General features: G+C 48.0%; 1 protein-coding gene across 1 annotated transcript; it reads left to right on the top strand.

Annotated features, from left to right (window-relative positions):
* The first annotated feature begins 61,620 nt into the window (after positions 1-61,620).
* ABHD1 (abhydrolase domain containing 1) lies at positions 61,621-133,603 on the top strand. The gene is made up of 9 exons (XM_069233607.1): positions 61,621-62,052; positions 87,946-88,106; positions 95,678-95,860; positions 98,858-98,903; positions 100,900-101,012; positions 105,953-106,126; positions 107,853-107,901; positions 117,142-117,307; positions 130,476-133,603. Exons 1-9 carry the CDS (start codon positions 61,933-61,935, stop codon positions 130,691-130,693), a joined length of 1,230 nt encoding a protein of 409 aa, XP_069089708.1. The 5' UTR covers positions 61,621-61,932; the 3' UTR covers positions 130,694-133,603.
* The last annotated feature ends 10,576 nt before the right edge of the window (positions 133,604-144,179 follow it).

The raw sequence follows: 144,179 nt of genomic DNA, 5'->3' as shown, positions 1-144,179 counted from the left end.
CCTTTTTAGACCCAGAACACTGCTAGTTTAAAACTTAGAAAGTTGCCCTGACATGTTTATGAAAGTGCCTTTTTATAATGAGTTCGACTTAGGTGATATTTAAATTACATTGAATGTTAGTAGAAATACAGTGGTTTAAAAATGTGATATAGACTCTAGACTAAGAGAATATATTGAAATTATATTACATTTCAAGTGATTATTGATTTGAAATACATGCGAAAAATAGAAACAAATGTAGTACTCTGCCTATATCTATTGACATGCATTAACAGACTTTGTGCACATTTAAATTGAATATGATATGCATAATATTTATATATTATTTATATATTATTAATAATGTTGAATTTATAAGATTGTATATTATATGTGTTTTAATAAAACATATTAATTGAATGTAATGTCATGACTTTCTGCGTTAGCATAAGTAAATTCCTGCAGAGCTTGTATTTTGTGATCTGAGAAGCTTAGCCTTTTGGTAATATATCCTATTGATGAAACATGGAAAAGTTGTACCATATTGTCCTTGAAACCGGAACAGTGTGGAACATGGACTGATATTGTACACAATTGCTTCAAACCAGCATGGATTCACACGGATGGAAGATGTTCTCAGGATGATCCTGAAAATGAATGCACATGTTGCAGTTTGGACTCTTGTTATCGATTTTATTGGATGGTGCCCCTCTAACGTAACATGAACTGATTCCCCTGCAAATCAAATCATTTAAGGAACTTTGATATTGCATTGTATTTTGGTCAGATTTAGAGTCGGATTCAGATGCATTCAGGTCCAGAGGCAGAGAAGATGTTTCAGTTCCCCAGATGCCTTTCAAATTGAACTTTTGCTGAAGAAGAATCTTTGTATGCTGAACCCAAGGAGAGGTATATTTCTCTCTACCTTGCCCATGTCATTTGAATTGTCCCATTGAGATTTAGAATTTCCCCAAGCCCCTTCGGGTGACTCTTAATCGAGCTCCTGACATGCTGAGGGTTGTTTCCCCTTTTTATTCAACTTTGTTCGCCTTAGTTGGAACCTGACTGTTCTGAGTTTTTAATTTTTCCAAATTCTTTTGGTCCATTCTGTTCTTTTTGTTTTGCCTACATGTGTTCATCCTCACACATGCTAGTCCCTGATTGGACCATGGTAGGGTTGTCTCTTCACTCATAAAAATAATTGAACTATTTGTTAAATTTGATTGATGTATGCGCAGACTGAGCAACACTTATTACCTTTGAGTCAGTTGATTTTAATAGTGCTTTGTATTTTGGCCCTAGCCAAGCCCCGCTGCACACGGCACAAGGCAGTGCTCTGCAGTGGTTATATTAACATAAAGGCCCTCATCTTGACATTGGCGGTCGGCTGACCTCCACACCAGCGATGGCGGTAGTACCGTCCCCAGGCCGGTGGTGAAGACCGCCAAATTATGGCCATTGCCGTGATCCCTCCCACAGACAGCCAATATACCACCTGAACTGCCAGTGCGGTCCGTCCACTGACCACAGCGGTAGCCATCTTTAGGCAGGCGGAAGACAACGATCTTCATCATGGAGATGGTAGGCAGGCACCTCAGAAGGCAGGGGGGAGGAGGGTGGGAGGGGGTTTCATTTTGTGAGGGGGGTCCTTAGGCTTGGGAGGGGACAGGTCTTTGCCCTTCTGTTTAGGGGTGGAGGAGTGGCCTTGGGATGGGGGGGCGGAGTGCCACTCTTTTTCCCCTTAGTGGCAGGTGTACTTATAGGGGGAGGAACAGGAGTCGACTGGGAGCTGGAGGTACTGGGCTTTCTCTTACGGGCAGGATGGGGGGTGGAGGAGGGAAGAGGTCAAGGCGGGAAAGGAAAAGCTTCTTAGGACCAATGGGGTGGGGTGTGGGAGGAGGATTGGGAGTGGAGGTAGAGGGAGTGGTTGTAGGAGGAGGAGCTGTGCTGGACTTGGGTGCAGGTGCATGGACAGTGTGCGTGTGTGAGGTGGATGGCTGTTGCGTGTCTGAGTGGGAGCGTTTATGTGTCTTTGGAGGGGGCAGACAGGGTAGGAGAGGACAAACAGGACGTGTGTATGTATGTTGTGGTGGTATCTGCAAGTGAGGTGGGTGTGCTGCATGAGGTGGTGATGGTGGCGGTGGTGACTGTGCATGTGGTGTGTGGGGTGCATGTCTGCGTGTCTGCTGTTGTGGTGTCTGTGGGCAAGGCTGTACAGGTGGAAGGATCTGGGACTGATGATGCAATGCATACAGGTATGAGTGCTGATGTGAGTGTGAGGGAAGAAAAGGAGTGGGAGACAGTGGAGGCAGTGGCTGTTGTAGTATGTGCATCTGTGTATTGACTGTGTGTGTGCTTGTGAAGTGAAAAGTGGTGGCTTTGTTTGTCTGTGCAAGTCCTGTCTGTTGTTTTGTGTGCATGCTTGTCAGATTGTGTGTGTGTGGGATGGGTTGGGGGAGAGGGCTATGGGACTGGGAACAGGTAGTTGGAGGGGGGACGGAAGAACCAGGGACACTGGCTGCCATCAGCCTGGAATGATCTCTGTAGGGCAGCCAAGCCACCGTGAATGCCCTCCAGGAAGACATTGCATTGCTGCATTCGGGATGCCAGCCCCTGGATGGCATTCACTATGGTTGACTGCCCTACAGGGATGGAACTCAGGAGGTCAATAGCTTCCTCACTGAGAGCAGCTGAGCTGAGTGGGGCAGGGCCTGAGGTGCCTGGAATGAAGGAGAAGCCCAGCCTGCCGGGTGAGTAGGCATGGGCAACTGGGTGGGGGGCTACTGGGAAGGTGGTGCTGGTACGGGGTGGTGGAAGACGACGTAGCTCGGGTGGTCCCAAAGGGGTCCGCCACCACCAGGGAGCTCCCATCGGAGGAGGAATCTGAGTCTGTAGTAGTCGCTCCTGTCTCCCCCGTGGTGCTCCTTCACCCTCCAACCCACTGGTCCCCTTGGTGTCTGTGCTCTCCGCCTCCTGGGTCCCATGGGCTGCAGCTCCCCCACTCGCAGGTGCCCTTGCTCCTTCACCAGATGATGCTAATGCACACATGGACATGATGACAAAAGGAGAGAAGGAGAGAGGGAGGAGAGAGAAAGGTAGCACTGGGTAAATCACAGCACCAACAGCACATATGGCATACATATCACAATCACTCACTGGGACTTACATTGGGCAGTATGGACCACAGTGACAAACCATTACCTAGGTGCAACAGCAGTAAGGAACCCAAACACTACCAACTGCACACCTACTGGGACTAAGCCCTGTCTGCCATGGTATGCTAGCTACTTAGCAATACCAAATATGCATACCACCGTACATAGCTAAGCAGGACCACACAGGAATAGCTAAACCGATATATTGGGGCATCCACTGACTAGAACCTTGTACCCAAACCCCATGGCAGCCAACAAATACAAAATACCACACAGTCTGTACTCGCCCCCATGTGGCTGCACTGCTGCCCTCAAGCGCCCATCCAACTCCGGATTGGCCACCACCAGAATGCAGGCCACTAGGGGGGTCAGGGTCCGACGGTAACTCCTCCCTCATTGGGAGGCTGTCCCCAGCTGGGCCTCCGCGGTCTTCCGGGCCCAGCGTCTCAGGTCCTCCCACCGATTCCTGCAGTGGGTGCTCCGCCGACTATGGACCCCCAGGGTCCACGTGTCCTTGGCGATGGCACGCCACAACCCTTTCTTTTGATGGGTGCTGACCTGCAGAGGAGACACAGACAGAAGGACACCATGAACTATATAATCCAATCTTCACACAAATGTCTCACATACTTCAAATACCCCTCATCAAGCACACACATGACCCAAACCTCTGCATACACATTGGATTCCGCCAACCCCCCCCAAATGACACACTGCTAGCACACACATACATCTACATGCAGCTATGTTGCATCCAACGTACCCATGATGTACTCACCTGTTAGTCTGGAGTCCCATACAACTGCCCATACAGGGTTAGGACCTTATCCACAAGCTTCTCCAACTCCTCGGATGTGAAGGCTGGGGTCCTTTCCCCTGCAGCATGGACCATCGCAGGTTCCAGACACAGGTCACAGCAGCACACACAGTGGAGATGTAGTACAGTGGAGAGTCAGGAATCAAGTGAAGTGGTAGAAAGAAAATGGCAGTCACATCAGCAGTACTGAACACTGTCACCGCTGGCGTTGATCATCATTGGTTCCTGTACTCCATAGAGCCGCATGTTGGCCAACGAGGAGTAGCACGGAGGTGCAGACCGCCTTCCGCCATAATGCCTAACGCCGGCGGAGTGAGGTCACTTCCACCTGTCCCTGCATACAGGACAGGCGTTTGCCATTTCCTACTGCTCGTACTCATGTTGGGAATATGTGTGTCATTGGTATCGACTGTTCACACCTAGACAATTCCAGTCTCCTACATACATACATGCACTGTGTACTATGATGTTGTGTGTCTATAGGTTCTGTAGTCACACCCATTTTACTTTTGGCTCACTTAGATACCAACCACTGCGGAGGATGAGGAGACAAGCACCTGTGTACAGAACCCTTGTGAACTTGGCTACACTGGAGGACCGGCACGTCATACTCACCTACCGTCTGGACAGGGCCACCATTGCTGAGCTGTGTGCACAATTGGAGCCAGATCTAATACCTGGTCTCTGTAGCACTACAGCTATTCCCCCTGTCGTACAGGTACTCTCAGTGCTCCACTTCCTGGCAAGTGGTTCATTCCAGGTGACAGTGGGTTTGCCTGCAGGAATGTCACAGTCAATGTTTTCGATAGTTCTTGGAAGGGTTTTGGCTTCCTTGCTCAAACACATGAGCAGCTACATTGCATTCCGCCAGAGTGAAGATTTGCCCACTGTGAAGGCTGGATTCTACGCCATGGGACACATACCACATGTGATCGGGCCATTGACAGGACCCATATTGGCTTGGTCCCTCCCAGGGCAAATGAGAAGGTATAAAGGAGTAGGAAGAGTTTCCACTCAATTAATGTCCAGATGGTGTGCCTTGCAAATCAGTACATCTCCCACGTCACTGCCAAGTTTCCTGGATCCATGCATGATGCCTACGTCTTGAGGAATAGCAGCGTCCCACAGGTGATTGCACGACTACAGAGGCACAGAGTGTGGCTCATAGGTGAGCATGAGTCTTCACACAATGCATTTCAGTGTATGGCAACTGGAGATGTACTCATTGCCATTGTAAATGGGTAATGTGTGTCCCTCACTACTTCCAGGTGACTCTGGCTATCCAAACCTGTCCTGGCTGTTGACCCCTGTAGGAATCTGAGAACAGGGGCTGAAAATCAGTACAATGAGGGACATGGCCGTACCAGAAGGGTTGTAGAATGCACATTTAGCCTACTGAATAGGTTCAGGTGCCTCCATTTGACAGGTGGGTCCCTATGCTACCCCCCTAAGAAGGTCTGCCAGATTGTGGTGGCATGCTGCATGCTGTACAATTTGGCCCTCAGACACCATGTTCCGTACCTGCAGGAGGAGAGGGGTGACAATGCACCTGTGGCAGCAGTGGACCCTGAGGACAGTGAGGAGGAGGAGGAGAATGTGGACAACAGGGCACATATCATACAGCTGTACTTCCAATGACACTCAGATAAGACTGTAGATCTGCTCACGTCTCCATTTCCTTTGAGTGTTCTGTGCCAGCTATGTTGAGCCAATCCCTGCCTTAACCTTTCAATTGACTGTCACTTATGCCTTCCCTTTTTGCAGATGTTGGTGTGGTCACAGCAGTGTACTGATGTGATGGCTACAGACTGCTTCACAACATTTATTTGATGGATTCACATTTTACAGGACATTTGCACAGGATAATACAGTTCATTACATTGCACATTTCTGTCTGATAAAGCACTATTACTCCGGTTGTGTTCAAGGGTGTTTATTGAAGTGATATTAATGAAGGGATAGTGTAATAGAGTGGGGTGAAGGTTGAGGAAAACCACAGTGTAGTGGTCCAATTGGCCTGGAGCACAGGCACAATGTCATGGGGCCATAGGATGAGGAGCAATGGCAGCCCAAAGTGAACAAGGTGACTCAGTGGCACACAAGGGGGACATTCTGGAGGGCCTCATTTCCTGGCAGTGGTCTTGGTAACAGTCTCTGTTGCCTGTCTTGGTAACAGTCTCTGTTGCCTGTCTGGGTCACAGGGAACGTTTGAGGGGTGGTTCTTCTGCTGCAGAGGGAGGGGTGTTGGTGGCCTGTGGGTCCTGTGGCAGGTCCTCCTGTACACTAGCTGCAGCAGATGTTGATGGCTGCTGAGTGGAGTGGCTAGTGGTAGTGGGCAGCTGGTGTGCTCTGTTCTCCGCATGGTGTTGGCCATGCCACCCAGATCCCCTACAATTGAGGCCATGTTGCCATTTATGCCTTGCAACTGCTGCATGACCTCCTGGTGATGTACCCCCTGCAGCCGCTGGTTCTCCTGCATGATGGTGATGACCTGGCCCATCCTGTCCTGGGATTTTTGGTATGCCCCCAGGACATGTGTGAGTGCCTCCTGGGCAGTCGGTTCCCTGGTCCTGGTCCCCCCGGCGCACAGCTGACCTCCCACTGTCCCTGGCCCCCTGTGCCTGTGTCCCCTGAACGGTGTGCCCACCCCCACTTACACCAGAGCCTTCTTTGTCTTGCCTGTGTGGTGTCGACTCCGGTCCTGGGACAGGTTGGCACACTATTGATCGGCGTGTCCTGGGAACAGAGGATTGGGGACGTTGGGTGGCTGCTGTGGTGTTTGAGTCAGAGAAGGGGGCCCTGTGGTGGACTGGCTGTGGGATGTGGAAGCCGACTGACCTGTGGTCCCAAATGGGCCAGAGAGTTCATCAAGCTCGAGACATCCAGAATTGTTGTCATCACTGGGGGCATCTTCTAGTGGCCGTGGCACCTGCTCGCCGCTGACATTGGTTAGGGCACCTGTGGGGATATAAGGGATTTGTTAAGGTCATTGTCTGTCATATTTTCCACATTTCTACCTTTCCCTATGGGTTTGGAGTAGTCCTCCCACCTTGGTAGTGTATGGTGTTGGATTGTTGGATTGGTAGTACTACATGCTGTCCATGCGTTGCTTGTGGTTGTGCATGCAGTGGTGGGAGGGGTGTGCCTGCAGTGGGTAGGGCATGCAGGGGTATGGATTTACGTGTGATCATTGGGCTGATGCCCTATGTGGGATGGGGTGGGGTGTGGGGAGTCGGGGTTAGGGGGTGACATGCCATCCATGAATTGGTGGAGGTAGGATAGTAATGGTGACTTACCTGTGTCCAACCCTCCAGTGACTCCAGTGAGGCCCTCAGGATGCAGTATTGCCAAGACTTGCTCCTCTCATGCTGTCAACGGTGGGGGAGCCGGTGGGGGTCCACCACCGGTCCTCATGATGGCAACCTGGTGCCTTGATGCAAGGTCGTTCCACCTCTTTCAGATGTTGTCCCTTGTGCGTGGATATTGTCCCACGGAGTTCACCCTGTCCACGATCCTCCGCCATAGCTCCATCTTCCTGGCAATGGAGACCTGCTGGACCTGTGCACCAAACAGCTGTGGCTCTACCCTGACAATTTCCTCTACCATCACCCGCAACTCCTCATCTGTGAAACGGGTGTGCTTTTGTGGGGACATGCCTATTGTGTGCGTTCTGCAGACGGTGTTCAGTGTTGTGGTAGGGTGTGTGGTGTGTGATGCGTGACGAATGTATGGGTGGATCTGGTGTTTGTGTGCAGTTCTGTAAGGGATTGGCCTGGCAAGGTGTGACAGTCTTTTCGTGTTTGCAAGGGATTGTGGGTTGTGCGGGTGTGTTTTATAGTGCTGTTGGTGGGTGTGTGTTTATGTGTCAGGTGTGGGGTTTTTGAACTGACCAATGTTGGCTTGTAGTGGTGATCGGTGCCCAATTTCACTGCGACCGTGTGCACCACCAGTGGTTGACCGCCGTTGAATGTCCGCTGTGGTGATTCGTGGGTCATAATTTGGAGGGCGGTGTTTTGCTGGTGTAGCGGTGTGGGTGATGGGTCTGACAGTTTTTCGCCTTAGTTGGGTGTGGCGGACTTGTGGTTGTGGCAGTTTTCTGCCAGTTTTGTGTTTGTGTGTCATAATCTGGCGGGTGGAATACTGCCTCTGCGACGGTCTGTTGGCAGCTCTCACCAGGGCGGTCTTTGGAATAGACCGCCAATGTCATAATGACCACCAAAGTCTTTAAAATTACTTTACTTTAAAAAAACATAGATATTCACTGTAAAAAACAAAGGTTACTGGGACGTTATAGTTAGGCTCACATTTCAAATGTACAAAACCAAAGAAATTCAGCTGATATAGTTAGAGTTATTTCAAGTAACTACAACTTGTGTCCTAAGGTAACTGCAACTTGTGCCCTCACCATGCACTGCTAATCACCCCACCTATTACAGCACTCATCACATCTTTTATAACATGATTAAAAATATCAATGTAAAATTAGCAGTCAAATTATTGATGAGAAAACTGTGCTTGGCAGGGGCGTGAGTTATAGTTACCTTGGGGCACAAATTATAGTTACTTGAAATAACTCTATCTATAAAATCCTCACTATATCATCCCTGTAACCTTTGTTTTTTAGTATATATATATATATATATATATATATATATATATATATATATATATATATATATATATATATATAAACATACATCTTCAAGTTACTTGGAGGTGGAGTCAAGAATTCTATCCCAGGTTATATGTACTTATCTTCAGGATATTTTGATTATCAATGTTTTAAATAAAATATTTTTATAAAACAATATTTCTGACATACACCTGTTACAATAACTTTATCTCAAATATCACCTCATAAAAATATTGGCCCTCATCCTGACCTTGGCGGGCGGCGGAGGCCGCCCGCCAAAGTCCCGCCGTCAGGTTACCGTTCTGCGGTCGAAAGACCGCGGCGGTAATTCTGACATTCCCGCTGGCTTGGCGGGCGGCCGCCTTCAGGCCGCCCGCCAGCCCAGCGGGAAAGAGGCTTCCACGATGAAGCCGGCTCGGAATCGAGCCGGCGGAGTGGAAGCTGTGCGAAGGGTGCAGTTGCACCCGTCGCGTATTTCACTGTCTGCGCAGCAGACAGTGAAATACATTTAGGGGCCCTCTTACGGGGGCCCCAGCAGTGCCCATGCCAGTGGCATGGGCACTGCAGGGGCCCCCAGGGGCCCCGCGACCCCCCCTACCGCCATCCGGTTCCCGGCGGGCGGACCGCCGGGAACTGGATGGCGGTAGGGGGGGTCGGAATCCCCTCGGCGGCGCAGCAAGCTGCGCCGCCTTGGAGGATTCCAAGGGGCAGCGGAAAACCGGCGGGAGCCCGCCGGTTTTCCTGCACTGACCGCGGCCAAAGCGCCGCGGTCAGAATGCCCTGCGGGGCACCGCCGGTCTGTCGGCGGTGCTCCCGCCGACCCTGGCCCCGGCGGTCTAAGACCGCCGGGGTTAGAATCACCCCCATTGTGTCCTAAAAATATTGTTTTCACAAATATCACCTCTTTGAGTGTAGGTTAGATATTCTATTATCTCTAATGTAGTGATATTTGTGTAAAAAGTATTTTGAACACAATATTTTGTCAGACGGTATTTTGGTTCTAATATTCTGCTACCACACAGGTCAGTGGGGAGAACATTCCATAGAAAATTCCCCATGGTCTGGATAGTATTCTGTATTGTGCATTACTTATCGGTTTAGTGTCTCACAGGTCTTACAGTGAGAGCGTATGTCTGTGAAAACTTTATTTAAGCCTCACACTCAGGCCACTCATGTTTTGCAAGTCGATGACAAGTCTTGTTTACAAGTTGTATTAAGAAAATATGAAATTTACCCATCAGAAGGACAAATTCCACATTCCACTCTGGACAAGAATTATGAGGTCTTAATGCTGACTGTATTTCCACATTTTGTTTACAGACAAGCAGAATTCATTGTTTGAATTGTGCTTCTGTTTACCTTGATGACATCGCTTGAGCTCATTTGACTCTGCTTGTGCCAAGATTTTGGTTTTCTATATTGTGGTATGCCTGTGTTTGCAAACATTAGCACGTTAAACCCTAGACTATTTGCTAATGCTTGTTTGGTTACTTTTGAAGAATCAGAATTTTTGGCCCTAAAGACCTGAATCAGAGGTAGTGAATCTGCCAAACAAGGTGACATCTCCATGATTTTTGGAGTTAACTATGGAAGAACTGCTACCGGTATATACTGCTAATGGTCCACCTAAGTGTCACGGCTTCTATGCCACAGATGGTGGTAGAGTGGTCCTTTTCAGGGTGCCTTGTATGTCTTGCTTGCAACCATGTTTGGAGCTCCACAAAACACTAACATACAAAATATAGTGGCCCTTCACCAAGAGGTGAGTAGGCTCACCAGCATGTTAGGGAGGGTAAAACCCAGGGTACCCACAATGTTCTTCTCTTTTGGGGGCACATTTTCATTGTCCACATTCATGGATGAAATTCCATCATGCACTATGGTCATCTCCCAAAATGGATTCTTCTGATGCAAAGGCAGCCATTTTGGTGGAGGAGCCTCAGCCACTAGTCAGCCATTTGGGTTGAGGAGCCTCAGCCACCAGGGCAGACAACTCAAAATGTAGCCGAATTGTCTTCACCAATATGACAGAGAACTTACATTTGACACAGTGGCTGACAGAAAGTCAGCTGGCAAACCGGTCCTCAAGTGTACTTGCTTAGACGTATGAAGAAGCACCTTTGGGGAAGTGTGTGAATAATACAGTTATTACTTTGTTGTGTGCCCCTCCTCTAGTAGATCCCTGTTCCCACCAATCACTTAGACCTACAGCTGCTAGAAATTGTCCATATTTACATATATTTCCCAGGAAGAGTCCCAGTGAAAGCCATTCATATTTCCAAATGCGGATTCAGTCAATGAGGAGCAGGCCTATCACTCATTAAGAATAAGTAGAACTGAGGTTTGCAAAAAGAACTCTGAATCAGGCCCAGTGATGATATTAATGTGTTCATATTTGTGTGACTGCAGAAGGATCTGGCATGCCTTTCAATTGGTGCAGTCTTCCCATTTGACTCTGAGTATTCAGGATGCCTGGCTTCCAATAAAGATTTCATTGTAGTTGAGAGGGAGGTGGAATTTGTTTACTGTGGTCACCTGTTTGCAGATTTTCCTATCTCATGACCAAAAACTCTCTGAAAAACTCATGTCATTAATTTTTCAAAAAGGTTCCCTAAAACAAGTACAGAGAGAATAGGTTTTTGGTTATTCCCGTTCACTCATTGGCTCTCCTATGTTTTTCATGGTTTGCCATTGCTTGGAGGAGCTGTTGATCAAGACCATGACATTTCATGGATAGTCAGTTTGACTCTTTGGTGTTCGCACTGTGTTTTGGTGTTGTGGCATCAAGTAGTCCTTTTATTAGACTGCAGATTAGACATGACATGTAGCTAATAGCTAATTGACAGCCATGGGGTGTTGATCAATGTATTTATTTTTCAGACATAACATTTTAAGGCTTTTTGTTTAACAAGAGTGTGCTATTTCAATACCTTCACCTGTCATAAAGACATAGGTGGTCATTATGACATTGGCGGTGAGTGATAAAGTGTCGGTAATATCGCCAACAGGCTGGCGGTATTTACCACCAAATTATGACCATGGCGGTGATACCTACCATAGACAGCCAATGTATCACACCAGCCGCCAGGGTGTAAACACCATTGACCACGGGGTAGCCATCAACAGCCAGGCAGAAGACAAGGTACCGCCCATCATATTATGACACAGCACACCGCCATGATTTCCGGGGCAGTACCAACACCATCAAAAGCCTGGGAGAAACACAACACAGAAGGTCAAAGACTCACCATTAGAGACACAAAAAAGATCATTACCGCCATGGAACCGGAACTGCAGGTCTTCCCAATGCTTTTCTACACCATGCTCCACCTGGAACGCCAATGCTGATGAAGACGACGATAGTGAGTACAGCTGCCTAGCACACAAGGGAGGGAGGGAGGAAAAGGAGAGTGACACACACATGCACAAGACACACCATACACACACACACACCATACACACAACCAGCTGCAGATGAAAAAAAATGTCACAGGACACACGTCATAATAATGCAAGGACAAAAGTAAGGCAGAATTGAAAATGTATTTGCATGACAACAACCACCATTAGTACCAAAGTGACAAATATTATAGATGAACCATTGTCCAGAAAGGGCCAATGCCCAGTCCAAAGTACAAAAGGCCCACATGGCCACAGGGTAGCGTCCAAGCCCCAACTTGATCCTGATATTCACCGCACCAAACTGTGCAGGGGCAACATGTTGGATGTGCAAAAAGATATGGATAGTGCACCACTGCACAAAGTCAGTAAAGTCCAGTAACACAACGTTGTCTTTTAAAAATCTTCATTTTTTATTATTGCTTTTTCTTGAACAAACGAGCAATCAGCCAACGCGTTTCATCCTACACAAAAGGAGTTCTTCAGGGCTTATATTTGCATGGTCTTTAAATTGATTGTATTTCCATATTATTGGAATTAAGGGGGTTATTCTAACTTTGGAGGAGTGTTAATCCGTCCCAAAAGTGACGGTAAAGTGACGGATATACCACCAGCCGTATTACGAGTTCCATAGGATATAATGGACTCGTAATACGGCTGGTGGTAAATCAGTCACTTTTCCGTCACTTTTGGGACGGATTAACACCTCCTCCAAAGTTAGAATAACCCCCTAAATGTCCAACCTATTATTACCCATAAGATAAGGGATCAGCCATGTCTGTCCCGGTCGGCATTGGTATAGCATGCAGGGCTAGGCATTGGGGTTAGTCATATGTGTAGGTGCAGTGTGTGGGATGTAGTGGAGTGATGGGAGTGAGGGTGAGGGGGTGTGATGCATGCAGGTATGAGGGGTGATAAGCAGTAAATCTTGACTCACCAGTGTCCAGTCCTCCGGCAACCCCAGTGGTCCCTCAGGATGCAGTATTGCCAAGACTTGCTCCTCCCATGCTGTGAGCTGTGGGGGAGGAGATGGGGGTCCACCGCCAGTCCTCTGTATGGTGAGCTGGTGCCCTGCTGCCATGGAACGTACCTTCTTCCGTAGGTCGTTCCACCTCTTCCTGATGTTGTCCCTTGTTCTTGGATGCTGTCCCACGGCGTTCACCCTGTCCACGATTCTCCGCCATAGCTCCATCTTACTGGCAATGGATATTTTCTGTACCTGTGCTCCAAACAGCTGTGGCTCTACCCTGACTATTTCCTCCACCATGACCCACAACTCCTCATCAGTGAAACAGGGGTGCCTTGGTGGGGACATGGGTGTTGTCTGGTGTGTAATGGTGGGAGGGTGTTGAGTAATGTGGTGGGGTGTGGGATGGGGGTGCATGACGGGTGGGTGGGTGTTTGTGGTGTGTGTGTGTAGTTGTCTCAGTGGTCTTGGTTTCAGTCTGGTGGCAATAATTGGGGTTCATAAATGGTTGTGGGTAATGTGGGTGGGTGTTTTATGGTGCTGTGGATGGGTGGGTGTGGTGTGTGTATGAGTGTCAGGTGTGTGATTTCGGTTTTGGACAATGTAGTGTTGTTTTGTATTTGGGTGTCCATTCTGAGCGTGTTGGTGTGTACTGCCAATGGTTTACCGCCGTTGAATGTCCGCCATGGTGATTCGTGGGTCATAATGTGGTGGGCGTTGTTTTGTTGGCATAACGGTATGGGTGTTGGTACTTTAGCACTGACCTTTGGGTTGGCGGATTTGTGTATGTGGCAGTATTCTGTCGGATTGGTGTGTGTGTGTGTCATAATATGGCGAACAGATATCTGCCACCTTGCGGTATGTTGGAGGCCGTCACCGCAGCGGTAAGCGCATTTACCACCAGTGTCATAATGAGGGCCATAGTGATATTCAATAATCATCCTCACAAATTCATTAATTTACTCTGCCATCATGATAACTACTTTTGCCTACAAAATAAAGATGTTTGCACACAGCCTTTCCTAAAGATTCATATAAAATACTTCTCTCTTGCCAAAAGTATCCCCTCTGTAATATTTTGGTCTATATGACTTTTAAGTTTACCACTTACAATGCAAACCTCATCTTGTAACACGTTTCATAACTTTTTTCTTTGAGGTTACATTCTAACCTTGCTAGTGCAGTGTGTCAAGAAAAGGGACCCTTATCCCACTTACCATATTGTTGGGGTCCATGATGTTGCTTCATTATGGGATTTTCTTTATAGGACAACTTGTGGAACTCACATAAGCTAGCCAGGCTACTCACCAAACATTTCTAGCAAAAAAGCCAGACGCCACTGCTTTGCCAATACTTGTTTTCAGAAGTCTTTCTGTTGGACTTTTTTCCTTATGCAGGGTTATCCCCAATCTTTTTGCCTCCTGTCTCCTAAATTTTCTGACCTGTTGTTGTTGGCTTTTGAACTCTGAGCACTGCTAACCAGCGTAAAGTGCAAATGCTCACTGTGTAAATTTTATGGGTAATTGGTTTATACATGATTGGCATATTTGATTTACTGGTAAGTCCCTAGTACAGTGCACTAGAGGTGCCCAGGGCCTGTAAATCAAATGCTACTAGTAGGCCTGCAGCAATGGTTGTGCCACCCACATTAGTAGCCCTGTAAACATTGCTCAGGCCTGCCACTTCAGTGTTTGTGTGTGCAGTTTTGAACTGTGAATTCAAATCAGCAAGTGTACCCACTTGCCAGGCCTAAACCTTCCCTTTTCTTACTTGTACGACACCCCTAAGGTAGGCCCTAGGAAGCACCATGGGCAGGGTTCAGTGTCCCAGAGAGGTGGCATCCCCGGGCTTCAGTAAGCCTATGAGGGGTGCCCATTCCAGTATGACACGTAATTGTGCTGCTCTATAATATGTGAGAAAATCTGGCACCTCCAATCCTCCCCGATTTCGCAGGAGGGTCAACAGTTTAGCAGATAGATGTGCCCAGTGCCCCTGCCAAATAAAGTGAGTGACTATAGTGCGAAGTTCCGTAAAGAAATCTCTGTGGACCTCAATGGGAAAAACCTGAAATAGATACAAGAGTTGTATAACCCACCCATGTGAGGTATGTTAGTGCCCAGCTTTTTAAATCAGCCCTCGGCTGTTAAAGCAAGGGGACATAGTTGGCCTTGAATAAATCAGCAATCCTAGGTGTCAGTTTTATACCTAAATAGGTTATCTCATTTTTTGCCCATTGAAAGGGGAATGTCGACAAAATGTCCTCCATCTCCCTTTGGGGGGCGCGGTCGTTAAATTGAGTAAATGCGATTTTTTGAGGTTTACTTAGAAACCAGAAACTTTCTTGTAAGCCTTGAGTTCTTCCTGAAGGGTCATTAGGGAGTTATAGGGAGTAGTGAGGGCAAGTAATATTTTGTCTGCGAAGAGTGAGATTTGGTGTTCATCCCTCCCGAAAAGTAAACCTCTAACTGCAGGATTGTTTCTAATCTTGGTCGCTAGTGGTTCAATGCTAAAGGCAAAAAGTAATGAAGAGAGAGGATACCCCTGCCTCATCCTTCTCTTCAGTTTGGAAAAAATCTGAAGCCATACCATTGACAACCACCCGCGTCTGGGGCAAGAGTAATTACTCCTTATCATAGTAATAAAATGCTCCCCAAATCCAGTGGCAGTAATAATGCAGCATCTTTTTCTGCGTGACCTTCTCTATCAAGTGGACCACCCGCTGTAAATTATCATGGGTCTGACAGTCTTTAATAAATCCAACTTGTCCGAATGAGTGAGTTCGGGGAAAATCTCTTCTAATCTGTTGGCCAGAACCTTGGTGTATATTTTAGCATCTAAGTTTAGTAAGGCTATTGGCCTAAATGAGGCACAAGCTCGGGGGTCCTTCCCTGGTTTTGGAAATACTGTTAATAGGACTTCGCCCATGGTGAACGTTACAGTCCGTAGCTCTGTCAAATGACTAAAGAGGTCAGTTAAATAAGGGGTGAGATCAGAGCTAAAGGTCTTATAAAAGTGAGCATTAAGGCCATCTGGACCCAGCGATTTGTTGAGTTTTAGAGCGTCTGTAGCCCGCTGTTCCTCCTCGCGGGACATGGGATTATTCAGGGCCTTATTAGCTTTAGTGGAAACTCTCAGTAATGAAACCTCTTCTAAGTAGGCTTGAAGCTCCACCACATCCACCGGCTCGGTGGAATATAGCTATTTATAAAAGTCCCAAAATAATCGGGCCTTCTCGTTTTTCTGAATGATGTAGAGCCCCGTTTGTATCTTGTTTTTGTCCTATGGACGCCTTCGCCCGTTTGGTCCGCAATTGCTTCACTAGTTTTGCGCTAATTTTTGTCTCCATGTTCATAAACAGTGTTTTGTAAGTGTAGGAGTGTAGGTTCGGATCTATTGGCATACAGGGCTTGCAATTCCCCCTTGAGGGTTTTCACTGTTCTCTGTAGCGTAAGGGAGGGCATTGCTTCATGGGCTCTTTCTGCTTTATCAAGCTCTACTTCTAGTAGGAGCCTCTCCTCTGTTTCTGTCGGTCAACTGAGGTTGCCAATGAGATACATTTACCCCAGATGACCGCCTTAAAGGCACCCCATGTCGCAAAGTGGGAAGTATCCTCCGGTCGGTTAAGCCAGAAATAGTTCCTGACAGTTTTCCTAAGTTCATCTCGCATGGGCCCATCCCGTGTCAACACATTCGGGAAAAAACATCTATGAAACTTAGGTTGTATTACTGACATATCAAGAACAACCTCCAGTGGGGCATGGTCTGAGACAGCAATAGGATAGCTTTTTGATGAGACTATGGTCTGTTGCAGGAGCTGGCTAAGGAAAATGTGATCTATCCTAGAATAAATCCTGTGGGAATGAGAGTAGTATGTGTAGTCTTTCGCGTTTGGGTGTATGCTTCGCCAGGCGTCTAAGAGACCCAGATTGTGGAGAGCTGTTTTCACTGATTTTGAGAAAATGCCTGTAGTCCCTCGGTGAGTGTGGGTGGTGTCCATGGCCATGTCCCAGATCATAATAACATTTCTTAGGAGGACGATTTTCCCTCCTGCAAAGCCCCCCAGGGTGATTTTGAAATGATGGATAAATTGTGATTGACCTGTGTTGGGGGCATATAATGCAGCTATTGAGCATAGTTTACCTTGAAGTATCCCCTTGATCATGACGTAATTTCCCTTGTTTGTCCCCTTTACTCCATGATAATTGGAAGGTATTGAGGAGTGTAGGAGTATAGCTGCCCCGTTGAGTTTAATTGGGGTGAAGAATCTGAATATTTGTGGGTATTGTTTATGGTGTAATCTCAAGTCTTCCCCCGTTACAGGTGGGTCTCCTGAAGTGCTATGATACCAAAGCGGTGGTCCCCAATATATTTCCAAAGCGGGGACCGCTTGTTAGGAGAATTTAACCCCTTCATATTCCACTTTAAGAAGTTAAAGGCAACCAATTATAAGGGTGTCGTGAATGATTTTTGTCAGCCCCATCACCTCCTCCCCAGTCACATCTCTCTCTTCCATCCTGCTCTTCCCTCCTTCCAAGTGCTATCACCATCACCAGGACACTACTAAGGTCAATTTAACATAAAAAACATTCAATGAAACATATATTAACATATAACTGGAGTATTATGCTCCAATTTCTTAGCATCATTTAGTACAGTGGAGGGTAGTGGACCTATACCCATGTCAGTAAACCGCAAGCATTTGTCTCATAAGTTCAGTCTGAGGCTTGTGGTCCTCGGTCCATAAACAGAAGGAGCTGAGTTGAGCTGAACCGGAAGAGGAAGGAGAAGGAAGAAGGAGGAGTTACGTCTCAGTGCGTTCGTCCGTCTGCCCGAAACGCCAAAGCCCCGTCTGTTGGCCTGAAGCCCCGAAGCACCGTAGCCCCAGCACTAGGGCCAGCGCAGCGGGAGCGTCAGCGCCAGGGCAGCGGGAGGCAGCGGAGAGAGGCGGGAGAGAGCGGGTTCCTCCCCGCGATTTTGATGAGGTTGCAGGTGCGGAAGGGGAAGGGAGCCGTCGAGGACTGTGCAGCCCGAGCAACGCAAGTAACGCGAGGCACACGAGGCACACGCCTGGTTCCATGCCGGCAGTGGCAGGCTAGCCAGGATAACCAGGAGGGGAGACCCCCGAGGCCACTAGGACCATCTAAGAGCCAGGCAGTGGACCGGGAGGATCGGAATCCCGTGGAATCCTGTGGAAATCTTGGCAGGCGCAGGCGCAGGCGCAGGCGTACCAACGGTGAGTGAGGCAGGAGGGTCGAGGCGTCACGGGGCGGAGGGCCTTGGTTGTTCCTGTGAGGGGGTGGGGCTTGGTGAGGAGTGGTGAGGCGTGCAGGGTGGTGGTCAGAGGCCGGTGGCCGGTCGGTGAGGGGTGACGCCGGGTTCTGTGGAGCGTGCCAAAAGTGTGGTGGAGATTGGCAGTGTGGCTGCGCGATCCCACTGCCTCTGCGCGCTGCCTTCCCCCGGCACCGGTCTCCCCCATACCACCTGTCTGGGGCTCCATCACCGTCTCCCCTCGGTTTTCTCCCTCCAGCCTCGTCTCCCTCTCCTCCAGGGTCCTCCTCTCCTCTCCCCTCACTTCCCCCTCACTCACCTCTCACCAGGCTTGCGCCCATCTAGCCAACTTCACGTCATCTTAAACCATTTTTCAACAATTAAAAAAAGGAAACCTGTGCCAAGAATCCTTCAAACTGTACCGCTGGCTAGGAGAGTGCTGGGTGAGCGCGGCTGTGTTAGTTAAAAGCTGCGGAGTGAGTGCACCAGGGCAGCACGGAAGCGGCCCAGCCAGGTCTGGGTGCAGCCTGTGGGTGCCCTGTGTGCCCTGCTCACCAGTTGCACCTAATATCGACAACCCCTCGACAACCCCTCGTTCCTGAGGCGTCCAACTCTTCAGGTTTCGCAGCTCGCTGCTGCATCACCTTATCTACCAACATTCAGCAGGAGGCTTTGTGCTTAGGACCCATCCATCCCCTTCCAGCCAGGGTGAGCGCAGCAGTCTTAGTAAACTGCAGCAGAGAGAGCGCACCGGGGCCACACGGAAGCGGCCCTGCCAGGTCCGGGTGTGACTTGTGAGAGTCCCGGGTGCCCCGCTCACCGAGCATCTCAGGTCATCAACACTAGTCCATCAGTCTCAAGCAAATTGAGTCCCTCCTGCAGAAATCTGGGCTAAGAGAAAGCAGCCATGAGATCAGGACGACTCAGGCTGCCAAAAAAGGGTAAAGTCAAAACTTCAAGACCTCAAAGGAGGGCGCAAAGGAAGGTAAATTGCTCTGCACAGAGCCCGCAAAGTAGTAGGCCAGATCAGCAGGTATCACCCCTCACTCCTCTGCAGGTCTAACTCAAGAAAACAGGGGTTTCCAACAAGTTTGCCTTTCTTAAAGATCCAGCTGCAGCCTTCTTCTCAAATCTTGACACCGACGTGGGCCTGCCAACCCCTTTGGTTCCACAACCAATGGCCACTGGGCAGTTGGGGCTCGAGGTGTCAACAAACCCCACTCAACAATTAGGTGTCGATTTCCCCATTCAGGAAGCTTCTAAGCGTCTGGCCCGAAGTGCATAATGACTGCTCAGCTCATGAACGACTAAACATCTCCAGGGTCACTAGCAGCCCAACAGTGCGTAAAAACCTGCAGGCGGGCAGTATTGTGATCACGGCTCTGTTTCATGTTCAAGAGAGGGAATCTCATCAAAGTGACCAACAGCAGGGCGCATCTATCAATCCCAGTAACACAGACCCTCTATTCTCCACAGGTATCTCGACAGAGGTACACAACGACATCGTGCATGAGGGAATGCGCCAACAATCGACCCCCATCCCGCGGTTAAATCTTAATACCCAGGGGAGCAATGAGAGATTGGACATGGGCTTTGAAGTAGCTACAGGAATAATGGAAGACTCTTGGTTGCAGTCACTCTCAATAACAATCAACAAAGATCTAGGTGAAGCACTGGACTAAAAAACACTTGACCTATTGAATCCTAAAGATCAGTATTCAAACCAACCACTACTGGTGGGCAGCACCGAATACAGTTCCTCTATACTGCAACAAGAAAGGCCGCCTAACTCAACTATTGAAATTTCAAGTGGTATAAGCAAACTACAACATGACATCGAAGCAATGGCAAGAAGCAACCTGACTATTTCTCCCCTGGAGACTATCAATAGAGAAGGTAAAATTATTTCCAAAAGTTCCACTCATGCAGGTTACCCGAGCAGCAATATGGAAGATCTCACTCGATTACATGCCTCACTGTCAAACGCTCTACATACTTCAACGACAGCTCTTAACATGCAATCGGATAAGCTTGACTTACAAATGGATCTAATGAAGGTTATTGCTATCCACATCGCCGATATCCATCGTAAGTTGGATCTGCTGGCCATCCGGCCAATGGAGCAAATAACTAGTCAACAGCAAGCCTTTTGCCACTGTGGCCCAGTAATAAATAAACTAAGCACATTACCAACTATTTTAACAGAGATACTGCAGAAAGTTAAAACAAGCAATATCGATGAAGCAACTTTCAACAATACAAACCACGATTCAGGTGATATAGTCATACTTCAAAAGACACCAGGTTTGGCGGCAAGTAGTCCTATAAAAAAGAGGCAAATACCCAGGGTATATACTCAATTAGTATGGATGAATCACCACAGCTGAAAGAAATAGTGCCCACTAACTCAAACGAGTGTCCAGCTCTAAAACCGAAACCCCTATCTAAGAGACAAAAAAAGCGAGCCAGGAAGACAAGGAAACAAACATGTGCCAAAGCTGTTAATGACAATCTTTACCCAATATTTTCGGTGTTCCAGAAATCACAAACCCAAGGCTCTGGGTCTTTAGGGAATCAGAAGGCCCTAAATCATGGGAAAGCCACAAGGGTTGGGGCAGTCAATGGTTCAGGTCTGTTGCCAAATGCTGCTTCACCAAAGTCAGTTGTACACAAAATGTCTCAGTCGACAGTACAATTTCAGTCTAACCCGCATGCCTTGGAGATGAGGGTGATGGAACTTCTGGACCAGGCACCCCGACAGAGGTGTCCAACGGAAGAAATGCACATGAGTAGCAAAAAATCTTCAAACCAACCAGACGCTCTAATACCGAGAAAGGACCCACCAGGGTCAATAACAGCTGGAATACCAAGACCAAAGGACTTTCCACACGCAGCGGCGTCAGCTGGCACTCCATCCGGTAGGAACAAGAAGCAAGTATCTCCTTGACAAGCTACCACTTCGTACGCAGCTGCCACACAATTCGCAGCAACTCTCCCGGGTACTACAGCGGGCATCATGTTGAGCCTCAAGTTACACCCAGGGAAAGGATCTTGCACCCAAGCTGGTGCTACGCAAGTCATAGAAATTTCCCCAGATACAATGTCGGGTAATCGATCAAGCCACAAACCACACTCAAGAAAAAATACTGATGAGGCAAAAGCACAGTCCATAAGTCAGAGTCTTAAACTCTCCCTCTCAGCATACGGCTCGCAATACGGCATTAATAACATCAGCAGGGAAAAGCACCAGATAACAAGCCCAAGTTACAGCCATCCCTCTAGGGTGGTTACAATCACAAACAATCAAGGGCTAATAAAAACCAAAGTTACGATTCATAATAGGCAAACTTCGGCAACCAATCTCTTAAACAAAATGTCCTCAATTAAACAAACACCCATATTAGAAATGGTACCACATAGTAGCCAGTCGGAGGAGGGCCAGTTGAGAAGGCCACCGTCACAAAGAAACACCGATCACCCCCATCAATTACAATATACTCATGCCACCGAGAACGATCGGGAATTAAGGCAGATCCTTTTTACCCCACAATATAAATCACTGGGCCAACAAGACAGCTTAAATAGGGGTAACATTCTGAGGCTTCTCGCTGAGTTCCCATCAACTAAGAAAATCGTATCCGCAGATCTGACATCAGTGAAATTCCTCTCTGGCAGCGCTGAAAACGGGCTGGAACAAACACTAACAATGTGGAGAACAAGTGATATTGTTACATTAATTATGGCAGTCAAACAGCAATTCGAAATTTGGGGCATACGGTTATCAGAACCATCCAGTCAACGCTATCCCTTCACCCTATTTTGAAAACTCCCAACGGCCCTTGAATTCGTAGGGGGCCCGGAATCCGAGGAACTGGAACAAAGGCAGTTTAAATGGAAGGTACCCAACTCAAAAACTATCAGTGGCCCCCCAACTGTACTGAAGGGAGAGCAGGATGAATGGAGATGGATGGCTCACACTTTAAATTCGAGGAGAAATAATTGACTTAGCGCATCAAATGCAGTAAATATAGATCAAAGTTTGGCTGTCACCATAATGTCCTGGAACATCGCCGGTGTAAAAACTATCATAGCAGACGGGTTCACAGCAATGACCAGTTGCAATTATTCCATAATCCTACTACAAGAAACTTGGCTGGAAGACCCGATCGAATTAGGAGGCTACTCACTACACCAAATTAGTGCCAAAAAATCAAAGAAATCAGGTAGGCCAAGCGGTGGCCTAGCCACATACATTTCTACGGCACTTCTTGTTTCAACAGAGCAGTTGGCTTTCTCAAAGACCGACTTGTAGGCCATTAAAATCACCTTTAGTAATAATCAGCACACCCCGCTAGTCATCTTTAATGTCTATGCCTATCCGCTGAAAAATCGGGAAGTACTGCTCTTTGATGAACTACTGAACAAGGTAGAAGAGATAAGATGTGCCAATCCAGCATGGGACATATTAGTGACACGCAACTTTAATGCTAACTTAATACACACTCCAGAACCAGATGAACAACTGGCAGCTGAAAATGCCATATGGTCAGTGCCGCTGCAAATATCGCTAGCACAGAAAAGACTGGACACAAGGGGTAAACAACTGGTAGAGGCACTAGAGCACATGAGTATGAGGGTACTAAATGGCAGGATCAACAATGACGTCCCTCCAAGCTTCACTCATCATAGCACAAAGTCCGCAACAATAATAGACTACACAGCCGTGTCTCTTCCCTTTCTAGCTCATGTTAGCAAATTTAAAATTAAACCTACTCTCCACAGTGATCACTCATATCAGCACATAGAACTCGTTTGGAATGCTCCATGCCTTCTTCCAGCTATAAAGAAACTAGGAACAATAACATCTATCAACCTAAACGGCCTGATCTGGTCGAAGTCCTCATTACCAAGGCTGTGTAAAAACATAAAATCTTTGCTTCAATCGGCAATATGCCAGGATCTATCAACAGTGGAAGCGTGGGCCAGCTTTCTACGGTCAGTGCCCTCTCTTGGCTTCGCCATATAATAATCAGACAAGGTCTTCAAACCCACCAGTAAAAATTTTAGAACTAAGGAAGGAATTGAGGCGCAACCTTAGACTAATAAAAGACAGATCTCCCACAGAAACCCAATGCGCCCAAATAAAAACCCTACAAAAAAATTATAAGAATCAGGTATGGCAAATGCGAACCAAAAAGGAGGACGACTTCTGGCTCAAATTAGTTCATAATTCAAGGAAGGCCAAATTCAAGGGCCTTTTGGACAACAGTGAATAGAATCAGCCGGCAGGTAAGAACAATAAACTTCACATCAGTCCCAGAAGGAAAATGGGTGGATTACCTTGCCGACATTTTCTTTAAACCACCCTCATCTGAAGCAAATCATTATCTGAAGGAGTCAATAAAACTCACAGACGTCAGTCAGAGTAGGACAGGGTTCAGTGCCAAGAACGTCGCCCTAGCCATCAGGAGGGGTCGCAGGGACGGGGCCCCTGGTCCTAACGGTCTTCCGCAAGCTGTCTTTAAGGCTGATTTTGAGTATTGGTCAACTACACTGTCAATCCTGTATACTGAAGTTGAGTGTAACACAATCATTCCAGAAAGTTGGAGAGGATCCATCATTAATTCAATATACAAAGGGGGTTGTAGAGCAAACCCAGCCAGTTACAGATTGATAGCGCTAATTGACAGCGAGGCCAAATATTTCGCCACCTTAGTCCTGGCCGCACTGCTCAATTGGTCAAACTCAAATAACCTGGTTCCTCTGAATCAAACTGGTTTTCGGAAGGGATATGGTACAGTGATTAACATTCTTACACTAGGAGACATTGCCAATCGAGCAAAATGCTCAAAGAAAAAACTATATTTATGTTTTGTGGACTTCAAAAGTGCTTTTGATCGAGTGGATAGAGCACTTCTCTGGAGCAAATTGCAAAGATGGGGCCTGCAAGAGCGAACTCTTAGATGCATAGAAATGCTATACGACAAAACTTGGGTGCAGGTCAAGGTAGCAGATGGCTCAAAAAGTTCTAGGAGGATACCGATAAATATAGGACTAAAACAGGGCTGTGTTTTGACCCCGCACCTTTTCAAACTTTTCACGGCAGATCTTTCATCGAAGCTGGACGCAACCAACTCACACTCTCCAAGGATGGGAAGTCTCTCCCTATCACACCTTTCATACGCTGACGATATTGTTCTGCTAAGCCACACGAAAATAGTGCTGCAGCGGTTGGTCAGTACCTTAGGTGAATATGCAATGACAAACAAATTAGAAGTTAACACCTCAAATCTGAATCTAGCAAACAATATAAAGTTGAACGGCATTACTCTAGAAACAACTCACTGCTACAAATACCTTGGCTTTACCATTGACAATAAGGCCAATCTCGCGCCGCAGACGCACTACATTGCACAGAAGTGCAAAGCTCTAACGTTTGCTTTCTGTACCCTAGCAAAAAGATTAAATGGCCCATTTTATAAACCGTTACTGTCTGTTATGTCGGCCAAATTCCTCCCAGCCACTACATATGGAAGCGCAGCTCTACATGGGAAAGATGCCCTGCTACTGGATCAGCAACAAATAAAAACCTACAAGCAGGTCTTTAAACTTCCTCGCTCCGCTTCTCCCGCACAGGTCAGGTTAGAATTTTGCCTAATACAACAGCAGTTGGGCAGGAAAGTGCACACAATAAAGTCCTGGTACAAAATAAGTAAAAACACAACTAGCCCCCTAGTCGTGGCATTATGGTATTCAGTGAACAACAATTCAAAATCAGTATACAATAGGTATCTGTATAATTCTCTGCAAGAGACAGAAATGATGCACCTGTGGGACTCCAACATCTCATAGAAAAGGAAATAGGATTGCAGTCCTTTCTAGCTGACAAATCTAAATTTGCACAACGCTCGCACTCCTGGCTTCTTATGCACACTTATACCACCTTGGCGCCATCACAATATCTGATCTCAACTTTCGCACGTCGTTCGCTGGCTCTTCGTCTAGGAGCTCTACCATCTAGAGCGGACCAACCGTCTTGGAAGAATGGAGGACAATCTTCCTGTAGGTTATGTAAAGGCCCCAAGGAAGACATGGTCTACCTGATTTGTATTTGCCCGGCCTTAAAAGAAGCACGACGACAACAGTTAAAACCAGTTTTTGAGAGGAATTGTACTCGTTCTTGTCGGCCAGCAGTGATGCCAATGTTTGACCCTCACGATCCACAGTCAATCTGCAGATTCATCAAATTTTTGTCTGTCCACACCGCAAGCGTAAACTTGCTATTTAGGACACACCTTAGCTGACAGTTGGCTCACTTTTAAGCGTTCAGTTATTTTATTAGTCGCGTATCAAAGTTTTGGAAATGGTATAGCACGAGGAAAACATATTTTAAGATGACTCAGTTAACAAGGTAAAAGAGGCGCACTTCTAACCTGGTAGAGAAACCCGTAGACGTAACAGCAGGTCCCTCGGCTGCACACATTGAGTTAGTATTCAACATCAACCGCACCACGGACATTAAGGGGGTCATTCTGACCCCCGCCGGCGGTGGAAGCCGCCCGCCTGGCGGGAACCGCCAGAAGACCGTACCGCGGTCACAAGACCGCGGCGGTCATTCTGACTTTCCCGCTGGGCTGGCGGGCGACCGCCAAAAGGCCGCCCGCCCGCCCAGCGGGAAAGCACCAGCAACGAGGAAGCCGGCTCTGAATGGAGCCGGCGGAGTTGCTGGTGTGCGACGGGTGCAATTGCACCCGTCGCGATTTTCAGTGTCTGCTAGGCAGACACTGAAAATCAATGTGGGGGCCCCTGCAGTGCCCATGCCACTGGCATGGGCACTGCAGGGGCCCCATGACACCCGTTCCCGCCAGCCTGGTTCTGGCGGTGAAAACCGCCAGAACCAGGCTGGCGGGAAGGGGGTCGGAATCCCCATGGCGGCGCTGCTTGCAGCGCCGCCGTGGAGGATTCACAGGGGCAGGGGAAAACCGGCGGGAAACCGACGGTTTCCCTTTTCTGACCGCAGCTTTACCGCCGCGTTCAGAATTGCCCTTGATGCACCGCCAGTCTGTTGGCGGTGCATCCTCCAACCCCGGCCCTGGAGGTCCATGACCGCCAGGGTCGGAATGACCCCCTAAGTGTTTGCAAAGTTAGTTTAATGGTCAGTCCAGTCCAGTCCCTGCTTTAGAATTGTAAGCTATCAAAAAATCGCGCTTTAGCTGTATATATATGGTAATAGATTCTTGTATGAAAGTTTTTTTTTTTTATTTCAAAGATCTTACAGAATCCTCTCTTTTTGTTTGGCCTTCTTTTTACAGAATTTTATATATTGTATACAATGTGTTGATTGTTATGGTTTTTATTAACTAAACAATAAAGATTATGACTCGGTCATTGAAATCTCAACTCACCCCTGGTGCTGCTGACACCCCCGCAGCTTCATACTCCCCACACCCCGGGTTTTTCTCAGATAGTCTATGCTATGCCATCTAGAGGGTGAGGGTGGAGAGAGGACAGCGAGCCGTCCCGGGAAGTGATCCCGTCATCCAGCAGGGTGCCAATTAGATTGGCCGCTTTGGGGCTAGTACCCCTTCATCTCTAATGGATTTCCCCCCTTTCTTTCATTGCTGCCAAGAAAAGGGAGTTGGACGGTGCTCTGATGTTTCTGGTAGAGACACCCCCATGCCTATACAATTGTGATCACTTCCCTTTGGAAGAACAAGGAAAGTTGTTGCTTCAATACATTCTGTGAAGTGAACTTGCTTGTTATCGTGCTCAAATGAGATCCCAAAGGGATAGGTCCATCTGTATTAAATTGGCCTCATCCTCAGGGTATCCGTGACTGGTTGAGATTGCAACCTGCGGGCCAATGTCACAAGGGCAATGTCCTGGAAAAGAGCACAAGTGGCCCCCTGAAAGGTTATAGCATCCAGTTTCCTGGCCTCCTGGATGATCAGTTCTTTCACCTTGAAGGTGGCTAGTTTAGCTAGTACGTCTCTGGGTCGTCCTCCCTCTCCTGGCAAGCGTAGTCCTACCCTGTAGACTCGCTCCAGTTGTACCTTCATGCAGTTATCACCCAGGACTGTGTAGAACAGGCCAACAACATAGGCTTTGTGCACATTTAAACTGAATATGATATGCATAATATTTATATATTATTTATATATTATTTATATGTTATTAATAATGTTGAATTTATAAGACTGTATATTATATGTCTTTTATTAAAAACATAATAATTGAATGTAATGTCATTACTTTCTGCGTTAGCATAAGTAAGTTCCTGCAGAGCCTGTATTTTGTGATCATGTTGGAAATGCTGACTTATTTTTTCGTAGTGTGAAGTCTTCTTTCAGATTTTGTTCCTATGAGAAGCTTAGCCTTTTGGTAATAGACCCTATTGATGAAACATGGAAAAGTTGTACCATATTGTCCTTGAAACCGGAACAGTGTGGAACATGGACTGACATTGTACACAATTGCTTCAAACCGGCATGGATTCACATGAATGGAAGATGTTCTCAGGATGATCCTGAAAATGAATGCACATGTTGCAGTTTGGACTCTTGTTATCGATTTTATTGGATGGTGCCCCTCTAACGTAACATGAACTGATTATCCTTCAAATCAAATCATTTTAGGAACTTTGATATTGCATTGTATTTTGGTCAGATTTAGAGTTGGATTCAGACTCAGATGAATTCAGGTCCAGAGGCAAAGAAGATGTTTCAATTCCCCAGGTGCCTTTCGATCTGAACTTTTGTTCAAGAAGAATCCTTGTATGCTGAACCCAAGGAGAGGTATATTTCTCTCTACCTTGCCCATGTCCTTTCAATTGTCCCATTGAGATTTAGAATTTCCCCAAGCCCCTTCGGGTGACTCTTAATCAAGCTCCTGACATGCTGAGGGTTGTTTCCCCTTTTTATTCAACTTTGTTCGCCTTAGTTGGGACCTAACTGTTTTTCCTTTTTGTTCTTTTTGTTTTGCCTACATGTGTTCATCCTCACACATGCTAGTCCCTGATTCGGCCATGGTAGGGTTGTCTCTTCTCTCATAAAAAAACTACTTGAACTATTTGTTAAATTTGATTGATGTATGCGCAGACTGAGCAACACTTATTACCTTTGAGTCAGTTGATTTTATTAGTGCTTTGTATTTTGGCATTTGAATATTTAGTTTTGTTAATGTTAGTTCAACTAAATTTCTTTTGTCACTTTGGGAAGCCCCTGGTATTAAAGTATATTTATAACTTTGTATTGAGAATAACCTACATGACTTTAATCCTGAGTTTGTAATAAACCTTTAAGCTTTATTTTTGACTGGAGTTTTCCTTGTATGGCCAAATGGATCATACTGACTAAAGTTACTGCACAGTAATTGAATTTTGATTAATGGTTCTACCACACTCCATTGCTAGGTCAAAAGGTCTCTCGACCTCCGTAAGTCTTGATTCCTGGGAAGGGTAAAAAAATGCTCCAGTACACTCGGATACTGATACACCCACTCACAGACCCACTCAGGCACTCATGCAGCCACTCACAGACCCACTCAGATACTCATGCAACAACTCACAGACCCATTAAGATACTCATGCACCCACTCACAGACCCACTCATACACTCATGCACCCATTCACAGACCCACTCAGACACTCATGCACCTACTCACAGACCTGCTCAGACACTCACACATCCACTCATGCACGCACCCACTTAGATACTCAGATAGACTAATTGTGCTCAGGTTGTGGCCAGCCCGCGCCATGCACGACCAAAGGTCATGCGTGGTGTGGGATTGGATGGTTATAGGGGGTTGGCCGCAGGGCCTGGCCACAGGCCAGGCCCCCCCAGCCAAGCCCCGCTGCGCATGGTACAAGGCAGTGCTCTGCAGTGGTTATATTAATATAAAGGCCCTCATTATGACATTGGTGGTCGGCTGACCGCCACACCGGCGATGGCGGTAGTACCGTCCCCAGGCCGGCGGTGAAGACTGCCAAATTATGACCATGGCAGTGATCCCTCCCATAGACAGCCAATATACCACCTGAACTGCCAGTGCGGTCCGTCCACTGACCACGGCGGTAGCCATCTTTAGGCAGGCGGAAGACAACGACTCGCCCACCATATATGACATAGCAGACCGCCAGGATTTCCAAGGCAGGATCACCGCCACCAAAGGTCTGGCGGAAATACATCATATAAAAGGAGAATCTCATCTCCAGGGACTCGAAGCAGTCCGCAGCCGCCATGGAACCCGAACTGGAAGTCATGCCAATGCTGCACCACACAATGGCAGTCCAGAAGCGCCGGCGAACACGACGACGTTGAGTACAGCCGCCTAGCACACAAGGGAGGGAAGGGAGAGTGGCACACCCACACGCACAACACACACCAAACACACATACCACACACCCAGAACCATCTGCAGAGTTAATCAACAGCAACATAACCCAGGAGCATAGAAAGCCAGTACACATACCCCTGGTCCAACCACTGTAACTATGTGGGAACAGCGTCAGCATACTAAAATATATACATTTGTACAAATATACATATGTACAGCAAGGGCCATTGGCCAGTCCAAAGATAACAAATGGCCACAGGGCAACGTCCAAGGCCCAACTTGACTCCTGACAGCCCAGTCACTCCACTGGGCAGGGGCATCATGGAGATGGTAGGCAGGCACCTCAGAAGGCAGGGGGGTGGAGGGTGGGGGGGGCTTCGTTTTGGGAGTGGGGTCCTTAGGCTTGGGAGGGGATGGGTCTTTGCCCTTCTGTTTAGGGGTGGAGGAGTGGCCTTGGGACGGTGGGGGGGCGGAGTGCCACTCTTTTTCCCCTTAGTGGCAGGTGTAGTTTTAGGGGGAGGAACAGGAGTCGACTGGGAGCTGGAGGTACTGGGCTTTCTCTTACGGGCAGGATGGGGGGTGGAGAGGGAACAGGTCAAGGCGGGAAAGGAAAAGCTTCTTAGGACCAATGGGGTGGGGTGTGGGAGGAGGTTTGGGAGTGGAGATAGAGGGAGTGGTTGTAGGAGGAGGAGGTGTGCTGGACTTGGGTGCAGGTGCATGGACACTGTGCGTGTGTGAGGTGGATGGCTGTTGTGTGTCTGAGTGGGAGCGTTTATGTGTCTTTGGAGGGGGCAGACAGGGTAGGAGAAGACAAACAGGACGTGTGTATGTATGTTGTGGTCGTGTCTGCTAGTGAGGTGGGTGTGCTGCATGAGGTGTAATGGTGGCGGTGGTGACTGTGCATGTGGTGTGTGGGGTGTATGTCTGTGTGTCTGCTGTTGTGGTGTCTGTGGGCAAGGCTGTACAGGTGGAGGGATCTGGGACTGATGATGCAGTGCATACAGGTACGAGTGCTGAAGTGACTGTGAGGGAAGAAAAGGAGTGGGAGACAGTGGAGGCAGTGGCTGTTGTAGTATGTGCATCTGCGTATTGACTGTGTGTGTGCTTGTGGAGTGAAAATTGGTGGCTTTATTTGTCTGTGTAAGTCATGTCTGTTGTTTTGTGTGCATGCTTGTCAGATTGTGTGTGTGTGGAATGGGTTGGGGGAGAGGGCTATGGGACTGGGAACAGGTAGTTGGAGGGGGGACGGAAGAACCAGGGACACTGGCTGCCGTCAGAGAGGAGGCCAGAGCCTGAAATGATCTCTGTAGGGCAGCCAAGCCACCGTGAAGGCCCTCCAGGAAGGTATTGCATTGCTGCATCTGGGATGCCAGCCCCTGAATGGCATTCACTATGGTTGACTGCCCTACAGAGATGGAACTCAGGAGGTCAATAGCTTCCTCACTGAAGGCAGCTGGGCTGACTGGGGCAGGGCCCGAGGTGCCTGTAATGAAGGAGAAGCCCACCCTGTCGGGTGAGTAGGCATGGGCAACTGGGTGGGGGCTTCTGGGAAGGTGGTGCTGGTACGGGGGTGGCGGAAGACGATGTAGCTGGGGTGGTACCAGAGGGGTCTGCCACCACCAGGGAGCTCCCATCGGAGGAGGAGTCTGTAATAGTAGCTCCTGTCTCCCCCGTTGTGCACCCCTCACCCTCCAACCCACTGGTCCCCTTGGCGTCTGTGCTCTCCGCCTCCTGGGTCCCGTGGACTGCAGCTCCCCTACTCACAGGTGCCCTTGCTCCTTCGCCAGAGGATGCTAATGCACACATGGACATGATGACAAAAGGAGAGAGGGGGAGAGAGAAAGGTAGCACAGGGTAAATCACAGCACCAAAAGCACATATGGCATACATATCACAATCACTCACTGGGACTTACATTGCGCAGTATGGACCACAGTGACAAACCATTACCTAGGTACAACAGCAGTAAGGAACCCAAACACTACCAACTGCCCACCTACTGGGACTAAGCCCTGTCTGCCATGGTTTGCTAGCTACTTAGCAATACCAAATATGCATACCACCCTACATAGCTAAGCAGGACCACACAGGAATAGCTAAACCAGTATATTGGGGCATCCACTGACTATAACCTTGTACCCAAACCCCATGGCAGGCAACAAATACAAAATACCACACAGTCTGTACTCGCCCCCATGTGGCTGCACTGCTGCCCTCAAGCGCCCATCCAACTCCGGATTGGCCACCACCAGTATGCAGGCCATTAGGGGGGTCAAGGTCCGACGGTAACCCCTCCCTCATTGGGAGGCTGTTCCCAGCTGGGCCTCCGCAGTCTTCCGGACCCAGCCTCTCAGGTCCTCCCACCGATTCCTGCAGTGGGTGCTCCACCCGCTATGGACCCCCAGGGTCTGCGTGTCCTTGGCGATGGCACGCCACAACCCTTTCTTTTTATGGGTGCTGACCTGCAGAGGAGACACAGACAGAAGGACACCAGGAACTATATAATCCAATCTGTCACACAAACGTCTCACATACTGCATTTACCCCTCATCAAGCACACACATGACCTGAACCTCTGCATACAAATTGCAGGCAGCCAAACCCCCCCCAAATGACACACTGCTAACACACACATACATCTACATGCAGCTATGTCGCATCCAACGTATCCATGATGTACTCACCTGTTAGTCTAGAGGCCCATACAACTGCCCATACAGGGGTAGGACCTTATCCACAAGCTTCTCCAACCCCTCGGATGTGAAGGCTGGGGCCCTTTCCCCTGTAGCATGGGCCATCGCAGGTTCCAGACACAGGTCACAGCAGCACACGCAGTGGAGATGTAGTACCGTGGAGAGTCAGGAATCAAGTGAAGTGGTAGAAAGAAAATGGCAGTAACATCCGCGGCGCTGAAAACCGTCACCGCCGGTGTTGATCATCATTGGATCCTGTACTCCATAGAGCCACATGTTAGCCAATGAGGAGTAGCACGGCGGTGCAGACCGCCTTCCGCCATAATGCCTAACGCTGGCGGAGTGAGGTCACTTCCACCTGTCCCTGCATACAGGACAGGCGTTTGCCATTTCCTACTGCTCGTACTCATATTTGGAATAATATGTGCGTCACTGGTATTGACTGTTCACACCTAGACAATTCCAGTCTCCTACATACATACATGCACTGTGTACTATGATGTTGTGTATCTATAGGTCATGTAGTCACACCCATTTTACTTTTGGCTCACTTAGATACCAACCACTGTGGAGGATGAGGATGAGGAGGCAAGCACCCGTGTACAGACCCCTTGTGGACTTGGCTACACTGGAGGACCAGCACATCATACTCACCTACCGTCTGGACAGGGCCATCATTGCTGAGCTGTGTGCACAATTGGAGTCAGATCTAATGCCTGGTATCCGTAGCACTACAGCTATTCCCCCTGTCGTACAGGTACTCTCAGTGCTCCACATCCTGGCAAGTGGTTCATTCCAGGTGACAGTGGGCTTGCCTGCAGGAATGTCACAGCCAATGTTTTCGATAGTTCTTGGAAGGGTTTTGGCTGCCTTGCTCAAACACATGAGCAGCTACATCGCATTCCCCCAGAGTGAAGATTTGCCCACTGTGAAGGCTGGATTCTATGCCATGGGACACATACCACATGTGATCGGGCCAATGACAGGACCCATATTACCATGGTCCCTCCCAGGGCATATGAGAAGGTATACAGGAATAGGAAGAGTTTCCACTCAATTAATGTCCAAACGGTGTGCCTTGCAGATCAGTACATCTCCCACGTCACTGCCAAGTTTCCTGGATCCGTGCATGATGCCTATGTCTTGAGAAATAGCAGCGTCCCACAGGTGATTGCACGATTACAGAGGCACAGAGTGTGGCTCATAGGTGAGCATGAGTCTTCACACAATGCATTTCAGTGTATGGCAACTGGAGATGTACTCCATGCCATTGTAAATGGGTAATGTGTGTCCCTCACTACTTCCAGATGTCTCTGGCTACCCAAACCTGTCGTCGCTGTTGACCCCTGTAGGAATCCGAGAACAGGGGCTGAAAATCAGTACGAGGGACATGGCCATACCAGAAGGGTTGTAGAATGCACATTTGGCCTACTGAATAGGTTCAGGTGCCTCCATTTGACAGGTGGGTCCCTATGATACACCCCTAAGAAGGTCTGCCAGATTGTGGTGGCATGCTGCATGCTGCACAATTGGCCCTCAGACGCCATTTGCCCTACCTGCAGGAGGAGAGGGGTGACAATGCATCTGTGGCAGCAGTGGACCCTGAGGACAGTGAGGAGGAGGAGGAGGAGGATGTGGACAACAGGGCACATATCATACAGCAGTACTTCCAATGACACTCAGATAAGACTGTAGATCTGCTCATGTCTCCGTTTCCTTTGAGTGCTGTGTGCCAGCTGAATTGAGCCAATCACTGCCTTAACCTTTCAATTGACTATCAATTATGCCTTCCCTTTTTGCAGATGTTGGTGTGGTCACAACAGTGTACTGATGTGATGGCTACAGACTGCTTCACAACATTTATTTGGATTCAAGCTAGCCTGGCTGATGAGGGGTGAAACCCCAAAACCGGTCCCAGAATGCTTGTTTTCAGTCCAGGGAAGACCTGGCCTAGCAGTTCGGGCTGGACTGTTCCCATGGGGAACAGGGTCAAGACTGATTTGCATATGGCTGGGTCCAAACTGGAATGGCATGGGCAGCAAAAAAACGATGGATTTAGGCCCAGATCACTGTACTGGGGGTGAATGTTTGACAATGTTCAGCATTCCGTCCATCACTTGTTGTTTTTTGCTTTGTCGCCCTAAGTGGGAAGGGTATGCCCAGACGTGGGTCCCGTGCTTCCCATGCCACTGGATTCAAGCTAGCCTGGCTGATGAGGGGTGAAACCCCGAAACCGGTCCCAGAATGCTTGTTTTCAGTCCAGGGAAGACCTGGCCTAGCAGTTCGGGCTGGACTGTTCCCATGGGGAACAGGGTCAAGACTGATTTGCATATGGCTGGGTCCAAACTGGAATGGCATGGGCAGCAAAAAAACGATGGATTTAGGCCCAGATCACTGTACTGGGGGTGAATGTTTGACAATGTTCAGCATTCCGTCCATCACTTGTTGTTTTTTACAGACTGCTTCATAACATTTATTTGATGGATTCACATTTTACAGGACATTTGCACAGGATAATACAGTTCATTACATTGCACATTTCTGTCTGATAAAGCACTATAACTCCAGTTGTGTTCAAGGGTGTTTATTGAAGTGATACCAATGAAGGGATAGATCAATAGAGTGGGGTGATGGTTGAGGAAAACCACAGTGTAGTGGTCCAGTTGGCCTGGAGCACAGGAACAATGTCCATGGGGCCATAGGATGAGGAGCAATGGCAGTCCAAAGTGAACAAGGTGACTCAGTGGCACACAAGGGGGACATTCTGGAGCGGCTCATTTCCTGGCGGTGGTCTTGGTAACAGTCTCTGGTGCCTGTCTGGGTCACAGGGAATGTTTGAGGGGTGGTTCTTCTGCTGCAGAGGGAGGGGTGTTGGTGGCCTGTGAGTCCTGTGGCAGGTCCTCCTGTATATTAGCTGCAGCAGATGTTGATGGCTGCTGAGTGGAGTGGCTAGTGGTAGTGGGCAGCTGGTGTGCTCTGTTCTCCCGCATGGTGTTGGCCATGTCACCCAGATCCCCTAAAATTGAGGCCCTGTTGCCATTTATGCCCTGCAACTGCTGCATAACCTCCTGGTGGTGTACCCCCTGCAGCCGCTGGTTCTCCTGCATGATGGTGATGACCTGGGCCATCCTGTCCTGTGATTTTTGGTATGCCCCCAGGACATGTGTGAGTGCCTCCTGGGCAGTCAGTTCCCTGGTCCTGGTCCCCCCTGCGCAGAGCTGACATCCCACTGTCCCTGGCCCCCTGTGCCTGTGTCCCCTGAACAGTGTGCCCACCCCCACTTACACCAGGACCTTCTTTGTCTTGCCTGTGTGGTGTCGACTCCGGTCCTGGGACAGGTTGGTACACTATTGATCGACGTGTCCTGGGAACAGGGGATTGGGGACGTTGGGTGGCTTCTGTGGTGTTTGTGTCAGAGAAGGGAGCCCTGTGGTGGACCGACTGTGGGATGTGGAAGCCGACTGACCTGTGGTCCCAAATGGGCCAGAGAGTTCATCCAGCTCAAGACATCCAGAGTTTCTGTCATCACTGGGGGCATCTTTTAGTGGAGTACTGGGTTGCTGTGGCACCTGCTCGCTGCTGACATTGGCTAGGGCACCTGTGGGGATATAAGTGATTTGTTAAGGTCATTGTCTGTCATATTTTCCGCATTTCTACCTTTCCCTATGGGTTTGGTGTAGTCCTCCCACCTTGGTAGTGTATGCTGTTGGATTGTGGGATTGGTAGTACTACATGCTGTCCATGCATAGCTGGTGGTTGTGCATGGAGTGCTGGGAGGGGTGGGCCTGCAGTGGGTAGGGCATGCAGGGGTACGGATTTACATGTGGTCATTGGGGTGGTGCACTGTGTGGGGTGGGGTGGGGTGTGAGGAGTCTGGGTGAGGGGGTGACATGCCATCCATGAATTGGTGGAGGTAGGATAGTAATGGTGACTTACCCGTGTCCAGCCCTCCAGTGACTCCAGTGAGGCCCTCAGGATGCAGTATTGCCAAGACTTGCTCCTCTCATGCTGTTAACTGTGGGGGAGGCGGTGGGGGTCCACCACCAGTCCTCATGAAGGCAACCTGGTGCCTTGATGCAAGGTTGTTCCACCTCTTTCAGATGTCGTCCCTTGTGCGTGGATATTGTCCCACGGAGTTCACCCTGTCCACGATCCTCCGCCATAGCTCCATCTTCCTGGCAATGGAGATCTGCTGGACCTGTGCACCAAACAGCTGTGGCTCTACACTGACGATTTTCTCTACCATCACCCGCAACTCCTCATCTGTGAAACGGGTGTGCTTTTGTGGGGACATGCCTATTGTGTGTGTTGTGCAGAGGGTGTTCAGTGTTGTGGTAGGGTGTGTGGTGTATGATGTGTGACAGATGTATTGGTGGATCTGGTGTGTGTGTGTGCAGTTCTGTAAGGGATTGGCCTGGCAAGGTGTGACAGTCTTTTCGTGTTTGCAAGGGATTGTGGGTTGTGCGGGGTGTGTTTTATAGCGCTGTTGGTGGGTGTGTAGGGTGGTGCGTTTATGTGTCAGGTGTGGGGTTTTTGAACTGGCCAATGTTGGCTTGTAGTGGTGATTGGTGCCCAATTTCACAGCGACGGTGTGCACCGCCACTGGTTGACCGCCGTTGAATGTCCGCTGTGGTGATTCGTGGGTCATAATTTGGAGGGCAGTGTTTTGCTGATGTAGCGGTGTGGGTTATGGGTCTGACAGCTTTTCGCCTTAGTTGAGTGTGGCGGACTTGGGGTTGTGGCAGTTTTCTTCCGGTTTTGTGTTTGTGTGTCATAATCTGGTGGGTGGAATAACGCCTCTGCGACGGTCTGTTGGCAGCTGTCACCACAGCAATCTTTAGAATAGACCGCCAATGTCATAATGACCACCAAAGTCTTTAAAATTACTTTTTTTTTAAAAACGTAGAAATTCACTGTAAAAAACAAAGGTTATCGGGACGTTATGGTTAGGAAATAGAATTAAAGAAACATAGACATTCACTTAAAAAAACAAAGGTTACAGAGATGTTATAGTTAGGCTCACATTTCAAATGTACAAAACCATAGAAATTCAGCTGATATAGTTAGAGTTATTTCAAGTAACTACAACTTGTGCCCTAAGGCAGTGTTGTCCAACCTTTTTATCGCCGCGGACCGGTAAATGTTGGATAATTTTTCCGTGGCCCGCTTGGGAGGGCGCAATGCTCTGCGCCTCGGCCGCCCGCCACAGTGAAATGAAGTTGAAGTTCCTCGGGCGGCCCGGTGCCGATTGATCCACGGACCGGCACCGGTCCGCGGCCCGGGGGTTGGGGAACACTGCCCTAAGGTAACTGTAACTTGTGTCCTTGCCATGCACTGCTAATCACACCACCTATTACACCACTCATGACATCTTTTATAACATGATTAAAAATATCAATGTAAAATTAGCAGTCAAATTATTGATGAGAAAACTGTACATGGCAGGGGCGTGAGTTATAGTTACCTTGGGGCACAAATTATAGTTACTTGAAATAACTCTATCTATAACAGCTGAATTTCTATGGTTTTGTATGTTTGAAATGTAATCCTCACTACATCATCCCTGTAACCTTTGTTTTGTTATGTGAATATATATATATATAGATAGATAGATAGATAGATAGATAGATAGATAGATAGATAGATAGATAGATAGATAGATAGATAGATAGATATACACACAGGATATTTTGATTCTCCATTTTTTAAATAAAATATTTTTATAAAACAATATTTCTAATATACACCCATAACAATAACTTTATCACAAATATCACCTCATAAAAATATTGTGTCCTAAAAATATTGTTTACACAAATATCACCTCTTTGAGTGTAGGTTAGATATGCTATTATCTCTAATGTAGTAATATCTGTGTAAAAAATATTTTGGACACAATATTTTGTCAGACTGTATTTTGGTTTGAATATTCTGCTACCATACAGGTCAGTGGGGAGAACATTCCATAGAAAATTCCCTATGGTCTGGATAGTATTCTGTATTGTGCAATACTTATCGGTTTAGGGTCTCACAGGTCTTACAGTAAGAGCGTATGTCTGTGAAAACTTTATTTAAGTCTCACACTGGGGCCACTCATGTCTCGCAAGGCGAGGACAAGTCTTGTTTACAAGTTGTATTAAGAAAATATGAAATTTACCCATCAGAAGGAAAAATTCCACATTCCACTGTCTGGACAAGAATTATGAGGTCTTAATGCTAAATCTATTTGCACGTTTTGTTTACAGACAAGCAGAATTCAGTGTTTGAATTGTGCTTCTGTTTACCTTGATGACATCGCTTGAGCTCATTTGACTCTGCTTGTGCCAAGATTTTGGTTTTGTATATTGTGGTATGCCTGTGTTTGCAAACATTAGCACGTTAAAGCCGAGACTATTTGCTAATACTTGTTTGGTTACTTTTGAAGAATCAGAATTTTTGGCCCTAAAGACCTGAATCAGAGGTGGTGAATCTGCCAAACAAGGTGACATCTCCATGATTTTTGGAGTTAACTATGGAAGGACTGCTACCGGTATATACTGCTAACGGTCCACCTAAGTGTAACAGCTTCTATGCCACAGATGGTGGTAGAGTGGTCCTTTTCAGGGTGCCTTGTATATCTTGCCTGCAACCATGTTTGGAGCTCCACAAAACACTAACATACAAAATATAGTGGCCCTTCACCAAGAGGTGAGTAGGCTCACCAGCATGTTAGGGAGGGTAAAACCCAGGGTACCCACAATGTTCTTCTCTTTTGGGGGCACATTTTCATTGTCCACATTCATGGATGAAATTCCATCATGAACTATGGTCACCTCCCAAAATGGATTCTCCTGATGCAAAGGCAGCCATTTTGGTGGAGGAGCCTCAGCCACTAGGCAGCCATTTTGGTGGAGGAGCACTAGGCAGCCATTTTGGTTGAGGAGCCTCAGACACCAGGGCAGACAACTAAAAATGTAGCCGAATTGTCTTCACCAGTATGGCAGAAAACTTAGATTTGACACAGCGGCTGACAGAAAGTCAGCTGGCAAACCGGTCCTCAAGTGTACTTGCTTAGACGTATGAAAAAGCACCTTTGGGGAAGTGTGGGAATAATACAGTTATGACTTTGTTGTGTGCCCCTCCTCTGGTAGATCCCTGTTCCCACCAATCACTTAGACCTACAGCTGTTAAAAATTGTCCATATTTACATATATTTCCCAGGAAGAGTCCCAGTGAAAGCCATTCATATTTCCAAATGCGGATTCAGTCAATGAGGAGCAGGCCTATTACACATCAAGAATAAGTAGAACTGAGGTTTGCAAAAAGAACTCTGAATCAGGCCCAGTGATGATATTAATGTGTTCATATTTGTGTGACTGCAGAAGGATCTGGCATGCCTTCCAATTGGTGCAGTCTTCCCATTTGACTCTGAGTATTCAGGATATCTGCCTTCCAATAAAGATTTCATTGTAGTTGAGAGGGAGGTGGAATTTTATACTGTGGTCACCTGTTTTAGGGAAAATATACCTGAAATTTGCAGATTTTCCCATTTTCCTATCTCGTGACCAAAAACTCTCTGAAAAACTCATGTCATTAATTTTTCAAAAAGGCTCCCTAAAAACAAGTACAGAGAGAATAGGCTTTTGGTTATTCCCGTTCACTCATTGGCTCTCATATGTTTTTAATGGTTTGCCATTGTTTGGAGGGGCTGTCGATCAAGACCATGACATTTCATGGATAGTCAGTTTGCCTCTTTGGTGTTTGCATTGTGTTTTGGTGTTGTGGCATCAAGTAGTCCTTTTATTAGATTGCAGATTAGACATGACATGTAGCTAATAGCTAATTGACAGCCATGGGGTGTTGATCAATGTATTTATTTTTCAGACATAACATTTTAAGGCTGTTTGTTTAACAAGAGTGTGCTATTTCAATACCTTCACCTGTCATAAAGACATAGGTGGTCATTATGACATTGGCGGTGAGTGATAAAGTGTTGATAATACCACCAACAGGCTGGCGGTATTTACCACCAAATTATGACCATGGCGTTGACACCTACCATAGACAGCCAATGTATCACACCAGCCGCCAGGGTGTAAACACCACTGACCACGGGGTAGACATCAACAGCCAGGCAGAAGACAAGGTACCGCCCATCATATTATGACACAGCACACCGCAATGATTTCCGGGGCAGTACCAACGCCATCAAAAGCCTGGCAGAAACACAACACAGAAGGTCAAAGACTCACCATTAGAGACACAGAGAAGATCATTACCGCCATGGAACCAGAACTGCAGGTCTTCCTGATGCTTTTCTACGCCATGCTCCACCTGGAACGCCAACCCTGATGAAGACGTCGATGGTGAGTACAGCTGCCTAGCACACAAGGGAGGGAGGGAGGAAAAGGAGAGTGACACACACATGCACAAGACACACCATTCACAAACACACCATACACACAACCAGCTGCAGATGAAAAACAATGTCACAGGACACACGTCATAATAACACAAGGACAACAGTAAGGCAGAATTGAAAATGTATTTGCATGACAACAACCACCATTAGTACCGAAGTGACAAATATTATACATGAACCATTGTCCAGAAAGAGCCAATGCCCAGTCCAAAGTACAAAAGGCCCACATGGCCACAGGGCAGCGTCCAAGGCCCATCTTGATCCTGATATTCACCGCACCAAACTGTGCAGGGGCAACATGTTGGATGTGGGCAGGCACCTCAGGAGAAAGAGGGGTGGGGGGCACCTCAGCTGAAGTGGGGAACTCTCCCACTGGTTCTGGAGGGGGCTCCATGCCCATTTCCCGATGCTGGGGAGTGCACGGTCACAGTCTCTGAAGTAAGGAACTTGCCCACTGCTTCTGGAGGGGGCTCCTTGTACAATTGTCTCTGGAGGGTGGCCTATATGCCCTCTGCTTGAGGTGAGAGTTACATTGTCTCTGCTGGGGTAGGTGTCCTCAGGGCAGCCTCTGCTGGAGGTGAGGGCTGCTTTGTCTCTGCTGGGGCAGGTGTCTCCTGGGCAGTCTCTGCTGGAGGTGAGGGCTTCTTTGTCTCAGCTGGAGGTGAGGGCTTCTTGCATTCATTGGTGGTTGAATGGGAACCATTACTGTCATTGGTGGTTGAGTGGAAGCCTTACCCCTCCTGGCTGGTGGATGGGGAACCATCCCTTTCCTGGCTGGTGGAGTGGAATCCTTCCCTTTCCTGGCTGGTGGAGTGGGATCCTTCCCTTTACTGGCTGGTGGAGTGGGATCCTTCCCTTTCCTGGCTGGTGGAGTGGGATCCTTCCCTTTACTGGCTGGTGGAGTGGGATCCTTCCCTTTCCTGGCTAGTGGAGTGTGATCCTTCACTTTCTTGCCTCCATGACTAGGAGGTGGCTCCACTGTCCCCGTGGACTGTTAGGCTGCGGTGCTGGGCTGGGTCATTCGGACCCTGCTCTTACGGGCATGATTGGCGGTGGAGGGGGAGGGAAGAGGTCAAGTTGGGCAAGGAAAAGTTTCTTAGGGATGGTGGGGTGGGATGAGGGATGAGGGATGGGAGTGGAGGTTGAGGGAGTGGTTGTTGGAGGAGTACGTCTGCTAGACTTGGGTGCAGGTGCATGGGCGGTGTGCTGATGTGAGGTGGATAGCTGTTGGGTGTCTGAGTGACTGTGTTTGTGTCCCCTAGGAGGGGGGGGACAGACAGGGTGGGGGAGGACACAGGGGACGCGTGCATGGATGTTGTGGAGGTGTCTGCTAGTGAGGTGTGTGTGCTGCTTGATGTGGTGATGCTGGTGGTGGCTGTTGAAGCAGTGCATGCAGGTGTGAGTGTGGATGTGACTGTGAGGGAGGAGGAGGAGGGGGAGACAGTGGAGGCAGTGGATGTGGTTGTGTGTGCAACTGTCTATTGTTTGTGTGAGTGCCTGTGGCCTGAAGTGTGCTGCCTGTGTTTGACTGTGCTACTCTTGTCTGATGTTTTGTGTGCATGCTTGTCTGTATGTGTGCATGGGATGGGTTAGGGTTGAGGAGACTGGGACTGGGAAGTGGTAGTTGGAGGGGGGACGGTAGGAACAGAAACAATGGCTGCCATCAGAGAGGAGGCCAGAGCCTGAAACGATCTGTGTTGGGCCGCCAACACACCGTGGATGCCCTCCAGAAATGCGTTGCATTGCTGCATCTGGGATGCCAGTCCCTGGGTAGCATTCACTATGGTTGACTGCCCTACAGAGATGGTTCTCAGGAGATCAATAGCGTCCTCACTCAGGGCAGCAGGGCTCACTGGGGCAAGGCCTGAGGTGCCTGGGGCGAAGGAGATGCCCACCCTCCTGGGTGAGCGGGCACGAGCAACTCGCTGAGGGGCTACTGGGAGGGCGGTGCTGGTACAGGGTGTGGCGGCTGTACCTGGAGCTGGGGTGGTCCCAGAAGTGTCCGCCACAACCAGGGAGCTCCCATCGGAGGAGGAATCAGAGTTAGTGTTGTCACCTCCTGTCTCCGCTCTGGTGCTCCCCTCGTCCTCCGTCCCACTGGTTCCCTCGGCGTCAGTGGACTCTGCTTCCTGGGTCCTGTGGGATGCAGCTCCCTCAGTCGTCGCTGCCCCTCCGCCAGATGATGCTAATGCACACATGGACAGGATGACAGAAGAAAAAAGGGGGGAGAGAAAGAAAGGGAACAATGCGTGAATTACAGCACCAACGCCATAGTTGGCATACACGTTACCATCACACACAGGGTTCAGGATTGAGCACTATGCACCACATTGGCAATCAATTGGCTAGGTGCCACAGCAAGATGAGGGCCAAACACGGCCAACTGCAGCCCTTCTGCGACCCACTAAGCCCTGCCTGACATGGAATACAACCTAGCTAGGTTTCCTGAATGGGCTATATACCCATTACCCTTGAGCTGGGTCACGCTGCAATGTCTGACCTGGCATTAGGGGCACCCACTGACTCACAACCACCACCCGGATCCCATGCCACCTACCAATGATTGTAGTTACGCCCACTGTACTCACCCCCTTTTGGCTGCTGTGATGCCCTCAAGTGCCCATCCAGATCTGGGTACGCCCCTGCCAGTATGCCCGCCATCAGAGGGGTCAGGTTTCGACGGGCACCCCTTCCTCGTTGGGAGTCCATCCTCAGCTGGGCTTCTGAACGGTAAGTTTAAAAAACGCTTCTGGGATCCCCATCGCAAGCAAACTGTACTCAGGTGTCCCGTATGTCATCGTCCAAAATTTACGCCATACTGCTTAGTATATTAAGTAGAAGATCCACTTCTAAAAGCCTTTTTTTCGTGGCATTATGATTAGGAACGCCGCGGGAGGACGGCAACGTGGTTTTCCGCCTATATGATTTAAAGTGGATCTTCTACTTAATATACTAAGCAGTATGGCGTAAATTTTGGACGATGACATACGGGACACCTGAGTACAATTTGCTTGAGATGGGGATCCCAGAAGCGTTTTTTAAACTTACCGTTCAGAAGTCCCTCTAATTATTATGGAAGCCCTGATGAAGTCTTTGAGAATATTTATCTCATACGACGAAACACGTGTTGGCTGTTGTTGCATTATGGATAATGGTTTCAAGGACGGTTTTTGTTGCTTTAATGGACCTTAAATTTCAAGATTAAACTGAACTTTGCCTACTATCCTGGTCCGACCTATATTTGATGGCTTACCAAGTCTTGACACACATGGAGGACTGAACTCTTATTCATGAGTGCCCTGACATCTGTTTGTCATACTGTGGTAGGACCCCTTCCACCAAACGCTCCAACTCCTCCAAAGTGAAGGCAGGGGCCCTTTTCCCTGTCACATGGGCCAAGGTAGGTTCCAGACACAGGTCATAGCAGCACATGCAGTGTAGGTGTTGTCCTGTGGAAAGTCAGGACTCAAGTGAGGATTTAGATAGAAAATGGCAGTCACGTCCGCGGCAGTGTGCACCGTCACCACCGCTGCTCATCCCCATTGGCCACTGTACACCGTAGAGCCCGATATTAGACAATGAGGAATTGCATGGCGATGCGAGACCGCCTTCCACCATGACACCCAATGTAGGTGGAGTTACCTCACTTTCACCTGTCCCTATATGCAGGACAGGCGGTCTCCATTTAATGGTGGTGGACATCATTCAGATAATCCATAACTGCGTCATTGCTGATGATTGCACATACATTGCCATTCCCACTGTCCCATCACATTAATGCTCTATGTACACTGAGGTCGTGGTTCTCCATTGTACAAATTGTGACAGCCTACTCACTCTTGTGTCCCTTAAATACCTACCACTGTGGATGAATAGGAGGAGGAGACAAGCCCCCGTGTACAGACCCCTTGTGGACTTGGCTACACTGGAGGACAGACACATAATATCACCTATAAACTAGACAGGGCCACAATCACAGAGCTGGGTGCCCAATTGGAGCCTGATCTGATATCAGCTATCCGTCATCCCACTGGGATCCCCCCTCTTGTGCAAGTCAGTGCTCCATTTCCTGGCAACTGGTTCTTTCCATGTGACAGTGGGCTTGGCAGCAGGAATGTCACAGCCAATGTTCTCAGTCGTGCTGGCAAGGGTTCTGTCTGCCTTGGTCAAACACATGTGCAGCTACATCGCTTTCCCCCAGGTGGAAGATTTGGCCACTGTGAAGGCAGGATTCTATGCAATGGGACATATACCAAATATTGTTGGGGCGATTGACGGAACACATATTGCGTTTGTCTCCCCCCACGTCAGAATGAACAGGTGTTCAGGAATTGGAAGAGTTTCCACTCACTCAATATGCAAATGGTGTGCCTGGCGGACCAGTACATCTCCCACGTCACTGCCAAGTATCCTGTGTCAGTGCATGATGCCTTTGTTCTGAGGAATAGCAGCATCCCACAGCTGATGGCACAAGTACAGAGGCACAGAGTGTGACTAATAGGTGACCCTGAGTGCCCACCCAATGTGTGTCAGTGTATGTCTTCTGGCGTTAACCCCATACTATTGTGTAAGGTTAATGTTTGTCCCTTAATACTTGCAGGTGACTCAGGCTACCCAAACCTATTGTGGCTCCTGACCCCTGTGAGGAATGCCAGGACAGGGGTTGAGATTCGTTACAATGATGCACATGAGCGAACCAGGAGAATTATCGAAAGGACCTTCGGCCTCCTGAAGGCCAGGTTCAGATGCCTGCATCTGACGGGTGGATACTGCGCTACTCACCCGAGAAGGTCTGCCAGATAGTAGTGGCATGCTGCATGTGGCACAACCTGGCCCTCAGACGACATGTGCCTTATCTGCAGGAGGAGGAGACTGGAAGTGCCCCTGTGGCAGCAGTGTACCCTGAGGACAGTGAGAATGAGGAGGCAGAGGATGAGGATGTGGACAACAGAACATTAGTTATACTTCAATACTTCCAATGACACACAGGTGAGACAGTGTAACTGACCATTCCTCTGACTATTGTTTTATCTGTGTGGCTGTAGCAGGATGGCATTCACATCCTTTGCATCTCTACTTACCGTGACCAATGGCTTCTCATTTTGCAGATGTTGGCTGATATTACAACAGTGTACTGATGTGATGACTACAGACAGATACTAGTCATTAATTGTATGCTATTACAGTTTTCAGATCATTTGCACATGATGTGACTGTTTCCATAAATGCATATTTTCATCACATTAAACACTATCAGTCAAGTTGTGTTCAAGGGTGTATATTGTAGTGCAAATAATTGACGGGAAAGTGCAATGGAATGGGGTGATGGTAGGGGAAAGTCCAGGGTATGGTTCCATTCTGTTTGTATCACAGGTCCAGTGTCCAATGGCCATAGGAAGGGGAGCAAAGGCAGTTCAAAGTGGACAAGGTGACAGGGTGGGACACAAGGGGGACATTCAGGAGGGTCTTATTTCCTGACAGTTGTCTTAGTCTTGGCAAGTGTCTCTGGCTTCTGTCTGGGTCGCAGGGAACGTTTGCGGGGTGGTTCACCTTCTGCAGGGGGAGGGGTGCTGGTGGCCTGTGGGTCCTGTGGCAGGGCCTCCTGCCCACTAGCTGCAGCGGAAGTGGAGGGCTGGTCAGTGGGCTGGCTAGTGGTAGGGGCCCGCTGGTGTGCTGTCCATTCCTTCATGATGTTGGCCATGTCTGCCAGCACCCATGCTATGGAGATCATGGTGGTGCTGAGGGCCTGCACGTTCTCCCTGATCTCCTGATGGTGTTCCTCCTGCAGCCGCTTGTTCTCCTGCATGTTGGTAAGGATCTGGCCCATCTTGTCCTGGGATTGTTGGGTAAGCCCCCAGGACATTAGTGAGTGCCTCCTGGAGAGTCGGTTCCCTGGGCCTGTCCTCGCCCTGGCGCACAGCGGTCCTCCCAGTGTCCCTGTAGCCCAGTGCCTCTGTCCCCTAAACAGTGTGCCCACTGCCACTGACCCCAGGACCCTGATTGTCTTGTGGGTGAGGTGTGGACTGGGGTCCCTGTACAGGTGGGCACACTGCTGATTGACATGTCCTGGGGACAAAGGTGTGGGGATGTTGGGTGGGTGCTGTGGTGTTAGATACTGATTGGGGAGGCTCTGTGGTGGACTGCGAGTGAGCTGGGGTGTCCGACTGACCAGTAGTCCCTGATGGGCCAGGTAGTTAATCCAGATCCTGAAGTCCAAAGTTACTGTCATCACTGGGGGCATCTTCTGTTGGGGGATTGGTTAGACATGGCACCTCCTCTCCGCTGAGATTGGCTGGTGCACCTGTGGGGATGTAAGTGATGTATTATGCTTCATGTCTGTGACAAATTGTACATCCCTGGCTTCCCCTCTTTCGTTGCTGTTGCCCTGCCGCCTATGTTTGTGTATGGTGATGTATTGTGGGCTTGTTAGTTCTCCATGCTGTGCATGCTTTTGTGATGGGTGTCCATGCAGAGCTGAGAGGGCTGTCCATACATTGGTATAGCATGCAGGGCTAGGCACTGGGGTTAGTCATATGTGTAGGTGCAGTGTGTGAGATGTAGTGGAGTGATGGGAGTGAGGGTGAGGGGGTGTGATGGCAGGCAGGTATGAGGGGTGATAAGCAGTAAATCTTGACTCACCAGTGTCCAGTCCTCCGGCAACTCCAGTGAGTCCCTCAGGATGCAGTATTGCCAAGACTTGCTCCTCCCATGCTGTGAGCTGTGGGGTAGGGGATGGGGGTCCACCACCAGTCCTCTGTATGGTGAGCTGGTGCCTTGCTGCCACGGAACGTACCTTCTCCCATAGGTCGTTCCACCTCTTCCTGATGTTGTCCCTTGTTCTTGGATGCTGTCCCACGGGGTTCACCCTGTCCACAATTCTCCACCATAGCTCCATCTTACTGGCAATGGATATTTGCTGTACCTGTGCTCCAAACAGCTGTGGCTCTACCCTGACTATTTCCTCCACCATGACCCACAACTCCTCATCAGTGAAACAGGGGTGCCTTAGTGGGGACATGGGTGTTGTGTGGTGTGTATTGGTGGGAGGGTGTTGAGTAATGTGGTGGGGTGCATGACGGATGTGTTTGTTGTTTGTGGTGTGTGTGTGTGTGTAGTTGTCTCAGTGGTCTTAGTTTCAGTGTGGTGGCAATAATTGGTGTTCATAAATGGTTGTGGGTAGGGTAGGGTAGGGTAGGGTAGGTCGCTCCCCCGCCTCCGCAGCGCCACCAGTGCTTGCCTGCCTCAGTGTTGCCTATTTCTGCCTGTGTGCCCCCGTGACTGCCGCCTCCACTTCTCTCCTTGTTCCCGAGTGCGTGGCCCCAGAGTGCCCGGTTCCCCTCTTTTATTTTGTACCCCCGAGTGCCTGCCTCAGAGACTGCCTGGTTGAATGTAATTCCACCTTTTTTCTGTATCCCCGAGTGCGTGCCCCCCCCTGTGCGCCCGGTGCCCCTGCTCGTTGTGCTTGTTTTTCTCCGCCTTTTTTCGTCCTTTTTACGCCTTTCTCGTCGTCTGCATCGCTCTTCCCCTGTTTTCTCGCCACCCTCCCAAAGCCGTTTTTCCCTCGTTTTTTCCCTCCGCCCGCCTCCCGCTTTTCCTGTCGTTTCTGCGCTCCTCAAGCGCAATCCCATTGGCTCACCTACCCTCCCGCCTCCCGCCTCCCAGCTGACCCCTCCTCTTCGGCTACCCCATATATGGCGGCCGCTGCGAGGCAGAGGTAGCGACCCTTGACCTTAGGGTAGGTCGCTCCCCCGCCTCCGCAGCGCCACCAGTGCTTGCCTGCCTCAGTGTTGCCTATTTCTGCCTGTGTGCCCCCGTGACTGCCGCCTCCACTTCTCTCCTTCTTTCCCGAGTGCGTGGCCCCAGAGTGCCCGGTTCCCCTCTTTTATTTTGTACCCCCGAGTGCCTGCCTCAGAGACTGCCTGGTTGAATGTAATTCCACCTTTTTTCTGTATCCCCGAGTGCGTGGCCCCCCCCTGTGCGCCCGGTGCCCCTGCTCGTTGTGCTTGTTTTTCTCCGCCTTTTTTCGTCCTTTTTCCGCCTTTCTCGTCGTCTGCATCGCTCTTCCCCTGTTTTCTCGCCACCCTCCCAAAGCCGTTTTTCCCTCGTTTTTTCCCGCCGCCCGCCTCCCGCTTTTCCCGCCGTTTCTGCGCTCCTCAAGCGCAATCCCATTGGCTCACCTAACCTCCCGCCTCCCGCCTCCCAGCTGACCCCTCCTCCTCGGCTACCCCATATATGGCGGCCGCTGCGAGGCAGAGGTAGCGACCCTTGACCTTAGGGTAGGTCGCTCCCCCGCCTCCGCAGCGCCACCAGTGCTTGCCTGCCTCAGTGTTGCCTATTTCTGCCTGTGTGCCCCCGTGACTCCCGCCTCCACTTCTCTCCTTGTTTCCCGAGTGCGTGGCCCCAGAGTGCCCGGTTCCCCTCTTTTATTTTGTACCCCCGAGTGCCTGCCTCAGAGACTGCCTGGTTGAATGTAATTCCACCTTTTTTCTGTATCCCCGAGTGCGTGGCCCCCCCCCTGTGCGCCCGGTGCCCCTGCTCGTTGTGCTTGTTTTTCTCCGCCTTTTTTTGTCCTTTTTCCGCCTTTCTCGTCGTCTGCATCGCTCTTTCCCTGTTTTCTCGCCACCCTCCCAAAGCCGTTTTTCCCTCGTTTTTTCCCGCCGCCCGCCTCCCGCTTTTCCCGCCGTTTCTGCGCTCCTCAAGGGCAATCCCATTGGCTCACCTACCCTCCCGCCTCCCAGCTGACCCCTCCTCCTCGGCTACCCCATATATGGCGGCCGCTGCGAGGCAGAGGTAGCGACCCTTGACCTTAGGGTAGGTCGCTCCCCTGCCTCCGCAGCGCCACCAGTGCTTGCCTGCCTCAGTGTTGCCTATTTCTGCCTGTGTGCCCCCGTGACTGCCGCCTCCACTTCTCTCCTTGTTTCCCGAGTGCGTGGCCCCAGAGTGCCCGGTTCCCCTCTTTTATTTTGTACCCCCGAGTGCCTGCCTCAGAGACTGCTTGGTTGAATGTAATTCCACCTTTTTTCTGTATCCCCGAGTGCGTGGCCCCCCCCTGTGCGCCCGGTGCCCCTGCTCGTTGTGCTTGTTTTTCTCTGCCTTTTTTCGTCCTTTTCCGCCTTTCTCGTCGTCTGCATCGCTCTTCCCCTGTTTTCTCGCCACCCTCCCAAAGCCGTTTTTCCCTCGTTTTTTCCCACCGCCCGCCTCCCGCTTTTCCCGCCGTTTCTGCGCTCCTCAAGCGCAATCCCATTGGCTCACCTACACTCCCGCCTCCCGCCTCCCAGCTGACCCCTCCTCCTCGGCTACCCCATATATGGCGGCCGCTGCGAGGCAGAGGTAGCGACCCTTGACCTTAGGGTAGGTCGCTCCCCCGCCTCCGCAGCGCCACCAGTGCTTGCCTGCCTCAGTGTTGCCTATTTCTGCCTGTGTGCCCCCGTGACTGCCGCCTCCACTTCTCTCCTTGTTTCCCGAGTGCATGGCCCCAGAGTGCCCGGTTCCCCTCTTTTATTTTGTACCCCCGAGTGCCTGCCTCAGAGACTGCCTGGTTGAATGTAATTCCACCTTTTTTCTGTATCCCCGAGTGCGTGGCCCCCCCCTGTGCGCCCGGTGCCCCTGCTCGTTGTGCTTGTTTTTCTCCACCTTTTTTCGTCCTTTTCCGCCTTTCTCGTCGTCTGCATCGCTCTTCCCCTGTTTTCTCGCCACCCTCCCAAAGCCGTTTTTCCCTCGTTTTTTCCCACCGCCCGCCTCCCGCTTTTCCCGCCGTTTCTGCGCTCCTCAAGCGCAATCCCATTGGCTCACCTACCCTCCCGCCTCCCGCCTCCCAGCTGACCCCTCCTCCTCGGCTACCCCATATATGGCGGCCGCTGCGAGGCAGAGGTAGCGACCCTTGACCTTAGGGTAGGTCGCTCCCCCGCCTCCGCAGCGCCACCAGTGCTTGCCTGCCTCAGTGTTGCCTATTTCTGCCTGTGTGCCACCGTGACTGCCGCCTCCACTTCTCTCCTTGTTTCCCGAGTGCGTGGCCCCAGAGTGCCCGGTTCCCCTCTTTTATTTTGTACCCCCGAGTGCCTGCCTCAGAGACTGCCTGGTTGAATGTAATTCCACCTTTTTTCTGTATCCCCGAGTGCGTGGCCCCCCCCTGTGCGCCCGGTGCCCCTGCTTGTTGTGCTTGTTTTTCTCCGCCTTTTTTCGTCCTTTTTCCGCCTTTCTCGTCATCTGCATCGCTCTTCCCCTGTTTTCTCGCCACCCTCCCAAAGCCGTTTTTCCCTCGTTTTTTTCCCGCCGCCCGCCTCCCACTTTTCCCACCGTTTCTGCGCTCCTCAAGCGCAATCCCATTGGCTCACCTACCCTCCCGCCTCCCGCCTCCCAGCTGACCCCTCCTCCTCGGCTACCCCATATATGGCGGCCTCTGCGAGGCCGCGCAGCGGGCGCGCCGCTGGCACGTCAAAGGCAAGCCTAAGGCAAGCCCGTCTGCGCCCGTCCGTGCCTGGACCGCGCCCAGCGCCCGAACCCCTGGTCCCCGCGACCCCCACCCCATCCGCCACCCCCGCCTGACCTATGACACCACCACCCTCAACCCTGGCCGCACGCCGGGCTGCTACCGCGCTACCCCGAAGCGGACCCACGGATCCTTCACCTGCCGCAACTGCCGCTTTACCTGCCTACGAACACACATCGCACCCGACAAGAACGACTCCCCCGGAAACAACCTCGACTGCATCCTGATCAACACCCGATCCGTCCACAGGCATGCCATCGAACTATGGAACCTCATCGACTCAACAACACCGGACATCGCCTTCCTCACCGAGACCTGGATGAACCCCTCCTCGACACCCGACATCGCCATAGCCATCCCCGACGGCTACAAAATCATCCGGAAAGACAGCACTAACCGCACCGCAGGAGGCATCGCCATCGCACACAAAAGCTCCATCCGCATCTCGACCCACGTCGACGACTCACTCCCCGATGCCGAACACCTCCACTTCGCGATCCACAGCGACCCCAAGACCACCCTCAGAGGCACCCTCATGTACAGACCACCAGGACCACGCACTAAGTTCAGCGAAGACATCGCAGACTTCGTCAGCCCACACGCACTCCCGTCCACCGACTACATCCTCCTAGGGGACCTCAACTTCCACCTGGAGAACCACACCGACAACAACACCACCGCCTTACTGGACAACCTCACCAACCTGGGACTGAAACAGCTAGTCAACACCCCCACCCACCACGCCGGACACACGCTCGACCCCATCTTCTCCTCCAGCAAACACATCTCTTTCAGCCACACCACCGAACTCGCCTGGTCGGACCACAGCTGTGTCCACTTCAGCTTCAAGAAGACCACCGTGCACCACCACACCCAGCAACCACCAAGAAGACAGTGGAATCGAATCACCATGGAACAACTCACATCGACCCTCTCTCAGAACCAACCCACCAGCACCACAGACCCCAACGAAGCCGCCAACAACCTCACGAGCTGGATCTCCGACTGCACCAACCTCCTGGCACCCCTGAAGACCCAAGCAAACACCAACAACCACAAAAAAAACTCCTGGTTCACCCCCGACCTCAAGGACTCCAAAAAAGAATGCCGCACCCTCGAAAAGACTTGGCGCCTCAACCAGACCGAGGAGAACATGTCTACTCTCAAGAACGCCACCCGCCAACACCACCAACGCCTCCGCGCCGCACGAAAATCAGCCTTCCAGAACAGACTAGACAACAACGCCCACAACAGCAAGGAACTATTTGGCATCGTCAAAGAACTCTCCAACCCCGACGCAGAAAACAACTCCATCCCTCCCTCACAGGACCTCTGCGACTCCCTCGCAGCCCTCTTCCACCACAAGATCACCGACATCTACAACAGCTTCACCACAACCAACACGAACCCACCACTGGAACCCGCCACCGACAACACCACCATCCTCACCTGGAACCCAACCACCACCGAGGAAACCACCCGCATCATGAACTCCATCCACTCAGGATCACCATCCGACCCCTGCCCGCACCACATCTTCAACAAAGCCGACAACATCATCGCACCCCACCTCCGAGACATCATCAACGCGTCTTTCACCACCGCCACCTTCCCGGAGAACTGGAAACACGCCGAACTCAACGCCCTCCTAAAGAAACCAACAGCAGACCCCACCGAACTCATAAACTTCCGGCCCATCTCGCTCCTACCGTTCCCCGCCAAAGTGATTGAGAAAATCGTCAACGCTCAACTCACCACCGCCCTGGAAACCAACGACTCACTCGACCCCTCACAGTTCGGCTTCAGAGCTAACCACAGCACGGAGACCGCCCTCATCGCAGCCAAGGACGACATCAGATCCCTGACCGACAGAGGAGAAACCGTGGCCCTCATACTCCTGGACCTCTCTGCAGCCTTCGACACGGTATGCCACCGTACCCTGATACGTCGCCTCAGCAACACCGGCATCAGAGGCAAGGCCCTGGAATGGATCATCTCCTTCCTCTCTGGAAGAACTCAGAGAGTCCGCCTCCCCCCCTTTAGATCCACAGCCACAGAGATCATCTGCGGCGTCCCCCAAGGATCCTCCCTCAGCCCCACCCTCTTCAACATCTACATGACCCCCCTGGCGAACATCGCACGAAAACACGGACTCGACCTCATATCCTACGCCGACGACACCCAGCTCATATTATCCCTCACCAACAACCCCACCTCAGCAAGAACCAGACTACACGAAGGCATGAAGGAAGTAGCGAACTGGATGACAGACAGCCGGCTTAAACTGAACACAGAAAAGACGGAGGTCCTCATCCTCGGCCCTACACCCACCGCCTGGGACGACTCCTGGTGGCCTCCCGCCCTGGGCAGCACTCCCCAACCCACCAACCACGCACGCAACCTTGGCTTCATCCTGGACTCAATTCCTCTCTATGACCAGACAGGTCAACTCGGTGACCTCGGCATGCTTCAACACCCTCCGCATGCTCTGCAAGATGTTCCGCTGGATCCCCACTGACACCAGGAAGACCGTCACCCACGCCCTCGTCACCAGTCGCTTGGACTATGGGAACACTCTGTACGCCGGCATCACCATCAAGCTGCAGAGGAAACTGCAACGAATCCAGAACGCTGCCGCACGACTCATCCTGAACATACCCCGCCACCACCACATCTCCGGACACCTGAAGAAACTTCACTGGCTCCCAGTCAACAAGAGGATCACCTTCAGACTCCTCACCCACGCACACAAAGCCCTGCACAACCTCGGACCAAAACTCATCAACCACCGCGTCTCATTCTACACTCCTCCGCGCACCCTACGCTCGACCGGACAAGCCCTGGCAGCCGTACCCCGCATCCGCAAAGCCACCGCCGGAGGAAGATCCTTCTCTTTTCTGGCAGCGAAGACCTGGAACTCCCTTCCCAGCCACCTTTGCGCCATACAGGACCACCTCCCCTTCAGAAGGCAGCTCAAGACCTGGCTCTACGAGCACTGACCCCCTCCCTCCCCCCCCCAGCGCCTTGAGACCCTTACGGGTGAGTAGCGCGCTTTATAAATGTATTTGATTGATTGATTGATTGGGTAATGTGGGTGGGTGTTTTATGGTGCTGTGGATGGGTGGGTGTGGTGTGTGTATGAGTGTCAGGTGTGTGGTTTCGGTTTTGGACAATGTAGTGTTGTTTTGTATTTGGGTGTCCATTCTGAGCATGCTGGTGTGTACTGCCAATGGTTTACCGCCGTTGAATGTCCGCCATGGTGATTCGTGGGTCATAATGTGGTGGGCGTTGTTTAGTTGGCATAACGGTATGGGTGTTGGTACTTTAGCACTGACCTTTGGGTTGGCGGATTTGTGTGTGTGGCAGTATTCTGTCGGATTGGTGTGTGTGTGTCATAATATGGTAAACAGATATCTGCCACCTCGCGGTATGTTGGCAGCCATCACCGCAGCGGTAAGCGCATTTACCACCAGTGTCATAATGAGGGCCATAGTGATATTCAATAATCATCCTCGCAAATTCATTAATTTACTCTGCCATCACAATAACTACTTTTGCCTACAAAATAAAGATGTTTGCACAAGCCTTTCCTAAAGATTCAAATAAAATACTTCCCTCTTGCCAAAAGTATCCCCTCCGTAATATTTTGGTCTATATGACTTTTAAGTTTACCACTTACAATGCAAACCTCATCTTGTAACACGTTTCATAACGTTTTTCTTTGAGGTTACATTCTAACCTTGCTAGTGCAGTGTGTCAAGAAAAGGGACCCTTATCCCACCTACTATATTGTTGGAGTCCATGATGTTGCTTCATTATGGGATTTTCTTTATAGGACAGCCTGTGGAACTCATATAAGCTAGCCAGACTACTCACCAAACATTTCTAGCAAAAAAGCCAGGCCCCTCTGCTTTGCCAATACTTGTTTTCAGAAGCCTTTCTGTTGGACTTTTTTCCTTATGCAGGGTTATCCCCAATCTTTTTGCCTCCAGCCTCCTACATTTTCTGACCTGTTGTTGTTGGCTTTTGAACTCTGAGCACTGCTAACCAGCGCTATAGTGCATATGCTCACTGTGTAAATTGTATGGGTGATTGGTTTATACATGATTGGCATATTTGATTTACTGGTAAGTCCCTAGTACAGTGCACTAGAGGTGCCCATGGCCTGTAAATCAAATGCTACTAGTAGGCCTGCAGCAATGGTTGTGCCACCCACATTAGTAGCCCTGTAAACATGGCTCAGGCCTGCCACTGCACTGTCTGTGTGTGCAGTTTTAAACTGCGAATTCGAATCAGCAAGTGTACTCACTTGCCAGGATTAAACCTTGCCTTTTCTTACATGTAAGACACCCCTAAGGTAGGCCTTAGGTAGCCCCATGGGCAGGGTGCAGTGTATGTTTAAGGTAGGACATATACTGATGTGTCTTATATGTCCTAACAGTGAAATACTGCTAAATTCGTTTTTCACTGTTGCAAGGCCTATCCCTCTCATAGGTTAACATGGGGGCTGCCTTTAAATATGATTAAAGCGTAGATTCCCTTTGGGAGCTGATAGACATGTGGAGTTTGGGGTCTCTGAGCTCACAATTTAAAAATACATATTTTAGTAAAGTTGATTTTAAGATTGTGTGTTTGAAGATGCCACTTTTAGAAAGTGAGCATTTTCTTGCTTAAACCATTCTGTGACTCTGCCTGTTTGTGGATTCCCTGTCTGGGTCAGTTTGACAGTTGGGCTGGTTGCACCTCTCACTAGACAGTGACACAAAGGGAGCTGGGGTGTAGCCTGCATAGCCTGATGAGCCATCTGTGCTAAGAGGGAGGGGAGGAGTGGTCACTTACACCTGAAAGGGCTGTGCCTGTCCTCACACAATGCAGTCTCCAACCCACTGGTGTGTGTCTGGGGCCTGGCCTGGGCAAGGCAGGATCTCACAAACAAGAGAGACTTTGCTTTGAAGTAGGCCTACTTCAAAGGCCAAAATGGGTATAAGAAGGGCACCCAAAACCACAGACTTTAGATCACTTCTGGACATCAAGAGGAACCTCTGCATGAAGAAGAGCTGAAGAGCTGAGGAGAAGTGCTGTCCTGTCTGTGACTGTGCTTTGTGGAGCTATCCTGCAGTTGCTGCTTCTGCCTGGTGAAAGGGGACAAAGTTTGAACTTGTTGTGCATTCCTGCTTGTGAAGAAATCTCCAAGGGCTTGTCCTGAGCTTGCCTCCTGTTGTTGAAGTCTCAGGGCCATCAAAGACTTCCCCTGCCAGGACCTAGACTCTCTACTGAGACTCCTGCCCTGCCAAGTGGTGCCCTATCCAGTTCCTGGGGCCTTGACAGGTGAAGCTGGCAGACCAAGATTGAAAATCCACGCACAGACCGCCGTGCGGGAAATTTCCGACGCGGCTGAAGAAACGACGCGCCGCCGGCTCCGCAGCTGAAATCGACGCAGCACTTGGAGTGTGGCTGGAAGATCAATGCACGCAGCTGGAGAAACGATGCGCTGCATCGCTAACGGAAGCTGGTAACATCGCAACCCACACAGCGCGGTATTGCTAACGCCGTGCGGCAGGATTTTCGACGCAAACCTTGCTGGGCACGGAAAAACTTCGCAAAGGCTGCCTGGACCTGAGTGCTGCCCAGATCAATGCATCACTCTCCTGCGGAAAGGAAAAACGACGCATGCCGACCTGACTGGAGAAGGAGAAACGACGCACAGTCTCGCTTGCAGGTGAGAAATTGACGCACCGCTTACCTTTTTCGACACATACTCCACAAACCTTATGCATAGCTGACATTGTTTAACACTAGGTTTTCTTCTAATTCTTTGCCATGACAACACCCTCTGCCAGTGTTTTGAGCGATAGCCTCCCTTTCTTGTAGGCATCTAGCACCTATGCGGCCCCTATGCTCCACCTTGCTGCTGAGATTTGTGTGAGTGGCCCTGGTGCCTGGCCAAGACTGCAGGTGCTGTGTTCCCCAGTACTGACCCCCTTTACTAACCATTCCACTGCCCCTGCTGTAAGGCATCCCAAGGACACAAACTTGAGCGGCTCCTCTTTTTAGGCTATTGTGCTCATCCTAGCGGTTCTTCTGTGCTGTCTCTGCCACGCTGCCTGTGGTTTTCCGACCTCAGGCAGCCCCCCATGTGCTTCCTGACTTTCTCCTAAATTGACAGCACTCCCCGGCTCTGTTCCAATCTGTGCCGTGGAAGCGAAGACCCCCTGGGGCTACGTTGCAGCTGCTAGGCTTCCTCTTGCTACCGATGGGACATTTGTGGCGCTCTCTGGCCGTGCCTGAGCTGCAAATGCCATGCCTGCACTGAGGCTACCCCTTTTCTTGGTTCTTCCAGTGCTGCATGGTGTTCCAGCCGTGGGGCATCCCAAAGTCGCATGCTCTGGTACTTCTCCCCATCCGACGGCCTACCAGCTGCTGAAATGTATTACTGATGCTGAGTATTGGAGATGCCTCAGCCACGCTGTCAGTGGTTTCTCGACCGCCGACATCTCTCCCCTTTTTAACTGGCAAACCGCTTTCTGTGCTCGAGTTCACAAGCCCCGAAAATGTCAGGAGGATGAATAGGCTGAGTGGCCCTGTCTGGGATTTGAACCTGTGACCATGAAGTCAAACCCAGGGCGTTACAGTGGAAACATTTTTCCCAAGCAGCCAGACCCAGCTGTGAACCAACCCAAGGGCAATTTTAGAACCAGTTGCAGAGCAGTTGGCCTGTTAGGGGCCCGCAACAAATGCCTCCTGAGGGCAAGGACCAGCGGGCCGCGGGAGCCAAAAGGCCGCGAAAAAGCAGGGCGCCGATTGGCCAGTGTCCTTCAAACTGGCCAAACATTCCGTTAGGCAGCGGGCATCTTGGGGGTTAAAAGAGGGTGCAGGATGGCACCCCCTCAGCTTTGTCCAACCTACCCTCTCCATGGGAGTGGGAGTCACAGCCGCATGTTGTTGGGTCTGGCAATGAGGTTGAGATAAAACACAGCTGGAGGGAGAGCACAACAGCTGAAAGAAGGGGAGCTGCTCGGGTAGTGTCCTTGGGATGCCTCAAAGCAGGGGTACAGGGGAGCAGTCAAAAGATCAACAAGGGGTTAGCAGCCGGCTGACACGGCACTCGCAGTCCGGGCAAGGCCAAGGGACCACCCAATGCGATTTGGTAGCAAGGGAAACCTAGCCGCAAAGCGCTGACAATCTAACCAAAGGTAGGGTGACCAGAGGTACCGGAGTTCCCCGGACAGTCCCGGTTTTTAGAAGACTGTCTCGGTGTCCCGACGCTTCTCTTAATTTTAAATAAATGTCCCAGTGTTTGGGACAAAGGTCAGATCATTAAATAAATGTCCCAGTTTTTGGGACAAAGGTCAGATCATTAAATAAATGTCCTGGTTTTTGGGACAAAGGTCAGATCATCTAGGGAAGAATAAGTTAAAGGTATGCTCTCCTTTAGCAGACGCCTACAAGGTATGACAAATTTAAAGTAATTTATCTGTTACTGTCAGGCAACACAGTCCCCTGTCTGCTCCCAGCAGAGAGACGGAGTGGGGAGCAGAGAGAGGTGGGTGGGGGCGGGTTGTGGGTGCAGGGTGGGAGGTCAAGCCATAGTTAATTTTATACAAGTAGTCTTGCAAGTGTGTGTGTGTGTGTCTGTATATATATATATATATATAAAACAAGCATATATATGTATAGACACACAGGCCCTCATTCTGACCTTGGCGGGCGGCGGAGGCCGCCCGCCAAAGTCCCGCCGTCAGGTTACCGTTCCGCGGTCGAAAGACCGCGGCGGTAATTCTGACTTTCCCGCTGGGCTGGCGGGCGGTCGCCTTCAGACCGCCAGCCAGCCCAGCGGGAAAGAGGCTTCCACGATGAAGCCGGCTCGGAATCGAGCCGGCGGAGTGGAAGCTGTGCGACGGGTGCAGTTGCACCCGTCGCGTATTTCACTGTCTGCGCAGCAGACAGTGAAATACATGTAGGGGCCCTCTTACGGGGGCCCCTGCAATGCCCATGCCAGTGGCATGGGCACTGCAGGGGCCCCCAGGGGCCCCGCGACCCCCCCTACCGCCATCCGGATCCCGGCGGTCCGACCGCCGGGATCTGGATGGCGGTAGGGGGGGTCGGAATCCCCGCGGCGGTGCAGCAAGCTGCGCCGCCGCGGAGGATTCAATGGGGCGGCGGTACACTGGCGGGACCCCGCCAGTGGTGCCGGTCCGACCGCGGCTTTACCGCCGCGGTCGGAATCCCCATTGGAGCACCGCCGGCCTGTCGGCGGTGCTCCCGCGGTCCTCCGCCCTGGCGGTCAAAGACCGCCAGGGTCAGAATGACCACCACAGTCACAAAAATACGCAAAAAAAACGGGACAGGCCAGATATAAAAATGAGAGTAAAGTCTTTAGTCCTTCTTTTATATCTGACCTGTCCCTTTTCGCTCCTCAGAATATGGTCGACCTAACCAAAGGGCTCTAAGGAGGAAAGCCTGTGCTGGAACACTGGCGTTCAGCAACACAATATGAGGCTCACAGGGCAATGCCGAGGACAAAAAAAACGTTTGTGCATTGATGTGAATGACCAATATTGCGTAGTTTGTGTGTTTGCGATGTACAAGTCAATAAACCGCAGCCGTTTACATCCCAGTGATGTCTCCCCTCTGTGCTACAGGGAAGAGGGGAGGGTGGGGTGAAATAAGGGTACCCATTGGAACGGGCGGGAGGGAAGATGGTCCCTTAGCACGTCTGGGGAGGTTATACATCACTTGAAATGTGGGGTAAAACTACCTTAAAATCTTCATTAATATTAGCAACGTATTGACTTAATTAAAAATGAAATGCAACATAATATTCGGTCCATATAGAGCATAAAAGCAGAGGAAAATAAAAAACTCAAAAATATACAGGCAACAAAGACTACCTCAGCTGCACATCCCTCCAATTGTGTTGGATTGTTATGTTAAAACATATGGGGCCATATGTACGAACACATTTCCCATAGACACAGAATGGGCAAAACTGCTTGCTACATCTGGCCCATGGTGCTCCAAACACTAGATCACACCTGCTGCCAAAGTGTGTAAACTGGAACCGAAAAAACAGACTGATTCGTTGAAGATTAGAGCCGTGGTTATGAACATCTTTTTAGAAAATGGCCTTAAACTGTTGAATACGATGATGGTACAGATAAGTACATACTGATATAAGTAATGTAAATAAAAGGAAAATGTGAAGAAAAACAATATAAATACATTTTTGTAACTAACTTTGACATTGAAAGAAAATAGTGAATAACACCCGGATGTCCTTAAATTATTTGCAATGGATGATTTGATTACTATACAAATGGATTGAATTGGATATATAGCAATTTACATATGTGTGACTCGCTGTTATTTTGTCTTGAAACCAGAAAACTCGCTGGCCAGTGCATCTGTTACTGCGTGTCACTATGCCAGGCCTCTGCACAGCCCTCTTCAGAGTGGTGCTTGGGTAACCTTGCTGCCATACTTGTTTACATTCTAGGCATCCCTTGGTGTACAGTATTGTAATATTTATATAGTGCTTTATGCTCTTGATGGGGTTGCCAAGCGCTGCATTTTGGACTGGAACCCCGTGTATCCTGTCTAGAGTACATGGTTGAGTTGGCGCTGGTTGTAGCATGACCTGTGCGGAAGGAGGCGGATGATGTGCTTGAAGTTTGGAGACAGATATGCACTAAACATGCGCTGCAGCGTCACTCCGCCTAAATGCTTCGTCCAGTGTAGAGAAAAAAATACTTCTCTGGACCCAGACTGCGTGGCTAACAATCACCACCAGAAGTTATTCCAGAAAGTTCTGTTCTTTAATGATGTCACCTGAGGGTTTGAGACGTGTTGTGGCATCATTGACAGAAATGGCCCGTTTGCATGAGACGGAGAGGATGTGGCGTAACAGGGTTACCGACTTTGGCAGGGGGGAGGCAGGTACAGGTCTCAGCATGCTGTGATTCTGGGCGAATCACCAACTCCCCCCCATGCTTAGGAAGAATGAATGTGTGCTTGTGTTATGTCACTGGTACTCATGCAAAGCGCCCCAACACCGTCAGGTCGAGTTCGCGCTTTTTTATAAAAACTGCCAAAAAACGTGTAAGCTCTTAAACACATGCACACTGCAAATATTGACTTTTTTCATTGCTAAGACCTGGTCCCATATTGCCCTTGTGTTGAGAGTGGTAATACTGTCTTGAGTTTCTACCTCTAATTTAACCTAAAATATAACACTATTCCTTTCATCCCAGAGTTCCCAAGTTCAAAGCCAGAGCAATTCAAACAGTCTCAGACAGCGTTTTCATTCTGAGATTTGTAGCCCTGATTTGATATAATAATGAAAACAGGACCACAAGTCCCAGAATGCCAAGCTACACCCCGGACAGGATGAGCCCCTCACGGCTGTACCTCGGAAGCGTGAAAGCTCTGCTCATCCTGGGAGGTGCATTGCTGCTGCAGGGAGTGTTTTCAGAGTGGGAGGGCGTGTCCTGCTGAGCCACCAGCAGCCGGGCAGTGCCACAGGCAGACTCTGCCCCTCACAAGCATGGGCGCTAGCATGGGCATAGGTGCCTGCTAGAGTGCCTGCCTCTGCCCATCCGCCCCTTTATCTCTCGCCCTTAATCACAGACAGACGGGTCCATCGAAGGTTGTGTTGTGACGCAATTTATGTGTGCTTCCGGTTAAACACCCACTCTCACGGCTGGCATTTGCTGCAGGCACGTCAGGCAGCTGCTGTGGGCAGACACCGGTGCCGGCTGGAGTGTCACTGCCCGCTGGTGGCGCTGAGGACGAAGGATGCTCGGGTACTCGCAGATACTGCACGATGCCCTGCTGCCCAACTGGGGCAGGCCCTTCCCCCTGATACTGGGCGTCAGCACTGCCTACCTGTGCTACTACTGGACGTGCGTCCCTAAGGTGGGTGAGCGAGTGCCAGGCTCAGCTGCTTCCTAGGGTGGGTGAGAGTGTGCTCGGCTCAGCTGCTCCCTGGGGTGGGTGAGTGCGCCAGGCTCCGCTGCTTCCTGGGGCGGGTGAGAGTGTGCCAGGCTCAGCTGCTTCCTGGGGTGGGTGAGAGTGTGCCGGGCTCAGCTGCTTCCTGGGATGGGTGAGTGTGCCGGGCTCAGCTGCTTCCTGGGATGGGTGAGAGTGTGCCAGGCTCAGCTGCCCCCTGGGGTGGGTGAGAGTGCGCCAGGCTCAGCTGCCTCCTGGGGTGGGTGAGAGTGCCTTACTCAGCTGCCCCTTGGGGCGGGTGAGAGTGTGCCGGGCTCAGCTGCTTCCTGGGGCGGGTGAGAGTGTGCCCGGCTCAGCTGCTCCCTGGGGTGGGTGAGAGTGCCTTACTCAGCTGCCCCCTGGTGCGGGTGAGAGTGTGCCGGGCTCAGCTGCTCCCTGGGGTGGGTGAGAGTGTGCCTTACTCAGCTGCTTCCTGGGGTGGGTGAGAGTGTGCCTTACTCAGCTGCTTCCTGGGGTGGGTGAGAGTGCGCCAGGCTCAGCTGCCCCCTGGGGTGGGTGAGAGTGTGCCCGGCTCCGCTGCTTCCTGGGGCGGGTGAGAGTGCGCCAGGCTCAGCTGCCCCCTGGGATGGGTGAGAGTGTGCCCGGCTCCGCTGCTTCCTGGGGCGGGTGAGAGTGTGCCCGGCTCCGCTGCTTCCTGGGGCGGGTGAGAGTGTGCCAGGCTCAGCTGCTTCCTGGGGTGGGTGAGAGTGTGCTCGGCTCAGCTGCTCCCTGGGGTGGGTGAGTGCGCCAGGCTCAGCTGCTTCCTGGGGCGGGTGAGAGTGTGCCAGGCTCCGCTGCTCCCTGGGGTGGGTGAGAGTGTGCCCGGCTCAGCTGCTCCCTGGGGTGGGTGAGAGTGTGCCCGGCTCAGCTGCTTCCTGGGGCGGGTGAGAGTGCGCCAGGCTCAGCTGCCCCCTGGGATGGGTGAGAGTGTGCCCGGCTCCGCTGCTTCCTGGGGTGGGTGAGAGTGTGCCAGGCTCAGCTGCCCCCTGGGGTGGGTGAGAGTGTGCCCGGCTCCGCTGCTTCCTGGGGCGGGTGAGAGTGTGCCAGGCTCAGCTGCCCCCTGGGGTGGGTGAGAGTGTGCCCGGCTCCGCTGCTTCCTGGGGCGGGTGAGAGTGTGCCCGGCTCCGCTGCTCCCTGGGGTGGGTGAGAGTGTGCCCGGCTCCGCTGCTTCCTGGGGCGGGTGAGAGTGTGCCCGGCTCCGCTGCTTCCTGGGGTGGGTGAGAGTGTGCCAGGCTCAGCTGCCCCCTGGGGTGGGTGAGAGTGTGCCCGGCTCCGCTGCTTCCTGGGGTGGGTGAGAGTGTGCCCGGCTCAGCTGCTCCCTGGGGTGGGTGAGAGTGTGCCCGGCTCAGCTGCTTCCTGGGGTGGGTGAGAGTGCGCCAGGCTCAGCTGCCCCCTGGGGTGGGTGAGAGTGTGCCCGGCTCCGCTGCTTCCTGGGGCGGGTGAGAGTGTGCCAGGCTCAGCTGCCCCCTGGGGTGGGTGAGAGTGTGCCCGGCTCAGCTGCTCCCTGGGGCGGGTGAGAGTGTGCCCGGCTCAGCTGCTCCCTGGGGTGGGTGAGAGTGTGCCCGGCTCAGCTGCTTCCTGGGGTGGGTGAGAGTGCGCCAGGCTCAGCTGCCCCCTGGGGTGGGTGAGAGTGTGCCCGGCTCCGCTGCTTCCTGGGGCGGGTGAGAGTGTGCCAGGCTCAGCTGCCCCCTGGGGTGGGTGAGAGTGTGCCCGGCTCAGCTGCTCCCTGGGGCGGGTGAGAGTGTGCCAGGCTCAGCTGCTTCCTGGGGTGGGTGAGAGTGTGCCAGGCTCAGCTGCTCCCTGGGGTGGGTGAGAGTGTGCCCGGCTCCGCTGCTTCCTGGGGCGGGTGAGAGTGTGCCCGGCTCCGCTGCTTCCTGGGGCGGGTGAGAGTGTGCCAGGCTCAGCTGCCCCCTGGGGCGGGTGAGAGTGTGCCCGGCTCCGCTGCTTCCTGGGGCGGGTGAGAGTGTGCCTTACTCAGCTGCCCCCTGGGGTGGGTGAGAGTGTGCCTTACTCAGCTGCCCCCTGGGGTGGGTGAGAGTGTGCCTTACTCAGCTGCCCCCTGGGGTGGGTGAGAGTGTGCCCGGCTCCGCTGCTTCCTGGGGTGGGTGAGAGTGTGCCCGGCTCAGCTGCTTCCTGGGGTAGGTGAGAGTGTGCCCGGCTCAGCTGCTTCCTGGTGTAGGTGAGAGTGTGCCCGGCTCAGCTGCTTCCTGGAGAAGGTGAGAGTGTGCCTGGCTCAGCTGCTTCCTGGGGTGGGTGAGAGTGTGCCCGGCTCCGCTGCTTCCTGGGGCGGGTGAGAGTGTGCCGGGCTCAGCTGCTCCCTGGGGTGGGTGAGAGTGCCTTACTCAGGTGCCCCCTGGGGTGGGTGAGAGTGCCTTACTCAGCTGCCCCCTGGGGTGGGTGAGAGTGCCTTACTCAGCTGCCCCCTGGGGTGGGTGAGAGTGCCTTACTCAGCTGCCCCCTGGGGTGGGTGAGTGTGCCTTACTCAGCTGCCCCCTGGGGTGGGTGAGTGTGCCTTACTCAGCTGCCCCCTGGGGTGGGTGAGTGTGCCTTACTCAGCTGCCCCCTGGGGTGGGTGAGTGTGCCCGGCTCAGCTGCTTCCTGGGGTAGGTGAGAGTGTGCCTGGCTCAGCTGTTTGCTGCTCCCTGGGGTAGGTGAGAGTGTGCCTGGCTCAGCTGCTTCCTGGGGTGGGTGAGAGTGTGCCTGGCTCAGCTGCTTCCCGGGGTGGGTGAGAGTGTGCCCGGCTCAGCTGCTTCCTGGGGTAGGTGAGAGAGTGCCCGGTCCGCTGCTCCGTGGGGTGGGTGAGAGTGTGCCTGGCTCAGCAGTTTCCTGCTCCCCTGGGTGGGTGAGAGTGTGCCCAGCTCAGCTGCCCCCTGGGGTAGGTGAAAGTGTGCCTGCCTCCACTGCTCCCTGGGGCGGGTGAGAGTGTGCCTGCCTCCACTGCTCCCTTGGGCGGGTGAGAGTGTGCTTGGCTCAGCTGCTTCCTGGGGCGGGTGAGAGTGTGCTTGGCTCAGCTGCTTCCTGGGGCGGGTGAGAGTGTGCTTGGCTCAGCTGCTCCCTGGGGCGGGTGAGAGTGTGCTTGGCTCAGCTGCTCCCTGGGGCGGGTGAGAGTGTGCTTGGCTCAGCTGCTCCCTGGGGCGGGTGAGAGTGTGCTTGGCTCAGCTGCTCCCTGGGGCGGGTGAGAGTGTGCTTGGCTCAGCTGCTTCCTGGGGCGGGTGAGAGTGTGCCCGGCTCAGCTTCTACCTAGGGCGGGTGAGTGTGTGCCCGGCTCAGCTTCTACCTAGGGCGGGTGAGTGTGTGCTTGGCTCAGCTGCTCCCTGGGGCGGGTTAGAGTGTGCTTGGCTCAGCTGCTCCCTGGGCGGGTTAGAGTGTGCTTGGCTCAGCTGCTTCCTGGGGCGGGTGAGAGTGTGCTTGGCTCAGCTGCTTCCTGCTCCCTGGGGTGGGCGTCGGTGTGTCTATCTCAGGTGTTCTGTTCCCTGCCAGGGGTTGTGTGTTTATGGGCAGCTGTCGGGACACATCTGCTCTCTCCCTGGTGAGGAAACACAAGTGTAACCCGTCTCCTACGGTGGAAAGAAAGCCAAACAGGGTGAGCTCGCTGTCAGCAGGAGTACAGAACAGTGTGCACCGGATGCCTACTCTCAGCTGAAGAGAGTTTATGTACAGTGGCAGGTGGCGGCAGCATGCCATATTTTTAATGATGAGTAGCTAGGCAGGCCTTGTTTACCTGGTCAGGGATAGAAGTACAGTGCTTACAGGCCCGCTTGTGTAAATTTACATCTGTGTCATGACCACACCGTGTCCTGACATCACTGTGTGCATGTATGTGAACAGTAGCAGGGCTCCATGTTGTTTGTGAGTGTGTATGTACGCTGTTACTAGTGGGATCCATTTTGGATTGCTCCTGGTCTGACATGGCTTCCCCTGGGCAGTGTAAGTGTATTCTGCAAGAAGAGGGTGTAACTTGAGACACAGAAGCGTAGATGGATGGAGGCAGAACTGCCTTTATAACTTGTATGTGATCTTTTAGTAAATGATTGTTGATTAGTCCTTCCTGAGCGCTGCTATTTAGTTAATGGAGTAATGGAGATGAGTCTGTAGAGACCATTGCTATTCTAAGAGAGGTTGGTTCTTTGCTTTCCTTTGAGTGGCGCATCCTGGAAGGCTGACGGGAGCTTGATGCCGAGCTCCTCACTTGTGTTTATGTTCTGCCTGGAGCCAGCATCATCTTTACCTGCTGCGAGCAGGCATCAGCTTGCATCACAAGGCGGTCTGCGTTGCAGATGAAAAATGGACTATGAAAAGAAACTAAGCCAGGCCTGTTTCACATCCTCTTAATCACCATTAACTTGTGGGTCCCAAACTTCCCACTCTGTTCCCGTTCAAGCTGCTTCCCTGCCCTGGGGAAGAGCTGCTGTGTCCCAGGACTGGAATCGCTGATAGCCACTCTCCCATAGGTGAGGGGACACCGACTGGTGTCTGTAAGCCGTGCTGGAAGAAACTGTAGGTCTGCCAGTGACCCTGGAAGCTGTCTGCCTGTTGGGAGGAGTGTGCCTTGTCCTGCCGGTGCCAGCTCACCCATGGAGAAGAACCTGGCTGCCAAGCCTAGTAAGAGTGGCCCAAAGAGAACAGATAAATAATGGGAGAGTCCCAGGAAGATCTGTGAAGTGCCCAGGGTCATCCTGTCTGACTGCCAGTCAACTCAAAACTGAAGAGAGGGCCTGGCCAACTTACTAATGGTAATTGCACAGTAAACGCTCCCTGATTTGGAGAAAGATGTAGGTGTCACGTACGCACTCTTCCTTTGTTGCAGTTCAGTGATTACACTAGCACCAAGGACCAAAAAGGGAAGATCCCTCCACCCCAACATCTGATGCACACTGCTGGAGGTGTTGTCATGGAGCAGCTTTTGTGCTAGCCTACTGACTATCTAGAGCTGGAGGAGGGGTTTCCCGGCGAGCGCTGGTGCACATGACAGCTGAACCAGGACCCATCCACTGGTATACCCACACTTTGTGATCCTGAGTGCACATTGTAGGAAGCTGGCTTTTTGGACCAAAAAGAGGTACACTCTGCAAAGATCCAGGGAAACCCCAAAGGTATCACAGAGGCACAAATGACATCACAAATGCTCTCTTTTGTGGTAGTGTGAGCAAGCAATAAGGCATATCATCGGGTAGTGCTAAGCATGTAATGCGCACACATTGGCAGAAAGTGAGACAGTCACTCAATAAAGAAATCCAACACCAATTTATAAAAAGAACACATACTACAGCCATATTGTATTGTATTGTATTGTAATAGTATTTATATAGTGCTTACTAACCCTGACGAGGCGTTGAAGCGCTTTTCAATGAGTAGCACGTTACTCTGGAACCCAACAAGAATTAGTGATGGATTAGTATCTGGAAATAATGAGTACAGTTTTAGTATTATTATGAGTTAATTTGAGACGCGGATATGAGAGTTTGTTAGTTAGATTGACTGGAGTAATGGAGGGGTGGAGGAGGAAAGAAATCCAGAAGTGTTAATTGGGAGTATATCCTTCATTTACTCAACCCAAAGGCTTGGGATGAGTAAAGGGGGATGGAGGAGGGAAGAATATGTGGAAGGGTTATGGCGAGCATAGTAGCAGGGTGAGATAAATGAGGGAGAATTTAGTAGGGTTGTGTGGGAGGTCATGGTAGTAGAGTGAGGTTTGGTGAGTTAGATGTGGAAGCGGAGGGAAGAGCTTAGGCAGAGTTATTTAGGAGATGAAAGTAGTAGAAAGGATTTGGGATGAGTGAGAGTGGGAATGGAGGATAGTTTGGTAGAGACATGACATATGATGATAGGTATATAAGTGTGATAAGATGAGAGCAGGAATTCATAGATATCTAGTATAACAACCCACCCAGGAGCCATGCATAAACCCGGTCAGACGTGACGAGAAGGCTTTGTTTGGAGCCTTTTGCTTTTAAGCATTAGGAAGCACATTTTTTAAATTTCATCTTTAAAAATTCATATCTGCGGTTCCAAAAAATTGGATTCTTGTTGTTTTTGTGTGATTTTAAAGATAAAAATATTTTCTATTTTTCTAAATTGGTGTTGGATTTTTATTGTGTGTCCTGTCTTTATTGACTGTTTTGTAAATATTAAGTGCTTTACAAACCTGTCTCCTAAGTTAAGGTTGACTGATCGGGAGCCAAGCTACCAAGACTTGAGCAAGGATTAAGTTATTGAGACCTTGACTGGGCCTTATGTGTGAGTGCAGCTATATTACTAGCTGTAGGTACCTACCTGCACCTGCTAATAGTCCACCATCCAACACCCAAATCGTAAGAAGGCCTTCACTTACCCAACATCTATATGTATATACCACATGCCTCACCTTCTGTGGTCCAAATAGCTCTGGATTGTTATTGACATGTCGAAGAGCTGCCAGGGCATGCTCGTGGTCCTGGAACTCCACAAATGCGTAGCCCAAGGACTGACCTTTGGAATTCCCAGCAACACCTTTAAGGTTACGCATCACCCGACACTCCTTAAGCCGCACAGTTGAGTGCAGTGGTGCAGTTCAGCGTCAGGTGCCCAGTGTAAGTCTTTGGGTATTGGTCCAGTCACAATAATGCTGCAGGGGTGGACTGAGATTCCAGGCCAGGTGAACCACCCAGGGGGTTCAGTTCTTGCAAAGCTGTGGGACGTAGGGACACTAGTGATTCTGTTCTTCTCGGTCCGGGGCGTCCGGGTGCATGGGTGGTTTGGACCGTTGGGTTTACTGTCCCCGGTGGTGGTTGCGGTGCAGGGTGGCCCACAGAAACAGGCTGCAGGCGTGGACTGGGAGTCCAGGCCAGCTGAAACAACAAGTGGGCTCAAGTCTCATAAGCCTGAGGGACCCCAGTGGTCCTCTTCGCTCACTCTTGGGCATCCTGGTGCAGAGGTGCAGTGGACCGTTGGGACTCCATCACTGGATGCGGTTGCGGTGAAGGGGGGGGGGCCCACAGAAACAGGCTGCAGATGTTGCTAGGAAATCCACAATGGGCAAACTCAAGGTAGACTTCGTCTCTGGAAGTCCTGGGGATGACGTTGGCATTGTTGGCCCACTTCAGATCGGCCTAAGCAGCTTCGGTGAGGTGGGGTGCCTGGCATCAGGTTTTTGGCAGTCCTGGTCCTCACAGATCTCTCTTGGGTTGCCTGCAGATGTAGGGAAGCTGCTCCTCTGCTCCAAGGGAGTTCTTGGCAATTTGCGAAGCCCTGTCAGTTCCTCTGGTTTCTTGGCGGCTGCAGCAGCAGGGCAGGTCATTACTCCCTGAGGGTCGGGTGCAGCGTGCAGGCTGGCAGTGTTGGCGCCAAGTCCGTTGAGCTCCTCGGTTCGCGGGTACAGCAGGCTTCTTGTCCATTCTTTCTTTTGTGTCCAGCACAGATATGTTTTCCTGGTATGAGAGGCTGTAGGAGGCTGGACTGGCTTGTAGTGAGTACCAAGGGGTACTTGCACCTTGCACCAGGCCCAGTTATCCCTTATTAGTGTATATGGTGTCTAGCAGCTTAGGCTGATAGATAATGGTAGCTTAGCAGAGCAGCTTAGGCTGAACTAGGAGACGAGTGAAGCTCCTACAGTACCACCTAGTGTCATATGCACAATATCATAAGAAAACACAATACACAGTTATACTAAAAATAAAGGTACTTTATTTTTATGACAATATGCTAAAGTATCTCAGAGTGTACCCTCAGTGAGAGGATAGGAAATATACACAAGATATATATACACAATAGCAAAAATATGCAGTATAGTCTTAGAAAACAGTGCAAACAATGTATAGTTACAATAGGATGCAATGGGGACACATAGGGATAGGGGCAACACAAACCATATACTCCAAAAGTGGAATGCGAACCACGAATGGACCCCAAACCTATGTGACCTTGTAGAGGGTCGCTGGGACTATTAGAAAATAGTGAGAGTTAGAAAAATAACCCTCCCCAAGACCCTGAAAAGTGAGTGCAAAGTGCACTAAAGTTCCCCTAAGGACAAAGAAGTCGTGTTAGAGGAATAATGCAGGAAAGACACAAACCAACAATGCAACAACGATGGATTTCCAATCTAGGGTACCTGTGGAACAAGGGGACCAAGTCCAAAAGTCACAAGCAAGTCGGAGATGGGCAGATGCCCAGGAAATGCCAGCTGTGGGTGCAAAGAAGCTTCTACTGGACAGAAGAAGCTGAGGTTTCTGCAGGAACGAAAAGGGCTAGAGACTTCCCCTTTGGTGGACGGATCCCTCTCGCCGTGGAGAGTCGTGCAGAAGTGTTTTCCCGCCGAAAAAGAACGCCAACAAGCCTTGCTAGCTGCAAATCGTGCGGTTAGCGTTTTTGGACGCTGCTAGGGACCAGGAGGTCGCAAATTGGACCAGGAGGTAGAGGGGACGTCGAGCAAGACAAGGAGCCCTCTTAGCAGCAGGTAGCACCCGGAGAAGTGCCAGAAACAGGCACTACGAGGATGCGTGAAACGGTGCTCACCCGAAGTTACACAAAGGAGTCCCACGTCGCAGGAGACCAACTTAGAAAGTCATGCAATGTAGGTTAGAGTGCCGTGGACCCAAGCTTGGCTGTGCACAAAGGATTTCCGCCGGAAGTGCACAGGGGCCGGAGTAGCTGCAAAAGTCGCGGTTCCCAGCAATGCAGTCTAGCGAGGTGAGGCAAGGACTTACCTCCACCAAACTTGGACTGAAGAGTCACTGGACTGTGGGGGTCACTTGGACAGAGTTGCTGGATTCGAGGGACCTCGCTCGTCGTGCTGAGAGGAGACCCAAGGGACCGGTAATGCAGCTTTTGGTGCCTGCGGTTGCAGGGGGAAGATTCCGTCGACCCACGGGAGATTTCTTCGGAGCTTCTAGTGCAGAGAGGAGGCAGACTACCCCCACAGCATGCACCACCAGGAAAACAGTCGAGAAGGCGGCAGGATCAGCGTTACAGAGTTGCAGTAGTCGTCTTTGCTACTATGTTGCAGGTTTGCAGGCTTCCAGCGCGGTCAGCAGTCGATTCCTTGGCAGAAGGTGAAGAGAGAGATGCAGAGGAACTCGGATGAGCTCTTGCATTCGTTATCTAAAGTTTCCACAGAGACCCTAAATAGCCAGAAAAGAGGGTTTGGCTACTTAGGAGAGAGGATAGGCTAGCAACACCTGAAGGAGCCTATCAGAAGGAGTCTCTGACGTCACCTGGTGGCACTGGCCACTCAGAGCAGTCCAGTGTGCCAGCAGCACCTCTGTTTCCAAGATGGCAGAGGTCTGGAGCACACTGGAGGAGCTCTGGACACCTCCCAGGGGAGGTGCAGGTCAGGGGAGTGGTCACTCCCCTTTCCTTTGTCCAGTTTCGCGCCAGAGCAGGGCTAAGGGGTCCCTGAACCGGTGTAGACTGGCTTATGCAGAAATGGGCACCAAAAGTGCCCATGAAAGCATTTCAGGAGGCTGGGGGAGGCTACTCCTCCCCTGCCTTCACACCATTTTCCAAAGGGAGAGGGTGTAACACCCTCTCTCAGAGGAAGTCCTTTGTTCTGCCATCCTGGGACAAGCCTGGCTTGACCCCAGGGGGGCAGAAACCTGTCTGAGGGGTTGGCAGCAGCTGCAGTGAAACCCCAGGAAAGGCAGTTTGGCAGTACCAGGGTCTGTGCTACAGACCACTGGGATCATGGGATTGTGCCAACTATGCCAGGATGGCATAGAGGGGGCAATTCCATGATCATAGACATGTTACATGGCCATATTCGGAGTTACCATTGTGAAGCTACATATAGGTAGTGACCTATATGTAGTGCACGCGTTTAATGGTGTCCCCGCACTCACAAAGTCCGGGGAATTGGCCCTGAACAATGTGGGGGCACCTTGGCTAGTTCCAGGGTGCCCTCACACTAAGTAACTTTGCACCTAACCTTTACCAGGTAAAGGTTAGACATATAGGTGACTTATAAGTTACTTAAGTGCAGTGTAAAATGGCTGTGAAATAACGTGGACGTTATTTCACTCAGGCTGCAGTGGCAGGCCTGTGTAAGAATTGTCAGAGCTCCCTATGGGTGGCAAAAGAAATGCTGCAGCCCATAGGGATCTCCTGGAACCCCAATACCCTGGGTACCTCAGTACCATATACTAGGGAATTATAAGGGTGTTCCAGTAAGCCAATGTAAATTGGTAAAATTGGTCACTAGCCTGTTAGTGACAATTTGGAAAGAAATGAGAGAGCATAACCACTGAGGTTCTGGTTAGCAGAGCCTCAGTGAGACAGTTAGGCACCACACAGGGAACACATACATGTAGGCCACAAACTTATGAGCACTGGGGTCCTGACTAGCAGGGTCCCAGTGACACATAACAAACATACTGAAAACATAGGGTTTTCACTATGAGCATTGGGCCCTGGCTAGCAGGATCCCAGTGAGACAGTGAAAACACCGTGACATACACTCACAAACAGGCCAAAAGTGGGGGTAACAAGGCTAGAAAGAGGCTACTTTCTCACAGAGGGTCCCCTAAATACTCAATTTAGGGGGCGTTAAGGGGAGTGAAGGGTAGTAGGTGATTGGCTACTTACCCTTGGGGTCACTATGCCGCATAGATGACTACTTCCTTTGGGGAGTGGGCATCGCCTTATCCCATAATTCCTAGTTCCACCACACACAGAATGGCTGAATTCCTAGGGTTGTGTTAATTTCAGGCTAGTCAGCCTAGCGGTGTGTTCCGCCTGGAAATGCAACATGCCTCTGGCATAGCTAATTTTCCTGCCTGTCCAGGTGCCAGATGGGGCCTGGGGTTAGGGGTCGGCATCTCTCTCTGAGGAAGACCAGATCTGCACTCCAAAGGCGGTGGGCTTCTCTGAGGCCTCCTGCCTTGGAATGCAGATTTGCAGGTCACCCTGTTAGAAGGGGTGTGATTCACCTCTGTCAGAGCAGGCTTTGTTTCTGACCTCCAGAGAGCAAAGGCTCTCACTGTAGGGGTCAGAATCTCATCTGTTGGTGGCAGGCTGACTAGAACTCAGCAGTGACCACCAGCAGTTGGTAGGTTTTCAGGGGCAACCTCTAAAGTACAGTCTGGATGCATGTATTAATACATCCATCACTGGAATCAGTGAGGGTTCGTTAATATGAGATGTTTGATACCAAACATCCCCAGTTTCAGTGAAGCCATCATGTAGCTGGGGAACCCTTATTGACCAGTGTTCACTGCATGTACTTAAAAGGGCTTCCCTGTTCACTCACTATGTCTAAGAATGAACAAAGACATAGCTAGCAGGGACATGTCTGCTCCTGCAGATGTGACCACATATGTAACATAATGCACCCCGCCTTAGGGCAGTAAGGCCTACTTTAGTGGTGACGTGCAAATATTACATACAGTGTTTAGGGGACATGGCAGACACGCTGTGTGCCTTGTGTTTTCACTTTCAAGGGCACCTTGTGACTCAGCCTGCAATGACAGTCTGCATGAGGTTGGTGCAGGGTCCCTTAGAATGCCACAAGTGATGATGCAGCTCTTAGGGACCCTCTTTAGTACCTAGGCACCAGAGGTACCATTTACTAGGGACTTACAGAGGTGCTAAAGGTCCTGGCAACTTGGGGAGCAAGTGACCAGGGGTCTTGTTTTAGGGAAGGAGCACTGGCATGGGGGACCTGGTCAGCAGGAACCCAGTGCACTTCAGTCAAAGTTACATCAAAAACAATGCAAAACGTGTGTATGGGGTGTACTGCAATCAGAACCCGGCTTCCTACACACATCTGGTAATTCGATATGCCTGAGAGATATTGACAGTGAACCTTGTGCTGACCGAGTGGTGGGCCAATTTAAAGAACATTGGTATCCCAGCACACAAACTGAATATTTGTTTGCTATGTACTGACCTTTGGCTCATAGAACACTAAGAAACTGCTCCGCTGCCACACAGTGAGCCTGCACCTGAGCTTTAAAGGTGAATACTTACCTGTTTTCATTCTGTAAAGGACCCAGCAATGCATCCTTGTAGACATGCATGCTCACATGTACCATATTAAGTTCTGTTGTAGTTTAAATACTTATATTTTACTAAAAAGACAGATATTGGGCTGGACATTACATTATTGTACCTGTTGTATGATTGAGTTATAAGTACCACCATCCCCCCCCACGCCCCCCCCCACCTCCCTGAGACACCTTCAACTTCTCTGCACTGTGATAGTCAAGTGCAGAAAAGATTTAATTGGCCCACTTTGCACAGCCATAATAGGATAGGCTCCAAGACATCAAAAGCAAACTACCTCAACCACCACAGTTGGGGACCCGTACCCTTTTGTCTGCCGTGTGACTCCCCCAGTCTACCCCTTCCTCCACCCAAATGGGGTCTGACAACCCTCAGCACTTCACATCCTGGAATTACTTAAAACAAACCTACAATGTTAATAGAAAAACTTCAAGTGCTAGAATGCAGCATGTACTTGGGTAAAAATCCAGGGCTGTAGGAAGGTGTCATGTATGACATGGGGCCACTTGACAGCTTGTTTGACCCCCCACAGGATGTGGTCTGAAGAATTTCCTTCTTTAATAGAAAATTGGAGTAGAGTATGTGACCATCTCGATGGAGTATTCACCTAAGGAATGCTTTAATTACTTGCAATAATTCTACTCTGAGGTGTTCACACTCTGCAGAAAGTTATCACACTGCCTTTCAAAATAAACAGGTTAAGCTTCTCCCTCGTCCATTTGTACATCTAATAAACCACCCCTACCCAGAACCATCCTGAGTTGAATAAGAAAGCAGCTGAGCAGAAACAAAAGGACTGGGAGGAGGAAACGGAATAAGAGTAATGAGATTGCTGGTAATCCAAGCATTACCTCCATCACTTCCTCGCCTTAGTCCTTAAATCACAGACACCTATCAAAGCAGCAATCACTGGCTTCAGTCATCCAGTAATGCAGCCAGAAAAAAAGGCCAAGTCAAGACATAAAGAAGGAAAGACAAAACCCAGGAGGCCAACACAGCCGCAAGCGCTGACCGCAAAGCAGCTGATGTGCACTAGAAGCTCAAAGGCAGAAGGCACAACCGGTGTGCCCAGAGGAGCTGGGTCACAAAAGAGGGGACACCTTCAGTAACCGCCCCCCCCACACACACCAAGTAAGCTAAGACAACCTCCCGTCTTGGTCCCATCACTCACAGCCAGTAATGTTGGGAAAGAAAATCGGAACTGACCATGAGGCAGTAAAAAAAAAAAAGGGTACTGCAGGGACCAGAAGGGATTTGCCTACTCAGGCAGAGCGGGCACACAGAGGAAAGACCGCCACTGATTTCCCCACTCCAGAGGTTGATGGTTCGTGTACAGGAAACCATCAGAAAGGCCATGCAACTTCCAGTAGCGGAGGCTGCTTGGAGATGTGGTCCTGAAGGTCAGGAGAGTTCCTCTGGGCAAGTTCCTTAGGCTATAATGGAATTGTAATACGTCGGATGGGATATCCGTCACATTTGTGATAAAGTAACCCACTCTGCCAAACTCTAGATTAGGCCCTGAGTTAGGTAACAAAGGCAAACCAAAGGTGAGGTCAGAAACACAGACCACAGTTACCCCAGAGGCAGCAGAACAGGGCCTAACCTACAGGAGGGGAAGATCCAGCCACGTGTATCAGGAACAAAAGGGGAACCATCCCAAGACGTGGTTCTTTATAGGCACACCTAGAAGGGGAGTTTAAGCTTTTTACTTTTAGATAGAGAGAAGGTTGCCTGTTTCATCACCTCATGTTGTAAGGACTGTGAGGAGGAAGTGGTTAGGAGGTGATGCGGTGTGGGCCTGGCTGCTTCCTGTTCCATGCAGTGCAATCAAGAGCAGGAGCTCTACAGTGGCCTCAAGCTCTGCAGAGGAAGAAGCAACACAGTGTGTGTCTTTCAGATGGATTCCAGAGACACATTGTGCGCCTCCATCAAGAGAGGAACAAGGAATCATTACGTTGTGTTCTTTCTCTGCATGACATCTTTAAAGAAGTGTGTACCCTCTTTGCAGTTCTCCCCTGGGAAGGCTTTCCAGTTCACCATTTGCTAATAGTTGTTCAGGACTCAGTTCCAGCATATGCATTTTTGCAAACTGGGTTATGCATGTCCAGCGGAAAAAACAAGTAAAGTTCTCCTGGATAAAAAGATATGTTCCTGGAACTGGTGTACACAGTGCAGATTCCCCTCCACTAAAGGGAATGGAGGTTTAGATCTTGTTAGAGGCTAATATGCTTTTATTTTCTTGGCTACTCAAATAGTAGCAACTCGAGCATGTTATTGTTATAATTCATCTTACTATATTTCAGCTTATAAATGGAAATATTATATTTATATATATATATATATATATATATATATATATATATATATATATATATATATATATATATAGAACATCCGTTTATGCTTGACAGCACATGGCATCATTCTATGGGTAGAACATCTCCGCACTGATGGAAGTTTATCATACTAAATGAGCATAGGCAGCGTTGAGTTTACAACATAATTGTACATGTTCCACTTACTCACAGCCACATGTACCTGGTCACCAAATGGGCTTCGGTCTGACTATGATCATGGTCGCCAGTTTCACTATCCTCCTGGGATTGCAGTGGTTACTAAAGTGGCAACCAAATGGCCTTGCTATAGGTGCCATTAGTGTACTAAATGTATATGCAGCACTGTCACAATGTATTCGTCTTGTACCAATTCCTGTACTTTAGGGAGCCGACTTCTGCCCCGTCTCATCGCCACCAACGTTTTGCCAACAGTAGGGCCAGTGCCGTATATTCTCGTACCAATGCTGTCAGCAGGGAGGGATCGAGGTTGTATTGTGTCGTGTTCCATATTTCGGAGAAGATATTCCCCTCCATAGCTTTGAATTCCTGGACACCTGACAGCCCAAGGGCATAAGGTCTTCTGCATGTCATGATTAGATCTTTGACATTTTGCATCAACGATCAGAACACAGGCCTGAAATCTATCCTGGGTATAGAAATACATTTTGAATACATTTAAACTGTCTGTGTCTGGTATTAAGTGAGCCACTCTTAATTAATGAACAGAATATATATGTCTTTCAGCATGAGAGTGTAGCCCGGATCCTGTTCCCAATGTTGCTAACACTTGTTGATCTCATGCCCTTTACATGAGTGTATGTCGTTGAAACTCTGTGTTCAAATTCTTTATTTTTATTAGATGTGTCAATAATAAGAATGAATTCTGTTCTCTGGGATAATCCAGGAGGGCATCCTTAAATATGTGGCTTATCCTATAGGATATGATGTAATGCTGTCTGAGTGGGATTATCACACTTAATTTGATCTATCTTAAAAATATGATCTAGGAGTATGTCCCCCATGATCGTTCCAGTTGTGATCCCTACCTCAGCATTTCAGGCAGCCACAAACACCACCTCTTCTGCATCCCTGCCGTATAAACCAATTTAATCTGACCAGGGCTTGCCAGCCAGGTCTATACATATATGGCCCACTGAACTGGTTGGATATGGCTGTGTAGCTTACAGATTGGGTTGAACTAGACAGTTTCAGGAGACACCGCTGCAATGCTTTCCATTCCACTACAAGGTGTGGTAACTGCGGGGGGCTGTGCTTTATAATAGTACAATTCCAAATTTCAGGGAGTCACTCCTCCTTGCTCGTATGGGAGAGTCAGTGTGGTCCATTTAATGCTAGGTTGTTTGCCTAGCCAAGTCAACCATATCAAACTTTGAAGGGTACAGGAGAATGTTTGGGGGGGGGGGCACAATCAGAATATTAAGAAATAAGTACAGCATTCTTGGAAGCACCACCATTTTCATTATAGATATTCTACCTGCCAAATATAATGGGAACTTAATCCATCCCCCAGTAAGGCTGTTAACTTGTCTATAACCACACTTTAATTGGAACGGAATACTTCTGTATGGTCTCTGCACCAGGGAACCTAAATAGCATACTGATTATTCCGTCCATTGGAGTGGGAATTCCATTGCCCATTGTTTCTAGGATTCAGTTAATCAGAAAATGTGGGACTTGCTCCCACTTATTTTTAATCCTGAGATTCCACCAAAGCTGAGGCTTTCTTGGATAACAGGTGAAAGATTAGCAGCTGGATCTCTGACATAGAGGAGTAAGTCGTCAGCATAAGCCAATAAGCCTCGCCAATTGCCATAAAATGTTAACCCCCATCCCACATGTTCTCCCTGACTACACAAGTCAGCGCTTTGGCCGCCAAGGCATATAGAAGCGGCGAGAGCAGACATCCCTGCCACATTCCTTTTTTAATGTGAATGACATCAGGCATAGATCCGTGCAAAGTTATTTCACCACTTTAAGAAATAAGCTCCCTACACCAATTTTCACAAGTACCTCTAACATATATGGCCTCATTATGACCCTGGCGGCCGGCGGTAAGCTGGCAGTAACACTGCCAACAGGCTGGCGGTGTTACGCCAGCTTTTATGACCGTTGCGCAATAGCCATGGCCATACCGCCGGCCCCTCCACTATACCGCCAGGCTTCCACTTGGCGGTCATAATCCCCAGGGCAGCGGTGCAAGCACCGCTGCCCTGGGGGATTATGAGTCCCCGACCGCCAGCCTGGCCACGGCGGTAAACACCGCCATGGAAAGGCTGGCGATAAGGGGGACTCTGGGTGCGCCTGGGGGCCCCTGCACTGCCCATGCGCTTGGCATGGGCAGTGCAGGGGGCCCCAGGCATAGCCCCGTCACGCATTTCACTGCCCGAAGTTTGGGCAGTGAAATGCGCGACGGGTGCTACTGCACCCGCTGCACATCAGCATTGCCGCTGGCTCTATTACGAGCCGGCAGCAATGTTGATGTGACTTTTCCGCTGGGCCAGCGGACGGTAACACTGTTACCGTCCGCTGGCCCAGCGGAAAAGTCGTAATAGGGAGCCAGAAATACCGCCAACACTGGCGGTATTCTGGCGCCCGCAGCCTCAGCGGTCTTTGGAAAAGACCGCCAAGGTTGTAATGAGGGCCATAGTCTCATTCAACAGAATCAAAAGCTTTCTGTGCTTCCAAAAAGACCACAACTGCATTTACACTGGGGTCTACTTGTGAAATAGTGGTTTACAAATTCTTTGCAGCTGATCTACCAGGTGTAAAGCCGGACTGTTCAAGAAGGCTGGACATGGAGGAGGTAATAAGCTTTGCAAGCATGTTTGCAAAACATTGATCTCTGTGTTTAGTAATGAGGAGCAGAGCTCTGTAGGTTTATCTGGTGTTAGAAACGTGACCATCAAGGCTTTTCACAATGTAGGGGTGAAGTCAACCTCTCACAACTGCCTCTTCAAATTGTTTTACAATCTGGGTGGGGCAGGTCTTCCACAACTTCGTTATAGAATTAGTTGTATTACCATGTGTGCTGGTGCATGACTATGTGGAAAATCTTTTATAGTTTTTTTCCCCCCAGCCGTACCATGGTTAATTCCTTAAGGCAGTGGTTCCCAACCTGTGGTCCAGGGACCCCTGGTGGTCCGCGAAGCCTCCTCAGGGGGTCCGCAACTGCTTAGAAAATTAATTAATAGTAATAGATTAGGCCCCCAGCTTTCAATAATGACAGTGGGGGGGGTCCCCGGATTCCAATAAAGATTCTGTGGGGGTCCCCGGGCTCCATTAATGATAAAGTGGGGTCCACAGTAGTCAAAAGGTTGAGAACCACTCCTTAAGGTATTCCGTTATTTCTGTTAATTGGTTTTATGTGGTGAGTAAAGCTCATTAAAAGGGTTTTTAGACTTTTCAGCTGTTGGGGGGGGGATTGTTTATCAATTGAATATTTTCTATTCTAATGCTCATTTAATGCCCCTCGGGCCACGTAGGATGTATAGTTCATGCAAGTTTTCTGCCATGGTGGTCACCCTTGCCACCACAAATTTTCTGAGATTTAATTTCCCTGCCCTCCATTTCATGAAACTCCCCAAGTTTTGTGTAAATCTCATTTAAAGTCTGGCCATCTTCTGATTGCCCTTGGATTTCTTTAAGGGAAGCATTTTCCAGGTCATTTTATTTAAACTGTTTTATCTGTATTTAAGAACTCCAGTAATTCTGGCTATACCTTCACTGCAAATATACACTGTAAATTAGTGTTGCGGCCCACTGGTGCGTCACACGCCTATTTTTTGGTGGGTGCAAAGTCAAAACAATAAGTAAAGATTCCTTTAAATTCTATATTTATCTTGCCACATTTTCTGCCTATTCAAAGACACATGTCAAATGTCAGGCTAAGTCTTCTGACAAATTGCTGCCTATGTTTTTATAACATGGGGTTAGAGAAAAAAAAAATACAGTAAATTATGTGACAATCTTGTTGGGGTACAGAGAGTGTGAAAGGAAAGACTGTAAGATGTCATTTTTTATGACAGAACAAAATGTAAAATACCTGAAATTGAACTGTACACATTCATCATTTCACAAAGCAAATATGAAGCAAATATTTTTGTAATTCTGAAGTGAGATGGAAACAAAGTTTTTAATAAGATCAAAACCAATCGACACACTTTTTCTTAGTGATGCCAATTCCACCAGGAGTGGTGAGTGGTCAGAATAAGTGTGTGCTACACACTGCTTAATTTGGGCAGGTGGGCAGCACTTATTTTCTGCCTCAGATATTTTCTGAGTCCATGAGAGGGAAAACGCACAGATAGGAAAGACGGAGACAGAGCAAACCTGTCTTAAAGGGAGAAGGAAGGAACCAGCCAGAGTGAGAAAAAGGGGCAGGGAGTGTGTGGTAGTGTATTAAACACTAGCAGGTGTGATATTTGGCTTTCCAATTTATAAGTGCACCGGCCGCTGACTTCTGAGCAGAACGTCGGGCACCAGCACTTTTTATTGACGAATTAAGCACTGGTGCTACACGTGTTCAAGAGTGCACCCATGATGGACAGTAGGAAACAGTCTTTTTATTAAACTCTCTGCTACGGTTGATAAATTAAACATTATAACATGCCCAACATCCTATTGGTTTTACCGTTTCCCTGTTGACGAATGAAAGGGCCACACCTATGAAGTTTGTCTCAAAGTAAGCTACTATGTTGCATATCTTATGGCAATTATTCAAGTCCCTTAACTTTCTTGCAGGATAATACGGAGGTCATCTTCTTTTATTTCCAAAACCGATCATCTTTCCAACTTTCTCGATTAATATCATTGGGGGATATCCCATTGTTGTTTGATGATATCTTAGCACTCATGCCATATTTCAATAGTAGGTGTCTGTCAGATGGATTATACAGCTCCCCTTTATCTTGCCTGTGTTATCAGAGTTCACTGGTGCATGCAATCAGTCATGAAGTGCCACTTGTGTAGATGGGAATTCCAACTCTGCTCATCATTAAGCACCAGTCTCCAACAATGTCTTTGTTCAAGTCGTTCCCTGCCCGTAACCTAACAGTGGTGCTGTTCCAATGGGTATTACCAAACAGTATGTAGTTTCTTATCCCGGTAACCTGGGAGATGTGAGATAATGCAGCATACAACTCACATAGCCGAGCTGAGAACGAAGTCCGAACAGCTAGCCAAAGAGACTCTCCAAGGCCACCACCTATAGTGTACCTCCTTCAACAGGAAGGCCGCCGCTTCCTGTCCCTGCTCCGGGGCACCTTGTTTTCCTGCCATGCCATCCGCACACCACTCCCTACTCCTGAGCACTAGGAGCAGACAACTTGGCCATCTGCGTTGGAGCTCACCTGGCCTACACAGCCACTCAGCTGTTGGTCAGCTCCATTGTGCCAAAGCCTAGCAACTTTCACACACACCATTCCTCACCGGTTTTTGCTGCCATTGGGTTTCCAGTTTCAATTTCTGAGTGGCTCTTTCTATCTTAAGTAGCTGCGGAAGGCAGTGCAAGAGAGACCTTTGTGCTTGGCACTTGATGACACTGCTGCCCAGGCGATTTTATAGGATTACTGATATGACAGAAGGAGTCGGGCTAGCTCTGCCACCCCATGTACCCTTATTTATAACTTTGCCACCCCGTGCCACCTTATTTATGTCTTGTTTCTAATCATTGTCTCTACAGCCCCATTACCTATTTTCTCATTTCCTGTATAATAAAATAGTTACCTTTTGTGTATTAGTAGAGATCAGAATTAGACTCCGGTTGTGCAACGTATACAAAATCATAATGCTGTCTAAAGCACATTTACTAAATTCAAGTTAATATAATTAAAGAATTTAAGAAATTAAAATTTGTTATTGTTAGCAAAAGGGTAATGATTTCTTAACAGGTATAATTTAACTAAAGTAAAATATATGTAATTAAGTAAACCTTAAGTATGAAATGTATTTAATTATATTGAATTAAATTAATTTAATTACATCTTTAACCTAAATTCAGATTCGCAAAAGGGCTAGAGTAGAAACAAATTATTGATTTTACATTAATTAATACTATAAATAAGAACAAAAAATGTATTATACTCTCAAAATCTTAGCATCTAATAGTGCTTTTCAAGAGCTAAACTTTAAAAACACCTAACCATCCCAATTCACAATCTAGCAATACACCCACAACCGGTCAGCAGCTAGTTAACTCACTATCAAGAAAAACAAGAGGCAACAGTGACTTTGTTTAGCTGCACATCCCTCCAATTCTTTCAGTTCAAATTGTATATGTTTTTGGTGCTCATACACTATAATACATCAGTTGCCAACATGTATAGACTGGAATCAGAAAAACAAAACCAGTTATTCACAGAACAAAGAAAAAGTGGAGCACACCAATTATTTAACATCAAACTGTAAAATGGTATTAGTTATAACCACAAACAATTGCATTGACAAAAAAGGGTATAGATGAAAAATCAGTATGTGAACATATGGGTGCATATCTTTAGAGTGTCAGCTGAAGTCTACATCCATTGGTTGAGAATTTAAACAGATTGAACGTTTCAGATCTACAACCACTTTTGATGAGATTCTATAAGAAATGTTATGTGTTTTCCAAATTGTTGATAATTATATATTTGTATGAGACCATATACCTATGAATGTTTATATTTATAAGCAATTATGTTATACATATTATGTATGTGAATATTTATAGCTTTTTTGTAGATAAAATCAGTAAAGATAATAAGAACTCTAAAGATATGCACCCATACGTTCACATACTGATTTTTCATCTATCCCTTTTTTTGTCAATGTAATTGTTTGTGGTTAGAACCAATACCATTTTACAGTTTGATGTTAAATAATTGAGCTATGGTGTGTTCCACTGTTTCTTTGTTCAGTTAACTCACTATTCTCTTACTTATATAACAAAGTCAAGGCTATTAAGATTAACCTTGCCCTTGCTTCTTCAAACTCTTAGGTGCTAACTACTTAAATGGAACAGGGATCATCATATCGCCATGACAAAATTAACCAGTGCATCCAGCACAGGGGCAACCACCCTCCTAACCCAAATTGTTTATTTTAGCTTTTTCACCCTTATCCGGTGATGAGAGTTAAAAAAAATACATAAGGGTAACAAGCAAAGTCTCTGGCACGCCATTAGACCGCTTTCCTGCAGGCAAATTAAAACAATTAAGCTCAGCAATTACTCCTCATAATAATATATTTAATAACAATTCCTTTTATTCCAAGATAGACCCCCTACTGAAGAAGCTTAACCTAGGTTTTGACACAGCGCCAGTGAATACCTCGATCATTGATGATCTAAGAATAGTGGACGACAACAAAAGTTCAAGGGGGGGGCATAACTCCTAGACTACTCTGCCTTATTGAATACTGTTAATCTTAATATTTTAATACAGCATCTACAAAATGCCCATTTTGGGGGCACTGCCCTCTAATGGCTAATATCTATCATCTCTAATAGATTTCACCAGTTGTGCATGGGTTCCTTTTCATCACGCCACAACCCCTTCGTGTAGACAGACTCAGATTGTCATCAACCTTAATGGCAATCCTGTAAATCCAGTCACTGATAGGCCTCTCACTTTAGAGAATGTAAGCCGTGGATGAATATAGACTGCCTTAAATTGAACCCTTCTAAAACAAACATTCTCCCAATTAACAGCACTCAAAGCCAGTAGGGTTCTCTCCTATGACCCACCTCAAAGGGGATCTGTCCAGAACCAATCAAATCAGCAAGAAGTCTTGGTTGCTTTATAGATTCCAATTTAAATCTAGACAGGCAAACCTCTCCCAACCAGATACTTGCACTGCGTTAAATCTTCCTACGTCTTTCCTTTTCACATATTGTAGTCATTGCCATGATTTTGTTGAATGTAAACCAGACTATGGCAGCCTAGCCTGTTTGAGCCTATCCAAAGAAATGATTAGACACCTTCATAAATTTCAGAACACCTTAGTGAGGTGCACGGTCAACCTGAGGAAATACTATTCCAGTGCGGATTACGCATGGCAAGTACATTGGGGAAAGGTTTCTCTTTAAATCAACATGCACTGATCACAAAATATTCCACGGAATAGGGCTGCAATTTCTGAGGATGAAATTCTAGTAATATGTTCCTCATTGTAACTTGATATCCCAAAACACTTCACTATTTGTAATCCCCAACACGAGATTGTCAATTTGAGGGAAAAAGAGTGTTCCACGCTCAAGGTGCGGTTTTATGGAATTAGACATATGACTTGAAACATTGTTAATCATATTTTGGAAAGCCCTGAAAATGTGGCTCTTCACTCTATAAGGTGATTGACTGCTGTTTCCCAAAGCGCCAAAAGGGTCTAGCAGTATGGTTATTAAATTGACACCCTAAACTAACTAACTAACTAAATAAGTCAATATTATTGCTAAGGCTTAGAGATATGATTTGTCAATAGTGATGAGGTGGATCTCCTAACAGGAAGATTTTGAGATAGTTGTAAGATCTATCATAAATAAAGGTATTCAAAGTGAATTAAGACGAGGTAAAAAGTTGTTTATTGTGTTTATAGGTAATTTTGGTAGGGTAATTGTAGGAGTGGTAATGGCGGGCAATGTTATGGTGTGTGTGTGTGTATCTATGTGTGGATATACTTATTTATATTGACTTTGAAAATGATCTGGCTGGTGGCAGAGTACAGTGAATCCTGCATCTATACTGTGGAGTGTCTAGACCCACTGGGGGTCCCATCTGCAAGTGTTGTCAGGTGACGCACTGCGTCTACCATTGTCTGCACAGTGACCTAATGCTTGTGGGGTTTGGTGCTAAAAAAAATTCATCACTTATAACCAGTTCCAAGATGCAAATGGAATCAAGTGAAATTGCTCATTGGAATTCATTGTATGCTCCATGACCAATATGCTAATATTTATGTCCTACCAAGCTTGCTGGAATCTTTAATTTCACTTTTCTAAAAAGCTGCTGCTGCATGCGATAGAAACAGCTGGATAAGACAAGTTAAACCCCCGCAATCTCTTCCAGTGAGATTAACATTGCATTTAAGAACATGCAGAGTGGGAGTCACAGGAAACAGTCCATCCTAAACTGCCAGGCAAGGCCCCTCCACAGTGGTGGCTCCTCCATAACAGCGGAGGAGCGTCGCCCCCTGCTTAGTCAGGCAGTGACAAATAAAATAATGTTATTATTATTTTATTTGTCACTGTCTGATTGAGCCATGCACATCTAGGGTGGGGCAGGGCCATATAGAGGAGGAGTGGTGGACACTGTAAAGTGCGCATGTCAGTTTGGCCGGCAATCTTAGGGCACACTTACATTTCCCCAACCCGGTTGTGTTACACAGCCGAGTTGGAGAAATGGCACAGGTTCCCTGTGCCTGAGTGAGTGCCAAACCAGCCCACTCAGGCCAATCCCGGTGCTACTGTCATGCTTAATGTAGCATGAGAGCAGTGTCTGGATTGGAGTCTCTGCCCCAGTGATTGCTGGGAAGAGAGGAGCGACGGAGACGATCGGGAGCGGCAGGTAGGTACGTTTTTATTTTTTTATTTTTTTTATGCATTATGTTTAAACACCCCCGCCCATCGACAGTTTCCTCCTCGCCCCACCAACCTTGATTGGCGGCAGCAGCCACTGCCCCACCATAAGGGATGCTTTTGGCTGTTGACCGCAGTGGTTCAGGAGCCTTGATGCCACTTGATCTACATGTTTCAGTCCATTCCGTGTCTCACACAATACTTTTCAACAAATTGTCAAAGGCCAGCATCGAAGGAAAAGCTTGCATTGGATCCCCTCATTTTTCGTCACACTGCATGCAGGATGTCAAGTTATCAATTTCACCTTTTCTTATTGAGCTGTTCCTTGGGGCCGCCCAACCCTCCTGAGTATATATGTAGCTCCCCTGGCACAGCTTATTTGTCAAATAACAACAAAGCATGTAGAGAGTCAACTGGAATTAGGAAAGACATAAACCCAACTTTCAGAATTGCATGCTTGTTGCTGCTAAATTCATAAGGAATAACCACTTAAAATGTAATTTAGATTAGGATGAAATCGTATTTGGTCCTGAAATTTGTACTTGGCTGAATTATTGATCCAATGAGTTGAGAAACTGCCCCCAAACAATCGTATATGCTCGCAATGTTGGTGTCATTTTTGATGAGTCTCCTATCTTTCTCTGCTTATATCTCTAAAGTTACTTCTCAATGCTTCCTGATTCTTAAAATTCGGAGAAAAATTCTGCCTTTTCTACCAAAATATAGCCCCTTCACTCTCATTTAAGCCACTATTGGACCAAAACTTGATTATTGCTGTATCATGCTTCTATTCTGATAGTTCTGGAGAATAGAAAGGCTCGACAAGGAGGTCAATACCTTTCCTTTCAAAGTTGTGAAACCTAGAACGCTTTGCGTTTGCTTTGTTCTATAACTGATCATCTTCAGTTCTGATAGGCCCTCAAAACCTGGCTGTTAGTCTTCACTATGTAACTGTCTATCACTGTGATTTCAAGACTGTCGGTGCACCAAATTGTAATCGCAGCTCTATAGAATCCAATCAAATCCAAATACAACCTAGAGAATTCAAGACTTCAAAGGAGTGGTAAGGTCCATGGAGAAAGATAAGATAAAGCTCTTGAGATGTGGATGTTTGTTGCTCTATCCCAGCTGATTGCCCTAAATAATAAATCCTTTTTAGCCACACTTCAAACCCACCTTCGAAAGAAGGGACCACCTGATCTTTCCTTGCCTTTGGACGGTATCCATATCCAAACCTTTCCTGTTTATTATAGTGCCACCAAACCTGCTTAAAAGATGTGTTCGACACAAAAGGATTTTTTAGGAATGATACAAAAAAATAGAATGACCAAAAACGTCCCAACCCAAGGAGGAAGGCAGGTTTGGATGTTTGTGGCTTCATCTAGACCAAAGGAAACAGATCCCAAAAAGCCTGCTGAAGAACCAGGCTTTAGGGCTCTTTCTGAGAATGTGGAGAGATTTACTGTTCAATGCATGTTTATTTACTTGGCCTTCTCCCCTAAGGTTGTTCTGGGTCCTGCCATTTCTCTAACATACAAGAGTGATCTAGAGTGACCATAGCAAACTCTGGATTCATGAATCACCCATTCTTGTGTTACCTTTCATTACGATGAAACAGACTTTGAAAATTATTCTTTGGTATCTTTTGGGAGTCGCTGATGGGCAGCATCACTAAGGAGTGATAATGTTCCCGGGTGGCGGGTTTGGTGGTCTAAGGTTTGTTTCAAGGAGAAGTCCTTTTCTTATTATTATTCTTATCAAAGCCATGAGTGGTGAGTGATGGAGGTCTTCCTCTGTGTAACCAACTGCTTTTCGTTCAGGTATAAATTAACTTTTCTGGTCTAGCTGTGTTACTTGGCATGTGCAATCCATGGTTTGTGTATTGATATGTTGAAACTTGAATTAAAATGTTCAATTAAAAACTTTTTTTCTTCTCTTTTCTAGAGACCGCAGTTGGTGACAGGACCTGCATTCAAGTCCTTCTTGCAAAAGTACTGCCCAATTGTCACTGAGAAGTTCTACCCCACACCGTGGTGTTTTGGAGGACGACTCCAGACAGTCTTCAGAGTCCTCCTGAAGTCAAAGCCTCAGTTGTCATACCGGAAGTAGGTTTTCTAATCCTTCATACACGTTAGTGAGTCGAGAATGGAAATGTGTCTTCAGTGTCTTGAGCGGGATCCTCGACTCGCATGTAATAATGAACTTTGATAAACAGGCACAGAAAGAGAATTCAACGTTCAGACGACCCCAGGCTTTCATTTCGGTTTCCATTTTAGTGAATTTCTTGAGGTCTCTCACTGAAGTGGTGTGCAAACATTAGATATACCAATGGCAATCATGTTTAGTTACATTAGAACCTGGAACAGAGACAACAATAATTAGCATTTAGGAACAGAAGAGATGCCATAGGTTTTGTGGAAGAAGGCTGTACGTTTGCTGCAGACACCTTAGAAGGCAAGGGTTCCGCAGGAGAGAGAAAGCACAGAACAGTGATTGAGAACAGGAAGAGTGGAGTTAAAAGAAGGACCCGTTAAAAGGAAGGAAGAAGGCGGATATGAACATAAAGTGAGATGAGATAAACTGCAGTTAAGCTATAGACTCATTATAGCTCTTCTGAGAGGTTTAGCTTTGTCCAGACACGAAGGAGCACCCAGTATAAGTAAAACAAAAAATATCATGGTTAGAGTGATGCATAAGTTATGCAAAAAAGAAGAGAGAACTCTGGGTAGTTCACAAGTTTAGGTGGAGAGCAGCTCCAGTAAGGAGTACCCTGCAGTGGTGTAAGGCTTTTTTCATTTTACAGCTTGGCAAGGATGGCACTGTGCCAATCCTAGGCTTACAGATTTTGCTGTACAAATGGGAAAATATTTTGTCCCTTTCTAGCTCTTCATTGATAGCACTGTGCCAATCCCATGCTTAAAAACTTTGCTAGATAAACAGACATTTGAGGTGAACAAATCTAGAGTGTCGCTGATGTTGCAGGGTTCTCCTTACTGGAGCTGCTCTCTGCCTAAACCCAGAGTTCTTTCTTCTTTTTTGCATAATTTATGCGTCACTCTAACCATGATAGTATTTTGTTGTGATAGATATGTTGAATTGATTGATTAATATCCTGGTTGGAGATAGTAATAAGATCTTAGCTTACGTTAAACAAAAATACAAAAACAGAAAGAGACATTATAATTACTCATTTAAAAAATGATATTTGTCAGTTATACTTTAATAAACTAACTATAACTTGCCCCGTCACTTCTTAGGACCTCTCATAATACATCACTCATGACATGTTTAATCACATCTTAAAGAAGCAAAATTAAATGGCTTTCCTATAGAAAGCTTGACCTAATTATAACTACAGAGCGGTGACCACCTTTGTCTGTCTATCTAGTTTATCCATCTCAGATATGGGGTTAAGAATACCAAAGGCTTGCGAGGCGGCACATATGTTCATTGTCACCAGGGAGCCGCTGTGAGGGTGTGCTGTTGGCCTGGCCTGTTCCAGAATGGAATCCTGAGGTATCGTGCTGTCGCAACCCACATGTCGAGCCAGGGCTTGGCGCCGCCAGGAATACAAGGGTGTGGGATGCCCAGGGCCGAGCCACCTTTTTTCATCCTGTCCACGGTGCGCACCCATGGGTAGACCAGGCATGTCAGCGGGCTGTGATGCTAACATCGGGCCGGATTGGCCTGCTGGGCTCGATGCTGCATGGGCCTGGTGCGGACCGGCGCAGGAGACAGAGGAATTGGCTACGAGTTGGGCGACCTCACTGGAGGTAGGTGCCTTGTGGCAGCCCCCCTTTCTGCCATGAGGGCTGGTGCACCACCACAAGCTACACCCGGCGCATTTACTTAATTGGATGGGCCGCGTGCAGAGATCTCCCTGGTGTCGCCTTGGGAGGGAGACACAACATCAGGCAAAATTTTAAAATGCACAAAGCCAAGACTGTGTCACCAAACAGCATCGGTTCCTTCTCCTTTTCAAAAAGAAACAAAGCGCCAACACCGCCACTTTCAGGACTTCTCATGCTCCCAAGGTGGACCTAGTTAACTTGGGAGAGGCGGTGCCCGTGAGGGGAGTAGAGCGCATGTCAACTAAATAATAAACCTGCACCCGCTGGAGCCAAGTGCATGCAGCCTAAGTGACTGTTGAGAGTGGGGGCTGCCCAAAGGCACATCTACCCTGAATGAACAGTTCCACCAGTGCGAGGACACACTAAAATGCAATCAATTAAATGGTGGTGAGCTGTCTGTAGCCCCTGGACCTGCTCGTGCCCCTGTGGAGACGAACACCGGGAAGAGGCATGGCCCAGGGGGACACTCCAAGGGGACAACATGCATCCAGACGATGATCTTCGCTCTCTACTGGTGGAGATGAAGGCTTGCCTCAGCTCCATAGTTGCTAAGCTAGATACCCTCACATCCCGCTTCGATCACATGAAGCAGCATGTGGATAAACACAAAACCAGATTGGACCATCTATCAAACCGGGTTTCAGAAGAGGATGACAGGCCAATACTAAGGAACATCTCCTGCACATGGATAAAATCCTCGACCTCATCAAAACCAAAAGTGAGGACCTGAAGCAAGATCTCGCCACAATAACATCAGGATAACTGGAGTCCCTGAATCCACTGCCATCACAAGAATGGAAGACTACATGGAAACTCTGCTCTGTGACCTTTTTGGAGAGGCACTTTCCCCGGTCTTCATATTAGCGAGAGCCCACCACTCTCACTGGGGCCACGCCAGCCTCTGGGGACCCCCGGGGCCCCTTGCCCATCCAATATTTGCATCTCTGCTGAACTACAAGGACAGACACACAATATTGTGCCTTGCCTGGGAACACCGGGTAATCAATCATCATGGCAACGACTTATCATTTTACCCTGATTTCACCCAGGGAATTCCGTCCAAATGGGCAGCAAAGAGTTCCAACTTTCCAAAAAGCTCCTCCAGAACTCAAACATCCCCAATGCTCTTTTATATCTGGTTGATAGTTTTGTTGAGTTCATGAAAAACTTGGACCTCGAAACCAAATGTTCAAACACCTTTGTAAAGGCCTGTGGCCTTAAAAATACCAAGACATGCCCTATACATATAGGAGGACGTACTCTGGCAAAAGTAGGCTTGTTTCCATACTTGGGGTTAGAATTTGATGAAGCATGTGGTTGGTGCCCCTGCTTGAAAAATAGGGTTTCATGCTTTTTTGCATACAGTAGGATTCACCTACTCCTTATCTGCTAATATAGGGAGAAAGCCAGTTGCCCCCATACAGGAGGTCTACAGGAGAAAAAGCTTGCCAGCTGTGACCTATGGTATGGGGTTGTGGGTTTTTAAAGATGTAGGGAGCCTTCAGGTAGAGGAAAATCGGTTTTGTCGCCGGCTGCTAGGCACCCCGCCCTCTACACCACATTTTTCTGTTCACCTGAATATTTACAGGATAGAATTAGCGTTGCTCCGTTGGAGCTATGGGACACGTTCTGGCTTAATAAGGAAGCCGTCCTCAATCAGCTGATTATTAAGGACTGTCTCGCTAGTAATCTTGCCTGTTCAATCCCGTGGTTGAAGTACATCAAGGTCTCTTTGACCAATGGGAGTTGCCCACATTTGTTTGCGAGTCCGCATCTCATCATCAAAAAAGATAAATTGTGGGTTTGCGATCGCTTTCTTGAGCTCAGACGGGTGGCCAGAGAGACAAATGAAGTAGGCAAGGCAACTGTCAAGGATTATTGTAGTGTTCAAATGTCCGTGTGCCCAGCCCCCCATTTATTGTTTGTCCATAATGCGTATGTGCGAATGCTCTCAACCCGTTTTAGACTGGGGTCTCTTCACTGGATGCTGTCGTTCCCCCAAGGACAGTTTTCCTCTAGCGCTATTTGCACCTCTTCTTGTGATGAGTATTCACCACAAACGTTGTTGCATTTTATGTTTTTTTGCAAGTATTATGAGCACTTCAGAAAATTGTATTTGGTTCCGTTGTTCCGAAAACAAAATTTCACTAATTGTAGGGCCGCTTTGCTCCTTCTTCGCCAGTTAAATGATTATGATGTATGCTGCTCTGAGGACCACTTCCTGGAAGGAGCAGTGGCCTGGTGTAAGAAGTTAGTGTTTTAAAAAAAACAAGCTAGGATGACTAATTTTTTAAGGGGGGGCTTTGTTCATTTTTATGGATAATGCTTTGTATATTTTATATGTTTTTAAATTTTTGTACTGTATGTAACTCTTTTATGATCTATTTATTTGATCGACGAAAGATTATTTATTCATTCATCTGGCCAAATTGCATATCACACACAAGGGGAAACAACACTTTTTCACTGATGCCAATTCCTCTTTAAAATTTGGCAAGTTTGTCGGCACAAGGAAATTCCCACCTGGAGGCTTGCCGTGACACCAGACAGAAACTCCCCTCAGTGACAATTATTATACTAAGCACAGACTCCCCGGGTCGCCCCTTCTGGACAATCTGCCGGCAGCCAAGTCAAGAAAAGCCTACGGGCCAACAAATTACGAGCAACTGTTTGGCTACCCATGTCTGCTGCTTGGCTGTTTAAGTGGGGGAGGGAGGAGCGCCTGCCTTGCTAATGTTTTGCATTTGCCATCCTGTGCCCACTGGCTGGCCCAGGGGTGTGTTCTGCTCAGCTGGCCACCCCGCCAAGTCCTAACTGGGTCAGAAGCGTGGCCTTCCTCTGGCCCCAGGGATGTTTCCCACATTGATATCTGTCTTTTTTGGGGCTAATTGGAGTAGAGGGCGGGGTCGGGCTACTCAACTTTGTTTTTGTGTTGGAGTGGAAGGTGGGTGGATTTGGGGTGATGTTGATTGCTGTTGCTTGTTGCAGTTGTTTCTTGTTCCTCCCAGGTCCCTTGCACGGTTGCACACATAAATGCTGCTCCGCCCTCCATGGGCCGTATCACTACACATCTCAGTGCTCTACCCGCACACCTCCCACATGCCACCATGACAACTACTACCTGTCTTACATGGAATATCCGTGGTATAAATGACTTCTGGAAAGCGCACCTTATACAGAGTATAGACATCTGCTTTCTTCAAGAACTCCACTTGACACACTCCTCAGCACCGGGTCTACGTGTGGTAGTGTGGAGAATGCCATACTTCCCTTTACTCCAAATATGCTTGTGGGGTGGCCGCATTACTGCGCAAAGGCCTACAATGGCAACTAACACGTTCCATACATGATGAAGGTGGTCGATATGTCCTGCTCGTCGGCATACTACACAAACAGCCTGTAACAGTTGCCGCCGACTACAGTCCTAACACAGATGACCCAGAGTTCTTCATTGAGGTGTGGTGACATATATCCAGCCTAGGACCTAGAGCTCTAATATGGGGGAGGTGGTGACTTCAACGCTACCTTGAATGACCAGATAGACAGGGCAGGATCCTCTCACCGCCCCCCCAGGTGCAGCACTAGCCCTTAACACCATAATTCACAATAATTATCTACATGATGCGTGGCGACACAAACACCCCACACACAAGTAAGGTACATATATCACAGCTTTTCACAGTGCATGGTCTAGGATTATTGGTTGCTGTGATGTCAACATCACTACAGATCCACCCCCCCCCCCCAATATTAGAGCTCTATTCCTAGGTTGGATATTTGTCACCACACCTCAAAGAAGAACTCGGGATCATCTGTGTTAGGACTGTAGTCGGCGGCAAGTGTTACAGGCTGTTTGCGTAGTATGCCTACGAGCAGGACATATTGGCCACTTTCATTACATTTGGAACGTGTTAGTTGCCATGAGAAGTTAGCTTCCTGGGTTGCGATGCTCAAGCCCGCCGCTACAGAGGGGGAGATCACCAGGGCAGGACCCTTGCTGGACTGCTTCACAGACCGCAGGCATTCACATACGTAGCAGAATCACCAGACAACAACCAGGTCCTCCACTCTACCCCCAGGGAGATATTAGACACTATGGGCCTCATTATGACCAGACCGCCATTGTCACTGTCGGGCCGCCACCATGGGGATTACAACTCCCCAATCCCCCGGCCTTTTCATGATGGTTGGGCCTCCATGAAAAGGCTGGCGGAATTGGGCGTTGGGGTGGGGGGGCTCCATGGACAGCCCCATCGTGCTTTCCACTGCAAGCGCGATGGGTGCTGCTGCACCCACCGCACTGCCACTTTGCCACCGGCTCGTATTCGATCCGTCGTCAGTGTTAGGCCCTGTTTACTACTGGGCCGGCAGGAAACTTTTTATAGGGCCGACGGTGTTCTGGCGGTCAGATGCGGCAGCGGCTTCAGTGGTCTTGGAAAAAGACCGCCAAAGTCGTAATGAGGCCCTATGTCCTCTTTCTATACGCAGTTGTACACAGCCACCCAGATGCAGCCTGATGATGCACTTTGCGCATACCTTGACAACATCCAACTAGACACACCCATTACCTCTGAAGAGCTCATACAAGTCATCCGCAGCCTCCCAGGTGATAAAGCATCCAGCTTTGATGGCCTAACCACTGCTTGTTATAAGGAATATGTGCCTATTTTGGCTCCCCACATGCTGTCCATGTTTGAGAAGTCCTTAGACAAGGGGTCCCTCCCATTCTCTCTGCGAGAGGCAGCCATAGTGACCCTTCTTAAGCCCAACAAACCCACTTTGTGCTGTGACTCTTATTGCCCACTGTCCCTGATAAACGTAGCAGCCAAGATATTCGCGAAAACCCTCACCAACCATCTGCTCCCCTTACTTCCTACAATGGTGCGGCCCAATCAATCAGGGTTCATACCAGGACATGCAACATTACACAAGCTATGCATCATCTGCACCCCCAAGTCTCGGAAGTTGCTGCCCTGCTAGATGTCACCAAGGCCTTTGACTCCCTTCAGTGGAATTACCTCTTCACACTTCTTGCACGCCTATAGCTTGGCCCTCACCATCTTTGCCAAATAAAACTCCTTTACACCTCACCCTCCGCCCACTTTAGGTTCAACGGCATGATCTCTGAACCCTTTTCAATTACCCGCGGCACACCCCAGGGATGTTGGTTATCGCCTGTTCTCTTCGCCATCGCAATGGAGCCCCTGGCAGTAGTTGATAGCCTTGATTTCATATTTATGAAAGATGATATTATTTACCACCCCTGGAGCTTGGTGTTATCACCATCCTTATTCAAGGGTCCAAGGGCTTGAACAGCATTCTAGAAGTCTCTTTCTGGAAGGAACAGTTTAACTTTGTTTAGTAGAGACCTCGTACAGGCCAGCTTGGTTTTCTTGGCAATGAGTTCATATGCTTGTGAACGTGGAAGACTTCTACGGCTTTGTGCTAAAATGTTATAGTGTCGCACAACTACCAACAAATGTTGGCGTCTATGCTCCCTGGCCTTAAAATTGTTTAGGTCCTTCATTTTTAATTACCAACAGGTTTCGTATCTTATATATCTTTCCCTCAACTGATTCAAGAGCTGTTGTTAAACTCTGGTAGCTCACTAACTATACAAAACAGAGAAAAGTATCAGAAAAGTTTCTGGATTAGACTTTAAAAGCCCTCAGTGGGTGTTACAAGGCAGGATTGAGAGCAGAAGGTCCTGTAGTCAAATCATTTCTAGATATCTCTGCTCATGCTCAGATCTGCACATACCAGTTGCTGTGCTGGGAGTTGTTTGTTGCTTTCTGCTGAGATGTTGCTGTGTTCCTCTCTTTCAGTGAGTTGATCGCAACTGCTGATGGGGGTCAGATATCACTGGACTGGTCAGACAATGAAGAGAGCCTAAGGTACCCAGACTCTGCATCCCGCCCGACTGTGCTTCTACTGCCCGGCCTCACAGGCAACAGCGAGCAGACGTACATGTTGCATATGGTGAGACAAGCCTCCCAGGAGGGGTACAGGTAAGAAACCCATTTGTGTATCAAATGAGTGAGAGATTTGGCCAGCCAGGCATTAACAACCAGATTTAAAAAACATTGAACAATATTTTGTTTTATATAAAGATTATCTATTTTGGCAGTGGGATTTGAGGATCGTTTTGTACACCTACTGGATAGTGCAATCCAATTCGTTTTCCTGGATAGCCACAGTGAATATGTAAATGCCACATATACATATAATGATTTTCTACAGAGGTAATTTGCATTTTGTTTTTTTAATACATTTTGTAACTTGAGGAGATGTGCTAAATAGCATTCTCTTGCTGAACTCCTCTGGAGGGATTTGGTGGGGGTTAGTTACTTCAAGGAGAGGGTAGAAGCACTAACCAAAGGGGTAGAGGGAATAGAGAAGCAGTGCATAAATAGTACTAAAAGAGCATAAAAAGAAGACCTGATATGTGGGGGATGCACATGTGGAGGGTGCAAATTAAAGCTAAGAGAGGATACATCCTATTTGGGAGAAAATAAATTGACATTAGCCTCTCCATGTAAACAATAGTTTTAATCACTGTCATCAAATATACAAAGAAAATACAAGATTGCATGGAATTAATGCATCATTATATCGTTCAACACTCTAAAACACTGAAGAATGTAAGCCCCCCCCACTCCAGTGGATGATTCACCATGACCAAATCAATAGCCCAACACTTCACCCCTTTTTAGGTCGAGCGTGCAAATGCTCTGACCTGTTGTAAATTATCTGTGGGCTTTTAACCACGCCCATTGCACGCCCATCACTAGCACTCGTTTTTGGGCTTGCCTTTCAAAAATCCTTTGTTATTATTGGTAAATACTTTACGTTTGTCCCTCCTTGGGTCGGTTTGGTCACCACCTGGGACACCGACCCTGTTACATCGATAATTGCACGATTGCTGATATGTTTGACTGCGAGCGAACTTCTTTTTTCTTTTGTCTCTCTCCTTCGCGCTCATGCTCATGGCAGCCATGGCGCTTTGAATCGGCTCGCTTATATCAACTGTTTTACTTTTCATTTTCAATTTAAGTGGTAAGAAAAGTCCGGTTAGGAATTTACAATGTTAACAGCTCTAACTCGAGCAAACACTAGACCAGTGGTTCCCAAATGTTTGATTTTTGTGGACCCCCACTTTATTATTACTGGAACCCGGGACCCCCACTGAATCATTATTGGAATCCGGGGACCCCCATACTGAGTCATTACTTAAAGGTGGGATCTAATCTGTTAAGATTATTTAATTTTCTAAGGAGTCGCGGACCCCCAGGGGCCCCCGGACCACAGGTTGGGAACCACTGCACTAGACCCATTGCATTTCAAATTCTTGTTTTGTTTCATGTTGTAAACATTGTAAACCGCAATCTAGTTAGAGGGATACAATTTGTGACAAATTAAACCCATTAAAATGTCCTCTAGCCTCATCAACGAACTTATCTATTTAAAAAAAACACTATCCGATCATTCCTATACACAGTTCACAAATTATTGTGAATGCTTTACTGATGAAAGATCTTATCACCACCAACAAACTGCTTAACAATTACCAATCTGCTTTTAGGCAAGGATGCAACACAAAAATGTCCATCAGTCTTTGAGAAATTATGCCCTCATGGTCCCTAACAGGAGAGAATACTGCATCCAGGTGCCTCTAGACCTTTCAAAAGCCTTCAGCACCATTGACCATGCAACTCTAATTCAACACCATGGTAATAAGAGATGGGTCACAACATACATCGATGACTGATCCAACACTGTAAAGAAGGGAGAATGCTGTTCCCCCTCAAATGCTGTCATTAGATTGGGCTCCTCAGTAATCCATTCTAGACCCAATCTTTTTCATTCGTGACGTGAAATCTCTGAACAAAGAACATAGTGGCCCAGGCCTTACCCAGCATCCAAAGGCTGATGGTACACAGCCTTACCTGAGAAGGTTTTTTAACCTTAAGTTAGCATAAAAAACACCTAACTGACTATCCAACTACTTTCTTAAGCGTACCGATCTGAAACAAAATTCGTTTTCCCCCAACCCAAGTAACCCTTATGCTAAACTTTGGATCACAAACCTTAATCCACTTGAAGTCTTCCTCAGGTTTGTAGACTAAGCAGAATCGCTCAGTTCCATCTTGAGTGACAAACTCTCACTTCCGAGCCACAAAATCAAACATGTCAAAAACCCACACTGACAACCCTGCACATTTGGTGCCTGAAGAAACCCTCTGTACTAAAGGACACTCACTTGTTCGGTCTAGGATTGTCCACTGGATTGACGTGCTCAAGAGGCTTCCTAAATCTAATCCCACTCCCCGACTGTAGTATTCCCCTCAGCAGCCAATCTCCTCCATCCTGATATCTGACTGTATCACCCCTGTCTTGCGATTCTAAAACTGACAACACAGCATTCATGATCCCTCCCAGAACTTCAAGCCACAGTAACAGATTTGTGTTCTTCGTTGAGCTAGCCAACACTATGATTTTCATTTACAAGTAATGTCCTTTTAGTCACAAGTAGCTGTACCTGAGTAACATTGTTGCAATGCAGCCGTTTCCTGCTTAGTCACAGGCAATTTGCAACACGAGATAATACACAGTTACTCTTATCTACTGTGTCGTAATATACAGGCTCTGCTCATCGACATACGATGCTCTTAAAGTTATTCTCCTGCCTTCTGTGCATTCAGAAAAGCCACCTCTTGTGAAATTACATTTAAACCTGACCTAGAAAGAGCCTCCTGTATGCACTTGAATTGATAATTTATTATATGGTTGGAACAGAGTGTTTCCTGTATTAGCAATACTCACACAGGCATGGCTCTCCAGTTTACCTTATTGGGATATGCTCTATATGTGCTGTCTGTGAAGCTCTTCTGTCTAAGGGCTGCGCCAACTACAAGGACTTTAGAGGCTCCCAGGTCAGCTGGTAATGGTTGCACTGTTTAGACGGAAACTGTGTGTTGAGCATTTGTCCCTCTTGCTTTTTACAGAGCCATCGTCTTCAACAACAGAGGGTTTGGAGGTGAAGAGCTGCTGGTGAGTTGGATTATTCTATATTCAGAGGTTGTTCTGCTTTCAGTTACTCCTTCTGCACTTCTTTGCTTGGGTTCTAGGTCCGTGTTCCTCTAGTCATTTGCTAATATACTACATCTTGCTTTTACAACTTTGCTGTAAGGCCATCCTGAAGCAGATGTCAGCAGATGTCACAGATGGGCCTGGCTCTGCTCTGTGCATAAAGTCCAATTTCAAAGATATTAGGTGGGAACTGAATTGGAGCTATGGGGCCTTGGCTGTCGGGTACTCAAGCATGCCCAGATGTTTCTAATCAGGAGTCAGACCTTTATGAAACACTATCCAAAGCTATACAGTAAACATGTGTCTCCATGAGTTACTATAAGTCAGAAGAATCAATCAATCAATCAAAAAAATTTATAGAGTGCGCTACTCACCCGTGAGGGTCTCAAGGCGCTAGTGAGGGGGTTGAGGGGGGGTCACTGTTAGAACAGCCAACAGCCAAGGGTGATGTTCCTACCATTTATTGACTAGAGCTGAGTTGCCATTCTGCAACAGACTGTGAACTGGAGAGCATTATGCATTCTTTAATAGGCTGTAACTGGAGAGCAGTAGTCCTGCCTCACAAGATTATGGATTAAAACCATAGAAGTGTTGCAGTGGAAGACAATACACTTTTCACCTGAGACTATTTTCTCACAAATATGCATTGCAATTAGATAATTTCAATGTACATTACCAATGTGAGGAATATGGAAATTTCTTTCAAACTTTGTAATTGCTTTTGTGTCCGCCTATGATTACTCCTCGTTGCCTTTTAGGAAAAGTGTGAGCTTAGATACCATGGATCCATTTGACCACTTTTTCTTACATTTACTCGGTTCAGCCTGGCTGTGAATGCTGAATTGCTGACTTGCAAGTCACTAATGCACTTCTGTCTACGCCTCCTCCCTCCATTCAGAGCTGTAAACACCTGCCCAAGGTAGACCAAGTAACTGAAACAGGTATCTGGGAACAAGACTTTTAGAAGCCTCTGTAGAGAGGACAGGATACCGTCACTGTCATTTCACAGAAGTCGGAGTACAAACCCAATCTCACACCATCAGCTTCTTGGGAGAAGTGGCACGAAGGGAAAACAGTGAGATCTTCAAAATTAAATATCACCTAATCACCCTCAGGCTTAGATTATAGGGAACGCAGGCTCTCTATACTCTGATGGCATGGCGCAAATCACATGTGCCGAATAAGGTGATACATAAGCATAAATTATCTGGTACAGCCCTCTATCCTGGCTTACAACTCTGTGAAGTCAGCATACCGGCCTTACTTGACATGCACTCCTTCTGGCACTGCAAAGAGCACACCTCCACAAATGTGGCTCTTGTGATCTTGTCACCCTGATGACAAGTCGCATTACACAATGGTTCCCTTATAATGTAATGCTGTGAATGGTGCTTTAAGTGTCTTAGATTGTGTCCTTGTGGTTTTATTCAGCAAAGACAATGTCACCACTGTTCTGTTTGCATCACCCTGTGATTGCAATTGACTGTGATTGATAATGTTGACGTGGCTAAGTATGGCTCCCCACACATGGGACAGTGTGACGATGATGTTATGAGTGAGTGAATGTTAGTAAAGCACAGTAAACTGAATGGCTGCAAAGTTCTTCTCGATGAGGCAGCATTGGCGTTGCCATTAGACAAGGACAAGTGGTGTGCCACGAGGCAGATATCGTTCACAGAAGCTTATTTTATATTCTTTTGCTGGCTGGAAATGCTGGAAATAACAGGAGTTTATCTGAATTGCAAAGCACCATTCACTCTTTTAGTTATAGTGCGTTCGAACCATGAGTTTTGGTGGCCGCATAGTCTCAGCAGTGCTGAGGCTATGCATAGGGTTGCCTGATCCATGGTCCCACTGAAGATATATGGCTGTGGTTCACTTGAGTTCTCTTAAACTGAAAACTCTTTGCCTTCTGTATGCTGGGAAACTTTAATCCACGTATCTTATATGTTTGCAGACATACCGCACGTTCTGTGCATCAAACACTGAAGACCTGGAGACCGTGATCTCCCATGTCAGAAACCTGTACCCCAAGGCTCCACTCCTCGCTGTTGGTGTATCTCTAGGAGGGTAAGCAGTTAATTATTGTATAAAGATATTATGTCTGAGAAGGAAACGGGTGGCAGCTGGGTTCAATTATCTCAAAAGGCACAGAATACCCCGTGTTCACTGGAGACAACAGAGATAGAGCTGGGGCTGCTGTGTTGCTAAGAGCTCATGTTTCAGCTTCATCACCCTGGCAAAGTTCGGAAGCGGCATTACTTATGTGATCAAGAGTTTATCGCCGTCCGGCAGATGGTGATGGGTGGATAGTCAGTGGGTCTGTTCTCCGCATACTTGACACGAGCCAACTTAACTTCTCATTGTGGACGATCCATTGGGGCACAGCCAAGTAATCTACCTTCCTTTTGGCTTACAGGTGACTCTGATTTGTGTAGATTCTTTATATTCCATTTTAGATGTTATATATTTGTTTTATAATGGCATGTCAAAGCCTGGGAAAGACCTGACCGATGGCACGGGTGCACGGTTCCTGAGCAGGATGCTGGCTCACAGCATTAGTAGGCTATAATACAGCTAGGTAAAGTACAAGACTTTGTGTATTATCTGGGAGCAGAGCAAGAAGAAAGGGAATATGCAGTGTCCTTCCTGAATGCTGAAACAGCATTGAATTTGAAAGGGTGAGAATACTTGCTTGCATACTTTCACCAAAAGAACTTGGGCCACTGGTGTTCCTTTGATACGTATACAAGTCCATCAGGTCAGGTTGGGTACCCCTAGAAAGATGGTGAATACAGAGGTGAACCAGAGCAAGTGGCCACTTTTGCGAATGGTGGGATATCAAGCAACATGCAGCAGATGCTTCAAAATGTAGCGGGAAGACCAATATCCAGGACAGAAGATTTGTTTGAATGCAACCTAATGAATACCATAACAAAACTTAAGGATGCTATTGACTTCTATTTAAAGCTCTCCCTGTTGACTATGACCAGTGAGGGTATTTGTGTCATGGTGGTGGTGGTTTCCAGTTTCCTATCACTACACATCCCTACGTTTTTCGTCCTGGAAATAGACAAAATAGACAGATTGGGATAGTAGGTTGGTAGATGCAGTGTTCTCACTAAACCATCTGATGCCCCTGAGAAAGAAGGGCTGGCTAAGGTTATCTGATTTAGAAGGCTATTTTATGGTGCTTTAGATGTTCAGTGTCCTCTCTTTCTGTTGTATGCATGTATTGAGCGAACTAAGTTTCCAAAAAGATCATAACCTGAAGATTAAAATACAAATGTGTAGTGGTGTCAGGTCTGTGGTTTAATTAAAAATGCAAGCAGGAATGGAAGATTTAAACTTATTCACCTTAATTATTTGCATTATAAGTGCATAACACCAGAATTAATAAGAACAATTAACCCAACTTCACTTTATCAGCAGGCAAGTGCCCAGTGCATGAGACTAGGAGGGAACACTTGTTTTATATGGTGTGGGAATATGAGATGCACTCCATTGTCTTGCATATTGTTGCAATTTTTATAGTGGAAGCTCAAAGCAGAAAGGATATAATAGCCCTTATGAAATGTATATTGACTTTCTTTGTCAGAAAAAAGATAAGGTGATCTTCAAAAGTTTTAATGTAGCTACAAAAGTGGCTAAAAATCAATTGCACTGGCTCTCGGTCGACAAACGCATCCCCTACAAGCTACTGACACCTACAAGGCACTGCACAACATAGGACAGGCCTACCTCAACCACCGCCTGACCTTCTACACCCCCACAAGACAGCTCCGATCCTCCCAACTCGCCCTTGCCGCCACCCACATATTCGGGAAGAGCACAGCCAGAGGCAGATCCTTCTCTTATCTCGCAGCCCGGACATGGAACACGCTCCCACTCCACCTCAGGCAGGCCACCTCGCTAAAGCAGTTCAGGAAGGATCTCAAGAACTGGCTTTTTGAATGAGCAGCATGCCTGCAGCAGCACCTTGAGACCCTACGGGTGATAAGTCGCGCTTTACATGTAATCGATTGATTGATTCGTGCCAGTGGCACAGCCTTCGTAGCCAGTCGAGAGGGGATGGAGTATCTTATTGCCCGAGTTGAGGTGAAAATCAATAGCAGTTCGGCCACTGTTGATGTGAGGGTGAGAGAGAAGCAAGGTGCTAGAGTCTTTTGGGCAATGATTTAATTGCCTCTAATTTAGACCCAGAACCAGAAGCCTACATGGCTTGAGCAACATCCGCTGTATTGATCAGAGCACAGGCTGCATGTCATTCTCTGGAAGAGACTCAGACCAGTCCCGATTTGCGGGTATAGGACCATGTAGTCAGTGGATCAGGGCACTGGCTTTGGCATCCACTGCCCCTGCTCCAGACGGGTAGCGGAATGAGGTACCGGAGCAACACCATGTGTTGAAGTCTGGGTCTCTACTACAGCTGCGGGGGCTGTTAACTGCTGGAGGGCCTACTTGGGAGGAATTCCACAAGGCACAAGTTAAGTGTCCTGCGCTTCTGGAACTGCAGGTCAGCAAAGGATTGTTGGGAAGACATTATTTTGGCTGAGAGGATTGCAAACTGCATAGTGAGCCTTTAAATCCTGAGTCAAGAGCTAGCTAGTTGTTTACTAGTGCACAGGAGCTTCCTGTTGCCACTGGCCCACAAAGTGCTCTTAGAGGGACACATCGCTTTAGAAATTATGTTCAAATTATATGTTGAATCCTCTTTCCCCACACATCCCACCAGGGATGTGTGGGGACACACAGAGATTCTGTAGGACCTGTCCTACTTGCAAGCTGAGTGTTAAGTTGGAGGGTAAGACTAGGGCACCCTTATTGCCTCTACCAGTTATAGATGCTCCATTTGAGTGGGAATAGACATTGTTTGTCCATTCAAACCATCCTCAGCATGAAGCAACAAGATTATCTCTGAGGAGGACAACTCAAGATTGGTAGCTAGGGCTCTATTAGGGATCTTCTCTAGGGTTGGATTTCCTAAAACAGTGATTTCTAACCCAGGAACCTACTTTATCTCCTGTTGCATGAAAGATCTGGGTGCAAAACTGGCGTGACTTACCATTTCTCCATTGGACTACTATCCACAGACCAATTGGTGGGTGGAGTGGTTAAATAAGACACTTAAAAGCATGATGGGAATACTACCAGAGAACCTCAGGAGGAGGTGAGACCTTCTCTTGCCATGTCTCTAATCCGCGTACAGGGAGATTCCTTATTAGGGAATGTGGTTTAGCACATTCGAGCTACTATTTGGACACTAGTCCAAGGACCACTCACACTGATTTGGGAAAGGTTGAAAGTAACTACTGAGTCACCTCAGAAGGATGTGGTGGACTTTGTGGTTGGCCTCAGGAAGTTGATAGCGCAATACATGTATCAGGTGAAGCAAAGCAAAGCAAAAGCTTCAGGCTAGCCAAGAGCTGATATGATAAGAAAGCATGCTAACTGGGTACCAGGAAGATCAGGGAGTGTTGGTGGTGAGGCCCATTTTCCAGTAGTTTTGGAGGGTAAGTGGTGTGAGCCAATAGAAAATAGTGGAGAGAGTGTGGCATATGAACATTGTGGAGGACACAACTTCTGGGTGCAGCATGGGAACCCAGAAGAGTGGTCCAGGTGAACTGGCTGAAGCCTTACCTCTGTTGAGATCGCAAAGTGACTCTTATGGCTGTGGCAGAGGGAGTTGAGTTTTGGGGATTTTTGGCCCCAGTCTAACATTTGTGTGACGTGTCTAAGACATTCCCTGGACGCAATTACCTGGTACGGGTTCAAGCAAATAGCACAGTGGTGGCAGCACACCATGTGTTAGCAATCATTGCCCGACCCAACTTTTTTTATCTATGTTACAAGAGTGTTGGCCTACCAGCCCACTTGTATAAAGTCTCTCTCCTACAGATGAATCCAGATCCTTGTTCTAATATCACAAGCGCATGTGTATATGTATGTGTGTTGTCTGTGTGTTACACCATTGAGCGTTTCTAAGTGAGCCAGGAAGCCTGCAAGGTCCATTTTGGAAGCCCCTGGCCTGTTTATGTGCGAGTTGAGATTACTTTCCCCAGACAGTTGAAGAATACTGCTGATATTCCTGAGACTTGAGGAAGGGAACCAAAACATGGAAGTGGGAAAGATGAGACAAGACCCCCCCTTAGAAATTCAATAAAGTCCTTTTGTTGCAGAGGGCTGATGATTAATCTCTCTGAGTACTGTCATTTAGTAGATGGTGTGGTGAAGGGTGGGACTGAGTCCCTGGTCTTCAGAATGTGAAGGGGCCTTTAGAAAGTGTCACACACATGTCAGTCTTGCTACTGCTTGGATAAGCCAGACTACATGTTGCTGGTGTCCATGAGAACCAGTTTGTGACCATATACTGCTCAGTAGTCTCCTTAATCAAGTTAAACAGATAATTATCCAAAACACAGTCTGGGGCAAAATGGTGTACTCGTCAAATGCGTGCCATGGGTGCAGCCCATATCTGGATATCTGGCCATTATGGTGTTGGTATTGGCTTGTCTGAGGGAGAAACCTTCAGTTTAGTTTAAAAACATTTAGCCTCCTTGTCGGAGCTGGAGGGTCCCAGTGACAAAGACTGGGCTATCACTGGGAGACCAATAATTTTTGTCCAAAGACTTGAAGATTGTCACCTAGGAAACCAGCTTCCTCTTTATCTTTTAGGCCTGATCGAAGAGCAGGTGATCAATGATGAGAATGTGCTTTACAGGGAAGCTGATTTTCCATCAACCATAAATGTCCTCACTCATTAACGGGGTACCATGACTTCACTGTAATTCTGTTTTGGTTAGGAGTAGGCAGTCTTGCGGAGAACTGAAATTCACCTCTTTGGCATTGGTGAACTCCTTCCAGGTGAGTCATGTCTCCATGGGTTTGTATGTAAGCTTGTGCATCCTCTCACCACCTGTATTTACTGTATTTGTGTAAAGTTCTGTGGCCACTGCCTCTCTGCTAACATGCCTGCATATGATGTATGTTACACTTTCTTTGCTACGTAGGATGACATTACTGAATTATCTGGCACGGAAAGGGAAGGACACGGGCCTCGTTGCAGCGGTCACCTTTTCTGTGGTGTGGAATACGTTAGAATCCAGCTCATCCTTGGAAGAGCCTCTAAACTTCTTTTTGTTTAATCAGCGCCTTACATACAGCTTATGCAAAGCCATCAACAGGTATATCATGTTCGTGTATGGCTGTGTGTGTGTCTTTCCTTTCTGTTTCTCACCATCAGGTATGTGGAGGTCATGTTGCTTTGCGTTCTTCCAGTACATCAGGTTGGTGTTAGCTCTCCTTCTATACATTCAGCGTACATGGAATGACTTTTGCTTGAGGTCACTCTTAGTTCTGTGCAGAATATTAACTGACATGAGTGAGTGCTGTCCTTTATGTTCCTTCTCATTTAGGGAGTGACTGTAGAGCGATGCCTGCACTATGTATGTACAGAAAGTGGTGTCTTGACTTCTCATATCTATATTTTTCAGTTTTAAGCTTGATGAAGTTGTTGCTGTCAGTGTTTAGCCCAGTAGAACTTTTGGGCTGCCTGCCATGAATAGAAGAGAGCTTGAATATTCTGTTTTGTGGGTGATGCAGCATGCTTTAAATGTGATGGAGGCGGACAGAGAGAGCAAGTGGAGTTCTTAGAGGGTGGGTGAGATTCTGTCAAACTTCCTTAGATCTTCATCAGCCTGGCAGCGGGAATCGGGAAACTCTTCTAGGGTCGGTGTGATTCCAGAGTAGTTCTCCTGTTAGGTGAGGCAGGATCAGGGCTTGTTCAGGTTTTCTGAAATCACCTTCGGGGAGAAAAACTTATACCTTGACGAGTTGGTGCTAAATGGTTTGTGTCTTTTTTTCAGATGTACGTTCTCATACTGAGGGTGGTGTTAATGTAGAACCTCAGGTTATGGTTCAGTTGAACAGTCAGGGAGTGACAATGCTGAGGTTCATTGCTGAAAGCTCCATCTGCACATGCTTGTTTGCTCTTATTGTCAATTAGAAGAAACTATGAGCTTTATTTGCAGTTTGGCAGAAGGTTACTCTGTTGCAATGTTATGGATATCCCATCCACCTTATTACGAGTGAAATCCGATATAATGCTCTGGTAATAATACAGATGGGATAACTGTTCATGTTTGTGATAGAGTAACCTGCCCACTGAACTATAAATCAAACCCTCTGTCTGAAAATGCGAATCAAATACGACTCATATATGCCGGCCTGGATGGTGGTGAAAGTATATTTGATACAGATCATTTTAGTTCCTCGTCTTATTTGTACGTATATTTACGTGTGGTCTGCTTACTGATGGATCTTGATGTTGTGTTTACCATCTATTGGAGCTCCCAGGGTTTGCATTTGAAGGTTACTGGGGATAGGATGGTGCCTTAGGGTCTCCAAAGGACCCAGAGAGGCATCATGATCCCACAGTGCTATTGCGTTGAGCTGGGATTCCCTTGAAGCCCATCGTTAAGGAAAAGATGCTGAGTGACGTTTTATGATTGAAGGTGACGAAGGCTCCTGACAGAACCTGCAGGAAGAGGTGACCTGGCCTGTCATGGTCGGGGTGTTATCGACTACTTGAATAGTGGCCGCCTAAGTCCTGCAATGGGGTATAAATCGAGACTGGTAACCTTGGTGAAGCCTGGAGCTCAGTGGCAGCTTCCTTTTTAGTGATCTAAGCCTAGAATGGTAGGCGCGTGATTGCATGGCCAGGTTGTCGGGGTCCATGTTGGGGTTTGGGGGATCACCAAATAGAAGGATGTGTACTAAGGCTGACTCTTTTTTTATGCATATTTGTACATTCTTTGCACTTGGATGCAAACTCGCTGCTTTATCGACACATTTACTGTGTCCAGATGGATTTGCATATCTTCTTTACTAAAATTTGTTTTCATCTTCTAGACACAGAAAAGTCATGGAAAGCAAGGTGGATGTGGACCATGTGCTGAAGGTAAGATTCTGAGGCCTCGTACCCCTCTCCGATTATCAATGAGTTATGCATCCATCCATATAGCATCTATAAGACGTGCCCTCTCTGTGCACTCCTTTTATCTGTAACTGCTTCCCTCTCCATTCACCACTTTCTTTTCACCCAGATCTCTTAACTCCAAATATCTTTCAAACCCTTTCCTCACTATTCACTATGTACTTTACCTTGATTCTGCCCTTACCCCCAAATCAGTTTAAACACCTGCTTTTCTCACTTTGTCTCTCCCCCCTCCCATTATTCTCTTGTCTAAATTTTTTTTGAGGTTTTGAGCCCTTTTCCGCACTATTGGACCTCTTCACAAAGGTAAATCTGCTTGTAAACATACATTTACGACCAAAGTTTCATGTTTTATATCTGACACTAATTCACAAAGAGATTCCTGGCAGACATAAAACCTTTTCAATGTGCGGGGATCTTTGCAGCTGTAATTCCCACTCAAGGAGTGAGGAGTGGCATTCAAAGGTGGCAGTTGCCTTGGATGTTTGTCAACGCCCACAAAGTCACACGTTTGTGGGACTTTTCATACTACAATGCATCTCCTTTCCACACTGGAAATGATTGGACATATTCTCCAGCACAAGGAAGGGGGAAAGATCATCTCTAGATCTGTTGGGAGAGTAGAGGAATGTCTTTCTCCATGAGGAAAAGTATTTTAGCTGCAAAGAAAAAAAGCTGTAGCTGGACAGGGATCCTGTTCCTGCTGCGAGGAGCTCTCTGCATTAGAGAACTCCCTCCAGTAATAAATAGATCCTACTGGAAAGATCACATGACATTCGCAGGCCTAGACACCTGCAACTAGCACTTGTGAATTCCAAAAAGTAGGAAACATTTGTTCAGGCAGAGGCCTAGACCATTTTCCTGAACATTTCCTGCTCCTTTTTAGGGTCGAGCCTGCGTTGCATGCGCTCGCGCATGCGTATCGCAGCAAGACTCTTTTATATTTTGAAAAGGGCTCGGAGCCCTGTCAACTTCACGTCACTGTTTTTTATTGGTTTGTGGGCTTGCCTAATAAAATCTGCTTGCTTTCATTAGTCGAAGACACGCATACGTCATGCCTTTTCCGGTGGCTAGCCCTCCTTGAGCGCAGCGACCAAGTACAGAAAACATGCGAGGCTCGCTGTTTTCCATCAGGCTCGTGGACTTCTTTTTCTCTAATTCACGAGCGCGATCTCGCTTGGCAGAAGTCGAGCGCTTTACATAGTTAATTTCACTTTTTCGGGTTATGTACATAAATGCACTTTTGCCCGATAGGTGAAAAGTCGGGTTAGGAGTTTACAACGTGATCCGCTCTAACATGAGCAAACGCGAGACCCATTGCATTGTAAATGCTTGTTTTTTTTTATTATTGATGAATCGGGCCAGACAGTTTCACTGAGGCTCCTAACCCATTTTCGAATGTATTTTCACACCTCATTGTTTTTTACAGTTTGTTCATTCTGGCTCTTTCCACCATCTTTCTCACTTTGTTTCTGTATACGTCTCCCCCTTTTTCTTTTACTCCTGTTTATTAGTCCTGTTTTTTTTTCTCTCTCTCCCTCTTTCTCTCACAGTTGTGGTTTTTGTGCTTCATGGCCTTGAGATTACAAGTGTTGGCAAGAGATTCGGATGCCTTTAAGTAGCTTACAGAAGAATGTGGGGTCTTAAATCTAATGACCAGCTGACTGGTTTTCATGTTCTGCCAACTCGGGGTTTTCGTCCAAAAGAATGCAGATCTTGTGTTAATAATCCGGCGTTGTGAAGTTTGATTCTGTGGTCAGTTTCTTGTTACTTAACCTGGGCAGAGAAGGAGGAAGAGACTCTTTTTATGCCTTGCACAGTGTTAACCCCTTCGCTGCCAGGCCTTTTCCCCTCCCGTGCCGAGCCTTTTTATGGCTATTTGGGGCAGTTCTCGCTTAGGCCCTCATAACTTTTTGTTCACATAAGCTACCCACGCCAAATTTGCGTCCTTTTTTTCCAGCGTCCTAGGGATTCTAGAGGTACCAGACTGTGTGGGTTCCCCTGAAGGAGACCAAGAAATTAGCCAACATACAGCGAATATGTTTTTTTTTTTTTTTTTTTAAAAAGGGCTGCAAAAGACGGCTCAGGGTTTTTTCCCTGAAAATGGCATCAACAAAGGGTTTGCGGTGGTAAGATCACCATCTTCCCAGCTTTCAGGAACAGGCAGACTTGAATTAGAAAACCCAATTTTTCAATAACATTTTGACATTTTACTGGGACATACCCCATTTTTACTATTTTTTGTGCTTTCAGCCTCCTTCCAGTTAGTGGCCAAAATGGATGAGAAACCAATGCTGGATCCCAGAAAGCTAAATATTTCTGAAAAGTAGACAAAATACTGAATTAAGCAAGGGGTCATTTGTGTAGTTACTACAAGTGTTTCCTACAGAACATAACAGCTGAAATAAAACAATATTGAAATTGAGGTGAAAAAAGCAGCAGTTTTTCTCCATCTTTACTCTGTAGCGTTTTCCTGTGATGTCAGATTTTTTAAAGTAATATACTGTTACGTTTGCTGGACTCTTCTGGTTGCGGGGATATATAGGGCTTGAAGGTTCATCAAGAACCCTAGATACCCAGAGCCAATAGATGAGCTGCACCTTGCAATGGGTTTTCATTCTATACCGGGTATACAGCAATTCATTTGCTGAAATATAAAAAGTGAAAAATAGGTATCAAGAAAACCTTTGTATTTCCAAAATGGCCACAAGATAAGGTGTTAAGAAGCAGCGGTTATTTGCACATCTCTGAATTTCAGGGTGCCCATACTAGCATGTGAATTACAGGGCATTTCTCAAATAGACGTCTTTTTTACACACTGTCTTACATTTGGAAGGAAAAAATGTGGAGAAAGACAAGGGGCAATAACTCTTGTTTTGCTATTCTGTGTTCCCCCATGTCTCCCGATAAAAATGGTACCCCACTTGGGTGGGTAGGCCTAGCGCCCGCAAAAGGAAATGCCCCAAAACAAAATGTGGACACATCACATTTTCACAACGAAAACAGAGCTGTTTTTTACAAAGTGCCTAGCTGTGGATTTTGGCCTGTAGCTCAGCCGGCACCTAGGGAAACCTAGCAAACCTGCACAGTTTTGAAAACTAGACACCTAGGGGAATCCAAGATGGGGTGACTTGTGGGGCTCTGACCAGGTTCTGTTACCCAGAATCCTTTGCAAACCTCAAAATGTGGCCAAACACTTTTTCCTCTCATTTCGGTGACAGAAAGTTCTGGAATCTGAGAGGAGCCGCAAATTTCCTTCCACCCAGCGTTTCCCCAAGTCTCCCGATAAAAATGGTACCTCACTTTTGTGGGTAGGCCTACTGCCCGCGAAAGGAAATGCCCTAAAACACTATCTGGACACATAAAAATGATCAAAAACAAAACTACCTGTTTTTTGCGGGGGGCACCTGCGTTTTTGGTCCTGGGCTCAGCAGCCATCTAGAGAAACCTACCAACCCCAGACATTTCTGAAAACTAGACACCTGAGGTAGTCCAGGGAGGTGTGATTTGCTTGGATCCCCCAATGTTTTCTTACCCAGATCCCCCAATGTTTTCTTACCCAGAATCCCCAGCAAACCTCAAATTTAGCTAAAAAATCAAATTTTTCCAACATTTCTGTGTGGGATTACCGCACTGGGACAAATTTTATACCACTCAACATTCCCCTCAGTCTCCCTGTAAAAATGATACCTCATTTGTGTAGGTGGGCCAAGTGCTTGTGAAAGGGAAGAGCCAAAAACATGTCGATATTGAGGGGGAACCAAAGGAGGTCCAAAAGGGCAGTTTGCAAAAAAACATTTTTAGGCTGACAAGTGCAGCAGAATTTTTATCGGTATAGATGAGACAGTGCTCGGTGGTAGGAATTTTGTGGATTCCTGCAGATTCCGGAAGGTTCCATCACAAAAACGTGGGAAAAATGTGTGATTTCCAGCCAAGTTGGAGGTTTGCAGGACATTGTGGGTACGAAAATAGTGCGGGGTGCATGTGAGGAACACCACCCTGGGCTCACCCAGATGTTTAGTTTTCAGATGTGTCTAGGTCTTGTGGATTTTTCTACATGGCAGCGTCCCAAAGTCCATAAAGTGTAGCCCTCACCATTCCAAGTGGGATTTTGAGAGTTAGCCAAGCTCTCATGGCCCAAATGTAAAACCAAAAACCAAAATAATCAAATGTCTTCTTGCTTGTTGTGGGATAAGATGTTTTAGAGTGCGGGGAGAGCTGAAAGACTGTTACTCCCTTCAGTTGGGGTGGGGGCATAACCAGGCCCATACTGGTTGGTATAAGTCGAAAGTCAGGGCACTCATGAATCATAGTCCATATTGTAATGGTAAAGAATTTTTGTACAAATGGAAATCATGAAACAGGATCTTCAATTTAATCTCAAAAAATAAATTACAACATAGTGATAGGAAACAATCCTTAATGTAGATATATCTGAGACTACGACAGCCGATAAGTAGTCATGTAGCAACAAACGCCAACACGTGTTTCGTCTTGTGAACTACGAAACGCCGTGCGATTACCTGAACACGGCTTTCCCCCTTTTCATTTTTCTTCGTCATAATAGGTTAATTTTGGCGCTATAGGTGTCTCAACTACCTGCCATTTCTCTATCCCAATTACCACAAGATACCTGTGATTTCTTGAGAATACTTTCATGATAGATGGCCTTACTGTAGCTCAGCCCTGATGAAGTCTTTGAGATATATCTCTCACAAGACGAAACACGTGTTGGGGTTTGTTGCTACATGACTACTTATCGGCTGTCGTAGTCTCAGATATATCTACATTAAGGATTGTTTCCTATCACTATGTTGTAATTTATTTTTTTAGATTAAATTGAAGATCCTGTTTCATGATTTCCATTTGTACAAAAATTCTTTACCATTACAATATGGACTATGATTCATGAGTGCCCTGACTTTCGACTTATCTCTGTTCAGTTTCTTCGGAAACTTTAGAGGTCCAGGGAAGATCCTCTTGCCGGGAGCACCGTGCCTTACCTGCTGTGTTTATGTGTTAATATGTGGATTCACTGTGAGCGCCCAAGTGCTATGTCCTTTCTTCCTGGTTGCTAGTGTTTTGGCCATACTGGTTGGTAGCCACCACCCCAATATTTTGTTTTTTTTATATATTCCCTGGCTTCTAGTAGACTTCCCCGCCCCCCCCCCCCCCCCCCAGGGTGTGGATCGGGGTAATTGCCCCATCTGCCCACTGGTGGGCAGAACAACTTTGGCCCCATTTATTTGGGGTGGGGGTATGGCCATACCCCCACCCTCTTATTTTGGAAAAATAAATTTGTCCCTTCCCTCCACCCTCCTCCCCCCCCCCCCCGGGAGTGACCCTTGCCTAGGGGGTCTCTCCCCTTGCATGAAATTGGCGCAAAAAAAAGATCCCTGGTGCCTAGTGGTTTCAGCCCCCCTCGGGGGCAGATTGACCTTACAAAAATCGGCCAATCTGCCCCGAGGGGGGGCAGAAATGGTCTAAATACAATTTGCCCCCCCCCCCCCCAGGGGAGCGACTCTTGCCTAACGGGTCGCTCCCCATCTCTTAAAAAAAAAAAAAAAAAATTATCACTGGCGCCTATGGCCTAAACATAATTTGCCCCCTAGGGGACCGACCCTTGCCTAAGGGGTCGCTCCCCACCTCTAAAAAAAAAATAAAAAAAAAATGATCCCTGGCGCCTAGAGGTTTCTGCCCCCAGGGGGCGCAGAAAAGGCCTTGAAAAAAAATGCCACCCTGGGGAGCGACCCTTGCCCAAGGGGTCGCTCCCCTCATGCCAATTTCCTTTTACAGAATAATCCCTGGTGTCTAGTGGGCATTTCAAAGGGAAGGAAATTCCTTTCCTTCCCTTTGAAGCCTCTCAGGCCCCCATCACATGATCAGAAGAGAAATGCTTGATCACGCTGGAAGCTATGGGAGGCGGCCTCTGTGAGGTCAGCGCGCGATCGCGCGCTGACGTCACGGGGGTGTCGGGGGAGGAAGGGGAAGGGCTTCCCCTTCCATCCCTGCCTTTGGGGGGGTGGGAGGGAAGATAACAGAGGGAGTGCTAGCGCTTCCTCTGAGCTCTGTGCCCAGGACGTAATGGTTACATCCTCAGCACACGCGCACTGTGCCGCGGGACGTAACCATTACGTCCACAGCACAGAAGGGGTTAAAAGAGCCATTTTGACAAGTCAGTTTGTGCTATTTCTTCTCATTCTCCTGGATGTCATTGTAGAAGTTTATCTGTTTAGTTCATCATAGTTTATTGGCATGACCTAAGGTGCTACAAATGTCAGCAAAGGTTGACACATTGAATGGATTTACAATGTTGTAGGTTTGTGAATTTGAGCCCTTTGTGATGTCACACAGTATTATGCTGGTTTTTCTGTAACTGATTTGATTTTCCCTCCAAAATATCTTGAGTTTCTCTTTATGCCTAGTGAAAGTCATGATCTTGCAGAAGGATTCCTTGGAGTAGAGGCTTCTTGTTTCCTCCTGTGGGGGCAGTGATCTATGAATTACATAGTTGATTCATACAAGGCATCAGTTCTGTTTGACAGGCGTTGTGCATTGCTTTGATGTGGACAGTCACAGTTATTTTTTAGAAAAGCAGGAGTATGTGCTTGTTGGTTCATTGTTGTGCATGGGCAGGTCCCCAGACTTTCTTGCTATTGAGAAACATTTGTTTGATACTTCCATGGAATTTATATATGTATTAGTACTTGGAATTCATAAAGCGCAATGACCAACAAACAAGTGTATGTTGGCGCTGATAAAACCAAGAAAAAACACCAGAAAGCCATGACCCGCTATGGAAGTAGAGGGCACATATGAAAAGACCTAACTAAGCCGTAAATCCATGGAAACAGCCAAGTCTTTAAAGGTTTATGAAACTATGGTAATTTTTACTCTGTACTCGGATGGCACGCAGTAGAGTTCCATGTGTGTCTCTTACCTGCGGATATGTGGTCATGGACTGGAAAGCCCACATGGATTTCTGTGAATTCACCAGCGGTGCTGAGTGTTATTCCCAAGAAGTGCTCAGTAATTAGTGTTTGATACTTCACCTGTTTAGCCTAAACTGTCATGAGGTTGTTTACTGTGGATTTTTGCCTGGTTCATCATGATTTGTGCTGTGTTTTCAGAATCTATAGGTGGTAGTAATTTTGCTGTGTGTCCAGGGCATCTTAGTTAGGAAGAACAACTTGTCTGCGTAGAACAGCCAGTTACTCACTCCGCATGCGTGAGATAACCCAGAGGTTGTTCGTCAGGGTGGCAGAACATTTGCCCCGGATTGCTGCATTCTCATATGTTTATATATTTTATAAGGAACATCTATCGGCCATAATCGGCCACCCTGGTGCTGAAACATTTTAGTATGCCCCTGTGGATATTGGAGTCCAGACAGTTGTTTTTTTGTAGGACTTGCCTGCCAGACAGTGCAAGCTGCCTGGTTGTGAAAGACCAATTGTGGGTTTACCTGGAATTTACAGTGGGTTTACAGCCCGCCCATTTCTTACCATTGGTTGGCTTTATTGCCACTCTTCTTTGCTTTCTTCTTATTCAATGGTTTTACTTGCCCCATCTTTTTCATATATGTGTCCCTGCCCTGGCGCATAGCTTTTTCACCATCCTTTTGCTTTTCTGAATTACAACCTTCGACTGCTCAATTTTTTGGAAACTACTTTTTCATTATGGTTAAGCTCTCCATGAGAGTGTATGTGTTTTTCTAGCTATCTCCCTTCTCCACTTTCCATACCACCCTACCGATGTTCTCCATGTTGCTCTCACCTTATGTACTTCTGCTCCCCAAATCATCTCCCTGCCCCTGTATTACTTTCTCCATTCTGCACTTCTCCCCCTACGAAAAACCCTCATTTGCGCTGTTGCTCTCTCCCTTGTGTGCTCTCCCTGCAACCCCGCTATATTCTTCTGTCCCTCGTGTGCTTTCCCCCTACAACCACCTACACTCTTCTTCCTCCTGTGCTTCCCCCGCAACCCGAACTCCAAGCTTCATATGGCTCTCTCCTTTGTGTGCTTCCCCCACCCGTGCTGTGTTGCTCTCTCCCTTTTGTGCTTCCCACATAGAGCCCTCCCACCCATTCTCTGTTGCTCTCGCCAAAGTGTGCTTCTCCCCCATGCACCTTATCTCCAAACAGCACTGGTAAAGGTCCCCACCATTCAGTCTGCCTCCGAAGGTAGTTGTAAGACTGTCGACACCAGGAGTGGATCCTGAGGGTAGTGAGACGCAAGTAATAGGATTTCTTGTGCGGTCAGTTGTCCTGTGCCACTTAGCCAGGCATAGTTGAAGAGCTCATGGGAGCCTCCAGATGGAACTGGTGTCCCAGTCATAGTAGGGCTGAGGGTCCTACTCCACTGTTTCAAACTACTTTTGTCATATTTTGGATCTTGAATATGATAAGATACTCTATCTTGACAAAATCAGGCTACCGTGTAACTGATCCTGGTCATTCCCCATACAGGGTCCGACTGGGCCCAATGTATTTGTAAAATGTCCTTTTGAAACTACCATTCTCCCGGTGGTTGAGCGGAAGTTCATAAGGTTAATTGGGAGGTGTTTTCAGAAACTTTAGTCAGTTATTTTTTTCTCGCCTCTTCAGTATTTTCCGTCGGGTTCCACTTCTCAGGGTGACCGGTACTGCAGGGGATTCATCTGCCATTTCACCCCCAGTTCAGCTTTTACCTGTTTCAGGGAGGCTCTCTCCGGAGAGGTGGACCTGGGAGGTCACATGGTAGATGAATGGGGTGCACTTTTAGCTCATGCCACACTTTTGGTTTCATGGTTGCACCATAGTCCGATTCCCAGTAAAAGAAGGTTCAGAAAGAGTTGGATGAACATGTGAAAAATCCACAATAGTTTAACATGTCTCTGTTTCGAGCCCCATCATGTGGGTATAACAGCTGTTTTATTGCAGCCTCTCCCTTTCACTTTCTCAAGTCTGACTCCCTCTTTCTTGACAAATTTGTTTCTCTTTTTGACCTCCAGGTGTTTTAACTTGGTCTTCCCCTCTACTTGTCCCATTCTATAATTATTCACCTTCCTTGGATAGTGCTTTTTCAGTCTCACTGTGTTTGGCTCTAACATTGTGCAGTATCTCTCTCTCTCTCTCTTTTTCTTTTTCTGTTTCTTTCTCTTTCTGTTTCTGGCCCTTCTCGCTCTTCAGGTATCGCTCACATCCGCACTTGTCTTTGTTTCAGGCACGGTCCATCAGGGAGTTTGATGAGCGCTACACCTCAGTAGTCTTTGGGTACAAGACCTGTGAGGAGTATTATCAGGAAGCCAGTCCTGACTACAAGCTGAGTGAGATCTCCGTACCCCTCCTCTGTCTGAATGCTAGCGATGACCCCTTCTCGCCCTGCCACAGTGAGTACTCTACGGTACAGCGAGCGCGGATTGTGGTGTAACTGATCCATGTATCTCAGCTTAGGTGGGATTTTTGCACACCATGCCGCTCCATCTTGTGTCTTCGTACCTAGGTTAATTGCAGAAAAGCGCTTTTGCTACATAAAAAGTAATGGTGTCCAGGCTTTTCGAACAGCAGCTCTTCATAGCAGGGTTCACACTGAAGGAATGCGATCACTTTTGGACATTGGCCGATTGCCCCAAGGACAGACCTTTAAAGTGAGGAGGGTTTCCTCTATATCACATGGAGCTCATCCGCACTGTACCTTTGATGTTGTGACATAGGAAGATTGTCCTATCGTGAGGGTCAGGCCCTGCGTAGTCGCAACTCACTGTGCGAAAAACAAAAGGGAAATCCAGAGAAAGTCCAGAGAGTGATGCTGAAGTAGGAGTGGGGCAATGCAGAACTAGAGCCATAAAAAGAGCCCACGAAAGGTATCAGATAGCCATTAATGTGGAAGTAGAGACCAGTGGTGTAACGATACCTGAGAAGACCCCACCGTACTCCTGTTATACTGGATGGACTGTTGCACCACCCTCGTGTATCCTGCACCTCACTATCTCTAGAATATATGAGATTTTATAAAAATGTACCTTCAAAGCAGTTGTCTAATGTAATCATAACTTGAGATGCTAGAGAAATGTTTCCATGTAAGTCAGTTTTGCATTACATAACAGACTGACTGCTTTAGAGGTCTTGCTATCCAGAGAGTGGGGAATCCCAGGCCTGCATGCAATAGCAGGTTCATGTCTAAACCTAAGATGAAGATGAAGATGAGGATGCCTGGCCATGATCTTCTGATAGCGTCCTTAGGAGGAGACGTGCTTCGCTAGAGCCAGATCAGCTTTTATATTCCTCCAAGATGTGCGCACCGTTCTGCGAGTTACACTTTTGTTCGCAGTTTTTTGCTTTTGGATTTTAAAACACATTTCACTGTTTTGGACTGCAGCACATACGAAGAGGGGACTAATTAGACAAGAGCATGGACACTGAGGGAGAAGGAAATTTGGAAGATTAGGGGCAATGTCTCTGCAGCACATATAACTTGCTGTTGTGATGAAATGAGTATTTTTATGTACATTTGTATTGCTACGTACTGGTGTTACAGCCATTTCCAAGTATTATACAAATACTATAATAGATGACTCGTTCAGTAGTGCTGCTTCCGATGTCTGTCTGTAAACTGCAAGCCACTGAAATGGATCCTAATCGATCCACACAGACGTTCATCCTCTGAAGTTCAATACAATTAAAACCATTAAGTTGGAATATTACCAATAATTGCTATTGATGTTGCTTAGGAGCTTATTCATGGTGGCATTAAAGTCTGTAGACATGTTTATAGAGGTTGATATAGTATGTTTGAAAGACGACATGTGACACAAGCATAAACTTTGTCTGATTGCCAGAAACCAGCTTTTTTCTACAACCATGATTTGGAAGAAGGTATCAAAACATATATTCTGGGTCCAAAAAAGGAAATAAAAAATGTTCCTTGCTGCACAAATAACTTAGGAACAATCCTAGTGAACCATTGTTCTATACTACTTCGATCACCGGAGTTCCCAACATGGGCGAGCCTGGCGCATTGGCACAGAACAATCTCAGTCCTTGGGAATATCTTTTGCAAACATATACAGGGTGCTTATGATCTGCTTCCTTAAAAAATGATTTAAAAAAACAGAGACTTCAAAGGGTGCATCTCCAGAGAGCCTGTTTCATATGTTGAGGGTTTGCAGAGTAAACAATTGTTTCCTGTGATGCTTATTGGACATCAGGGCTCCTGGTATATTCTAAGAACGATGCCCTCATGCTTCGATGGCGCCCATTTTAGATCATATGAAAGTTCTGCTTGAGGTGCCAGGGAAATTTCCCTCTAAGAAAACTGTTTTTTTTTCCATCCAAGGGAAAAAACCTTAAAATAAATCATTGGATCTGCAAAATCACCCCAAGAGGAGTCGCTGTTTGATTAAAACGTAGAACTCCTAGAGCTCCTTAGTCCCCTCATTGATGCCATTGACTACAGTTCAGTTGAGAGCTCTGTCCTCCCACACTTCTGTGATAACAGTGCCTGGTGCAGATCAGGAAAGGGGTGTTGTGAGAACTCAATGAAGATGTTGGTACTGACATCAGTACGTGCTACAGGGGAGTAAAGGAGAAACCTTTGAGAGCTATGCGTATGTCTCCTTACTGTGATACTGTCCCACGCTGTGGGGCAGGAGAGAGATGTACTTTAAGAGCCCATCGGAGAGCTGAGGTCTAGGATTGTGATACCCAGGGTAGGTGTTAGTAAGGTGGATCTTGGGCATGGTGGAAATTAGGACAGGGATGCACTTTAAGAGATCAGCAGATGTCTCAGTACTGAGAGCCCAGTACATACTACTCTCTTACTTGTCTGCAGTAGCCGTACTTATGCACAGTGACACTTGATGGGCTGTGCATCCACCGCATCACCAAACCAAAGACACCACAATTATCATAACTCATCTAAGCCGATTGATTAACAATGCTCTTTCAACCAGGCAACCTGAGGGCCCCAGGAACTCGATGAAAGCTAGAACGAGTCACAACCTCTCTGGGGTATGAAACACAATGTGCAACCGGAGCATCCAGAAAAGGGCTCCAGGCCTTTTAGTCTGTATGAAAAATGCTACATGAATACCAACACAATACAACCTAGTACAATACAACTCCGACTGGGGAAAATAGAGGTACCTTGTGAGAGCTCAATTACAGTTTGAGAACTTGGAGTGAGTTACATTAGCTAAGGGCACAATTGAATCTAGGGTGCTTTCAAAAGATAACTATACGCAGATCAATAAATCCGTCAGGGTGCCAGAGCAGGCTTGGGAGAATTCAGCAGCCTACAAAATGGTAAAGACATCAACAAAGATTTACACCTCTCCTTGCCTTACAGTGACCACACACTGTTTGTTATATGTCACAACTGACAGGTGCTGAACTAGATAAAAAAAAATCCCTTTTCCGAGTTTTCCATCTCCTGCCCCCACTTCACCTCTTACCTGCCACACCTCCACATGGGGGGGCACATCAAACAAAGACAAAGGAAGCTAAAGAAAGTCGTCAAGCAACTGCTCTGTGTGGCTTTCCAACCAAAGAGTAAACAGAAAGGCATCAGATTTAAAGAAAATGTAAGAGAAAGTTGGAAGCTTCAAGCATCTCCTTGTGCCTTTGGTGCTTGGTCCTTGTCTCTTTGGTGCTTGGTCCTGTCTCTTTGGTGCTTGGTCCTGTCTCTTTGGTGCTCGGTCCTTGTGTCTTTGGTGCTTGGTCCTTGTGTCTTTGGTGCTTGGTCCTTGTGTCTTTGGTGCTTGGTCCTTGTGTCTTTGGTGCTTGGTCCTTGTCTGTTTGGTGCTTGGTCCTGTCTCTTTGGTACTCGGTCCTTGTGTCTTTGGTACTCGGTCCTTGTGTCTTTGGTACTCGGTCCTTGTGCCTTTGGTGCTCGGTCCCTGTCTGTTTTGTGCTTGGTCCTGTCTCTTTGGTGCTTGGTCCTGTCTCTTTGGTGCTTGGTCCTTGTGTCTATGGTGCTCGGTCCTTGTGTCTATGGTGCTCGGTCCTTGTGTCTTTGGTGCTCGGTCCTTGTGCCTTTGGTGCTCGGTCCTTGTGCCTTTGGTGCTCGGTCCTTGTGCCTTTGGTGCTCGGTCCTTGTGCCTTTGGTGCTCGGTCCTTGTGCCTTTGGTGCTTGGTCCCTGTCTCTTTGGTGCTTGGTCCCTGTCTCTTTGGTGCTTGGTCCTGACTCTTTGGTGCTTGGTCCTTGTCTCTTTGGTGCTTGGTCCTTGTCTCTTTGGTGCTTGGTCCTGTCTCTTTGGTGCTCGGTCCTTGTGTCTTTGGTACTCGGTCCTTGTGTCTTTGGTACTCGGTCCTTGTGCCTTTGGTGCTTGGTCCCTGTCTCTTTGGTGCTTGGTCCCTGTCTCTTTGGTACTTGGTCCTGTCTCTTTGGTGCTCGGTCCTTGTGTCTATGGTGCTCGGTCCTTGTGTCTATGGTGCTCGGTCCTTGTGTCTATGGTGCTCGGTCCTTGTGTCTATGGTGCTCGGTCCCTGTGTCTATGGTGCTCGGTCCTTGTCTCTTTGGTGCTCGGTCCTTGTCTCTTTGGTGCTCGGTCCTGTGTCTTTGGTGCTTGGTCCTTGTCTCTTTGGTGCTTGGTCCTTGTCTCTTTGGTGCTTGGTCCTTGTCTCTTTGGTGCTTGGTCCTTGTCTCTTTGGTGCTTGGTCCTTGTCTCTTTGGTGCTTGGTCCTGTCTCTTTGGTGCTCGGTCCTGTCTCTTTGGTGCTCGGTCCTTGTGTCTTTGGTACTCGGTCCTTGTGTCTTTGGTACTCGGTCCTTGTGTCTTTGGTACTCGGTCCTTGTCTCTTTGGTGCTTGGTCCTTGTCTCTTTGGTGCTTGGTCCTTGTCTCTTTGGTGCTTGGTCCTTGTCTCTTTGGTCCTTGTGCCTTTGGTCCTTGGTCCTTGTGCCTTTGGTCCTTATGCCATTGGTGCTTGTGCTTTTGGTGCTTGGTCCTTGTTGCTTGGTCCTTGTGCGTTTGGTCCTTGTGCGTTTGGTGCTTAGTCCTTGTGTCTTTGGTTCTTGGTCCTTGTGTCTTTGGTGCTTGGTCCTTGTGCCTTTGGTGCTTGGTCCCTGTCTCTTTGGTGCTTGGTCCTTGTGTCTTTGGTGCTTGGTCCTTGTGTCTTTGGTGCTTGGTCCTTGTCTCTTTGGTGCTTGGTCCTGTCTCTTTGGTACTCGGTCCTTGTGTCTTTGGTACTCGGTCCTTGTGTCTATGGTGCTCGGTCCTTGTGTCTTTGGTGCTCGGTCCTTGTGTCTTTGGTGCTCGGTCCTTGTGTCTTTGGTGCTCGGTCCTTGTGTCTTTGGTGCTCGGTCCTTGTGTCTTTGGTGCTTGGTCCTTGTGCCTTTGGTCCTTGTGCCTTTGGTCCTTGTGCCTTTGGTCCTTGTGCCTTTGGTCCTTGTGCCTTTGGTGCTTGGTCCTTGTTGCTTGGTCCTTGTGCGTTTGGTGCTTGGTCCTTGTGCGTTTGGTGCTTGGTCCTTGTGCGTTTGGTGCTTGGTCCTTGTGTCTTTGGTGCTTGGTCCTTGTGTCTTTGGTGCTTGGTCCTTGTGTCTTTGGTGCTTGGTCCTGTGTCTTTGGTACTCGGTCCTTGTGTCTTTGGTACTCGGTCCTTGTGTCTTTGGTACTCGGTCCTTGTGTCTTTGGTACTCGGTCCTTGTGCCTTTGGTGCTCGGTCCCTGTCTCTTTGGTGCTTGGTCCTGTCTCTTTGGTGCTTGGTCCTGTCTCTTTGGTGCTTGGTCCTGTCTCTTTGGTGCTTGGTCCTTGTGTCTATGGTGCTCGGTCCTTGTGTCTATGGTGCTCGGTCCCTGTGTCTTTGGTGCTTGGTCCCTGTGTCTTTGGTGCTTGGTCCTTGTGCCTTTGGTGCTCGGTCCTTGTGTCTTTGGTACTCGGTCCTTGTGCCTTTGGTGCTCGGTCCCTGTCTGTTTTGTGCTTGGTCCTGTCTCTTTGGTGCTTGGTCCTTGTGTCTATGGTGCTCGGTCCTTGTGTCTATGGTGCTCGGTCCTTGTGTCTTTGGTGCTCGGTCCTTGTGCCTTTGGTGCTCGGTCCTTGTGCCTTTGGTGCTCGGTCCTTGTGCCTTTGGTGCTCGGTCCTTGTGCCTTTGGTGCTCGGTCCTTGTGCCTTTGGTGCTTGGTCCCTGTCTCTTTGGTGCTTGGTCCCTGTCTCTTTGGTGCTTGGTCCTGACTCTTTGGTGCTTGGTCCTTGTCTCTTTGGTGCTTGGTCCTTGTCTCTTTGGTGCTTGGTCCTGTCTCTTTGGTGCTCGGTCCTTGTGTCTTTAGGTACTCGGTCCTTGTGTCTTTGGTACTCGGTCCTTGTGCCTTTGGTGCTTGGTCCCTGTCTCTTTGGTGCTTGGTCCCTGTCTCTTTGGTGCTTGGTCCCTGTCTCTTTGGTACTTGGTCCTGTCTCTTTGGTGCTCGGTCCTTGTGTCTATGGTGCTCGGTCCTTGTGTCTATGGTGCTCGGTCCTTGTGTCTATGGTGCTCGGTCCTTGTGTCTATGGTGCTCGGTCCCTGTGTCTATGGTGCTCGGTCCTTGTCTCTTTGGTGCTCGGTCCTGTGTCTTTGGTGCTCGGTCCTGTCTCTTTGGTGCTCGGTCCTTGTGTCTTTGGTACTCGGTCCTTGTGTCTTTGGTACTCGGTCCTTGTGTCTTTGGTACTCGGTCCTTGTGTCTTTGGTACTCGGTCCTTGTGTCTTTGGTGCTTGGTCCTTGTCTCTTTGGTGCTTGGTCCTTGTCTCTTTGGTGCTTGGTCCTTGTGCCTTTGGTCCTTGGTCCTTGTGCCTTTGGTCCTTGGTCCTTGTGCCTTTGGTCCTTATGCCATTGGTGCTTGTGCTTTTGGTGCTTGGTCCTTGTTGCTTGGTCCTTGTGCGTTTGGTCCTTGTGCGTTTGGTGCTTAGTCCTTGTGTCTTTGGTTCTTGGTCCTTGTGTCTTTGGTGCTTGGTCCTTGTGCCTTTGGTGCTTGGTCCCTGTCTCTTTGGTGCTTGGTCCTTGTGTCTTTGGTGCTTGGTCCTTGTGTCTTTGGTGCTTGGTCCTTGTCTCTTTGGTGCTTGGTCCTGTCTCTTTGGTACTCGGTCCTTGTGTCTTTGGTACTCGGTCCTTGTGTCTTTGGTGCTCGGTCCTTGTGTCTATGGTGCTCGGTCCTTGTGTCTTTGGTGCTCGGTCCTTGTGTCTTTGGTGCTCGGTCCTTGTGCCTTTGGTCCTTGTGCCTTTGGTCCTTGTGCCTTTGGTGCTTGTGCTTTTGGTGCTTGGTCCTTGTTGCTTGGTCCTTGTGCGTTTGGTGCTTGGTCCTTGTGCGTTTGGTGCTTGGTCCTTGTGCGTTTGGTGCTTGGTCCTTGTGCGTTTGGTGCTTGGTCCTTGTGTCTTTGGTGCTTGGTCCTTGTGTCTTTGGTGCTTGGTCCTTGTGTCTTTGGTGCTTGGTCCTGTGTCTTTGGTACTCGGTCCTTGTGTCTTTGGTACTCGGTCCTTGTGTCTTTGGTACTCGGTCCTTGTGTCTTTGGTACTCGGTCCTTGTGCCTTTGGTGCTCGGTCCCTGTCTCTTTGGTGCTCGGTCCCTGTCTCTTTGGTGCTTGGTCCTGTCTCTTTGGTGCTTGGTCCTGTCTCTTTGGTGCTTGGTCCTTGTGTCTATGGTGCTCGGTCCTTGTGTCTATGGTGCTCGGTCCCTGTGTCTTTGGTGCTTGGTCCTTGTCTCTTTGGTGCTTGGTCCTTGTCTCTTTGGTGCTTGGTCCTTGTCTCTTTGGTGCTTGGTCCTTGTCTCTTTGGTGCTTGGTCCTGTGTCTTTGGTGCTTGGTCCTGTGTCTTTGGTGCTTGGTCCTTGTCTCTTTGGTGCTTGGCCCTGTGTCTTTGGTGCTTGGTCCTTGTGTCTTTGGTGCTTGGTCCTTGTGTCTTTGGGGCTTGGTCCTTGTGCCTTTGGTCCTTGGTCCTTGTGCCTTTGGTCCTTATGCCTTTGGTGCTTGTGCTTTTGGTGCTTGGTCCTTGTTGCTTGGTCCTTGTGCGTTTGGTGCTTAGTCCTTGTGCCTTTGGTGCTTGGTCCTTGTGCCTTTGGTGCTTGGTCCTTGTGCCTTTGGTGCTTGGTCCTTGTGCCTTTGGTGCTCGGTCCTTGTGCCTTTGGTGCTCGGTCCTTGTGTCTATGGTGCTCGGTCCTTGTGTCTATGGTGCTCGGTCCTTGTGTCTTTGGTACTTGGTCCTTGTCTCTTTGGTGCTTGGTCCTTGTCTCTTTGGTGCTTGGTCCTTGTCTCTTTGGTGCTTGGTCCTTGTCTCTTTGGTCCTTGGTCCTTGTGCCTTTGGTCCTTGTGCCTTTGGTGCTTGTGCTTTTGGTGCTTGGTCCTTGTTGCTTGGTCCTTGTGCGTTTGGTCCTTGTGCGTTTGGTGCTTAGTCCTTGTGTCTTTGGTTCTTGGTCCTTGTGTCTTTGGTGCTTGGTCCTTGTGCCTTTGGTGCTTGGTCCCTGTCTCTTTGGTGCTTGGTCCTTGTGTCTTTGGTGCTTGGTCCTTGTGTCTTTGGTGCTTGGTCCTTGTGTCTTTGGTGCTTGGTCCTTGTCTCTTTGGTGCTTGGTCCTGTCTCTTTGGTACTCGGTCCTTGTGTCTTTGGTACTCAGTCCTTGTGTCTATGGTGCTCGGTCCTTGTGTCTATGGTGCTCGGTCCTTGTGTCTTTGGTGCTCGGTCCTTGTGTCTTTGGTGCTCGTTCCTTGTGTCTTTGGTGCTCGGTCCTTGTGTCTTTGGTGCTCGGTGCTTGTGTCTTTGGTGCTCGGTGCTTGTGTCTTTGGTGCTCGGTCCTTGTGTCTTTGGTGCTCGGTCCTTGTGTCTTTGGTGCTCGGTCCTTGTGCCTTTGGTCCTTGTGCCTTTGGTGCTTGTGCTTTTGGTGCTTGGTCCTTGTTGCTTGGTCCTTGTGCGTTTGGTGCTTGGTCCTTGTGCGTTTGGTGCTTGGTCCTTGTGTCTTTGGTGCTTGGTCCTTGTGTCTTTGGTGCTTGGTCCTGTGTCTTTGGTACTCGGTCCTTGTGTCTTTGGTACTCGGTCCTTGTGTCTTTGGTACTCGGTCCTTGTGTCTTTGGTACTCGGTCCTTGTGTCTTTGGTACTCGGTCCTTGTGCCTTTGGTGCTCGGTCCCTGTCTCTTTGGTGCTTGGTCCTGTCTCTTTGGTGCTTGGTCCTGTCTCTTTGGTGCTCGGTCCTTGTGTCTTTGGTGCTCGGTCCTTGTGTCTTTGGTGCTCGGTCCTTGTGTCTTTGGTGCTCGTTCCTTGTGTCTTTGGTGCTCGGTCCTTGTGTCTTTGGTGCTCGGTGCTTGTGTCTTTGGTGCTCGGTGCTTGTGTCTTTGGTGCTCGGTCCTTGTGTCTTTGGTGCTCGGTCCTTGTGCCTTTGGTCCTTGTGCCTTTGGTCCTTGTGCCTTTGGTGCTTGTGCTTTTGGTGCTTGGTCCTTGTTGCTTGGTCCTTGTGCGTTTGGTGCTTGGTCCTTGTGCGTTTGGTGCTTGGTCCTTGTGTCTTTGGTGCTTGGTCCTTGTGTCTTTGGTGCTTGGTCCTTGTGTCTTTGGTACTCGGTCCTTGTGTCTTTGGTACTCGGTCCTTGTGTCTTTGGTACTCGGTCCTTGTGTCTTTGGTACTCGGTCCTTGTGTCTTTGGTACTCGGTCCTTGTGCCTTTGGTGCTCGGTCCCTGTCTCTTTGGTGCTTGGTCCTGTCTCTTTGGTGCTTGGTCCTTGTGTCTATGGTGCTTGGTCCTTGTGTCTATGGTGCTCGGTCCTTGTGTCTATGGTGCTCGGTCCCTGTGTCTATGGTGCTCGGTCCCTGTGTCTTTGGTGCTTGGTCCTTGTCTCTTTGATGCTTGGTCCTTGTCTCTTTGGTGCTTGGTCCTTGTCTCTTTGGTGCTTGGTCCTTGTCTCTTTGGTGCTTGGTCCTGTGTCTTTGGTACTTGGTCCTGTGTCTTTGGTGCTTGGTCCTTGTCTCTTTGGTGCTTGGCCCTGTGTCTTTGGTGCTTGGCCCTGTGTCTTTGGTGCTTGGTCCTTGTGTCTTTGGTGCTTGGTCCTTGTGCCTTTGGTCCTTGGTCCTTGTGCCTTTGGTCCTTATGCCTTTGGTGCTTGTGCTTTCGGTGCTTGGTCCTTGTTGCTTGGTCCTTGTGCGTTTGGTGCTTAGTCCTTGTGCCTTTGGTGCTTGGTCCTTGTGCCTTTGGTGCTCGGTCCTTGTGCCTTTGGTGCTCGGTCCTTGTGCCTTTGGTGCTCGGTCCTTGTGCCTTTGGTGCTCGGTCCTTGTGTCTATGGTGCTCGGTCCTTGTGTCTATGGTGCTCGGTCCTTGTCTCTTTGGTGCTTGGTCCTTGTCTCTTTGGTGCTTGGTCCTTGTCTCTTTGGTGCTTGGTCCTTGTCTCTTTGGTGCTTGGCCCTGTGTCTTTGGTGCTTGGTCCTTGTGTCTTTGGTGCTTGGTCCTTGTGTCTTTGGTGCTTGGTCCTTGTGCCTTTGGTCCTTGGTCCTTGTGCCTTTGGTCCTTATGCCTTTGGTGCTTGTGCTTTTGGTGCTTGGTCCTTGTTGCTTGGTCCTTGTGCGTTTGGTGCTTGGTCCTTGTGCGTTTGGTGCTTAGTCCTTGTGTCTTTGGTTCTTGGTCCTTGTGTCTTTGGTGCTTGGTCCTTGTGCCTTTGGTGCTTGGTCCTTGTGCCTTTGGTGCTTGGTCCTTGTGCCTTTGGTGCTTGGTCCCTGTCTCTTTGGTGCTTGGTCCTTGTGTCTTTGGTTCTTGGTCCTTGTGCCTTTGGTGCTCAGTCCTTGTGCCTTTGGTGCTCGGTCCTTGTGCCTTTGGTGCTTGGTCCTTGTGCCTTTGGTGCTTGGTACTTGGGTCTTTGGTGCTTGGTCCGAATGCCTTTGGGGCTTGGTCCTTGTGTCTTTGGTGCTGATTATTATTGATAGAGTCCCACAGCACAGGTGGAGCACTTTTAGCAGCAGACTAGGTTAGCTGGTGCCACCTCCCGAACTGTGGAGTGTGGCAGCCCGCTGCACCAGGGGAGTTCCAGGCCCCTGGTAGAGACATCGCAGTGGAATAGAAAGTTGATGATGCTGATCTATGGACATCCAAAGAGACACTATTAACAGGGTACACTGGCCTGACCTCCATCATATAACTAGTAAACTGAAGGAAACAAAGTTAAACCTGTGAATCGCAAAGGTTTCTGCTCCCCTGAAACACAACCAACAAGGAACGTGCTGCACATGAGCTGCCCACCAGCCTGGCCAATAAAACTCATACAGGTGAAACAGCCTAGAATGTGTCCTATGTACAGACGCAGTTCCTTCATTTCTAATCCCAAATAACTGAGTGCTTGTACAGGCGCATGCCCACAGAGCCAGGCCAGGGGAGTCCTGTGTACAGCACCACTTGCTGTCCCTGGCCTGTGACCATGCGGCAGGTTTGGCCGCTGTGCCAAACTGTTTGTAGCAGAGGGACAGCCTCTGTTTTAGTTGCAACAGTGCTGCTCACCTCTCCTGCACTGGTGCAGCAGCGCACCAGGAACAGCACTGGTGCAGCAGCGCACCAGGAACAGCACTGGTGCAGCAACGCACCATGAACAGCACTGGTGCAGCAGCGCACCAGGAACAGCACTGGTGCAGCAGCGCACCAGGAACAGCACTGGTGCAGCAGGAACAGCACTGGTGCAGCAGCGCACCAGGAACAGCACTGGTGCAGCAGCGCACCAGGAACAGGCCTGTCTAGAAGTAAGTGACTTGCTCAATGACCTGTAGCTCACTGATCGACACCAGTGTAACCAGCACCTGTAACCATGGACAAGGTGGTCGTGTCAACCCCACTCGGGAAGAACTGCCTGGAGGAGAGGTCTGTTACCCAAGGAAACTTCTCAGAGCAAATGACAACATTCTCCCAGTGGAAGCAGGATTCCCTGGGTGGACCAAACGCTGCATAGCGAGTCAGTGACCTTTAATTAACCGGCTTAACAACTGCTCTGGCCAACGTTTGATTTTCGGCCGAGCTGTCATCACTGATTTCTCTGGGACTTCAGAAAATATTCCAAACTCTCAATGTCACTTTATAACGCGTGACCAGCACGGACGTTCAGAAGTCCAGTTGTTATCTTATGTTACATTCACTTCTCAACACATCCTACAAGAGTCCTCTTTGTGCCGTGTACATAGCACTAGGGTGGGAGAGAAATAAATTCCTGGGAGAAGAGTCTGACCTGTTCTTCCAGAATGGCAGATCATAGTTTTTGTGGTGAAGCTGACATCTTACAAAGAAGACCCCCCTCCTTGGCTGTCCACTCTGACCTTTAGAAATGGAGACTAGTGGCAACTTGGAAGCCCACCTTACTGGCTTGTCTTTTATCCTTCATATCAATAATGCCGCTAAGATCATAACCTTTTATGTATGCGCAGACTGCTGAAATACAGCCGGTTCTCCCCGGATGCAACAGACTGATCATGTGCTTGGAGAAGCCATCTCGCCTGCAGGAAGCCTGCAGGAACATTCAAGCAGGCTTCTCTGCCAGAAAGGCAATCACGCTCCCACGTAAGCAAAGTCGCATCGCTCATCTAAACCATGGTCTATAACACACAGGTCACGTTTATCCTTCATTGATGACTGTCCTCTGCCTCCAGATTAAGCAAAGAATTGAATTCACACCATCTGTTTTATACACAAGGCCTTGTACAATTGGGCTTCCTCACCAAACTGATAGTTCCAGCTGGCAAAATGCCCTGAAGTCAGTGACCCAAAACAAAATATCAGTTCTGCATAAAGTGATACCATTATTGGGGGCATGCTCTTAGCTAACTGCTTGCTATGAAACAGGCCTGAAGAAATTCGAGATCGGCCTGAAAAACTACATATTCATGTTTCAAAACAATAGTCTTTAAAGCTCGATCACCTTTCGTAAAAATGTTGTTTTTTTGTTTTTTTAATGGGGGTTGATGAGGTCTCCCTTTCCTAGGTGTCTTTTCACCACCGTCCGATTTGCCTTTTTTTTGTGTTCAATGTTCTTATCCAATCTGAATTTTATTTTGTTTTTGTAGCTGTAGCGCGTTTTACACCTGAACTTTGGAATGTCCCTTCACAATTCTCCATCAAAAAAGCATGTTTAGTATCTGCAGTTAAGTACCACCAATAATGGCATTAAGAAAATACATCCACATATTTATCAGTCTGCAGAATTCCATATTTTTAGATTCCTGTTTTGTAAACTTGGGATTTGACCATTACTAATCAGTTACTGATAGACATACCAGTTCGCATGATTTTGTACATTTCATGCCACTGTAAATTGCATGCATGTGCTGTATTGTAATGTACCATCCTATGTTAGTCTTTGTTTAGTAAAGCTTCACAAAAGGTAATACTCTATCAATGTCAAAGATTACACTGTTAGTTAAAGATTGCATGGGAGAAAAAATCTGACATCTTTCAGTGCCCGAGGAAAGACAAACTTTTTGAAAGGTCTTTCTCTTGATGTTTTTTTCGTCATAAATTCTGTTGTAGAGAGGAATTCTTAAGTCATAGCTAGAGTGGTCATGTGCATTAAATTTTAAAAAGATATATCAATTAGAACAGCATGAAAATGGACTGTTTTGGTTCCTAATTCTTTGATTTTGTTTTTCTTCCAGCAATCCCCTTGGATGTTGCCCAGAACATCCCAAACATGGCACTGTTGGTCACCATGCACGGAGGGCACATTGGCTTCCTGGAAGGTCTTTTACCGCGTCATGAGAATTACATGGACCGTGTGTACCGGCAGTTCATCAGTGCTGCATTCGAACATCCTGAGGAGCTCAGTGAAATCTGCAACACTGGAGACCACTGGAAGAGCACAACACCTAGATAATAACTAGAGTATGCCCCTTTACCCTGAGCCCAAGCGATGAAGGACATTTACTTAGGCCAGACCAGGGGTAACTCTTAGGTCCTCCAGAAACACACGTCTAGTACAGTGAACCATTAATATAATTTAATATTCAAATTTAGTTTTTTTGTAAGAGTGAGTGTGATTGGCTGTCTCGCACAAAAGGCTCATAGAGCTCAACTTTAATCCAGCTGACAATGCACTTTATAATGTCATCCTTTTTGGGGAGAAGCCAAAGGGGGATGTTAAAGGCCAGAAGACCCCATGGTCTTCTTTCTGATTTTGGAAGTGGTCATTGCATTATTGAACCCCATGAATTGTTCTTGCATGCCTAAGAGTGTACTCAAAAGCTCTCTGTCGCAAGGCGTAGAGTGACCCTGTGGGCCGCCCTTCTGGGGTTAAGGATGACCTCACGAGCATTCCTTCCAGATTGGACCAGGCAGGGCCCATCCTGTTTTTGTAACTTTGATTCAACAGTTGTTCACCACAAACCAAGTAGTACTAATGATTGAAGATGAGGAAGTGCAAGCTGATGAGGGATCCAGTGTCTCTTACTGGCCCAGCAGATGGATGTCCATAGTGATTTCTACCTGCCTATGTGATGATAGCCACGGATGTCCATCTGGATGCTACTGTTTCAGAAAGACATGTTTGGCCGGCTCCCCGTGAGATTTCTCAATTCTCTGAGTAGATCAGTCATAAGCATTATTACATTGTGCTAAATTGTCCTAACTATGGAAATTAACAACACATGGAAATTTATGTACTAAACTTAAATAGACTTCAAGATTAATTTGACAATGTCACCACTCACATTTGGGGCAACTGGTGAACACAGTGTTCAGGTGGGTTACCCTCTGTTACATAGTGCATAGTAATCACTGACTGAGGCGACGCAATCAACGGTGTACCTATCGTCCTATATAAAATATGGAGCTTTTAGATCTTCTGTCACTGCTACTGAGCCAGACCTTACCCCAAATTCCAAGGATTTTTTTCACCATGCTGCAGAAAAAGTATGTTTCCCTTAGAGCACCCATAGTCTGCTCCAATCATTTTCTAACCAAGTGGTCTTCTCAACAAAAGATGACAATGACGTGTCGTATCGCACACAGTATTTGGGCCAAGGCTGGATCTTTGGGCGTAAAAATGCATTAACCTCCACAGCTGTGCAGGTCCACATGTTTGCCAAAGCACTTCTATTCTATATTAGCCCAAGCAGGACTGTAACTGGCTCTGCCTAAGCTCTGGATCAACAAGCACGTGATCAAAAGCACATTGGGAACAACATTTCTAAACTACATTCTAATAATTCTGATCCATTGACAGGTAGAGTTTGACAGAAAGAAAATGTAGGTTTTGTGGCGCTCACGATATTTTTAAATAGTACAAATAGCTCAAAGGTAGTATGTTTTGTAAATACCATGACTAATTCAGCATTATGTACACAATTTTAAAGGAATAGCACTTAAAATGTTTGTTTTGTATTACTTTCTTTTTTGTAAAGACTTGCCCCCTCTTATTTCTCTGTCCTTCACACCCCACACATTCCTTTCTCCTCTGGCCATCAAATGAAAAATAAGCATTTATCATTTACTGGTGGTTACAGCACAAGCATCAGCCCCTAGAGAAAGAAGTGCTCTCCAGCCAGCATTTTACCTTTCAGCTCTGAGGACAGCACCTGGGTCTACCAACCTTTAAAACTGCCAGGCAGCCAAAGAATGGCATTCCTAAAAAAACAGACACAAAAAACGTCTAATCTTGATTCGAGATGACACATCTACATTTGTTCTAACAGCCCAGCCATACTTTGGTGCATTGTCACTGTTTACAGATGGAAAAGTCTAATTTCCCCTTTGGCTCATCACTAGACCTGTTCCTTGAGAAGTAGCTTTGTGCATCTGCAGTTTGTATCTGTTCTCCATCACTTTTTAGTCGTCCTAACATTAGGTGCCGATCAAGATCTTTGTCTCTCTCTCTCTCTCTCTCTTTCGGTCTCTCTTCATCTTCTTCGACTGAAATATATGTATATTGAGTGACTTATATTGTCTCTTGGGCACAGGCCAGATGCATAAACATTTATATGGGAACTCAAAAACAAAAGGAAATTGTAGCATTAATTCCACAGAGCTGTGGACATTTACACCAGGGGACAGGGGCAGACGGTGTGGCCAGACTGAGGAAAGGCTCTGAGCAGAAACATTTTCAGTGTTTTTTTTTTCCATCCTTTCAACAGACAGAGGTTACCTCCAAAACACGTGAAAGGGTGTGAATGTGGTGGAAATGTTTCCCAGGCACCCCTATTGTTTCAGGGTGTGTGGACCATCTCCACACAGGGAATAACTGATTCCTGTGGAGAATGTTTTATTTATTTTGCTAATGCACATTCCTGCAATCCTAACTACTACATATTGTCCTAAGGAATTTGTGGAAGGCCAGAAAGCCAGAGATCAAGGCAAATCATGAGTAGAAAACTATAGTTCGAAATTCAAAAATACACAAATCAGCCTTCTACGGACAAGTTTTAGAAGTAATGTCAGCGGTTGGCTGAGCGCGTACAGCAGATGTCTCTATCACACGCGCACACCATTTTTGACCAATCACATTGCTTGTTTTGCAGCCATATTTTTCCAAAAACACATTATTACAGTCCAGGGCTCACATTGAAGGCTTCTTTTAAAATTCTCTGGTTCACAGCACACACACACAACTCATTTCATACAACAAAAGCAGAAACATCTGTGTTATTGTTGACCTAGGATGATACATTAAACAAATTCAGTAAACTTGTGCACTGTTGGAGTAATGTTTGATGCTGTCTTTTCAGAGTGATAATTTAATCTAACCACTCATTCACCCAAATGAAAAAAATAAAACCATGTTTTTCACAGATGTTTGTATTTTTACTTGTGTTTCTTTTTTATTCTGACCAGTCATACTTGTATAGAAGTTACCCAAACTTAATGCTAAATTAATACAAGGGCTGCTGACTTTGGAACTGGGAAACCAGGTTTCAGTCCATGCGTTGGCTCAACATCCTGTGTTTCTGGAACAAGCACTTAATCTCCCTGTGCCTAACAAAATATAAATCTGACCTTCTGTAACATTATGTTCACAGCATGTGGGGCTGTAGATACGCATGCTCTGCATACATTTGCTATCTGGAGTTGGGCCCGGATGTGTGCAACTTGTTTTTCTTTGAAGAATTCTTCTTGAGGCATGAGGATGTGTGACTCCATCTCTTGCTGCTAATGAGCATGGCCAATGGCTCCATTGTTAGATTGTTTCCTTTCTGCCGCATGGTTAGGATGTATGTTCCCGCGCTCCGGATCAACGCCATTCTTTTAGGACTTCACAGTTCCTCTTCTTCCGTCAGTATTGTTCCTGATCGCGTTCCCCTTTCATATCGGGCTGACGCCTGCCGTTTTGTCCGGGGCGTGCCTCTGGTTGACTTCGGCCCCGGTGTGGCCTCATCATTCAGGCTCTTTTCCCTTTTGCTTGCTCTGCACTCGTCATACCTCCCCTGTGATGGAATGGACCCCCTTTTGATACTACCCTTGGTATTGTGCGAAATACCCGTGGGCTGATCTTCACCAGGTCTGTAATCTGTGCCACTTGCCCGATAATGAAGAGGCCTCCTGCGATGCCTGCTCCTTCTGCTTAAAAAAGACTCTTCAAGACTGCTGGGCCCGTCGACTCCAGATGTTGCATGGGAGCAGTGAATACACCCCACACCTCCTCGGTGCCTAGGACCTCGAGTGGGAAAACCATCATCCGGAACTGATGGCTGCCGACGAGAAGAGATCGAATACCTCCCACCTGCTCTACAGGTCAAGAGTACAGCCCAACTGCTTTCCTATCCGACACCACCCCATAAGGGGCATTCAGCTCCTCTGGACTCGCAGAAATAGGCTTCTGGGCCACTGCTGCCTTCTGGCCATTGTCGGCACTGACTGACCACTTCGGAGACCATGTCCAACGTCGGCTCGGCACCAAAGAATATCCTAGAGCTGACTCATTCCATGCCGTCTGCTCCCAGTGCCGACCCAACCTTCAGATCCAAAACCATCAAAAGCAAAAACGGTGCCAAAGCATTCAGAAAAATTGGCTGTCTGGCCTGTTAAACTGGTCCTCCAAAAACTACTGGATGAACTTAATGCCTGCCAGAGGCATTCACCCCCACGCATGCCGGATTCTGCACAGGCTCCAGCGCCTGCCACTCAGCCTTCAAAAAGGCAGCTTAGCTACGAGGATGCCCTGGAGCGTCCACCACTGGCCAAGCAGAGCAAGAAGGAAGACAAGGTTCCCAGGCCTCCGTCTGGGCTTATCTGTTCCCTGCAGCTCACCACACAGACACCTAGCATCACCATCTCCACCTGCTTCTCTTGCTGACCCACCTTCCTATACACCACAGGGGTCACAACATTCTGACCTGGTAAACTTGGCAGGGGGGACCATGTGAATTGCCTCCACAGGGAGACCCTTGGGATTCTTGTGACTTGGTCCCATTAGGGGAGAGAGATCCTGACCTCTACCCTGCCCGGCCTCCCCTCCAGACGAAAGTACCTCTTACTATGAGATCCTAGGTAGGTCCGTATCATACCATAGGATGCACATGCCCGAGCAACCCATCGAAGAGGACTTCCTCTTCAAAACTCTGTCTTCAGCCCATCGCTCCACACAGTACTTGCCCATGCTAAAGGGCATGCTTAAACCAGCACCTGACATTTTCAAAGAGCCGGTTAAGGCTCAAGAAATCACTCCTCGACTCTACAAGAAGTATAAGGCTTCACAATCAGACCCCATTCACACTAGGGGCCAAACCCCGCCAGCTTCTCTAGTGGTGCATACCGCCTGCAAAGAGGTCAAAGCACAGAGTGCTGGTGACACCCCACCACCGGACAAAGAAAGCAAGCATATACACCAATCTTGCAAGCTCCTTGAAGTGCAGTGGGCCAATCACTGGCACATCACCAACTCCCTCTCTGCGTTTTACAGGTACGACTGGGCCCATTGGGCTTAGATGCAGGTGTTTCTCCATCTTCTCCCAGAGGAGTACCATAAGAGAAGGCATGAGCTGGTCACGGAGGGCAAGCTCATTTCTAATACCACTGCTCGGTGCACCCTAGATGCCACCCACACTGCAGCTCCTCTGCAGACATGCTTGACTCTGTGTCGCTGGCTTCAAGTTGGACATTCAACAACATATCCTCAACTTGCCCTTTGACAGGGAACATCTCTTTGGGCTCCAGGTTGACGAGATGTTGGAGAAGATTGAGAAAGGCACGGAGACTGCGAAGGCTGTGAGCACCTTAAAAATGGTCACCCCTCATGGGTCCTTCTACTGGTCAGTGTAACATAGAGGCTCCAAAACTACCTCCCCTGAAGTCTCCATGTCTTTCCAGCATTGGCCAGCCCAGCAAACCAGGCAGGCTAATGGTAGCAGACCAACACAGATGACAAAGGCAGATCGCTGTTGGTCCCAGCTTCAACCCAAAAAATGGGAAATGTCTCTTGAGAATGGCAGGCCAGTGTTTGAAAATGACATCAACTTTGCAACTCAGAAATGTACAAACTGGAATTCTACTTCCCTCGACCAAAATATTCTCACAGGGAAGCAAACCTAGCAACAAAAAAGTCACCATGGTTTAACCCTCTTCTCTCACAGTAGAAAAACTAGTTTAAGGTGGGAAAAGGAACTACAGAAAATCTTAAAATGCTGAAAGTAAAGCAGGCTATAAGAAAATAATAAAGAAACATGATAAAATCAAGAACGCTAAAACCAGTTATTATGCCTTTAGACTTGAGAAGACATCAAATTCCTCCCGGGAGATCATTCAGGTAGTTAAATCCCTCACAAATCCACCACCTGCTAATCTTCTCCCTTCACCCTCAGTAGCCGGTTGTAATGACTCGGCTAAATTCTTCCTAGAAAAGGTCACCAAAATAAAAACAACCTTATCCATAGGTAGCAGGGACTCCATATGGTCCAACACCTCCGGACAAGTCTAGTCCATTAAGAAGCGTCTTACATTTTTTCCAACTATTAGTGGTGGAGATCTGCCTTTATGTGATAAGGTAAAATCAGGTTCCCCATTGGACCCCGCCCCATTACATGTGCTTAAGCAAGGGATGAGCGAGATCTTTCCTGCTTCATTAGATCTGCTCAACCTGAGAAGTGGGACTGTACCTCCCCTCTAGAAGCAGGCAGTGGTAAAACGTTCATTGAAAAAAATCCACCATACACCCACTGCAATTGGAAAATGATAGACCAATCTCTCTGCTACCCAGTGTGGGTATCAACATGTGAATCAACATCTAACACGATTCCTTGAAGCTAATGAAAATTTCATTTTTCACGAACAGGCTTGAGACCCCAACATAGCACTGAGACTGCTCTCCTGGTAGTAGAAGAAGAAGTAAAAAGGATCTATGAAAAAAGGGGGTTCGGCTTCAGTCATATTAGTGGACCTAAGTGTGGCATTTCACACCACAGCCCATCCAGCTCTCAGAGAGCGGTTGGAGAGCGCAGGAATAAGTGGTATCGCACTGGACTGGCTCTCATTCCAAGTGTGTGACAACCCTTGCTATTTGGAGGTCTTTCCTCTGAAATGTGGGGTCCCTGAGGGCTCCTCTTTGAGCCCCACACTGTTTAACCTTTATGTACGCCCATTGGCTGACATAGTCTAAACCTTCAGCCTCTCAATTATCAGCTATGCAGACGATACACAACTTGTACTGCCCAATACCCCTGACAAGGAGGCAAAAGGATCACAATTGGAACCTTGCCTAAGAGAAGCGGCAACTGGATGGCACACCTGCTGCCTTAAACTTAACAGTGAAAAGAACAACATTATGGTGGTGGGTAATGATATTAATGCTTGGTCTCTAGCAAGCTGGCCAGAATCCCTAGGTAGTGCGCCTTCTCCCAAATCTTCAATAAAAAACCTGGGCATCTTGTTTGACAGTTCACTCACTTTTGACACTCAAAACCAGGAAAGTTTAAGCAAACTGTTATGATATGATCGGAATAGTGAGGAAAATTCTAGATCTCCTTCCGTTCTCTACCAGAAGGCTTGTTGTGAAAGCACTTGTCCTCTCCCGACTCGTTTATGGAAACTCCCTATACTTGGGTTCTCCACAATGGGTGACAAAAAGACTGCCGACAGTACAAAATGCTGCCGCACATTTACTACTAAAACTCCCTAGGCACTGCTCAGTCTTCATCGCTTTGGCCTTACTCCATTGTCTACCAATTGGACAGAGAATAAAATTCAAGGCCCTCTGCATAGCTCATAGACTCTGCCACAGAAGAGACCCCAGATTGCTTCACTCCCTATTGCAGTTGTATACCTCGTGCACAGTGTTAAGGTCTGCCGACACAATGCAATTTTCAATTCGATGAATTTGCAAAGCAAGGGCAGGAGGCAGATCTTTCTCGTAACTTGTTCCAAAGTTATGGAACTCCTTCCCAGTTAGGATTCGTAACATCCAAGATGAAGTTAGCTTCAGGAGCACCTAAAATCATGGTGGTTTGTAAAATAGACTACCTTGATCAGCTGTTCTAACAGTTCCACAGATTAATTGCTACTATTCAGGTTGTTTAGAGCTGAGAAGCCCTTAGGTAGCCTTGAGCTCCATAAATCACCCAGAATACAATAGGATGGCATCCTCCACAACACGCTACTTCAGAGGTGTAGATTGTGGTAACAGCACTGAAAGTAGAGGCAAGGATGGCTCCCCTAAAGGAGTTGCCCCAGCCAAGCAATGACCTCCCACTTCTCCCCCCTCCGACAACATACACCCGTCGGGGGGACGACTTTGAACGTTCTTCCCCACCTGGCAACATGTTACTTGAGACCAGTGAGTATCAGACATCATTCAAAATGGTTACTGTCTGGAGTTCACTTCCACACCACCCAACATCCCACCCCACAAAGGTTTGAGAAGTAGTTCAAGCGTTCCTTTTCAAAGGGGCTATAGAGACCATGCCACAACACTTACAGGACTCAGGTGTATTCTCTCTGTCTCCTCATTCCCAAGAAAGACAGGTCCCTCAGATCTATCCTGAACCTCAGGCCCCTCAACAAGTACATCCTGTTGGAACATTTCCACATGGTCACTCTCCAGGATGTCATTCTGCTCCTACATCAAGGCGATTTTATGGGGGCACTCGACCTCAAAGACTGCTGCCTCCACATCCCAATTTATCCACCACATCACCACTACCTCTAATTTGTGGCAAGTGGTGAACACTATCAGTACAAGGTGCTGTCATTCAGGGTCACCATCACATCTCAAGTTTTTCCAAAATGCCTTGCAGTAGTGGCAGCACATGCAAAGACATGACATCCACGTATTCCCATATCTAGAAAATGGGCAGGTAAAAAATGCAACGTAGTACCAGTGTTGCATACCCACACAGCCCAACATAAACCTGCTTCACGAACTGGAATTTACTATCAACGCTGTAAAATCTCACTTCCGTCCCCTTCAAATCCAACCCCCTTTAGGGGCCATCCTCATTGCAGACGTGAGCAGGCCCTATCCCAACATGGCAAAAGGCTGGTGTTTCAATGCGTTGCTCCCTTTTTCAGCCAGATCAACAGGTCTTCTCGGCATGATGGCCTCCTGCTTTGCCGTGGTTCTCCACACAAGGTTTCACATGTCCATTGCAAGAATGCCTAATGCATCATTGGTCTCAGGCCGAAGGTCTTTGGGGTGATCTTGTGTTGATCAGCTGCTGCATTATCACGCTCTGCAGAGGTGAAACACCAACAATTAGTCGCAAGGTCAGCTTTTTCTAGACCCAGTTCCGCAGATTACCATTGTAATTGGAGTGTCTTTCACATGGTGGGTGGGGGCGCGCACCTACAAAACCTGACTGCCCAACACCAGAGAATCCCAGGCAGTGGACCTCCACATCAGTTGTCTGGAGCTGTTAGCAGTCTATTTAGCACTCAAGGCCTTGTAGTTCTTGAGCGGACAACATAACTGCTATGTACTACCTACAGAAACAGGGAGGCACTTGCTGTCCCGGCTTTCTCAGCTATTCCAATGCAGATAGCGGTGGGCTCTACTCAAGAGTCCTCCTCTTGTGCTGCTGGTATTAAAGGTCTCCAGATGTGGGCCTCTTCACCATGGCAGAAACAACAAAATTCCAAACTTCGCCTCCAGATTCCCACATCCATGGGCAATGCACTATAGATGAACTGGTCAGGGATATTTACCTATGCTTTTCCGCCTCCTAACATTTGTGGTTTGGGGGCTTAGTCAAACCTCTCTCATTATGGTGGCTCCCATCTCAGCCAAACAGTCCTGGTTTACTGCTCTCATCGAGCTTTCGGTGGTCCACCCAAGAAGCTCCCCAACAACACCAGACCTTCTTAAGCAGAACCATGGAGAAATTGGACACTCGACGCCAGGAGTGTCAACCTTGCGATCTGGCTCCTGAAGTCTTCAAGTTTGGTTACTTCAGCCTACCTCCTGTATGTACTGAAGGAAGCACGCAGGCCTACTGCTTGTGCCTTTTTATGGGGCCAAATGGAAAACCTTTAGCAGCTAGCATCCAAAACATTGTCTAGTACCTATTACACCTACAAACATGTGGCCTCGCCTTCACCCCCATCCAGACACTTAGCTACTTATCTTCAAAACAGACAACAGATTTCCCTCCTTAGGATTCAATTCATTAAATGTATGGAGGGGCTCAAGAGTCATTCCTCCACAGGTCCCCCCATGCCTGGAGTGAAATCTCAACATCGCCCTTACAAGACTTCTGGGTAATCCGTTTGAGCCCCTCAACTCATGTCTCTTTCAATTTCTCTCTTGGAAGGTAGTTGCTCAAGTGGCTATCGCCTTACTCAGGCATGTCCGTGAACTGCAAGCTTTAACATTAGAAGAGCCCTTTTTTCAGGTTCATCAAGATACAGTGGTCCTTTGTACTAACTCTAAATTTCTTCCTAAGATGGGGTCCCCTTTCCACCTTAATCAGTCTTCTTTCCTCAGCCTGACTCAGTTGCAGAGCAGGCCCTTCATACCCTAGATGTTAAGCAGGCCTTAACATATTATGTGGACAGTGCTAAACCATTTTGAAAGATTCAACAACATTGTGTTGCTTTTTCCGTATCACATAATGGGAATGCTTTATCAAAGTCAGGCTTAGCCAGATGGATAGTTAAATGTATCCAAACCCGTTGTGCAAAAGTTAAAAGGACTTTGCCGGTTACTCTGAGAGCCCCCTCTACTAGAAAGAAAGAGGCCTCTATGGCCTTCCTGAGAAATATCCCCATAGCTGCCATTTGTAAAGCAGCTTCTTGGACTACACCATACATCTTCACTAAACACTATTGCATCGACATACTAGCATGTCAATATTAGTCAAGCTGTACGCTGTACCCTTTCCCAGCCTTTTGCAAGACCCACAGGCTAGCCACCACCTACGGGAGGACTGCTTTAGTCATGTGCATGTGTATCTGCAGCCACATATACTTGTAATGGAAAATGTTACTTGCCATGTAAGCATCTGTTCGTGGCATGTAGTGGTGCAGGTTCAGATGCGACTCCCCTCCTCCCCAGAATCCTCTGGATGGTGCAGTTCTCACTCCTTATTTCTCTTGCATGTTCATTCCTCTTCTCTTTCTTGTATCGTTTTGCTCCAGTTCCATCCCCACCTGCCAATCTAACGGGACAAGTGACCATCATTTTGATGAAAAAACACTTGCACACATCACAAGATGGCAGGAGTATGCACAGCATGTGAATCCTACAGCACTCCATGCCAGAAACAGATGCTTACAGTTTAAGTAACATTCTCCATGCTGCTTATATAAAGCTTTCTAATGCCCTTGTTCCTATTTTATACTATATATATGTAGGGGGTGTGTGTGTGTGTGTGTGTGTGTGTGTGTGTGTGTGTGTGTGTGTGTGTGTGTGTATGTATATATATATATATATACACACACACACACACATTTATACATTAACTTAAAAAAACAAAGGTTAAAGGGACTTTATAGTTAGGGGAACATGTCAGTTAAAACATAGTTTTAAATAAACCACTGAAATTTGCAAGTTATAGTTATCTTGTGTAACTATAACTTGCGCCCCCGCCATGCACACTGTGATCAATGATGTCATTTCACATGTTGCAGTCATAATATCAATGATGTCATAGAACGTTGTCGCAGGGAGTCTGCTTTTGCAGAACTGTGCCTTGGGACACTTGAACGTCACAATGCAGGGGCTGAGCCACTTCTGCCAAATCAGTCCTTTCATAGTACAACACCTGACTAGCTCACAGTGCCTTCCTTGCCCTCCTAACCTTGCAGAGTGATGAGTAATTGTGGCAACCAAAAGGCACGACACGCTAGCTCCCTTTACCAGGCAACAGTGGAAAACAGCTCAGTCCTTTTCATACATAATCTCAGTCATACATATCCATAGCAACAGCAAAAAAGACACAATGAAAGTACACAATATATTTACTACAACTAACATAGTCTATTATGAAGCAAATTAGATGCAATTACAATACTGGCAACAATTATAAAAATCAGAATAGTAGTTAGAAAATTGTATAACACAAATAGTAACACCATAATACACATCTGATGGCCTGAGCCTACCCTGTAATTGTACGCGCAGGAAGGCTATTATTATTATTATTTATGATCTCTGGGGGTGGGGAACCCCCATACCTCAGTTTGCATATTCAAGTGGTCCTCGTAGGGAAGTGTAAACCCAGTTTACACAGGCTGCATGCCCCAGAGGGCATCTGTTCCCCAGACGTGTCAGCTCTTCTTCAATCCTCCTCTCATAAACATTACATAAACATTATGGCACCTAATTTATATTGTTAGCTTGATACGGTTAAGAGCTACTGTGTTATGTCTTTAGAAGTCTGAGAACGATTGCTTAACAGACAGAAAACACCTGGCACTTGAGTCGAAGAATGTGCAGACAGAATCCAAGGAAAGTGGCTGCACAGCAAGAGATACTACAGTGTGTTTCCAAACAATGGCACAAAAGAAAAAAATGTGCAATGTACAACAATGCAAGGCAAAGACATTGTGATTTGTAAAGTGCTAAAAATGAGGCATAACTATAGTGAGTCCGTGCACAGGCCTCATGACAATGTGTGGGGAGTGATGCAATGTGGGAATTAATTAATAGTGCAGAGAATGGCGCAAGTTAAAATTACTTTAGGGCACAAGTGAATTTATAGGGTTCTTTTTATTGTAAAGTAGGATATAATTACAACTCCTAGCTATAACGTCACTTTAACCTTTGGTTTTTTTTGTGTGTGCATTTCTAGAGTTTTTTAATTTTTTTATTTAGTATAAAACGCCCCACCTGCAGGCAGACATCCCCAAGCCACGTACGCCCTATGTGCGTACACGGGGAGGGGTTGGATGCAGGTCCTGGCCACAACCACAACCAACCACCGGTTCCACTGCCAACAAATATCCTGGGTGCCAGCAATTCTTTCATTTTTTTTTTTTTTTTTTTAATGTATTTTTTTTGGGGGGGGGGCGTCCCAAGCCATGACATGCCCCAGGGCAATGTTTTTTTTAAGGGAGAGGGGTGTGTGCCCCCCGCCAACCCTAAGGCTGTGTTTTGTTTTGTTTTCTGGGGGGAGGTCGAGGCCCCCTCCCCGAGCCTTTAAGGCCTTGGGGACCCCATTACCTGGGCCTTTTTATTTTTAAGAGGTGTGGACAGCCTCCTACCCAAGCCTTTACGGCCTCAGGGACCCCATCCAATTGGGCCGCCTTAGGTGAGTGCCTCGATTCATCAGGGTCACCCACAAAACCCTGTTGGGGCAGTGAGAGGAGACCCAGGAGCTCCGCTGGCTCCCCTCATGCACCCACATGGGTGCATCCGGAGCAGGCAATGTTTTCATCCAATGGGAGCAGGTTTTTTTCACTGCGTGGATGATCAGTTTTTAGTAGGAGTAAGGAAGTGCAAAAAAGGATGCACGCATAAAACCCTGCTATGCACTGACAAAGAAGCAGACCCCAGAAGCCTTGAGGGCTCATTAAAATGATGCTGCAATAGCCTGCAGAGTGCCTGGCCTGGATATCAGTCAGGCAGTTACCTGAGCGTTCGTACACATGTTCACAAAGCATTATTGCCTAAACAGCCAAGTCTTTTAAAAGACATTTTGCCCTCTTGGTGCTGCAGTACATTTTGGTATAAGCCAGTTCACAGACCCACCACCTTGGGAAGCATTGCTACGCTATTTATCACAAGGTGAGGAATCTGTGGTTAGAAGTATCCATCACAAGAACAAAGTACTTACCTTCTGTAACAATCTTTTTGGTGAATACCCTAATCTCAGATTCCTCACCAGCCCTCCCACCTCCCTGTGCTGGGAACTGGACTTTTTTCCAACTGAGACAGTCTCAATCTAGGGATCTAAATACTGGTATAACCATTTGCATAGGGACTAGGCTCTGCACCCCCCACC

This window comes from Pleurodeles waltl, chromosome 5 (assembly GCF_031143425.1).
Source record: "Pleurodeles waltl isolate 20211129_DDA chromosome 5, aPleWal1.hap1.20221129, whole genome shotgun sequence".
NCBI classification, from domain to species: Eukaryota; Metazoa; Chordata; class Amphibia; order Caudata; family Salamandridae; genus Pleurodeles; species Pleurodeles waltl.
The sequence above is the reverse complement of the archived record's forward strand: the minus strand, read 5'-3'. Positions and strand labels throughout refer to the sequence as shown.

Coding starts and splice junctions, on each gene's coding strand:
- ABHD1 (XM_069233607.1), top strand. CDS start 61,933: ATGCTCGGGTACTCGCAGATACTGCACGATGCCCTGCTGCCCAACTGG. Junction 62,053..87,945: donor ACTGGACGTGCGTCCCTAAG/GTGGGTGAGCGA, acceptor TCTCTTTTCTAG/AGACCGCAGTTGGTGACAGG. Junction 101,013..105,952: donor GTTGGTGTATCTCTAGGAGG/GTAAGCAGTTAA, acceptor TTTGCTACGTAG/GATGACATTACTGAATTATC.